The sequence below is a fragment of the Astatotilapia calliptera genome, chromosome 16 (assembly GCF_900246225.1).
Source record: "Astatotilapia calliptera chromosome 16, fAstCal1.2, whole genome shotgun sequence".
Classification (NCBI taxonomy): Eukaryota; Metazoa; Chordata; class Actinopteri; order Cichliformes; family Cichlidae; genus Astatotilapia; species Astatotilapia calliptera.
The window spans coordinates 11,424,956-11,569,134 of record NC_039317.1 but is presented as its reverse complement, the minus strand read 5'-3'; the positions used below and the strand labels follow the sequence as shown (position 1 = coordinate 11,569,134).

General features: G+C 40.3%; 3 protein-coding genes, 2 long non-coding RNA genes and 1 pseudogene across 6 annotated transcripts; 2 read left to right on the top strand and 4 right to left on the bottom strand.

Moving 5' to 3' along the window:
- Window positions 1-23,034: 23,034 nt before the first annotated feature.
- LOC113007283 (CD209 antigen-like protein E) lies at window positions 23,035-43,913 on the bottom strand (annotated as a pseudogene).
- Window positions 43,914-48,367: 4,454 nt separating this feature from the next.
- On the bottom strand, window positions 48,368-64,251 carry LOC113007534 (CD209 antigen-like protein C). The gene is made up of 7 exons (XM_026144203.1): window positions 63,953-64,251; window positions 59,338-59,431; window positions 59,137-59,238; window positions 58,934-59,038; window positions 58,201-58,343; window positions 49,100-49,203; window positions 48,368-48,731 (listed from the first exon to the last, which is right to left on the bottom strand). The coding sequence occupies exons 2-7, from the start codon at window positions 59,396-59,398 to the stop codon at window positions 48,581-48,583; spliced, it is 666 nt and encodes a 221-aa protein (XP_025999988.1). The 5' UTR covers window positions 59,399-59,431; window positions 63,953-64,251; the 3' UTR covers window positions 48,368-48,580.
- A 3,858-nt stretch (window positions 64,252-68,109) lies between these two features.
- LOC113007533 (hydrocephalus-inducing protein-like) lies at window positions 68,110-123,229 on the top strand. 2 transcript variants are annotated; one of them, XM_026144201.1, is made up of 93 exons: window positions 68,110-68,207; window positions 69,123-69,227; window positions 70,460-70,585; window positions 71,277-71,396; window positions 71,678-71,812; window positions 72,620-72,819; window positions 73,091-73,215; window positions 74,747-74,948; window positions 75,131-75,305; window positions 75,931-76,030; window positions 76,304-76,422; window positions 76,768-76,991; window positions 77,159-77,226; window positions 77,342-77,583; window positions 77,974-78,074; window positions 78,735-78,870; window positions 79,999-80,163; window positions 80,259-80,411; window positions 81,024-81,262; window positions 81,378-81,675; window positions 81,784-81,927; window positions 82,394-82,537; window positions 83,057-83,149; window positions 83,414-83,628; window positions 84,343-84,517; window positions 85,103-85,312; window positions 86,274-86,456; window positions 86,613-86,787; window positions 87,233-87,363; window positions 87,631-87,758; window positions 88,093-88,229; window positions 88,829-88,956; window positions 89,064-89,177; window positions 92,940-93,020; window positions 93,153-93,302; window positions 93,447-93,686; window positions 94,019-94,148; window positions 94,261-94,383; window positions 94,598-94,768; window positions 94,905-95,078; window positions 95,792-95,964; window positions 96,226-96,300; window positions 96,461-96,644; window positions 96,755-96,896; window positions 97,902-98,028; window positions 98,107-98,194; window positions 98,319-98,410; window positions 98,905-99,024; window positions 99,315-99,476; window positions 99,640-99,834; window positions 99,967-100,167; window positions 100,333-100,565; window positions 100,658-100,840; window positions 101,012-101,131; window positions 101,216-101,375; window positions 101,454-101,626; window positions 101,819-102,017; window positions 102,132-102,225; window positions 102,642-102,735; window positions 102,827-102,992; window positions 103,075-103,157; window positions 103,367-103,513; window positions 103,677-103,767; window positions 104,271-104,475; window positions 104,659-104,891; window positions 104,991-105,139; window positions 105,301-105,496; window positions 105,657-105,753; window positions 106,228-106,467; window positions 106,565-106,707; window positions 107,220-107,444; window positions 107,539-107,699; window positions 107,976-108,070; window positions 108,228-108,447; window positions 108,576-108,776; window positions 108,855-108,981; window positions 109,401-109,566; window positions 110,084-110,231; window positions 110,344-110,551; window positions 110,648-110,869; window positions 111,779-111,948; window positions 113,170-113,368; window positions 117,445-117,597; window positions 117,679-117,849; window positions 118,076-118,185; window positions 118,317-118,539; window positions 119,341-119,550; window positions 119,671-119,834; window positions 121,068-121,218; window positions 121,299-121,529; window positions 121,652-121,876; window positions 122,086-122,367; window positions 122,782-123,229. In XM_026144201.1, exons 2-93 carry the CDS (start codon window positions 69,150-69,152, stop codon window positions 122,989-122,991), a joined length of 14,889 nt encoding a protein of 4,962 aa, XP_025999986.1. In that variant the 5' UTR covers window positions 68,110-68,207; window positions 69,123-69,149; the 3' UTR covers window positions 122,992-123,229. The 2 variants fall into 2 exon arrangements, with proteins under 2 accessions (XP_025999986.1, XP_025999985.1); XM_026144200.1 differs by having other exon boundaries at window positions 107,187-107,444.
- LOC113007537 (uncharacterized) lies at window positions 112,338-113,204 on the bottom strand. Its single transcript, XR_003269923.1, has 2 exons — window positions 113,033-113,204; window positions 112,338-112,517 (listed from the first exon to the last, which is right to left on the bottom strand). It is a non-coding gene; the product is annotated as an uncharacterized LOC113007537 (long non-coding RNA).
- A 1,955-nt stretch (window positions 123,230-125,184) lies between the features above and the next one.
- On the bottom strand, window positions 125,185-137,779 carry LOC113007535 (CD209 antigen-like protein E). The gene is made up of 6 exons (XM_026144204.1): window positions 137,686-137,779; window positions 137,455-137,556; window positions 136,980-137,126; window positions 134,868-135,010; window positions 126,329-126,432; window positions 125,185-125,669 (listed from the first exon to the last, which is right to left on the bottom strand). Exons 1-6 carry the CDS (start codon window positions 137,732-137,734, stop codon window positions 125,519-125,521), a joined length of 696 nt encoding a protein of 231 aa, XP_025999989.1. The 5' UTR covers window positions 137,735-137,779; the 3' UTR covers window positions 125,185-125,518.
- On the top strand, window positions 129,547-133,652 carry LOC113007536 (uncharacterized). Its single transcript, XR_003269922.1, has 4 exons — window positions 129,547-129,928; window positions 130,437-130,475; window positions 132,235-132,324; window positions 132,940-133,652. It is a non-coding gene; the product is annotated as an uncharacterized LOC113007536 (long non-coding RNA).
- Window positions 137,780-144,179: the final 6,400 nt, after the last annotated feature.

Below are 144,179 nucleotides of genomic sequence, written 5' to 3'. Positions count from 1 at the left end.
TTATGTCTGTGTTTTTCCCGTGCTCTCTCTCCTCCTGTCTGAACCTCTGTGCACTTCCTGTTTACTTTGTGACTCTCACGCCCGTACATGTCATGTTCAGTTCACCCCGCCCTGTCTCGTTATGATTATCAGTGTCACCTGTGTTCCCCGTGTGTTCCCACTTTCCTCGTTAACCCTCTGTGTATTTCTGTCTGCGTCTCCCTCTGTTCAGGGTGACGTCGTCCCTCATGTTGTGTGGATCTCCCTGTGTCTCTCTGCGTATGTTAGTTTACTTTTCCCAGTTTAGTTTTGTATTTCCTATGTTCTGCCATTCCAGCATTAAAGCTGTGATTTTGAGTTCATCCCCGTGTCTGTGAGTTTTGCGTTTGGGTCCTCCTCCTGCCTGCCACACAGCCGAGCCTTGACAGTACGACGTCACCAGTAATGGATCCAGCGGACTCACCGTGGAAGCGCAGCTCCCGTTTTGACGGGACTCGGCTAGCGCTTGGAGGGCCTCCGTGCTGCCGCTCCTCACTAGCTGCTTACCCTTCGGTCCACTCACCTGCTTCCTCTCCGCGGACGCCCAGGTCTCGCAGAAAACGCTCCAGCCGGTCCCGGGAGGATTACTACGAGCCTGCAAGCAATCAGCTCACGCCTGCACAAGCCTTCTACAAGATGTTAGGGATTATTATCGTGCCGCCCGACTCACCCAGCGTTTCCACTTCACAGCAGGAGCCTGGGACTCTTCTCGACCAACCGCCTAGGGTGAGTGACAAAGTCCCCCTACATTCGCCTTCTGTGTCGAGGGATAAACGTACCGTTTCCCCCAAGGCCGCTAACGTCGGCTTCATGAACTCTAGATCTTCTGTTCCTCCTGTTCCAGAAAATGACAGTATTTATTTTGAGAGCGATCGTTTCCACTTTGGTTCAAAAGACTGTGCTTCTGATGCTCCTTCGGACCCAGGAGTTAAGACTGTTTCATCTGGAACTGTTTATTCTGGAGCTATGTTTATTCAGTCAGCTGCCCGTCCGCTTTCAGCTCAGTCCCCTGCTCAGCAGCCGTCTGTAGCTCAGTCTCCAGTGTCACCTGCTCAGCAGCCACCTGTAGCTCAGTGTCCTGTGTTTCCTGCTCAGAAGCCGCCTGTAGCCCAGACACCAACTCCACCACCACCATTTTCGCCCCAAGCTCTGTTAGCCGCCCGGCCCGAAGCTCTGTTAGCCGCCCGGCCCGAAGCTCTGTTAGCCGCCCGGCCCGAAGCTCTGTTAGCCGCCCGGCCCGAAGCTCAGTCGCCACCTCCACCACATTCAGCCTCGCTTCCCATAGCACAGTCACATCCACAGCCTGACTTACTACAAACCTTATTTCAATCCTTAGCCCAGTCAATAGCTCAGTTGGTAGAGGAACCATCAGCCTTATCGACAGCTCAGTTAGCTCCCTCGCAGCCCTTCACAGCTCAGTTAGCTCCCTCGCAGCCCTTCACAGCTCAGTTAGCTCCCTCGCAGCCCTTCACAGCTCAGTTAGCTCCCTCGCAGCCACCCTCAGTTCAGTCTCCAGTGTCCCCAGTGCAGTCTCCAGTGTCCCCAGTGCAGTCTCCAGTGTCCCCAGTGCAGTCTCCAGTGTCCCCAGTGCAGTCCCCAGTGTCCCCAGTGCAGCCTCCTTTAGCACAGTCACCCACTCAACCACCAGCACCACAACCGTCACTACCTCTAGTTCGTTCCCCTGTGAAGTCATTAACTCCACTACCTACTCCACTCTCACCACCACCGTTACTACAGACAGCAGCTCAGGTCCCCGTGTGTCCAGCAGCTCAGGTCCCCGTGTGTCCAGCAGCTCAGGTCCCCGTGTGTCCAGCAGCTCAGGTCGCACCTGAACCTTTGGCCCAGTTCCCCGTAGCAGTGCGGTTTTCTAGCCAGCTTAACGTTGAGCCCGGGGTCCCAATTCTCTCTGGCTCTACATCAGCTCTTGCTGGAAGCTCGGATGAGCTCATCCAGGACTCCGTGGCTCCCACGCCGCCATCTACCTCGTCCGCTGGGGGTTCCAGTGAGCCCGGCCAGCACCTCCTCGTCTCCGCTGGAGGGTCCGAGGGGCCCGTTCAGCCTCCTGTCTCCACTGGAGGGTCCGAGGGGCCCGTTCAGCCTCCTGTCTCCGCTGGAGGGTCCGAGGGGCCCGTTCAGCCTCCTGTCTCCGCTGGAGGGTCCGAGGGGCCCGTTCAGCCTCCTGTCTCCGCTGGAGGGTCCGAGGGGCCCGTTCAGCCTCACGCCGCATCAGCTGGAGGGCCCGAGGAGCCTGTCCAGCCGCCATCTGCGACCGCTTCGTCATCGCCTGGGCCAGCCTCAGCCTCTGCTTCTGCTACGCCTGGTCCGGCCTCAGCCTCTGCAGCTCCGCCTGGCCCGGCCTCCGAGTCTTCGTCCTCGTCTGGCCCGGCCTCCGAGTCTTCGTCCTCGTCTGGCCCGGCCTCCGAGTCTTCGTCCTCGTCTGGCCCGGCCTCCGAGTCTTCGCCTTCGTCTGCTGCAGCCTCCTCAGAGCCTTCGTCTGCTGCAGCCTCCTCAGAGCCTTCGTCTGCTGCAGCCTCAGCCTGTGCTTCGCCTGGTCCCGCCTTGACTGGTCCCGCCTTGACTGGTCCTGTGCCCACCGGGCCTCGGCCAGTACGCCTGACACTGGAGAGCCGCCGCCGCTGCCTTCCGCGCGGCCGGCCCCCTGAACTGCACCGTCATCGCCTGAGTGGCCGCCGTCGCCTTCCGCACGGCCGGCCCCGGACCGCCTTCGCCTGGGTGGCCGCCGTCGCCTTCCGCACGGCCGGCCCCCGGACCGCCTTCGCCTGGGTGGCCGCCGTCGCCTTCCGCACGGTCGGCCCCCGGACCAGCGCTGTCGTCGTCGCCGCCGCCTCCCGCGCGGTCGGCCTCCTGAACTACTCCGTCGTCTTCTTCACCGCCGCCGTTGCCTTGCGCACGGCCGGCCTCCTGAACTGTTTCCACGTCGCCGCCGTTGCCTTGCGCACGGCCGGCCTCCTGAACTGTTTCCACGTCGCCGCCGCTGCCTTGCGCACGGCCGGCCTCCTGAACTGTTTCCACGTCTCCGCCGTTGCCTTCCGCATGGTCGGCCCCCTGAACTGCTCTGTGTTTGGGTTATTTTCTTGGGCTCCGGTGTTTGCTGTGCTCTTTTGTTTTCTGTTCCGGGCCCTCCGTCCTGGGCCCCCGCCGCCCGCCCTGGGTTGTTTTCTGTTTGGTTTTGTTTTTCTGTGTTTGGGCTGTCTGGAGCCAGCCCTTGAGGGGGGGGGTACTGTCATGGTCCTGGGCCATGTTGGCCCAGTGTTCTTAGTTTTCTTGTATGTTTGTATTTTGTTCCTTGCTTAGGCCATGTTTTCTGAGTTGCCCTGTTGTGTTGTTCCCTAAGTGTTTTCCCTTCATGGCTTTTACCCCCTGTGTGCCCCTCTGTGTATCTGTGAGCCCTCGTCTCTCCTTATGTTTTATTCCATGTTTCCCCTGCCCATTATGTCTAAGTTCTCCGCGTGCTCTCTCTTCCCCCTGTGTGCCCTCTATGTATTTATGAGCCCTCGTCTCCCTTTGTGGTTGTTTCATGTTTCCCCAGCCCGTTATGTCTGTGTTTTTCCCCGTGCTCTCTCTCCTCCTGTCTGAACCTCTGTGCACTTCCTGTTTACTTTGTGACTCTCACGCCCGTACATGTCATGTTCAGTTCACCCCGCCCTGTCTCGTTATGATTATCAGTGTCACCTGTGTTCCCCGTGTGTTCCCACTTTCCTCGTTAACCCTCTGTGTATTTCTGTCTGCGTCTCCCTCTGTTCAGGGTGACGTCGTCCCTCATGTTGTGTGGATCTCCCTGTGTCTCTCTGCGTATGTTAGTTTACTTTTCCCAGTTTAGTTTTGTATTTCCTATGTTCTGCCATTCCAGCATTAAAGCTGTGATTTTGAGTTCATCCCCGTGTCTGTGAGTTTTGCGTTTGGGTCCTCCTCCTGCCTGCCACACAGCCGAGCCTTGACACTTCTAGCTTGCTTACTTGCCACAAGTGCACTGTGCCACCTACCAATAGAAAGGAAAAGATAATGTGCATATTTCCATGAGAGAAATCCCACGCCTGGACCGTCATTGACTGCTGCCATGATTCTAGCCTACGTCACAGAGTCATGTGCTCCTTTTACATCCAACACAAAAACTGCAGTAGTTGTGCTTTCGATTGTACTCAGAACTCAGAAATTCTGCCTTCTGAATAGGAAGATGTAGGTAACACCAGACTGCAGATGAGCTGCTTACAGAGCTGGACTGGGACAGAAAATTGGCCCGGGCATTTTGACTAGAGACTGGCCCACCATTATAGGAAAAATCTTAAAGCCTTTGAATGAAAACAAACGCTGTTGTGACAGTGATGTACACTGTCTTGATGGTATATATGCATCAATCTATCAATCGTTTGTTGTAAGATTCAGATAATTATTTTTTAAAAGCTAGACATTTTAAATGAGAATAAGAAAGAAAAGTATTTCTTTGTGCCCCCCATTACCTTTTAATGCCCTACCTGCCCCCCTGGCAACACTTTGCTAGATCCGCACCTGCACAGTTACCAGCTGTCAGCTACCTAAAAAAGGATCCTGGTGTTATTTGTCTCTCAGAAACAGTTCATAACTTCCCTTCAACTCATTCATGTCACCTAAAAGGTAAACCTGTTTCTCCATCACCTGTTCAACTCTGATGATCCAGTAAGGACATCTCCTGGTTTCATCTTCATGTTTCCCTCTCACCACATATTCAAACCGACATCATGACCAGCAGCTTTTTTGCAGCTGTGGCTCCAGCAAACATCAGCTGATACTAGAAATTAATATTAAATAAATTCTAACAATAGCTGATCAAGCTTAAACGTGCTGCTGTTGTTTAGCGCGACATCCGCTGGTTTCCTCTTTCGGCGCAAAGTGAGCGATAAACAAACAAGAGAGAAAAGCCGATCAGCTGATCACTGATCAGTTTTCATGACTGAAGTAGAAACGGGAGAGGGAGGGGAGAAGATGAAAGAAGAAGAGGCAGCTGTGCAGCAAAGACACAGAGTAACTCCAGCTTTGTGTCTTTTTCATTGTAGCTGAATTACGGGACAAACTGTTCCTTTTCACCTCAATAAGAAACGCGTAATATTTTCTCTGAATACCAGACGGGACGGTTGGCAACTCTAATAACTTATGAACAAAATAAAGTTCAACATCATCCACCCAGCTGTATAGAAACTCCGTCATGCTAGCTAGCACGCAGTACGGAAAAAGTCAGCATAACGAAAATAAACTCCACCTAAACTTGGTTTATATCTGACCCAGAGAGACTGCAGGTCATAACTTCTTACCTGAAGTTCAGTTCACACTTGGACCGGCGGCCGCCTCGGGTCTCTTTTCCTTCTGCGTCCCTTTTCCTTCATCCACCTGCTGGCCTCCACCACTTGCTAATGTTACTGAATCTGTGGAAGCTCCGCGATAGCCACCACACGAAGTAACGAGTAACGACCCTATCTAAATCCCAGTAACGAGTAACGCGTTCCTGATTTTGGCATAGTAACTAGTTCCGTGCTCGTTACCACAATAATAACGTAGTTACTGTAACACGTTGCTTAATAACGCGTTAGTCCCAACACTGGTGCTCATTCTCCATATCCTGGGATATGTAAATAAAGATCTTTTTTTTTTTTTAAGTAAAAGACCACTTTTGAGCCGTGTCTTTTTGGCCCTAAGAATCAAAAGAACCGTTTTTAACAAAGAGTAATAAGTGATTTATGCGAAGATAACACGCTCATGTCTTTTAATGATCTGACTGTAAAGTTTAATTTGGAAGGACGTGGCCATTTCTGGCGATATTTACAAATTAGGGACTGTCTGAAAGATAAAATAAGGTTGTCTCAAGAGAAAAACCTAACAGAGAATTTCCTTCACTTCCACCCTTACTTACAAAGGCATCAAAATGGTATAATTTATGTCATTGGGTTAAAAACAACACATGTAAAGTATTTTGGGAAAAGATCTGGATTGTTCCTTTGATGACGGAACATGGGATTCAATTATCTCTGAAAATGGGTTCTACATTAGGGAAGCTAGAGGTAAATGTGTCCAATATAAAATTCTCAACAGGTACTATTACACACCAACGACACTTTATAAAATCCATAACAAATCCATAGAAATCCATTCAAATCATAACAAATCCATAGATATTAATTCAAATCATTACAAATCCAAACATCTCCACTCAAATGGATTCAAATCCAAACAAATGCATAGTAAGCGATTCAAATCATAACACACCTAAACAATTCCACTCAAAAAATTTCAAATCCAAGCAAATCCCTGGATATCAATTCCTATCATAACAAATCCAAACATCTCCACTCAAATGGCTTGAAATCTAAAGAAATCCACAGAAATTGATTCAAATCACAACACACGATAGCAAATCCAATCTATAGAAATCGATTAAAATAATAACAAATTCATAGAAATCGATTCAAATCATAACATCATAGCAAATCCACTCAAATCATAAAAAATACAAACAAATCAACTCTCACTGAATATAATCCAAACAAATCCACAGAAATTGATTCAAATCATAACAAAATCCATAGATTCAATTCAAATCCGAAAAAAATTGAAATATCTCCACTCAAATGGATTCAAATCATAACAAGTCCATATATATTGATTCAAATCACATTTAAATCTAAACAAATCCATGGAAAGCAATTCAAATCATAACAAATCCAAACAACTCCACAGAAATAGATTCAAATCATAACAAATAGTATGGAATGCCAAGACTACCAAAATGAATTAATTAAATACACCATTAAATACACCAATAATTAATTACAATTGGAATGAATTGATTAAATACATATTTATAACATATTTATTTAATTAATTATTGACACATTTAATTAATTGACACATTTAAGTAATTATTTCATGATGTATTTATTTATTTCATTTTGGTAGTCCTGGCCCTAGGGTTCAAGACTGCCCAGAATGCATTTCACATCACAAATAGCAATGGCGGTGGCGCTCTAACATGTAAGTTTTTAAATACCCTGTTTGTCTGTCACCAACTATACTTTTTTTTTTTTCTTTTTTTTTGCCTGTCCCGTTTGGCTCTTTTGCCATCAGAATTGTTGTCTAAAAGCAAACAAAGATGCCCAACGGATTTACTTTACCAAATTGACCATCCCAGCCTTGCCGTAATGGTCCATTTGATTCACCTTTTATAGTTTATTTTATTTTCACTTACTGAATACGGGACAGACTTGACTGGGGGAAAGAAGGGGAGAAAGAAAGAGGGAAAGAGAAACAGCTGAGAAGAGGGACGGGGGAGAAGGGCAAAAAACATAAACCAACAGAACGGGCAGAGGAAAAAAAATGCATATCAATCACCTGGGTCACCTGCTGAGAAAGAAAAAAGAAAACAAGCAGAAGAGATCAAGAGTAATAGAATAAACAATCATCACAATGATATATGAGAATATGACAGTAAATACTAAATATTAAACCAACTATACTTAGCCGTGAATGTAGTGGCGTAAAGTTCACATGTTTGGTCAGCTGGTCAATATAGAACATGTTTGCAAAAGTACTCCAATGTTTTCGGAGATGTTACTTGATTTTCCTCACGGCACCAGTGATCAGTTCAACAGACCCTCAATTTACCTGCACACATCCTGCTCACCTGTCAGCTGTTTAACACCTGCTGCTTATTCAGGAAACACGCCCACGTTACCTGGTGATGGTCACAGTTTAAGGTGGGCAGCTGTAGCTCGATATAATGCAATGTCGGCACATTACTCTTCACAAGTTAAGTACCCACATAGCAAAATTGGTATGAATCTGGCCCACACAATGTCCTTACATATGGCCCACATACCGCACAGAATGACGGCCCTTTGGTTTGACAGAGGTGGCCCACACATGGGCCAGCACAAGACCAGTTGCAGACACACTGGTGGCCCTGTGCTGTCCCAGAACAGTTTCAGCTCAGCCTAATGTGTACCTTAATCAAGCAATGTAAAAACAACGTGCATAATAACATGACGAAACTCTGTTCAGACAGATTCTTATGTAACACTTTTCACTATCCCGGATCACTGAAAGCGGTCTATACAACATGCTGCATTTACCCAATCAAACACTATCTCTAAAGTGAGTGCTTCCTAAGCACATTCATACGCATTCACACTCTTGATATGCAGACTGGAAGAGCCAGGGATCATACCACTAACCTTCCGATCAGTAGGTGACCTGCTCTACCTCCTGAGCTACAGCCACCCAGTGGTAAATCTGAGTAAACCCGCACTAGGTTTTGGATAAAGTGTACACTCACAAACCTGTCAAAGCTGCATTTAAAACGTTGGCTACCATAGCAGTATAGCATTGTATCATGGCATTTGGGTCTTCTAACTAAAATTGGAAAATATGAACGTAAATAGTGCCATCATTGCCAGACCTGGCCCACATAAACCAAACACAAACAATCGAGCCAGATATGGCATGCCATCACATACAGTAAACGGTGCCATGTACGCCAGGCCTGGCCCATATCTAGATGACATATGTCTTATCATACCAGAAGTCAGCCAGCAGTGCCGGCTTGATACCAGATCTGGGCCAGACCTGCTTGCTATGTGGATAAATGTAGTTTGTTTTTTTTCTTCCTGAGTTCAGGGCTGCTGGAGCTTGTGTTTCCATCAGAGTGACTGACCTGGGATAAAGGTGACAAACGGGATTTAAACAGAGAGCGATGGACACCTAGAAAACTACAGAGCACTTTATTAGTGGCTAATAGCCAGTCACCTGCACGCAGCTTTAAAACCTCCACTGAGTTTTAGCTCTCAGTGGTTAAACACTGGACTTAATTCACTCAGGTTCTTTCTTTCGGGTCATGTTTACTTCACTGTTTTATTTACAACTGAGCAAATTGATTTGGCTCAGATTAAAGTTACGTGTCATAGCTGCAAAGTTTAATGTCTCACTGGAGCAGGTTAGACTGAACCATTCGCTTTTCTCTATATGGCATTCATATGTGTGATTTTTTTTTTTTTAAACTCTGAATTTCGAGTTAAAACTAATATTAAAAATCTTTTTTTATACAAAGAGGAAAGAGAAGGCGTATTTCCACCAAGAGGAGCAGCGTGGATACTGAAAAACTTCAGCCTGTCCAGAAATATTACATCGTCTGTTTTTAATAGTTATTCAGCTGTATTCTCAGCACCAGCTGTCTGTTAGAATTATCAAAGTTTACTAAAATAAAAATACATGAGGTTAACATCTGATTTGTGAGAGGTGGTTTTTTTATGTTGGTGTTTCAGTGATGTTACATTTAACTGTCAAAGGCTTGTTAGAAACTATGAAACACATCGTGCAGACTTCTGGATATCAGAATAAAACTAATACTGCTCATGAATGAGAGTAAAGGTGCCCTTTATAACTAAACATGTTTAATGGTGTATTTAATTAATTCATTTTAGCAGTCCTGAACCCTAGGGCCAGGACTGCCAAAATGAAATAAATAAAATTAAATGTGTCAATAATGAATTAAATATGTCATACATATGTATTTGTATCGATTCAAATCATAACACATCATAATAAATCCACTCAAATGATTCAAATCCAAACAAATCCCTGGATATCAATTCAAATCATAACAAATCCAACCAAATCCATAGAAATTCATTCAAATTATAGCACATCATAACAAACATCACATCATAACAAATCCACTCAAACTGAAATTTGGCCGTGTTTCCATCACTGTATCCTTGGAGTATATTTTGTAGTTCCATTTGGAATTAATCTACACATGTACGTTTATTTTACTGTAATCACTTTGGAAAACATTATCTAACACGATTAAGGTGGTAGTTAAGGTTAGGGATAAGGTTATGGTTAGAAATACGGTTAGGGTTAAGGTGGGAATACACGTCTTGAACGTGTATTACCGCCGGGAGCGTGAATCTATTGGATTCCATCTAGGACACGGAAGGTTACCTTTATGTTCCTGAGGAACACCTTGGGATGTGAAAAATCGTGGCTATATTATGTGGTCAGAGTGAGAATGGGCTCAAAATACATACAATTCAGAAGAAAATTAAATACAGAAAAATAATGTTCTTGCACACAGACTTCCTCATAGATCTCAAACCAGATGTGGGGGTTATTTCTGAGACTGGTGGAACTTAATTTTGAATAATTACCTATGTGTGAGAAAAGAATCTGCTGTGATGCTAATAATAGTCTCCACTCTTAAGTATTAAGAGTATTTTTGGTAGTTTTACAAGTAGATTGCTACACTCGCACACACCATTAGACATTAGAGAGAGAGGCCCTTCAGAGCCCCTTGTGTTGATCAGGGGTTCTATAAGTATTCAATTCAATTCAGTTTTATTTATATAGTGCCAAATCAAAAACAACAGTTGCCTCAAGATGCTTTTTATTGTAAGATAGTCCCTAGAATAATACATACAGAGAAAAGCCCAACAAACATATGATCTCCTATGGGCAAGCACTTTGGCGACAGTGGGAAAGAAAAACTCCCTTTTAACAGGAAGAAACCTCCGGCAGAACCAGGCTCAGGGAGGGGCAGCCATCTGCTGCGACCGGTTGAGGTGAGAGAAGGAAGACGGGATAGAAGACATGCTGTGGAAGAGAGCCAGAGATTAATAACAAGTATATTTCAGTGCAGAAAGGTGTAGTAACACATGGTGACTGAAGAAGAAATACTGAATGCTCATGGGAATCCCCCAGCTGCCTAAACTGCCTAACTATAACTAAGGGAGGATTCAGGGTCACCTGATCCAGCCCTAACTATATGCTTTAGCAAAAAGTAAAGTTTAAAGCCTAATCCTAAAAGTAGAGATACAAATAGAGGTTGTGCACACTGAAGCGAGATACAGCAGAAAACAAAAAGTGATGTTTGCATTATTGCTGAATAATGCTTCTGAACATGAAAACATGGCACTGTCATGTTGTTTTTCATTCAAAACTGAAAATTTAAATTCAAATGCAAATTGTCTTGATGCATGCAAGTAAGGAAATCCCCCCTAAAAAGTTGATTCTGTTCATCTGGACATAGCGTTTTCAGAGGGAGAAATATTTCATCACTCATCAAGTCAGAGTCAAGGAGAAGAGAGTATTGAAAGTAGACTTCACACAGACACTAACATACACAAACAGGAAGATGACCCTGCACACTAGGGAGTGGCCCCTTCTTTTCTTTGTCTGGAGTGCTGGACAGTTGAAATTCTAGAAATTAAATTATTAACTTGAAATTCCAACCACTAAATAATAAAATCTGAAAACTTAGACTTTGAGTTTGTGTGTCTTCCCGAAAGCCGTTATGTGGACACTCCAAATGCTACAACAGATACAGTGCCTGTCCCACAAAAAAAAGAGTCCAACCTTTCAGATAATAAAACAGTGCAGTAGCTCCTTTGATTTTAAATTTAAATTTAAATAAACTCTGTGCAACAATATGTATGTGTGTGTATTTCTGCCAGAAATATTTGGCATTTTGTTCTCAATAAGGTCAGTGAAATGCTGTTTTAGGAATGAACCACAAACCTCTGGCACTGTGCGTAAAACTATTGGTCATTCTCGCCATTTACGCTTTCTAAATAACCATCATAGCAGCAACGATCACAGTCACGCCTGCTCTGTCGCTAATCTTGGTAAAGTAAATCCCATTTATTTTAGTACTTTGTGTGTGAAAGTGACACTAAATTCAACAACTGGTACATGTTGCACAAATAAGTGTCACACTTGCAGTATTTATTTATTAGTTATAGGTAGAAAAGCTGACAGATAGGTGAGAATTAACAGTGTTCAGCCTGGTCTTAATGAGGGACTATACAAACAGTGCTCCCTGCCCCCACAGAATAGGATTTTTCAACTGTAATCAGAGATTATTAACATTATTAATAAATAAACACTTCAATAACAAAATTTGTAAAAAATGAATTAGGTAGCATCTACCTCCGAACATTCTTGTTGATGTTGTTGTGAACATGTGTGACTTCCTCATGATGTAAAAAATAAATAACACAAGAGGAACTGTTAATTTTTAATGACCAAAATTAAACAGTAAAATATCCATTATCGTTTTAGAAACTGACTTCCTCATAACTTGACAAAGGAAACTGACTCCAGTTTTAGTATCAGCATTTTAAACATTTTTGAGTGTTGAGTTGGCATTTTGTTACTAACATGTTGACATACATCTGTTTGCTTCTCTTTCAGTTCTTTCATACCTGTGGTATTTAATGATTATTAGGTTTGGCCCATTCACCATTGACATCTATTTCCTTCATGGCTCATAAGGATGCAAATTATATCTCAGAGCTCAGCTCTGCAGCAGAGAACATGCAAATCATATCACTCGTGTTAGTTTATTTGGAGAGTTTGAGGAAGTCACAATTTAGCCTTTATATTCGCACAAAAATATACCAGCAATGAAATGTGAAAAGGAACAAGTCTAATGCAAATTTGTGTTTTGAAGAAATAAATTTACACTTCATTCTAAAACGTTAGTTTGAGTCACAGTTATAAAAGGTGTAGACTGCTGCCCTTTCTTTTTGAAAACAATATCATGCAGATATATGGTGGACAACATTTTTATTATAAGTATTTTAGCAAGAGTGATTGATAATCTAGATATCTACTTTATATTATATGCTGTTACGACCCGGCTCAAAAGCCGCAACATAAAAAAGGAGACGAATACCAGAGTATGGGTGAGAAGAGGTTTTATCTTAAAATGGAAAACCAGGTTGGCTAAAATGGCTGATGCCACCAAGGCAAAGACAAGTGAGCTCCCTGGGAAGCTTGCCTCAGGTATGCTTTTATCCACACCTGACTAGGTGTGGCCAATTAGCACCAGCTGAACACACTGAGCAGATTAGAGGCTGCAGAGGGACGTAACACCTCCTCCTCAGTATCCTACTGTAATGCAGAAGCCTTTTAACTCTCAGAATCCATGCTACTGCACGCTTCAGCCGAGTCCAGGATGAAAAATATTGAATGAAGTGAGAAATCGGATCCATTTCTTGTGACGTCTGAACAGCATTCACCGTTTTAATTTCTATATCATTTGATGAGATTTGTTTCACTTCATCAGGATTCTGAGGCCACTCCTCTTGTGGTAGTAGAAGAAATGGAGGTCCAGAGAGCCAAGTTTGTTTATTTTTCAAAAAGGATTGTACTGTTAAACCTCGAGAAGCCAAATCTGCTGGATTGTTATCCGTGTCCACATATCTCCATTGTTGAGGATTTGAAACTTTGACAATCTCAGAAACTCTGTTGGCGACGAAAGTGCGGAACCTTGTTGTTTTATTGTTGATATATTTTAGTACAGAGGTGCTGTCAGTCCAAAATACTGAGTCCTTCAGTTCCATCTGCAGCTCCTTTTTCCACATTACATCCATTCTGCTTGCTAAGGTGGCAGCAGTTAACTCCATTCGAGGGATTGTAACTGATTTTAAAGGAGCAACACGTGCCTTTCCCATAATGAATGCACAGTGTGCCTGGTCTCGTTCGTTCTTTAGTAACAAATAAGTCAATGTTCCATAGCTGTCCTCAGATGCATCTGCGAAATGATGTAATTGAGCAGTTTTCACAGTTCCAAAATGTTGGTTTTAAAACAACGATCAACCTTAAACTCCTCCAGCTTGTAGAACTCTTGCATCCAAATAGTCCATTCCTGTATAACTGCATCAGGTAATGCATCATCCCATCCAATCTTTTTACGACACAGATTTTGCAGAATCTTTTTAGCATTTAAGATTACTGGTGCCAACATTCCTAGGGGGTCATAAACAGAGCTGACTACAGAAAGAATGCCACGTCTTGTCAAAGGTCGATCTCTTAGAGTGATTCTGAACTTGAAAACGTCAGATTCAACACACCATTGAACGCCCAAAACTCTTTCCACTGGAAGCTCATCACTGATCAAGTCTAGATCCTTTATTTTGTTTGCTCTGTTACTTTCAGGTATTACAGCCAACACATTACGACTGCTACTTATCCACTTGTTCAGTGGAAAGCCTCCTTTCAAGCATATGGCACAGAGTTCATGATAGAGATCTATCTCATCCTCTTCTGTGGCTGCTGAGACGAGACAATCGTTGACGTAAAAGTTGTTCAAGATTGTATCCACGGCTTGAAGGCTAAACTGTTGTTTATGATCTTCAGCACATTTCCTTAGTGCAAAATTTGCACAACTGGGAGATGATGTTGCTCCAAACACATGTACTGTCATCCTGTATTCAACCATGGCTTGAGTGTAATCTCTGTTGGGCCACTAAAGGAATCTCAACATATCTCGATCCTCCTCTGGTATTTTAACCTGATGAAACATGGCTTTAATGTCTGCTGCAATGACAACAGGTTCTTTACGAAATCTTGTCAGAACTCCAGTTAACGTGCTGGTCAAGTCTGGACCTTGTAAGAGCTTGCTATTTAGCGTCATTCCTTGATACTTGACTCCACAGTCAAACACCACTCTAAGGGTTTTCTTTTGCAGATGCAGAACACCATGGAGTGGCAAATACCATTTCCTGCCATCCGTCCGTTCTAAGTTGTCCTCTGGTACCTTTTCTGCATAACCTTCAGAGATCATATCTGCCATAAAGCTGTTATAGTCCTGCAGAAAAGAAGAGTTCTTCATAAGTCTTTTCTTCAGATTCTGAAGGCGTTGTTCAGCAATACGTTTATTATCTGGCATGCAGACCTTTAAGTGTTTCAATGGGAGTCCAATATAATAATGACCATTATGTAGCTTAGCAGTATTGGAAACTTTATCCAAAAACGGTTGGTCTTCCTTAGAAGTTTCCTTCTCATCTCTGGCACACTCTGGAAAATCAGTTTTAAACTGCTGATTCCACAGCTCATCAAGTTTCACCACTGAAACTCTATTGACACTTATCTGTGGCTGATTGTGAGGTTCAGTTTGAGTCTCACCCAAAGGTCTGATTACTATCCAGCCAAGGACAGTTTTAACAGCATACAGTCCATCTCCAACACTTCTAATGACATCCAGTGGTTCCAGAGCCTTTGGCACATTCGAGCCAATTAGCAAATCAGAGTCAATTTCTGGCAGATGTACAGACTTCAAATATGGCCACCGGATTATATCGTTCTGGTGAGGAATGTTTCCTTTATGCACAGGCATAGTGAACTGAGTATAAAGAATGGGAAGATCACAAAACTCATTTCTGTCTAGTCCAGTGACTTCTAAATCTGCAATAATATCCGTTTCAACAACTTTATTTTGTCCCATAGTTCTCAGCAGAATGTTGGATCTTCTTCCATGAATTTTCAGCTCATTCATCAGCTTCACTGTGCAAAATGATGCAGTGCTGCCTGGGTCAAGAAATGCATAGGTGTACAATGTTACATTTCCTTTCTTGGCCTTAACTTTCACAGGCACGATTGAAAGTTTGAATTCATCTTTACCGGCCCCAGTAAGAGCACTGGTCTGAATAGAGACTATGGCACGATCTTGAGTTTGTTCCTTTGATTCTTGTTCTTTACTCATTGTCTTTTGATAGATGTGTAACATTTGAGGATGCTTTAAACCACACGTCTTGCACCTGAGGCTCTTCTTGCAGTCTCTACTAATGTGTCCTTTACAAAGACATCCAAATCAGACTCCATTCTCTTTTAGAAAAGTGATTTTGTCCTTTTGCATTTTTCTTTCCAGCTCTTGACAATTTTCTAAGGTATGTTCAACCTTTGCAAAACAAGCAACTCTTCATTTGTGTTGTTCTTTCCTTTTCCTTAACTTTGTTATTTTCCTTTTCAGATGCCATCACAGAGGTAGCAAAAGAACTTTCTTTGAATCTTGTGTGAGTTTGAGACTTAAGTTTTCTTGTGTCTCTATTTGTCGTGCAGAGATCCTTGATGTCCCCAAACACTGGGTCAGATGCGATCTTCACTTGTTTTTCTAAAAACTCCACAAGATCCTTAAATGTAGCTTGTCAATTACACTTCTCATGGAAATCACTGACTGCAGTTCCCCACTTATCTCTCTGCCTGTAGGGAAGTTTCTTTGTTATAGCGAACATGTTGGCAGGCATGTCAAACTCCTGCATATAACAGATCTTCCATAGCATTGCAACAGCCTCTAAGGAATATTGTGTAAGCTTGAAGAGCTTTCGTGTCCTCTGCTTTTATTGAAGACCAAGCAAGTGCTTAGCTCATGTAAGTCGTGGCAAGTTTATGTTCATTACCAAAATGCTGCCGTAATAAAGACTTTGCCTTTCTGAATCCTGCTTCTGAAGTCATGTGTAGGCAACTCCTTACAAGTTCTCTTGGTTGACCTTTTGTGTGTTGTTCCAAATAATAAAGACAATCTCCAGGGTTTTTAATTTCTGCTTTCAATGTTGTGTTCAAACGATTTAATAAAAGTCTGGTACTGAAGTGGATCTCCATCAAGAACTGGGATCTCCTTTTTAGGTAATGAAGAAAGACTATGTTGTTGGATTAATAAAGCAGTGAGTTCGTTTTTCTTACTTATGACAGATAAGATGTTACAGTCTTCTTCATGACTAGAAATGTGAGAACGTACATGTTTATTTTCACGTGAATTTCTAATGTTTGACTGATATGTCAAGGGATCTTCAGAAAGAGTCTGAGGTTGTGTTGGAACTCTGCCTGTGGTTAAGAGCGATTGTGAGTCTGCAACATTATGCTTCCTAAAGATATGCACATGTTGCCTTTCATGTACAGGATTATCAGGACGAGTATTCAACACCTGAGTTACTTTTTGTCCCTTTTCAAAATATGACTCCATACCATCTGATATTTTTGATAGTTTACTTTTAATACTGGATCCTTTTGAGCCTCCCAGTACTTTCATTTTTGCAACCGTGGCAGCTATATTTGTTTCCAGCTCCAGTTGCTCCCGCTGTCTCCTTAACTGTGCTTCATGTTCCTCCAAGTTGCCTTACAATCAGTGCAGCTGCTTTAGCTTCAGCCATTATTCGTGCTGATGTTGTACTTGAGGCTCTGGAGTTTGAGCTTGAAGAACTGATTTTACTCTTTTTGCTTCCTACGTTTGAAACACTGTCACCTGGCTGTATTTCATCTTGTATGTCAGAATTTGTTTTAACCTGCTTTGGAGATGTTAAGATGTTATGTTTATTGTTTGTGGAAGAAACTGTGTCCTTTGATCTCAGCAGAAACAACAACATCTAAAGTAACAGCAGTAGGCACTTTCTCAGCTTCATTGCCTTTTTCCATAAAAGGTCTTCCAGCTTCAAGAAGCCACCATTTCACATCTTCAACAAAATCATCATTACATTTTGTTATGCATTCAAACCAGTCAATATGAGCGTCTTGTTCATCTTTAGGAATCAATAAAATGAATCCATCATGAACTGCTTTGGCATTTTTATACAAATCATTCAGTTTTTCCAAGTTAAGCTGCACAGCTTTTGCATTGTCATCATTTTTCATCAATTCTTTAATATCGCGTGTTAACCCTTTAATCTTGTTAACACGGGACTTTCGCTCTTTCTGCAAGGTTTCCATTTTAAAAGCAAGTGCTTTAGCCGTCAGTTTTGCAGATCTTTTCTCTTCCAGTTCATGTTCGGCTTCTTTTATTTCACTCATTGTCACTTTTTCACATGCATCAAAACAACATTATATTCCACAGCTTCAAAGATAGATCACAGCCAATACTTTTCGTCCGTGTAAACCACTGCGCAGCAACGTCACAGGCTGTCAAAACCAGAGCAGCGTCCTCCAGCTTGCCAAATCAAGCACACGCACGCACAGAACGCAGATCAAACCAATGTCCCCAATGAACAAGCGGTGACACTTACAAACTGTGTTCAAAGCATCCAATAATACACAGAGTGAATCCGCATGTCCTACCGCTTCTGAAGGGTCTGTTGCGCCGCGTTCCACCATGCCAGTGTGACGGTGCCGTTTCCAATTACTCATTTGAGAACTGCGTCCACTCATCTGAAAGCTCCGTGACTCCAAAACGTATATCCAAAAATCCTCTTCATTGTTCTGATGCGTGCAATAAAAGACAATTTTTCTGCTGACTAAATGTTGCGACTTTCATCCATAATTAAGCCGCGGCTGGCTGAGTTGGTTGTGTCCCTGTGATGCGCCTCCAATAATCCATAATGAGTCACACTTGTACTTTCCGTATTTATTTTAAGAACAAAAACAAACGTTTGCGCTTTTAATCAATTTACAAATAGCGCATGGATTAACTGGTGTGCCAAAAAATGACGGTCAACAGAAAAGTTTGCCCACAAACCACTCACCCAACACGCCTGCTGCAAACACCGAGATCAGGTAAATAGACTGTGACCACACCCCCATGCAATCACCTGAGATGCAGGTAAAGCATGGCACCTGTGCCACCATAACAAATAAACAAAACATAAACCTTGACTTTGGCTCTTACACTGACCATTTCCCAGTTATGTTCAATGTCAAAATGTGTAATGTGGAGCTGAAATGTGAGGGCCCTGTGCAAAATGTGCGTATGATTAATTCGGAGGCTATATTGCCCAGTTCTCTACGGCCCTGACCAAGTCGATGCTAACTGTAATACAGCTACATCAGTTAACAAACTCATTAACTCTTTTATTGCCACTGGTATCTGTATTTTGTGGCCCCCTTAAAGACTAAACATCTCAAACCATTCTGTCAACCATGGCTGAATGACTGCGCCCGTACTTTCAGACGTGAATGTCGCCCAGCTGCAAGGAGATGGAAAAAAGACAAACTTCAGATCTCCTTGGACATTCTTCATAACTGCCGGAAGAAATATCAGAAGGCTGTTAAAACCACAAAAGCCTCTTTTCTATCTGAGATCATTGCGACTAATAGTCATAAGCCACAGGTTCTATTTAGGATTTTTAACTTGCTGATAAATCCACTCCCCATTACTCAGACTGAGACCTCTCAAGTCCTCTGTGAAAAATTCCTTAACTATTTTTTAGATAAAATCAGAGCACTAAGAGCCTCATATACCCGTTGTAGACCAATCTTCAACTTCTGAACTCTCAACGGTCTTACAACAGTTTGAATCTGTATCTTTTCTGACCCTTAAGGAAATAATAGGCCAATTGAAAAGCTCTAACTCTCATCACGATGTGCTTCCCTCTCGCATTAACAATAATGCCCTGAACACTATTGGACCCTGCAGCTTACTTCAAATGAATTCATCACTCTTATCAGGCTGCGTCCCTGCTGCTTTCAAACATGCAATCGTGCAACCTGTTATCAAGAAAAGTAATATCGATCCTAACGTCCTTTCAAACTACAGACCGGTCCCTAAACTTCCTTTTATGTCTAAAATCTTAGAGAAAATAGCTCTTAAGCAATTACAATCCTTCTTAGAGACAAATGGAATCAATGACAAATTCCAGTCCAGTTTTAAACCTAACCACAGCACCGAGACAGCCCTACTGAAGGTTTTTAATGACCTCCTTGTAACTGTTGATGCAGGGCGTCCTGTGGTTTTAGTTCTTCAAGATGTGATCACAACATCCTCCTTTCAAGGCTTGAACATGTACTTGGCCTTAAAGGCAAAGTAATTTCATGGTTCAAATCATACCTATCTGAAAGGACTTTCTCAGTCTCTATGGGGAATTATTCTTCCTCCTCTGCACCCCTCTGGTGTCCCCCAGGGGTCTGTGATAAGTCCTACACTGTTCTCTCTGTATCTGTTGCCCCTGGGACAAATTTTCAGAAATCATAATATTTCCTTACATGTACATGCAGATGATATCCAAATCTATTTCCCCCTGAATTTGGATCTCCAGTCCCCTCTATTGCCTTTGCTCAACTACCTGCGTGATGTTAAAGACTGGCTACTGCACAACTCTCTCACCCTTAATGAAAACAAAACAGAAATTATCATCTTTGACAGTCACATTCCCTTGGAACAGATATTGGATACCCTGGGATCCTATGCCAGTCATCTTTCCTTTATTGACAGAAACCTTGGAGTAGTGCTGGATAGTTCCCTCAAATTAGACAAGCAAGTGGCTGCAGTGGTGAAAACCAGCTTTTACCATCAATGCCAAATTTCCACGGCAAGGCCCTTCTTACGACATAAAGACCTTGAAAAGCTCATTCATGCTCTTGTTATTTCGAGATTGGACTACTGCAGTTCTCTTTATCTAGGCCTCCAACTTTCCCTCATCCAACGCCTGCAACTAGTCCAGAATGCCGCAGCACGTATTTTAAGCGGCACCAGAAGACATGATCATATCACACTCGTTCTTGCTAAGCTTCACTGGCTCCCCATCAAATACTGTATCGTTTTTAAAACCCTAAAAGAGAGCACTTAGATCATCTAACCAGGGTCTCTTAGTGCAACCAATGCCTCAACCGAAGACTGGGGGGGATTGTGCTTTTGCCGCACCGAAACTTTGGAACAGCTTGCCGATTGATGTCTGTGTGTCGGAATCCATTCAATCCTTTAAATCACGCTTAAAAACCCACCTGTTTAAACTAGCCTTCCAAACAAATTTGAATTTAACTTTTCTCCGGTTCACGCTTGTGCCACACCACCATCTGTAATGATAACTGTATTCTCTTTGCTCCTTTACTGTTGTAACCCCGCAAATGCGGCTCGTCTGTGAAGCACTTTGATGTACCTGGGTCTTTTAAATGTGCTATAGAAATAAAATTGAAACTGAAACGAAGGATACACCAACTCAGCCTTGAAATGCGACCTGTGAAGGATCCAGTCGCAAAAGTTTTGCGAGATCTCGCAAAAGTTCATCTTAATTTTTTTTCTCCTATGTCCCTTGTGGGGCTCCGTAGTTAGTGTGCACAACGTTCCACAACAATTTATATAAAACCCAATCAAAGCAAAAACATGCTTTTATATATGTGTAGGAAGTGAATGAACTTCCATTATCTTAGCACCGCCTGGTGGCTGCAGAAGACATTACGACTGGTTTACAAATTCCTGTTCTTGTACATATTACATGTTTTCTGAAGATGAATCAAAATTTTATGTCTGTCAAAAATGCTGAGGAAATTGTATTTCAATAAGAATGCATCATTGCGTGAGTATGGGGTGTCTGGCCCATTGCTACGGGCCATTCGATCCCTATACAACCGTTGCAAGAGCTTGGTTCGCATTGCCGGCAATAAGTCGGACTCGTTCCCGGTGGGTGATGGGCTCCGCCAGGGCTGCCCTTTGTCTCCGGTTCTGTTCATAATTTTTATGGACAGGATTTCTAGGCGCAGCCAAGTGGCGGAGGGCTTTCGCTTTGGTGGCCTCAGAATCTCATCTCTGATTTTTGCAGATGATGTGGTTCTGTTGGCTTCATCGGGTGAGGGCCTCCAGCTCGCACTGGAGCGGTTCGCAGCCGAGTGTGAAGCAGCGGGAATGAGGATCAGCACCTCCAAATCTGAGGCCATGGTTCTCAGCCGGAAAAGGGTGGAGTGCCCACTCCGGGTCGGGGATGAGTTCCTGCCCCAAGTGGAGGAGTTCAAGTATCTCGGGGTCTTGTTCGCGAGTGATGGGAGAAGGGAGCCGGAGATCGACAGACGGATTGGGGCTGCAGCTGCAGTAATGCAGACGCTGCACCGGTCCGTCGTGGTGAAGAGGGAGCTGAGTGTAAAAGCGAAGCTCTCAATTTACCTGTCGATCTACGTCCCTACCCTCACCTATGGCCACGAGCTGTGGGTAGTGACCGAAAGAACGAGATCGCGGATACAAGCGGCAGAAATGAGCTTCCTCCGAAGGGTGGCTGGCCTCTCCCTTAGAGATAGGGTGAGAAGTTCGGCCATCCGGGAGGGGCTCAGAGTAGAGCAGCTGCTGCTCCACATCGAAAGGAGCCAGCTGAGGTGGTTCGGGCATCTGACAAGGATGCCCCCTGGGGGCTTCCTGGGTGAGGTGTTCCAGGCATGTCCCACCGGGAGGAGGCCCCGGGGCAGACCCAGGACACGCTGGAGAGATTATATCTATCGGCTGGCCTGGGAACGCCTTGGTATTCCCCCGGATAAGCTGGAGGAGGTGGCTGGGGAGAGGGAGGTCTGGGCCTCTTTGCTTAGGCTGCTGCCCCCGCGACCCGGCCCCGGATAAAGCGGATGAAGATGGATGGATGGATGGATGCATCATTAAAATTATTTTTTTAATGGCAGGACCTTATAATTTTCTGCATCAGATTTTTAGCAAGTAGAATGCTTGATAAATGCTTTATTTGTGTAAAAACTATTTTTTCTGTAATCTGTACAGTAGATTAAAAAAATAAGAAAAACACATAAATACAGTAAAACACTATATGCACATACACACACACAGCAAGAGAAAATAATCTGTTTTCCAACTACAATAATAACAATAAAGTGAAGATAACATTAGTTTAAATGCTTTCAGCGGTCACAATAACAAGCGAGCACACATTAAGCAATATAAATGCAAATGTTTAACCAGTGCAGATTTCAGCCAGTACACCTGAGAACAGTTTAGCTATGTTTCAAACTAAAAACACTCTAATATTGTATGGCAAATTACTCAATAATGCCCACATGTTGTAACAATGTAACAATTTTAACAGTCCTCTCTAGATGAAGCTCTTAGGTCTAATCTTTGAGATGCTATTTGATCATTCAGGTAATACAGTTATAATAAAAAGATAATTTCCAAAAAGGTAGTATGCAATAGGACTTGAGTTTATGTTTGCTGAATTTACTTCCAGTCATTTCTTCCCCACCAGAATGCAAACTAATCAATCTTTAATAATAAGAATAAGAATAAGAACAAAATTATGTTTTTGTCTACAGATCTAATGTGTCTCTGGAAGTATGTATGTATGTACAAATGCACAGAAGACTGTATTCTATGTTTTACCCAAAATGTGAAGCATATTGTGACTGTATGTTTTTAAAAGTGCTATCCAAATAAAATGGGTCACTGATTATTATTACTGTTATTATACGCATAGGTATATTTCAAGGGTTGTTTTTCACTAAAGCTTAATACTTATTCAGAAAAGGATATATAAAAATGCAAATAAAATAACAATCATAGCCTTATTTAAAAAATCTGTAAAAATCTAGCTGTCACAGTACTTTTTCACAGACCCACTGGAAAGAATCTTCACATGATTGATCATTCCAGGAAGTTCCTTGATATCTGATATGACCACAGTTCTCTGCAGGCAACTTGTTGTCAGGCTGATGAGATGCCCAGTATCTGGTGAGTCAATAAAAAAAAAAATTAAAAAAAAAAAATACACACACACACACACACACACGCACACACACACACATATATATATATATATATATATATATATATATATATATATATATATATATATATATATATATATATATATATATATATAAAATTACATTTAAAACAACATGGGGAAAATGACTACTGGTAGCATGTTTAATCCATTGTGAGCATTGTGAGTTATGGATACATGCACAACCCTCTGTCTCTAATAATAAGTTGCTAAGTGGGTAAGAAAGTGGATGGATAGATGGATGAATGATAGCATTGGCTTTTGTCTCCTGGGTCTGTTGTTTTTTTTTTTTCATTATTCATCATAAAATGTTTAGTTAATAACAAGTCATATCCGGGTAAGGCCAAAACAGTCTCTAAGATCTTCAGTTCCTGGTGTCTAGGTTTGTCAATGAAGTTATTTTCTCGATGAAATAACTTCACCAAGGAAATAAATAAACTAAAAAACATTACTTCTTTATTTATAAAACATAATATTTACTTAGTAAATAAATATTATTTATAAAAAAATATTTATTTATTACAAATATATGTAATATACTGGTTGAACTCAAAGACTTACTGCAGAGTCAGAGGCGTTCCATCTACCCATTTCCACGTTCCCTCTTGTTCTATGTCACTTAAACCAATCCAAGTCTTTTTCTGGGTGAATGAAGCGATGAAGTTCTGTTAAACAAGCACACAAACATTGTTATGAATCACTAGACTCCCTTTTATCTCTGTCTTTTAGCTACAGATTCTAATCACTCTCACACCCAACACTATTTCAGTGTAACGGAGGAACTGTCATGGTCCTGGGTCTGTGACCCAGTGTTTTTTAATTATTAATAGTTATTGATTTTATTGTTATTTACAATTTCTAGTCTCTTGGTTTCTGTCTCTCTGCCTCTCCTGTGTTCCTTGTGTCGCGTCTAGTCAAGTTATGTTTTGATGTCTGTTCTTCTGCGGTTCCAGTGTCAAGTCCACATCTCAGTCTGTCTCATGTTTCCTGTTTTATTTTGATAGTTCCTTGTTAAACTAGTGGAAACTTTTATGGAAACATTTTTATTCCAACTGGGAAAGTCATGTTCATAACAACGTGGGGTTTGAGAGTCAATATTCATTAACAAACACAACATGCATGAACTTTGTACCTGTTCTTCAGGGCTGTCTATCACCACCAAATCTGCTCCTTGGTCTGTGCAGTGTTTTCTAGCTGAATGCCAGGAACCAGAGCTTTCAGACAGGAGATAACAGCTACAACTGAACTTTCTCCATCCTGTAGGACAGGTTTTCTCTGGAAGAAACATCAAATAAGAAATATTAAAGACCAACATGGAACATTCAGCAGTGATTTATTTGGTCTCTGTTAATTAACTGGAATCTATATTTTATACCATCTATATATAAAAGGCCTTGTGATCCTGACACTGCAATGCAGAGGAGATGCAACAATGATGACAATGATTCACGTGAAACATATCAATGAAGATTAAAGTTTGCTTTCTTAAATTTGTCAAATTCTGTCAGTTCAGATATAATGAGAAAACATTTCCATCTATTGCTGGAAAATTGAATCACTGAATTTCAGAGTAAAACCTTTTACAAAACGCTGCAGTCTCTCCAGCTCTTTGGTCATTTCAGTGAGGTTGGCCTTCAGCAGGTCTCTCTCCTCAGTCATAGAAGAAAGTTGGTTACGAACTGCAGAGACATTTGCATTGAGGAAAGTTTTTTACTCACTGAGAGATATTCAGCTGAATCTTGTAACGAGTTTTTGTCTGAAATACAGATAAATAAGAAAAGATGTCTTTGACGTCACAACACTGTTGCTGATTTATTTGAGAGCTATGCAAAAATATATGCATTGCCAGGAGTAATGTTAAAACATGTTTAAAAGGTAACACTTGTTAATAAAGTCAGTTTTATACTGGTGCATATGTGTGTGTGTGTGTGTGTGTGTGTGTGTGTGTGTGTGTGTGTGTGTGTGTGTGTGTGTGTGTGTGTGTGTGTACACAACACCACAACACTAACAAAAGAAAAAATGACAACAAAGCAAAACAACAGAACTCACAGTACAAAGCAAGAGTGAGAAGTCCAGCCAGCAGCCCCAACGAGAGAATAACAACTAAATAAAAGCTTCTCTTGTAGCTCCTTGGACCTGAAAAGTAAAAATAAAAAGGTGGTTGTGGTGAAGGGGGGTGATAATAGTAATAACAGATTTAACAATGTAAATTTAAAGTGGTTTTAAGTTGTATTTTCTTTCTTACCTGTGGGTTTTTTTTATAGATGGCTTGTTGGCAGGTTTGACATAGCGTTCATTGACATAAATTTCCTCCATTGCATGAAAGGATGTGGATTATTTCTGAGAGCTCAGCTCTGTGGCACAGGACATGTGAAGTGTGAGAGTCTCACAAACTTTTCGTTTATTTTTCTTTTTAAGGAAGTCGCTTACTCAATATGTGGTTTGTGCAGCTATGCTACCACTGAAACTAGACCATTAGATATGTTGTATTCATATGAAAGGATACAGAAGTCAAACTTTTTTTTCAGAGTTTTATAAAGAACTTTCAATGTTCATTTTTTTAAAAAAAAGTCTTATAATCTCAGTAATGAATAGTGTAGATTACTGACTAAGATCTCAAACCTTTAAATACTCTATAATTCTGTGAAAATGTATTTATTAATGGGGGAGAGTGATAGGTTCGTAGCATAAACCTATTCGCTGGAACATTCAAGACAATTCAACTACATAGCAAAAAGCATTGAATACCAAGCAGGCAAAGTTCTTTATGTTTCTCGTGCACGAGAGAGAACTGGACAAACGCCGTTCCTTCGCTTGACCCCAGTCGCTCTCGTCTGCTCCCTCGTAGCACTGGTCTTTATTGAGGTTACATGAATATGCATAGGTTCATTAACATAGGATATCATTACATAGGTATACATGTGAACAAAGAGTACCGTCTGTGTGTGTGTGTGCGTGTGCGTGTGTGTGTGTGTGTGTGTGTGTGTGTGTGTGTGTGTGTGTGTGTTTGTCTAAAACAGACATAGATACGTTTATCCTACTATAAAACAATAAAAGAAGGTTTGACCTCTCCCATGCTCCCAGGATGTGGGTGTGAATGCCAGGGCACTCTGGAATGCACACAAAGTCTTTGCTGACCACTAAGGATCACACATCCTATCACTACACAATTGATTATACACCTCTAAGCATATATAGTTAGATATTTCACAATACAAATGACAGTAATAAAATATAAATCCAATAGAGAGTAAAGCTCCCAACTTTTCCACCAAAATTCAACAGAAAAACCTGTCAGTAAAAAGTTGCTGGAGTATCTAAAATGTAAAAAAAAAAAACCCACTAGAGATGATCAGAGTTTGGTGTATATTTTCTTTTTCAACCAATCCAAGTCTCCACTCATAAAGGACTGATTATGATCAGTTTTTTTGTGTAATGCAATGTTTCTTTGTTTTTAGAACAAAAGGTAACTGTCTTATATACGACATCACAAACATACATCATACTGAGTCCCTTTCCACCCCCATCCCACCCCTATCAACACATATCACCTTTGCAGCATGACCAGAACATACCAATGATAACACCGGTTGGCGTAACAGATAAGGAAAGAGGTACAATAGGCCAGTAATTTCAAACAAAAAGAAAGAAAATACACGTATAAACTCGCCTATTACACATTCCTGAGTATTCTTTTTGTCTCTCTAATTCCCTTTAGGGAGCTTTGGACTTCTGAGGGGTTTGCATGATTAACTCTACTGCAAAGTCTCTTTGAAACAAAGTATATGAAACTGCTAGGTCATCCAGGTTGTCTAAGACCTACAAATGTTTCTGTGTAGATGCAAGGTGCTGCTGCTTTGCTGTTCTCTGTTTTGTTTTGTGTCTGTTGTTGATCTTGTGTGCCTTTGAATTGAAATGAGTTGGCTTTTTGTGGGCCTAGACATGCTCAAAAACTCATGAAATTTTGCACATGCATTAGGTCTGGTGAAAAATTACTTATTTTAATGGCTTTAGACATGGGCAAGGCAAAATGGCCCAGTAGTGCCCCCTACAAACATGAAAAATCTGAGCTCCCCTGAGCTCTGAGCACCACCTAGTGGGAACAGGAACAGTTTTATACTTTGAGGTACAGTTTACATGTGGGTGACCTCAGCAACCTCAAAGTTTTCCACGAAAGCCTTAAAGAGTTGATGCTGGTTTACCTTGAATACTGTGAGTTTTCATCAAAAGGGCGTGGCAGCATGGCAAATTTCAGTGTGAACAATTAAATTGCTGTAACTCAAAGAAATCCAGTCTAACCTCTCCCAAACTTCACAGGGATGATGACTTCATCCACACTGACAGCACCAACACATTGATATGCCTGTTGTCAGTATTAGTTACAGTCCCACCTAGTGGCAACAGGAAATGTCTCCTTTTTTTTATATCTACATGTATTACTCCTCACAGGTTGATCACATCCACCAAAAAGTGGTGAGAATAACCATCAGATCATTACGATGCTTCAGTGTGAAAATCGTGAGTCTATGGCTGTGTCCAAATTCAGAGGAAGGATGCTCCAAAGGATCCTACCTACCTATGTCACATCTCATGGCTAATTTCAGTGACTGAATTGTTGCCAATGTTGTGGCAAAAAGTGTTTGCCTGCTAAAAACTGATTTCCAATGTTTCCGTGTGTTTTTATATGTAATATCCTTATGTATGTTGAGAAGAGTGTGAAAATGTTCATGCCTGCCTGAGAAAACTGTTTAAAGTGTGTAGTGAGGGTTTTTACAAATTAAAGCATCTATAATAATTGTAAAAAATAAAGCTCGCTACTTCACGGATTTCACTTATTGCGGGTTATTTTTAGAACGCAACTCCCGCGATAAACAACGGGCCACTCTATAACCAGTCTGATCCGTTTTGTCCACTTAAAGTATGTTTACAGAACTATTGCTATGTTGGACTGTCTGCTGTCCTCTTGGCCAGATTACCCTTAAAAAATAAATCTTAAATGTCAACAAGATTTTTTTTAACTGGATAAATAAAGGATATATAAAAGTCACTGCCCAAAACTGATTGCAGCTTCTACCTTGTTACAGGACTGTTGTTTGTGGCTCAAGATGACTTGATATCATTCACCAGGGATACATTTGACATATGTTTCACGCAAGGGCGTAGATTTGGTTTTGGCATTGGTGGGGACGGATGATTCAACCACCGAACCCTGCCCTGTTTCTTTTTTTTTCCTTTTTGTCTTTGCTTCTTGATAACAAAAGGAGAAAAAACTTGCCTATGCATGTAGAATATGACATTCTACATGCTTTTAAACCATTTAAAATTTATTTGTGAATTATATAATGTTAAATTACTATTAAACAAATGACTAAGTATTTTAGACTTTAGTTTACTTCACCCATATTCAATATATATCAGGTATCATACAAAAATAAAAATAGTTTCAAATACAGTCATGACAATAACAGAATATGACTTTAAGGACTTAACAACATTACTTCAGTTATAGTACACCAACATCTCTTATACATTAGCACTAAGGGAACACTGAATGACCTGGTGGTTTTTGTCCATAAAACTACTCATCTAAGATTACCACAAAGTAAAAGATCTCTCAGCAAAATTGTGCAACATTTTAGGCATATGTCTGTGAAGGTTCTCAGTCATCCAGGTCATCTTAGTCAAAGGAGCTTGCAAAGAAAAGCGTCTGGACTTCTTTAAGTTGCTTGAAGACGTTTCACCTCTCATCCGAGAAGCTTCTTCAGTTCTAAGGTCAAATGGTGGAGAGTCCCAGATATAAACCTAGTGGGAGAAACCCCCCACGGAGGGACAAAAGGACCCCCCCCTGACCCCTCTAATCGCCTGAGCCAAGGTGTGTAACTGGGTGTGGGTCCCAATCAGCCAGAGTTTCGGGTGTGTTCATTGTGAAACCTGGCCCCACCTTATCATGCGAATTCCTGAGGTCAGATGGCCCAGGATGTGAGTGGGCGTTAAGGCGTCTGGGAAGGGATCTCAAAACTGGATTATAGATGGCAGAGAGTTGGTGTCGTAAACTCCCGCCTCTGTTCAAAGATGGTCGCTCACAGTGGACATAGATGGCTTCTTTCACTCCTCTTTCAAACCATCTGTCCTCTCTGTCCAAAATGTGAACATTGGCATCCTCGAAAGAGTGTCCTTTATCCTTAAGATGCAGATGGACTGCTGAGTCTTCTCGGATGAGAGGTGAAACGTCTTCAAGCAACTTAAAGAAGTCCAGACGCTTTTCTTTGCAAGCTCCTTTGACAACATTTTAGGCACTATTGCCCCGATCAAATCAGTGACCTGGAATTTTTTTATTCTAAACATGAACTACTGTTACAGCAACAGACATGGACTAGTGGTGCCCACACAACAACTCAATGTCCACTATGTGAAGGAGCCAAACACATGCCTTCTCCTCTTGTTAACTGAGATAAACTGCTGGCAAGTTTGTCTCTCCTACGTCAAACTCTCTACCTAGTTCTGCTTTTTGATCTATACTTATCAAGATGTGTTAGTCAATAGTTAGTGCTTCCCTTTTGCACCCTCTCATGTAATGCTACTTCTGCACCTTTTCCTGTAATGCTGTTTTTGTTATAATTATTTGCTCTTGCAGCTACGCAGGAGCCTGCTAGCAGTATAATACTATCTACAGTTCCACAGACCGCTGCTGTACAGAACTTGTGATGTCCAGACGGTATTCCTCTTGTGTTCTGCTGTGCAAACTTTTGGATTTAGGGATTAACATAGTTGCCATGGTTTCCTCTCTTCTCTTATTTGTTGCGTGTGATCAGGACAAAAAAATAAATAAAAATACAAAGTATGTTTGTGTGTTATCAAGAAGATAATTCTTAAGAACACAAGTTAATAAATGTGCAATTACTAAGAGTTGTTGTGTTGTTTTTATTTGTCTACTGTCATTTCCTCTGCCTTTAGGATTGCAAGTATCCAGGGTCAGGAGAGGGAGTCAGTGGGAAGCCCACTGCTGCTACTTGGCCCTGCTTTGCCCTCATGGATGAGGTGATAGGACAGAGGCCTTTATTTTGCCTCCTGTCCTAATTTCCTCTCTCCCAACTCTAATCATAAGCATTTAGGAATTATACTTTTAAATGTAAAATTCAAATCAATCAGGAGATTTTATCAACTGTTAATGTTACCATTTGAAAATCCAGAGAAATCTTTGAATTACAAGCTCGAAACAAACAAACAAACAAACAAACAAAAAATGTACAGATCTTTGGGTCACTCATGAACAGTGTTGGGTAAGTTACTTTAAATTAGTAACTTAGTTACATTACTAGTTACTTCTCTCAAAAGTAACTCAGTTACTTTAAGTTACTCGTTACTTTCAAAGTAACTAGTTACTAGGAAAAGTAACTTTGGTTTTACTCAGAATTCTCTTGTTAATGTGTTTCTTCCATAACTTTGCCAGTCTTCTAGCTTGCTTACTTGCCACAAGTGCACTGTGCCACCTACCAATAGAAAGGAAAAGATAATGTGCATATTTCCACGAGAGAAATCCCACGCCTGGACCGTCATTGACTGCTGCCATGATTCTAGCCTACGTCACAGCGTCATGTGCGCTTCTTACATCCAACACAAAAACTGCAGTCGTGGTGCTTTTGAATGTACTCAGAACTCAGAAATTCTGCCTTCCGAGTAGGAAGATGTAGGTAACACCAGACTGCAGATGAGCTGCATACAGGGCTGGACTGGGACAAAAAATCAGCCCGGGCGTTTTGACTAGAGACCGGCCCGCCATTATAGCAAAAATCATAAAGCCTTTGAATGAAAACAAACACTGTTGTGACAGTGATGTACACTCTTCTGATGGTATATATGTATCAATCTATCAATCGTTTGTTGTAAGATTCAGATAATTATTTTTTAAAAGCGAGACATTTGAAATGAGAATAAGAAAGAAAAGTATTTCTTTGTGCCCCCCTTTCCCTTTTAATTCCGTACATGGACCCCGGACAACACTTTGCTAGACCCGCCCCTACACAGTTACCAGCTGTCAGCTACTTAGAAAAGGATCCTGGTGTTATTTGTCTCTCAGAAACAGTTCATAACTTCTCTTCAACTCATTCATGTCACTTAAAAGGTAAACCTGTTTCTCCATCACCTGCTCAGCTCTGATGATCCAGTAAGGACATCTCCTGGTTTCATCTTCATGTTTCCCTCTCACCACATATTCAAACCGACATCATGACCAGCAGCTTTTTTGCAGCTGTGGCTCCAGCAAACATCAGCTGATACTAGAAATAAATATTAAATAAATTCTAACAACAGCTGATCAAGCTTAAACATTGTCGAGAAAAACCTGTTATTTTACTGTCACTTTGTTATCATTTATATGCACTGTCATTATTTCATCATTACTTCATTAGTCTGTATTACTTATCTTCAGTTTATCATGTATCATTTATCATTTATTTCAGAGCACGCAGGATAAAACACATTCTAGAAGTTGTAACGTCGGGTTGCGTTTAGTGGTTGAGAGGAGGCGGCAAAACACCTAGCAGGGTAGCCAAAAGAATACACACTCACGCTGGCGTTGGGAATTCCACAGTGTGTTCTTTAATATACCTTCTCTTCATCAACCATATAAGCCCGGTTGAACGGCTGCAGCTTAGTAAACATAGCGCACAGTGTTCGTACAACCCATAACGTTGCAAACAAAGGTGTCTGGAGAGGTGAAACATAAAATCCGTCCCTCCTCATGCACTAGCGTGTAAGCACATGTTCACACCATCACAGAGAGAGAGAGCAGAGCAGTGGCACAAACTGATGACACCATCAACCCTCGACTTGGGTGTCTTAAAGGGACACCACACCATAGTGGCTGTTACATATTCTCCCCGGGTTAAACAAAGGCTGCCCTCAGCCGGACCCAGGTGACCCTCCTCCCGCTACCCCCTTTCACCACACAGAGCTACTTTAGGTAGTAAGCAGGTCGTGGAGGAATTGTTACACACCTGCACAGCATTGGTACAGTCCAGACTTAACCAGCCTCCATACATGGTCAGCAGGATAAGAAGTTAAAACCAAAACAGGGAAATGTACAGTGCAATATTGACAAACTGGCATACATGACAGTGTCCCACATGGTGAATGTCCATTTAAACAAATGTTAAAGAAAGAAAATAAACTTAGGATAGCCAGGACAATTACAGAATGAAATACCCTTTTTCTTTCATTGTGTTTCTTCTACTTCACAAACTTGCAACAGACAGCATAATATGTGAAAACAGTACCAGAAAGTACTGTAGAAAACCCAAACAACAGTCATGTTACAACAGTAACCAACACGAAATACATAAGAAAAAAAATGCAAATTCAGGAACTATGGCAAAGCTGCATCGAACCCACGCCCAGGAAACGCAGGTCCACGCGCATCCAATGGAGCCACGACGAAGAGGCCAAACAGAGAACGGCGCCACAGTCCACAAACCACGCTGGAGCAGCTCCAGCCGCTGCCATGGAAATGCACCGCCGCGACCCTTTGATCCTCCCGACGTCCTCGTCCAGGCCAGCCTGGTCCGTTCCCGCGAAACATGGCGGACAGCCACTTTGCCGCGTCGTACCTTTTTATGTACCAATCATCAACTGCTCGAAGATACTGCATACTGAGGTCCAAGAGAAGATGTTCGGGCGCCATTTTGTAACGTCGGGTTGCGTTTAGTGGTTGAGAGGAGGCGGCAAAACACCTAGCAGGGTAGCCAAAAGAATACACACTCACGCTGGCGTTGGGAATTCCACAGTGTGTTCTTTAACCCTTTACAGCCGATCGGAGCGGGCACGCTCTGTTTTGCGTAACTATTTTTAAATCCCGGTAGCTCTGCAACCACTTAAGCTAGCACAATAATTTTTTTTGCATATGAAACTGGAGGAGTTGTACTTACATCTTATGCCATCAGCTTGTCCTAGGTCACAGTTTCCTTCCACATATAGCTTTGCAAAAACTGCATAAAAATCACTTGCAGCAACAAAAACATGATATTCCAGAAACACGCTTCGCCGATCCATCAGCTGTTTGTAACACTTCCTACGTCCATCAGCGCGAACTATCACATGACCGCATGACCTGCCCGAAACCGGAAGTGACGTCATTTTGCGGAAATGTAGTTTTTTACGATCGGGCCCTTATGAGCTTGTGTTTTACTTGTTATGTGTTTTAAAAAGTTATGTTTGAGTTTATGACTTTCTGTGTCGTTTCTGGGATGCTTAGGACTCATATTGCACTGCTGGAAATAGTTTATTTTGATGCATATGCTGTTATTTTGCAAATTTGCATTATAATATTTATTTTCGTTTTTCCTGCAGTATATAAAAATTGGTGTATTTCAAAAATAAAACTATGAAGACACTCAAAATAAATTTCCTGTGGTGGGAAACTAGTTTGTGTAACTTTTTTGTATTTACAGTTTTGAGGGATAAGCCTCTTAAATTTCTCTAACTAGAAATATATGTTAAAAAAACAAAAACGATTTTCAATTCTTTTGTAGTTTATTGCACTTTTTTGCAATTTATGTAATTACTATGCACCTAATGCAGACATATTATTAAAGTTTGGGCTATAATGGTTGTATTGATGTATAGCAACTTGAAATGCTCCCAAAAATGGCTCCACAGCATGTAAAAATATAATATAAGCTCTGGCGAACTTGGTTCTATGGTAGGTCTTAAAGGGTTAATATACCTTCTCTTCATCAACCATATAAGCCCGGTTGAACGGCTGCAGCTTAGTAAACATAGCGCACAGTGTTCGTACAACCCATAACGTTGCAAACAAAGGTGTCTGGAGAGGTGAAACATAAAATCCGTCCCTCCTCATGTACTAGCGTGTAAGCACATGTTCACACCTTCACAGAGAGAGAGAGCAGAGCAGTGGCACAAACTGATGACACCATCAACCCTCGACTTGGGTGTCTTAAAGGGACACCACACCATAGTGGCTGTTACAAAGTATTCAATTCAATTCAATTTTATTTATATAGCGCCAAATCACAACAAAAGTCGCTTCATAGATACAGAGAAAAACCCAACAATCATATGACCCCCTATGAGCAAGCACTTTGGCGACAGTGGGAAGGAAAAACTCCCTTTTAACAGGAAGAAACCTCCGGCAGAACCAGGCTCAGGGAGGGGCGGCCATCTGCTGCGACCGGTTGGGGTGAGAGAAGGAAGACAGGATAAAGACATGCTCTGGAAGAGAGACAGAGGTTAATAACAGATATGATTCAATGCAGAGAGGTCTGTTAATACATAGTGAGTGAGAAAGGTGACTGGAAAGGAAAAACTCAATGCATCATGGGAATCCCCCGGCAGCCTACATCTATTGCAGCATAACTAAGGGAGGATTCAGGGTCACCTGGTCCAGCCCTAACTATATGCTTTAGAAAAAAGGAAAGTTTTAAGCCTAATCTTAAAAGTAGCGATAGTGTCTGTCTCCCGAATCCAAACTGGAAGCTGGTTCCACAGAAGAGGGGCCTGAAAACTGAAGGCTCTCCCTCCCATTCTACTTTTAAATACTCTAGGAACAACAAGTAGGCCTGCAGAGCGAGAGCGAAGTGCTCTAATAGGGTGATATGGTACTACAAGGTCATTAAGATAAGATGGGGCCTGATTATTTAAGACCTTGTATGTGAGGAGCAGGATTTTGAATTCAATTCTGGATTTAACAGGAAGCCAATGAAGGGAAGCCAAAACAGGAGAAATATGCTCTCTCTTTCTAGTCCCTGTCAGTACTCTTGCTGCAGCATTTTGGATTAGCTGAAGGCTTTTCAGTGAGTTTTTTGGACATCCTGATAATAATGAATTACAGTAGTCCAGCCTGGAAGTAATAAATGCATGAACTAGTTTTTCAGCGTCACTCTGAGACAGGATATTTCTAATTTTAGAGATGTTGCGCAAATGGAAGAACGCAGTCTTACATATTTGTTTAATATGTGCGTTGAAGGACATGTCCTGGTCAAAGATGATTCCAAGGTTCCTCACAGCGTTACTGGAGGCCAAGGTAATGCCATCCAGAGTAAGAATCTGGTTAGATACCATATTTCTAAGATTTTCAGGGCCGAGTACAATAACCTCAGTTTTATCTGAATTAAGAAGCAGAAAGTTAGCGGCCATCCAGGTCTTTATGTCTTTAAAACATTCCTGCAGTTTAACTAATTGGTGTGTGTCATCTGGCTTCATGGACAGATAGAGCTGGGTGTCATCAGCATAGCAGTGAAAATGTATGCTATGTCTTCTAATGATACTGCCTAAGAGAAGCATGTATAATGTAAACAGAATTGGTCCTAGCACTGAACCCTGTGGAACTCCATAATTAACCTCAGTGTGTGAAGAGTAGGGATGGGTACCGGTGTCCGGTGCCATCATGGCACCGGTTCTGACATAAACGGTAGTAACCAGACCGAAAAGCAGCGCACATTTTGGTGCTTTATTTCGGTGCTTTTATTTCCTGAGCTGTGATACACTTCTAGCCAATCATTTTACGTTTCCGAGGATAGTAGGCGGGGCCAGGTACGTACGTTCTTTTATGCAGAGCTACAGATTAAAAATGCCCAAGGCGAAGCGGACAAAAGTCTGGCTGTACTTCACAGCAAAATATGCAAACTCAGCAGCCTGCAACAAGTGCTTTAAGCTGATAGTGTGATACTGTCAAAGGAGGTAACACCTCGAATCTCATGAAACACCTGGCGACGCATAGCGTTTTTTTAAAAGCTGAGAAATGCGCCGTATTTGATGGCAGTAGCAGCCGTTCTTCTCTGCGTGAGTAGCTTAATGTTGTTCGTGTGTAATTTACGTTGAGTAGGCTAACCACGTTATTACATTAATGCACGTAAGGTGAACTAGCAAACATCATCATAGCTACATGCGGCTGTCTTCTTGTTTGATGGCAGATACTCCCTTCACCCTGGCCAAAAAGGCTAAAATGACCAAAGAAAAAGAGGGAAACAGCTAAACATGAGAGGTTTTTGGACAAAGTTTGTATTTTTTCCATTGTTTAAGCACTGCTTCCAGCTAAGAGTGATACCATATATGCCCCATAGCTGCAGAAAAGGCTAACATTGTTATCTTTTTACAAAAAACCAGCTGACCATGAGAGGTTTTTGGACCAATTTTGTGTTCTCCATTCTTTAAGCACCGGTTTGAGCACCGTTTGAGCACCGGCACCGTTCCAAAAGTACCGATTTGGCACCGGTATCGGATAAAACCTAAACGATACCCATCCCTAGTGAAGAGGACTCTCCATTTACATGCACAAACTGGAGTCTATTAGATAGATATGATACAAACCACTGCAGTGCAGTACCTGTAATACCTACAGCATGTTCTAATCGCTCTAATAGGATATTATGGTCAACAGTATCGAATGCTGCACTAAGGTCTAGCAGGACAAGCACAGAGATGTAATACTCTATTATGTGGTGAAAAGCACCAGCAGAAGCTGTGGGTCCAGCTGGGCCTCTTACACAAACATGCACACAGAGAGTCATGGAAAACACACACGTTCACACACACACATATTAAGAACGGGGAGGTCGTTTGAGGACAGACTCTCTGTTCAACACATAGTCTCACAAACTGCACAAAATATCACACACTTGTTTGTCTCTAAAGTAGCATCTGATGTCTATATAAGGAGAACTTTTTGAGTGTGGGGAACTGTTATCATTTCCAGTAAGATCTAACTGTGACGTCATCAGGGTAATATAAGGATGGGGAGCGGTCTGCTCGAAGAAGTCCGGCTCTTCCCACACTGTACTGTGTGTTATAATAAAATAATCTGTGTTGACCCACTACTACCAGTCGTATGTCTCTTCCTCAAAATCCGAACCGCGACAACGTGCTGCTGTTGTTTAGCGCGACATCCGCTGGTTTCCTCTTTCTGGCGCAAAGTGGACGATAAATAAACACGAGAGAAAAGCCGATCAGCTGATCATTGATCAGTTTCATGATTGAAGTAGCAACAGGAGAGGGAGGGGGAGAGAATGAGAGAAGAAGAGGCAGCTGTGCAGCAAAGACACAGAATAACTTTGTGTCTTTTTCATTGTAGCTGAAATCCGGGACAAAATGTTCCTTTTCACCTCAATACGAAACGAAGCGCGTGATATTTTCTCTGAATACTGAATACTGATTCTGTTTTTTACGGGACGGTTGGCAACTCTAATAATTAACGGTATGAACAAAATAAAGTTCAACATCAGTAACATAGCACCCACCCAGCTGTATAGAAACTCCGTCATGCTAGCTAGCACGCAGTACGAAAAAGTCAGCACAACGAAAATAAACTCCACCTAAACTTGGTTCATATCTGACCCAGAGAGACTACAGGTTATAACTTCTTACCTGAAGTTCAGTTCACCTGACACTCGGACGGGCGGCCGCTTCGGGTCTCTCCTCTTGCCTCCCCTTTCTCTCATCCACCCGCTGGCCTCCACCACTTGCTAATGTTACTGAATCTGTGGAAGCTCCGCGATAGCCACCACACGAAGTAACGAGTAACGACCCTATCTAAATCCCAGTAACGAGTTCCTGATTTTGGCATAATAACTAGTTACCGTGCTCGTTACCACAATAATAACGTAGTTACTGTAACGAGTTACTTAATAATGCGTTAGTCCCAACACTGACGGTGAGTTACCATAAAAATAATGTAATCTCGTGGAATTTTCACACATTACATGCAAATTACAGTACTAAACTGCAAACATCCTTTAGAGTTTTTTACTGTTGATTTTGCAGTACTAAGCTATGGAAATTACTGCAAAGGCTAACAGTGTGGTCAATGTTGACATAAATATCCTCCATCATTCGTAAGAACCCAGTTTAATTATCACATGATCAGCTCTCCAGCACAGAATATACTTGTGTCACAGTTTCTCCTTTTCTCAAGTCTAGAGGAAGTCATATGACTAAGATGTTATTAATATAACAAGAGGAAACAACCTAAAACTAAGAAATTAGTATGAAGTTATCATTTGCCTTTGTATAGCAGATCTTTGACTAAAATAGCATTTATTTTTATTTTTTGGAAACCCATGTAGTGAAAGCCAAGTGGAAAGAAACCATATTCAATTCATTCTATTTATCTCATTCATGAAAGCTGTTGGCTGCTGGTAAACAACTTTATTTTCTTAAATAGTCTCTATAAGAATATACAGAAACATTTCAGAAACATTTCCGAGATGAGGGACTGAGAATGTCAAAACAAATAATGATTAAAATTAATGAAGCATTTTAAAATCTGAAATAGTACAAATATGACAACATAGCAACTGTTTAAACTGAGGCATTTTAGTGTTTTTTTGAAATGTGAAAATTTACGTTTGAAAGTTTTTGACATGCAAGAAAAGACAGGAAAAGCTCTGCAACGCTAAAAATAATGCACCGTTGAATTAAAAACATGCCACGCTCTGGTCCTGTTGATTCAAAAGTGTCACTCTCTCAGTGTTCTCCCTGTGATAAACTGGTGACCTGTCCAGGTTGTACCCTACCTCTTATTTTTATTTTTCACACACACACACACACTCTTTGTTATGGTAATTTCCAGTGCTTGCTGCCCTGGCTTCTGTGTTCCTTCGGTAGCAGTCTCCCCTCTCCGACCGCAGCCGCTACTGAAATAGGGAAGGTATGTGTAAGGTTTATACATTTATACTTAGAAATATTTACTCATATATGCTTAGAGTTTTATAATCAATTGCATATTGATAGGATGTCTGATCCTTAGCAGTCTGTAAAGACTGTGTGCCTTCCAGAGTGTTCTGGCATGCACACACACATCTTGGAGTCATGAGGTCATACCTTCTTTTACCGATTTATACTATGGGAGGACACCTACTCTGTATATGTCTAAGTATAAGAGCCCTTTGTTTAGATGGACTGCTGGACTCCTGGCACCAGCTTTGGGGAGTCTTCACAGGGTCACATCTTGACCCACTACACACACACACACACATACCTTCACGACACATACCTTCACAGGCCCTGAACCTGCTACTCCACCCCTCCCCTGCAGCTGAGCTGCCAACCACACCCCGTCACAGGACTATTGTGACTGTCCTGGAGCTTAAAAACGTCAACAAAGTGGAAATCCTACAAAACAAAGGATGTTCATTCGCTTTCGTTTAGTCGACCCAACTGGGGTTATCAAAACTAAAGTTAACGCTAAGTACTGCAATCCAAATCTGACTGAGAGAGTTAGCAGGCCAGAATTTTTTTAAAAAGCCACAAGAAAGCACTGAGACACTGGCTGACACACAGATGAGGAATCTGAGACTAAGGAGAAAAGGGAAAATATGTATGTGTCACAGGCAGAAATACAGACACCAGAAAACCATTTTTTTTAATGACTGCAGAGGTCTGTCATACACCTGTGGAGAAAGATGTGTTTCAGTGAAAACGTGTTACTTTTAAAAAAGAGAAAAAGTAAAGTAAAAAGTCCTCCGGCCAGGGCATGTGTTACCTACATGGGAGGAGCATGATTCCCCCAGGGGCCAACAGCCAATCAGTGTGCTCACCTGTTCTCTCCTTGCAGTGGCAATTAAAAGTGTAGTCGGAGAGTAACGCTGCTGCAGGCAAGTTATGGACTTGAGTTGAATCAGACTAAGGCAGGCAAGTGTGCGTTCATAGAACCAGTAAGTCACGTTGGGAACGTATTTTATTTCTGTTACTGTTAATGTACCAATGTAGACATCTGTTACTATTGCCTTGAGTTAGCAGCTATGCTGTAGGAATAGGTAAGTAGTAGCCTGGCTCCACAGGATATTCCTCATTTCTAAGTTGTTTCAGTTATTGTGGAGAGTTAATGTTCCCAAAGATTTTACCTGATGGAGTTACTAAGTTAGCATACGAGTCTGTTCTTGTTTATAAAGCCTGCGTACACATGGCGGCGTTTGAGTGAGCAATTGTGTCAACTAGAGGGTGGTATTGCCTCAAATGAGGAAATTGGCCTAAACTGATTATGATTCTTTATGCCATCCTGTTTGTTATTACTCTAAGCCAGGGGTGGGCAAACTACGGCCCGTTGGGCTTTTTATTCCGATTGGTGTGTCTCATCCATGTCTCGAGCCATGAAGTCGAGGGGCAGGGCACGCAGTGTGAAGTTACTCTAATTATGTACTCTGTGACCATGGCAGACCCGATGACACATTCATGCTTTTAAGCATCTATTTATTTGGACACTCAGAGCTGCAGCTTCCAAGCCCCACCACATACCCCTATCCCCCGACTGAGGCTGGGAGCCATCTGGCAGAATCTACTCCATCCCCCCCTCCCCCCGCGAGCGGGAGAGGAGAAGGAATCAGCCCGGACTGTTGCCGGCCAGCGGGCCCTGGTCAAGTGACGGGGAGATGTGAGTTCATTTGGCCGTCCCCGAATTCAGCGGCGCCGGTGAAGCTTGTCTGGAGGTTGGCTGCGTGGCAGGTAGATGTGCCACGGCTGGCACAGGCTGAGCCCCAGCTCACAGGCGGCTGGGTAGATGTGCACCAGCCTCTGGTGGGGGTGAAGCCGGTCTGGCAAGCTCACCGATCTCAAGCTTGGCGCAAGCCATGCCCCGCCACATACGCATTTGTGCTGTGAAAACTGTACAAGCCCGGGCTACTCTCTGTTGTTCTGCTCTGAACCTTTCTGCAACAATGAGTGGGGCCAAAGTAAAGAAAAGTTGACAGTGAGTGCCGAGTGTTTAACAAGGAATGGACAACTAAATACTTTTTCACAGAAGTTCGGTCAAAGGCTGTATGTCTTATTTGCCAAGAAACAGTTGCGGTTTTTAAGGAATACAACATCAGCCATCACTTTTCCACTAAGCATGCAAATTATGCTAACAACCTGTCGACGCAAGAACGAATGACTACCACTCAGAGATTGGCAGCTAGTTTGCAGGCTCAGCAAAACACCTTTATCCGACAAACTACCATTCAAGAATCAAGCACAAAAGCAAGTTATTTACTGGCATTCAAATTAGCAAAGGCCAGCAAGCCATTCTCTGACGGGGAGTTTCTCAAAGAGTGCTTCAGCATCGTCAGTTTATTAAGTTTCTTGAAGAAATTGACGCTGATCACCAGGACTTGCTTTACCACTCCAATGTCCGTTGGTTAAGTTTGGGGAAAGCTACTTAAGAAAGATGGTGTTTTTCCTGAGCTGAGTGACACAGATTGGCTTTGTGATTTAGCTTTTGCTGTGGACATACTGGCACACATGAATGAGCTGAACGTGAAGCTGCAAGGGAAAGACCAGTTTGTACATGAAATGTACACAAACATCAGGGCCTTTAAAACCAAGCTGGTTTTATTCTCAAAACAAATGTCACATAAGTCGTTCGCTCATTTTCCCACACTGGCTATGCTGAAAGAGGCACCTCAACATGTGAAAAAATACAGGAAATCACTGGATGACCTCCATGAGGAATTCTGCTGTCGGTTCTCTGATTTTGGGAAAATTGAAAAGCCACTTCACCTGTTGTCATGTCCATTCACACAAGACCCTGAAACAGCGCCACAGGAGTTGCAGTTGGAACTGATTGATCTGCAATGTGACACTGTCTTAAAGGAGAAGTTCAACTCTCTTAAACTGGATACGTTTTATGCATCATTAAACGCAGCCAAATTTCCAAAGATCCAGAAGATGTCACAGAGGATGCTGGTGTTGTTTGGCTCTACATATGTATGTGAACAGACTTTCAGTGTGATGAACAACAACAAAGCACCCCCACAGATCCCAGTTGAGTGATGAACACCTCAGATCTGTTCTGAGAATTGCCACAACAAATCTAACACCAGATTTCGACGCACTGACAAAAAAGGGTGATCAACAACACTGTTCCCACTAAAAGTGAATGTAAGTATTAACACTATAATGCCTTCTTAATGTTTTTCTTTGATATGTATGCATCTGGTGCTGTCCTGGCCCGTTTTGTAAATTTTAAAATTCAGTGTGGCCCCTGAGCCAAAAAGTTTGCCCACCCCTGCTCTAAGCTCTGTTTCTGGTGTCTGGATCTGTCCTTTTGTAATCTGGTATGGTGTTCTCTGTAATACTGAAGTATGAGAAATGCTAAACAAGAGAGAGAGATGTTTATGTTATTTCTTATTTGTATTAATTACAGAACCACATCCTTACTTGCCAGCGAGAGTGTGTTTGATATGGGCTCGTGGCAAATAAAGTTCTTCCACTCTGACATCATTCCCCATCTCTGACCGGACGTTATTACCAGGGAACAGTACGGAATCACGTTTCAGAGATAGTGGTCCAGGGCGTCCGCTATAACAAGTAAATTAGATTACTTTATGAATAAAAGAATTAAAATAACACAGGTAGCACCACATCCTTTTTCGCATCAGAAGGAGCTTTTGTTATTTTATGGTTTTCATTCCATTTGTTCATTTAACAGTGAAAATAGCAGAGGCCCACTTGTGATAAGATTCTACATGCATGCATACAACTAGTCTCAGGAGTGATCTTGGTATACTAAGTTGAGAAAGTGGTATTACTATCAGAGGTGGGACCAAGTCATTGTTTTGCAAGTCTCAAGTAAGTCTCAAGTCTTTATCCTCAAGTCTCAAGTCAAGTCTCAAGTAATGTCAGGCAAGTCCGAGTCGAGTCTCAAGTCACCGGTGTAAAAGTCCGAGTCAAGTCACAAGTCTGAAACTTTGAATTTCAAGTCCTTTCGAGTCATTCAAAAAAACGAAAAAATAATGTTGCAGTTATGCTAAATGTAAATATTAGACCATGTAATTTTTAAATCTGTGTTTTTCTCAACACATGACAAAATAGTGAACTTAGAAAATATACACAAATTGTGAAATTGCACCTCTTTAAAATGCAGCTCAATTAAACCTAGCTCCAAGAATAATTTTCACCGACAGTTCTGAGATAAGCTGCATGTTATTCTTGGATGCGGTTGTAGGACCGGCTTTAAAATCGCATGACAAAAATATCATACACATTAAAAAAAAACTGCATCACCAACGTAGCCTGGAAAACATTTGCTAGTTAGATGAAGTCAGCTATCTCATCGTAGCATATTTATATGCATATTTATAATTATACGGTTCTTGGAGTGAGTGCATACACTCATGAAGTTTAGTAACTTCCGGTCACTGCAACAAGCCCAGGTACAGTTTACCGACGGATGGGTGCAGGACCTTGAAATGTACCGTGTCGAACGAAAGACCATCGTACGTATCATAAGTTTACCAGTCTCACAAATCGTCGTCATAAATATACATTCGTTAACCGTTTATTAATAGGACCTTTGAGCTCAACGATAATTAATTAGTAGTGGAAATAATTTCTGGTAGCATCACAGAAATGTAGCAGTGACAATAATATTGTATGCTGTAATCGTACTGGACAATTAGTGATACAAAAACCTGTTTTATCCTGTGAATAAAAGTATGTTTTTGTCAATGTACCATAATAACAGAAGCGAAACGCAATATTGTGTCAGGATAATTTACTATTTATGCACAATAAATAAAGGAGCATAGCGCGACAATTTCTGTTCAGCGCCAGACTTGCTTGTAACCTATATCACCAATTATTTTATGAAAAATGACGTATTAACTACTAAAAAACACTGACCTTCGTGTAAATGCTTGGAGCAGACTAACCTGTGAGCTGGAGTGTTCTGGGACGTTATATTTGATCTTTGAATGGCTGCAATCCAGGCCATCCGTCGTGTCTTTGTTACTTCGGAAACATGGCTCGAACAATTTCTCTTCAACGAGGTAATCCGATAACAACCGATCTCTTTACCCGTCGGCTTCCCGTGGCTGTCATGCGACCGGCTATTGCAGTTAATAATACAACAGCTTCTTGCCATTTTTGTGTTTCTTTTTATCGCTGTATAACTGATTTCAATTGAAAGTCTGTGTGCGCTAGTACCTCTTGCCACGAGTTCCCAGAATCCTTTGCGGTTCTACCCGTGAATGACGTCACATTTTCAATCTCTATATAATATGCATGTTAAATTTTATATTTGGGGTAAAATATCAAGTCTTTTCAAGTAAACCGGTTCAAGTCCAATTCAAGTCCCAAGTCATTGGTGTAAAAGTCCAAGTCAAGTCACAAGTCTTAGAACATTTTTTCAAGTCAAGTCTAAAGTCATAAAATTAATGACTCGAGTCTGACTCGAGTCCAAGTCATGTGACTCGAGTCCACACCTCTGATTACTATTACTAAAGTGATATGATTAAAATATGTGATTAATACATCAGAAAAGAAATCTGCCACCACACAGTGCAATGTCCAATATTAAACAGCGACTGGGTGATTTAGGTTCCTCACAGAAGTGTAACCTCACAAATCTAGGTGTTATTTTTGATGAAGCTTTTTCTCTGGAGTGAAACTTAAATCAGATAGTAAGAACCTGCTTTTTTCATTCGAGGAACATCTCAAAACTTAGATCTATGGTGTCAACAACTGAACTTGAGGTGATAATCCATGTTTTTGTCTCTACAAGACTCCACTCCCTCCAAGGTTTGGAGGCCTATCTCCCCCTACCACCACTTCCCCTGCCAGTGGCGGACTCCCTCAGACATCGGTGCGTTGGTGGTTCTTTGTGTCTGGGGATGGGCGTCCAGGTACACACTGGCTCACTTGGCGGCCTCTTATCGGGGCCTGGAGCCCGGGGCTCGCTCGGGCCACTTCGGAGGTGGGGTGCCCCCGGCCTCTCGGCCTGGGGCTCGGTCACTCAGGCGCAGCTGGCTGCCGGCGGAGCTCACGGGCGCGTCACTGCAACTCCCCCTGGCTTCTGCTCCGCGGCTGCTGAGTGAGCCCTCATCTGGGACTCTCCTCAGCTCTTTCTGGGACAGTGGCGCAGCTGCCCCTCTGTTGATCTTCCTTGGTCTCTTGTGTTCTGGGGGCCTCTGGATGTCTGGAGTTTTGATCTCCTCCATACCTGCTTCATGCCCTGGAGGACGGGGCTGTCCCGTCCCCCCCCCCCCCCCCCCCCACACACACACACACACACACACCCTCTAGCAGATCATTACATGAAGGAACCTTTTAAAAAAACAAGCGCGTCCATGCTCACAGGTGTACACACGGGTGATCACACCCACAAACTACACCCTTTTTGGCTCCTACCTCAAAGCACACTGTGTTCTGTTGATCTTATGTGCTGCACAATGTTTAACATTTAGTATTTACTGTCATATTCCCATATATCATTGTGATGCTGTTTATTCTATTACTCTTGTTCTCTTCTGCTTGTTTTCTTTTTTCTTTCTCAGCAGGTGATCCAGGTGATCAATAGATGCATTTTTTTCATTTTTTTTCTCTGCCCGTTCTGTTGGTTTTTGTCTTTTGCCCTTCTCCCCCGTCCCTCTTCTCAGCTGTTTCTCTTTCCCTCTTTCTTTCTCCCCTTCTTTCCTCCAGTCAAGTCTGTCCCGTATTCAGCAAGTGAAAATAAAATAAACAATAAAAGGTGAATCAAATGGACCATTACGGCAAGGCTGGGATGGTCAGTTTGGTAAAGTAAATCCGTTGGGCATCTTTCTTTGCCTTTAGACAACAATTCTGATGGCAAAAGAGCCAAACGGGACAGGCAAAAAAAAAAAATACAAGACTCCACTATTGTAATAGTCTGTTTCTGTCTAAACAAGAAAAGGCTAGCTCGTCTACTGGTTGTTCAAAACTCTGCAGCAAGACTGACTCGCTCAAACAAAGGAGCTTATATTTAAGTCCCGTTTTAAAGTCGCTACACTGGCTACCAATCAGATTTAGGTTCCATTTTAAAATTCTAGTTTTAACTTTTAGAGCACTACAGGGGCAGGCTACTCCCTATATTGCTTATCTGACTTGTATACATACCCCTTCTCGTAGCCTGAAGTCATCAAATCAAAATCTTTTAGCTGTCCCCCACACTCATTTTAGAACTCGAGGGGACCGATCTTTCCAAGCTGTTGCACCCAGACTGTGGAATGCACTTCCTCTATTTCTACAGCACCTGGACTCGGTAGAGACCTTCAAAAAGCAGCTAAAGACAATTTTATTTCAAAAAGCTTTTAATTAGACCAGGGATTTTATGATGTATTTATGATTGTATTGTTTTTTTGTTGCCTCTCCTGTTATGCACTTTGTGACATCTGTCTGTGAAAAGTGCTATATAAATAAACTTTTACTTCCTTACTTTGCGCAGTGGTAAACCAGATATGGTTTACCTTGAAATCGAAATTATTAAACAGCATGTGTGCTATCTTGTAAAAATTAAGGTATGATGGTACAAATGAGCAAAATAGATTATTTAGACAAAAACCACGATTTTGCAGTAATTACTAGGTTGTGATGTTATGGTATTTTTAGCATATTTTGCAGAAAAATATTTTTGCAGTAAAATTTTTTAATATCTAAATATTATGCCACAAATGAAAGTTATATATTGCTTCTTGATTCATGACAATTAATTGTTTCCAATAGAGAGACATGCATTTTGGAGCAGGCGGTCTATTGCTGTTGCCATTTGGCAGTTTTTCATTGTAATTCTTACACACAAACAAAAGAAAATGGAAGAAAATCCATTAATTAAATCAATTTTATTATACTGGTTATACCAGTGGTTTTTCAAACTTTGTAAGAGCTAAACATCGGATTAATTCAGTTCTAATTATACACTGCCAAATCACAGTAACAATCTCCTGAAGGCACTTTATATTGTAAAGTAAAGACCTTACAAGAGCAAAGGTTTGCTGCAGATTCTCTGTTTGTCTTTCAACTTAAGAAGTGCGCTGTGTTGGTCTAATGCGTGTGTGAAATGACATTAAGGTTCCAGGAAGTGATGCAAGATAATGCTAAAATATTTTCAGAAATTTTAAAAAATGATTCATTATCAAAGTATTCTAAACTATAAACACATACATATAGTATTGTGCAAAAATCTTGGGTGACCTCACATTTCTTTATATTTTGAAAGGAAAATGGAAAATCTGTTAATTTACTGAAACAAGTCCAAACATACATAGTAATACACCATGTAAAGCAAAACTAGAATCTGACTGATTATAATGATGTTGAAAAGTAACATTTGGTATGGCAATGACTGCTCTTTAAGCAGCCTAAACTCTCTTAAACTTTCATGTAATTTATTTAAGTAGTCTTCAGGAATAGTTTAGATTACTTGAAGGATTTTCCTATTGCCTGTAACGATGATCCCACACTGTATTGTGCTCTGAGGCTAATCGTGACTGATATGGCATGCTGTTACTACAATAACAGTGTGTTTGGGGTCACTGTCAAAAAAACAACTTGTTGCCAGTCAAATGCTTTCCAAATGGCATTACCTGGTGGACAGAAATCTGACGGTACTTTACCATGTTTACACTTCCCTCAGTGTTGACAAATTCCTCAACACCACTGGCTGAAATGTAGCCCCAATTCATGACAAAGCCTCCACCATGTTTTACAGATAGCTGTAGACATTCACTGTTGTAGCTCTCCCCTGAATTAAATTTGGTTTCATCACTCTACTATACATACCACCACATATTTTAACTACAAACAGTAGATAGTAGATAGATCAATGGAAGGGCCAGATATAAGATATCTATATGTGACACATACTCCTTTGCATCTTTCCTTGACCACATAACAGGCACTGTTTTTTAAAAAGGAGGCACGAGTTAACTTTTTGGAATATTCAACCAAGACTGCCAGAACTATGTATGCACTGATGGCTGATCTGGGGAGTGACAAACAGGAGGGAAACAAGACACTGGTGAAAGTAACACAGATGAGAACAGCCGCAAAAACAGGTGAAAACAGAATCAAGAAGTAAAACTAATACCGGACGCAAATGGAAAAGAGGAAACATGCAAACGAGAAGTAACACAGGCATGAATATAAACACTCAATAACACAGAAATCAAATGGAGAAAGGAACAGAGAAAAACTGCAGGAAATAAAGCTACCTCTCAAACTACCTAATAAAAATCAATATTTGAAACAAATGTGACACAACTGAAAGAATAAAGTAAAATAAAATTTTTAAAGACTCAATAATAGTGTCAAAATAAAACAATTTATTGACATAACAATGAAATCAAAACAGGATTTCTTCTAAATACAAAACTCAGAACTGCAAAGCTGGAATAAAAATACAAAAATAAACAGAAAACATAACCACCTATATTTAGCTCTGCTTGTTTTGTATAATGATATTCCTCTGACAGTCTCCACTGAAAGGAAAAATGCACATCAGCTACAACAAAATACCTCATCCTTACAGAATACAACTAACCGAAATTAAAATATAGATTTATAATCAAAGCTTAAACACAAAAACATTTATGAATAGATGATCTTTAAGAAACTGTACAGTGGTTTGGTGTTTTTTCACATATCCACTTCAGAGAAGTTGAACAGGAAAGATCATTCCAGGACTTCTTATCTTTTCTGACATGTACACAGTCTTCTTTTCCACCACTATCATCAGGTTGAGCTTCTGCCCAGTACCTACCAAACCAGTAACAATAACATCAGCTTATTTTTTATCAAGTTTAAATTCAGATGTTTGGTGTGGGTATGGAGGGTTTCATAGGAAAATTTCATATGACAACCATTTTCTTTTAAGGACATAGCATTTGTTAAACAGGTCTTTACAAAGTATACAGGCAGACAAACCCAGCAGGACATCAGGTGTGATATAATATCTTGTTTTGACTAAGGTTGCCAAAACAAGTCATCATTTAGCTTTAAGCATTTGGCCTTGTAGTTTGGCTCAACCCACTAATATGTTGACTCACCAATGAGGCATTGATGTGTAGGTTATCAAATAGATTAAATTTACTGAAAGTAATAACTTAACCAAAGTGAAGACTTACGTCAAACTTAGTGGAGTTCCATCTACCCATTTCCATGTTCCCTCCTGTTCTTTGTCATTCAAACCAATCCAAGCTTCTTCTATGGTGATTGTAGAGAGGAAGTTCTGTTTAACATGAAGAAAAAACATGCTATTTTAGTCTTGAACCACAATTTTAGCCTATGTAGTTTATTCCAATTTTATCAGGCATCTCTTTTAAAAATGCCAAACCAGCAATAATTAAAACTTTGAGTTTTCTCGCTACATGTTTCTTGCAACATTCTTCCTCAGCTCTAAATATCAATTTTCTTAAAAGCTCATATATTAAGAAAATATTAGTTATAACTGTTGGGGTTATCTCTGTTTCATCTGTATTATTGTAGTACAATATAAAGCGCTTTGAGGCAACTGTTTGTGATTTGGTGCTATATAAATAAAATGTAATTGTCACGGCTGGGGCAGCAGTCGTGTGATGTAGTGAAGGAGGACCCAAGTTGCAGACAACGGCGGTGATGCGAGTGAGTTTATTTACGGTGAACGATAATGAACTGAAGTGAGGATAAAACTAAAAAACTAAAACTAGTGAACAAACCTGAAATCATGCAAAATACAGGAAAACAGCACGGAGAATGTAGGGCAGAGATACACAGAATAACACAGACGGAGCGACGTCGAGCAGAGGCAAACACACTATAAATACACATCAGGTAATGAGGAAATGACACGCAGGGTGGACACAGCTAAAACTAATGGGCATAACGAGATTTCCTGTTTTACCTTCAAAGTAAAACAGGAAATTCATAGACTGTTTTACAAACACAAACTCAGAGATACGAACAGAACACCGGGGAAGGACACAGGTACGAATAACAGAACACTAAACACAAAAACCAAAATCCTAGGAACTAAGAAAACAAGAATTAACCCGAAACATAAGATGACACCAATATTAATCACAAAATGCTGGGTTTAACCCTTTAAGACCTACCATAGAACCAAGTGGGCCAGAGCTTATATTATATTTTTACATGTTGTAGTGCCATTGTTGGGAGCATTTCAAGTTGTTATACAGCAATACAACCATTGTAAATAACCCTGAATGCCTTTCCTTGCACCTTATTTTGGCACTCATTGCTGTTTTCTACTACCAACTTCCTGTTCGTGTGTAGAAGCTTTTATTTTGATGGGACGATTTCCTGTAAAACTGTTTTTGGCGCAGTTTTCAGCGGCAGTCGCGGGAGTTTTGAAATGTGATGGCTTAACGGAGCCTATGGTGATTTCTTTTGTCATTAGCAGCCCCCTTGATAGAGGCACAAGGTATGGTTATGATATAAATGAGGACACGTTTAGATGTTTTTGTGACAGTCGCTACATTTGTTAAATGTTACGTTGAAACGAACTTCATGTTATAAGGTTTACGATTGTAAGAGTGTGGATTATTTTGCTTACACGCTGTTTCTATGTATACATCCCCAGCTCTTACGGTGAGATTGATGGTTTACTGCCATTAAACCTTCAAAACGTCATCAGTAAAGTGTCATCCTTCATTCGGGGGGGTTCGCTACAGTAAGAGCTTACCTCCGGGAGCAGTAAGAGCTTGCCTCCGGGAGCAGTAAGAGCTTGCTTCCGGGAGCAACGAGAGAGAGAGCTTCCTGCGATCGGAACGGTAACGGCACGGCACGGAGCAGCAAGCTACAGCAACGGTCCGGTAACAAGCAATTGCTCTCAAAATGGAAAATATAGAGGGAGGTCAGTTAAACGAAAAGGAACAACGAAAGGAATTAACATGCGAAGCTGATGAAACAGCTAATGAAACGTTCCCAAGGCCATCAGAACGGCCCAGTGTGCCCACGGAGAAAATGCTCTTATATCAAAGGGATGAACAGAATAAAAGACAGAAGAAACTGCTAACCATTTATGAACATTGGAAAGGCCAGGTCAGAGTATACAGAAAAGACCTGAAAAATGATTTATCAGATTCACGGTTAGCAGAAATGGCTGATGATATTGAAAGGACAGTAAATGATATGACAAAAGCATACAGTGAATATAGAGAGCGTAATGAACCATCCCATGTCATAAGGCGCAAAATGGACTCTTGTGAATCAGTGACAAAGGACATTATGAAAATCATATCTGAGCGTTTAGCAGCTCTAGATGAGTATGATGCAGATAGAGAAAGGCAGCGCCTCCATCAGCTCTTAGCTTATGAACATGCTAAGTCCATATTTGGTACTGCATCACAGTCAAGTTACCAATCTGAAGCAAGCATTGCAGCCAAAAGAATCGATGCTGCTGCAGAATTAGCTGCAAAAGAAGCTCAGTATAAAAATCACACAAGAGGAAATAAAACAAAAACAAAAAATAAGAGAAATGGAAGAGAAACACAGGAGGGAATTGGATGCACAAAGGTCTGAACTAGAGCGTTTACAAGCAGAAAAGGAAAGGCAAGCAGCACGTGCAAAATTAGAGATTTATGACAAAGAGTTTAAAGTTGATATGGACAGTCAGTTAATGTTACAGAGCAATGGGATGTGTGTTATCAACCAAAGCTTTGAACAACCAGCCTCAGAGCTCTCTACAGGTTCATATCACCCGCATGTGGAACAATATGCATCCATCCCTGTCGATAATCCTCTACAACAACTGCAATCACAAATTGTCACTCCATCGCCTCCCACAGACGTATTGCAGCTGGCTAAAGCTATTCAAGGCAGCATAGCAGTAAGCAGAATTCCAGTGCCTGTGCCCATCGTGTTCAGCGGAGATCCCATCACCTACATCGAATGGAAGGCTTCCTTCATCTCACTGGTGGGCCACAAAGGTATATCTCCAGCTGAAAAACTGCATTTGTTAAAAAGGTATATCACTGGTCCTGCTCTTAAGTGTCTTGAGGGCATGTTCTACCGCAGTGATGAAGAGGCATACAAAGATGCATGGAAAAGACTTGACCAACGCTATGGTCAGCCATTTGTTGTTCAAAAGGCATTCAGAGACAAACTGTCAAAGTGGCCTAAAATCCACTCAAAAGATGCAGAAGATCTACGGACCTTTTCTGATTTTCTCACAACCTGTCTGCAAGCAACACCACATGTAAAGGGCTTAGAGATACTAAGTGACTGTGAGGAAAACCAAAAGTTATTGCATAAGATTCCAGAATGGCTTGCCACACGTTGGAACCGTCAAGTCACAGTTGCTCTCATGAAAGGCAAAGATTTTCCCTCTTTCAAGGATTTTGCAGAGTTTGTAGCACTCGAGGCAGAAATTGCATGTAATCCTGTGACTTCTTCATATGCACTCTATTCATGCAGCTCATCCTTGGAGAAAAGGTACATAAGGGAGACCAAACCAAACAGATCTGTGACTCAAGTCACAAGCCACAGTACAAGGAGAAAAAACTAAGTCAAATGACACAAGGTTAAAGGTGGCCTGCATGTTCTGCAAAGATGAAAGTCATCAGTTGTCAAAGTGCCCAAGCTTCTCAGAGAAGTCACTAGACCACAAACGGACATTTGTGAAGGAAAATAAACTGTGCTACGGGTGCTTAAAGGTGGGCCACAATGCCAGAGACTGTCGTCATCGCCACAAATGTGACACTTGCAAAGGACGACACCCCACCTGTTTGCACAATGAGAGTCACATGGCAAATGAAAGGCCTCAGAGCTCTACAAACGTCGCTTCAACCACAGAAAATGACACCATGGCAGCCACAGCTCTGAATGTTACTAAGGTGGGTCAATCAGGTAGTACCTCCATGATTGTTCCTGTGTGGGTTTCCACTACTCAGAGTCCATCTAAAGAGCAGCTTGTGTACGCTTTATTAGACACACAAAGTGACAACACATTTGTCAGTGAGGAGATAACTAACCAGTTACAAGCAGCATCCCATCCAGTTAAGCTAAAACTAACCACGATGCTGGGAGTTCACATGACAGTCAAAAGTCAGAGAGTAGCAGGGTTACATGTGAGAGGTTATAATTCAGATGTTCACATTGACCTTCCACCCTCCTACACAAAGGACTACATCCCATTTAACTATGACAACATACCCACAAATGAAACTGCAAGGCAATGCCCCCATCTGTCAGAGATCGCTGATCAGATACCCCCTCTCCTGAGTTGTGATGTTGGACTACTCATTGGATTTAACTGTCCCAGAACTCTAGCTCCAAAACAGGTTCTACTCGGAAAAGACAATGAGCCATTTGCCATACAGACAGACCTAGGGTGGAGCATTGTTGGTGGCTCATCAGAGTCAAATGAAACTGAAACAAGTCTGCGCCGTAGGGTCATGGTAAAGGAAATGCCTGTTGTAACACCAATGGACATGATCAATGTTCTTCAATCGGATTTCAAGGACACAAAGGCACGTGACAAAACGGTCTCACAAGAGGATCTCGTTTTTCTGGAAAAACTTAAGGAAGGGATAAAGAAAAACGAACAAGGACACTGTGACATGCCTCTTCCATTCAAGCAAAGGCCAAACTTACCAGACAACAAAAGGCTTGCAGAGATCAGACTGGAACACTTAAGGAGAAGGTTGAACAAGAATGAGAACTACAAAAATGAACTGCCCACAGCACAACCTGTTGAGCTGGATCTGACCATAGGAGATCCAGAAGTCAGAAAAGTACAGACAATGTTAACTAAAGTCACAGACACTGTAAGTCTTGCTGAATGTCTAAGTAAGTTCTCCTCCTGGTCCAAAGCAATTAAGGCTGTAGCACGTCTCATAAGAAGGGCTAGACACATCAAGTCAAATGCATCAGCTACAGTGAGTGAGCAGAAAAATGCTGAACTTGTGACCATTCGACATGTACAAAGTCAAGCGTATGAACAGGAAATAAAACAGCTGAAGAAAGGAGAACAGCTCCCACATCATAACAAACTGTTTAAACTGGACATTTTCATGGATACAGATGGTCTCCTCAAGTTGGGAGGGAGACTCCAGCATGCAACGAGTGACACCTTCAAACACCCGATCGTGATCCCAAAAGAACATTGTGCAGCCAAACTCATAATATCTCACTGTCATGACAAAGTAAAACACCAAGGAAAGGGATTCACCATAAATGAAATCAGATCCAGTGGCTACTGGATTCCTGGAATGAGTAAAACAGTTGCCTCATTCATCCGACAATGTGTGATCTGCCGCAGACTCCGCAAAGCTCCAGAGGGTCAGAGGATGAGTGACCTACCTCCACATCGCTTAGAGCCCTCTCCTCCCTTCACACACTGCGGCATGGACTGTTTTGGCCCATTTGTGACAACAGAGGGAAGAAAACCACACAAACGTTACGGACTCCTACTTACTTGCTTTTGTTCTCGTGCCATTCACATTGAGTTCTTAGAGGACTTGTCTACTGATGCATTTATTAATGCATTAAAATGTTTCATTTCAATCAGAGGTGCAGTTCGACACATCCAATGTGACCAGGGAACGAACTTTGTTGGTGCTCAGAATGAGTTTAAAGCAGCTTTAAATGAGCTAGACACTCAGAGACTAAATACATACTTGACTGAAAAACAATGTGACTTTGTGATGAACGCACCCCATGCTAGTCATGCAGGGGGAGTGTGGGAACGTCAGATAAAGACTGTCAGAAGTGTGCTGAATACCACTCTGTCACTGGCTCATGACAGACTCAATGATGCTTCATTACGGACGTTATTCTACGAAGCCATGGCTATAGTCAATAGCAGACCCCTGACTATAGATAACTTGAACAGCCCCAACAGCCTAGAACCGCTCACGCCCAATCATCTGCTGCACATGAAATCCAATGCACCGTTGCCCCCACCTGGTGCCTTTTCAAATGAGGACCTGTACAGCAAGTTCCTTGCAGAGCAGTTCTGGAGCCGCTGGAAACGAGAATACATTCACAACATCATTTCAAAGCAAAAGTGGCACTCACCAAAGAGGAATCTAAAAGTAGGTGATGTTGTGTTGGAAATGGATGAACTGGCACCCAGAGGGGAATGGAGACTTGCAAGAGTTGTAGAGACTGTCAGTGGAAAAGATGGACTTGTGCGAAGGGTAAAGATCTCACTTGGAGAAAAGAGACTCAATAATAAAGGTCAACGCTCTACTAAACTATCAGTTGTTGAGCATCCAGTACAAAAACTTGTATTGTTGTTAGAAAGTTCCTAAGGTAACTCCTACATGGGTTATTTTGTTTGGGAAAATTATTCATTTTGGTTCTTATGTAAACCAATTATTCGTAATTTTGGTGGGAGTTCAATTCAATTCAATTCAATTCAATTTTATTTATATAGCGCCAAATCACAACAAAAGTCGCCTCAAGGCGCTTCATAGATACAGAGAAAAACCCAACAATCATATGACCCCCTATGAGCAAGCACTTTGGCGACAGTGGGAAGGAAAAACTCCCTTTTAACAGGAAGAAACCTCCGGCAGAACCAGGCTCAGGGAGGGGCGGCCATCTGCTGCGACCGGTTGGGGTGAGAGAAGGAAGACAGGATAAAGACATGCTGTGGAAGAGAGACAGAGGTTAATAACAGATATGATTCAATGCAGAGAGGTCTATTAATACATAGTGAGTGAGAAAGGTGACTGGAAAGGAAAAACTCAATGCATCATGGGAATCCCCCGGCAGCCTACATCTATTGCAGCATAACAAAGGGAGGATTCAGGGTCACCTGGTCCAGCCCTAACTATATGCTTTAGAAAAAAGGAAAGTTTTAAGCCTAATCTTAAAAGTAGAGATAGTGTCTGTCTCCCGAATCCAAACTGGAAGCTGGTTCCACAGAAGAGGGGCCTGAAAACTGAAGGCTCTCCCTCCCATTCTACTTTTAAATACTCTAGGAACAACAAGTAGGCCTGCAGAGCGAGAGCGGAGCGCTCTAATAGGGTGATATGGTACTACAAGGTCATTAAGATAAGATGGGGCCTGATTATTTAAGACCTTGTACATGAGGAGCAGGATTTTGAATTCAATTCTGGATTTAACAGGAAGCCAATGAAGGGAAGCCAAAACAGGAGAAATATGCTCGCTCTTTCTAGTCCCTGTCAGGACTCTTGCTGCAGCATTTTGGATTAGCTGAAGGCTTTTCAGTGAGTTTTTTGGACATCCTGATAATAATGAATTACAGTAGTCCAGCCTGGAAGTAATAAATGCATGAACTAGTTTTTCAGCGTCACTCTGAGACAGGATATTTCTAATTTTAGAGATGTTGCGCAAATGGAAGAAAGCAGTCTTACATATTTGTTTAATATGTGCGTTGAAGGACATGTCCTGGTCAAAAATGACTCCAAGGTTCCTCACCGCGTTACTGGAGGCCAAGGTAATGCCATCCAGAGTAAGAATCTGATTAGATACCATATTTCTAAGATTTTCAGGGCCGAGTACAATAACCTCAGTTTTATCTGAATTAAGAAGCAGAAAGTTAGCGGCCATCCAGGTCTTTATGTCTTTAAGACATTCCTGCAGTTTAACTAATTGGTGTGTGTTATCTGGCTTCATGGACAGATAGAGCTGGGTGTCATCTGCATAGCAGTGAAAATGTATGCTATGTCTTCTAATGATACTGCCTAAGGGAAGCATGTATAATGTAAACAGAATTGGTCCTAGCACTGAACCCTGTGGAACTCCATAATTAACCTCAGTGTGTGAAGAGGACTCTCCATTTACATGCACGAATTGGAGTCTATTAGATAGATATGATACAAACCACTGCAGCGCAGTACTTGTAATACCTACAGCATGTTCTAATCGCTCTAATAGGATATTATGATCAACAGTATCGAACGCTGCACTGAGGTCTAGCAGGACAAGCACAGAGATGAGTGTAAATAACCCTGAATGCGTTTCCTTGCACCTTATTTTGGCACTCATTGCTGTTTTCTACTACCAACTTCCTGTTCGTGTGTAGAAGCTTTTACACGTAAAACTGTTTTCCTGTAAAACTGTTTTTGGTGCAGTTTTCAGCGGCAGTCGCGGGAGTTTTGAAATGTGATGGCTTAACGGAGCCTATGGAGATTTCTTTTGTCATTAGCAGCCCCCTTGATAGAGGCACAAGGTATGGTTATGATATAAATGAGGACACGTTTAGATGTTTTTGTGACAGTTGCTACATTTGTTAAATGTTACGTTGAAACGAACTTCATGTTATAAGGTTTACGATTGTAAGAGTGTGGATTATTTTGCTTACACGCTGTTTCTATGTATACATCCCCAGCTCTTACGGTGAGATTGATGGTTTACTGCCATTAAACCTTCAAAACGTCATCAGTAAAGTGTCATCCTTCATTCGGGGGGGGGGGTTCGCTACAACCATTATAACCCAAATTTTAATAATATGTGTATAGGCTCATAAGGCCCTGATGATAAAAAAACTACATTTCCGCAAATGACGTCACTTCCAGTTTCGGGCAGGTCATGGCGGACATGCGATAGTTCGCGCTGATGGATGAAGATAGTGTTACAAACAGCTTACTACAGCCAGCTATGGCAGAACAGACCCCACACCCAGCACAGCCCGACAAAGCCAGGGGAGCCAGGACCTGCCAATCAGCCACCGGGAGTGAACCAGTAAACACCCAAGCAACCAGACACAGAGAACCACCAATGCACCAGTGTTGATATGTGTTTTTCTAAAGTACATTTAAAACAGGGGAGGGGCATGGCATCAATATGGCATCCTCTGCCAGATTACAGCTGGTGTCAGCATGAGAACCCTCAATGTCTACATGTAAAATTGAGAGTTGGGCACTAGCACCAGTGGTAAAATTGAGAGGTGGGCACCAGCACCAGTGATAAAATTGAGAGGTGGGCACCAGCACCATTTCATTTTCTTATCGTTGCCCAAAATTATACCGGTATTACCGTGAACGGTATGATATGGCCCAGCCCTAGTGCCCACCCCCAAGGACCTATATGTAAGTGTCATGATAGTGTAAGTATTTTTTTTTACACTAAGATACAATTATAGTTGTGTCAGGGTTTCCTGTGTAGATATGTGCTAAGTTGAAGACTGAAAGGTTGATAGAAATGCTTAATTTCTATTGAATACTGGGCAAAGCTATCTACATAAAATAATAGGAATATTAACTTCAATATTCATTTACAAAACAATAACTCACACATACATAAAAACTGTTACCTGTTCTTCAGGGAAGTCAATAACCACCAGATATGTTCCTCTGTCTCTGCAGTCCTTTACGGCTGCATCCCAGGAACCAGAGCTTTCAGACAGGAGATAGCAGCTATGGTTGAACCTGGTCCATCCCCCAGGACATTTTTTATCTGGAAGAAATTACCAACAAGTAATTTTTCAGCAAGTTAGTGAATTATCTTTTAGGAACTTTATAACAATGCTTATTTGATCTCTGTTTAACACACTGTACTTTGTTTGTTTGTGTGATCACTTTGTTGATGAAAGCTGGACCAGATATAGTTGATCACTGATGTGCTTTTTCATTAGCCAAATGAGACTTCCCACAAATATAATGCCTGCATACTTGGATGCATATTCTCCTGCCTCTTTGTAGTGCTGTTTAAGTGCTGAAGCACACCAAAAGGCTGTCTAATAAAGGCAAACTAATGTCTTTAAAGTGACACGTTTATGTATATTTGATCGGAAATAATTTTTCTTCTTGTCCAAAGCAAAGTGGGAGATCAATATGTTACTGCAGCCAAAATATGAAAAGCAACACCGAAAATACACCTGAACTAAATCTAAATAATGGGGAAGCAAAACAAAATATAAGACTAGATCTACTTGTTGTGGATTCTTTTTTCTTGTTTTCTTTCTTTAAAAAAAAAAAAAAAAAAAGGTTTATATGTGTTTGTAAGTTTTTTTTTAAAAACACACAACACCTCATACAATGACTCACTTTGGTTGAACAAAAAATGCAGTCCCTCAAATTCTTTAGTCTTTTCAGTGAGATTGGCTTGAAGCAGGTCTCTCTCATCAGTCATGGAAGAAAGCCTGTGACTCACTGCAGAAACATTTGCATTTAGGTCTCTCTCCTCACTCATTAAGAAAAAGAGAAGCTTGTGATCATTAGAACTGATATCAATGACCAACACAACTCACAGAGGAAACCAAGAGTAATAAGTCCAGCCAACAGGAAAACACTCAGCAGGCTTAGAGACAGAATAATAACCAAATACAAACTGCTCTTAGAGCTCCTTTGACCTGAAAAGAAAGGAAAAATAAACAAAATAGAGAACCTAATAAAATGTGCAACAGTTAAAACACCTCTGCTTTTTCCAGTTTCTGCCACTTCTTTCTTACCTGTGCGATTTGTTGCATGTGTTGGGTTGTCATGTTTCAGATTGACATAAATTTCCTCCATTGCATGAAAGGATGTTGATCATTTATGAGAGCTCTGCAGTGCAGAACATGTAAAATGTAAAAAGCCTCAAAGGTTTCAGTTATACTTTTTTTTAGAATCAGAGGAAGTAACCTATTGAATATGTGGTTTTGCAGCTATGCTACCACTGAAACTTGTGATGGCCAATTATTTTTTGGGCACTGTTAGTTACCTTCCGTGTAGCCTTCCTGTTCTCACTAGGGGCCCCTGCGTACCCCAACCTGTTCTGCAATGTGTGCCTTTTCTATTTTTATTTTTTTGTATACTATATCCCTCTTGATTGTATATGTTTGTTATTTATTCCTGTTGTCTTACTATTTATACTTTATTCCAGCCCAGCTGGTGTGGAGCACCCACAATTTTGTTGTACATGTACATTGGCAATCCGGTGTTGTGCCAAAAAGTGATTGCCTGGCAAAAAGTGATTTCCAATGTTTTCGTGTGTTTTTTATGTGTAATATCGTTACGTATGCTGCTAAATATACTTTGGTGAACAGGTATTACAAAGGTGTTATATATAAAATGTAAAAAAAATTACCTGTTTCTCAAGTATCTTTGTAACTGTGTTATTGTACTTACATTATAATCAATCAGCTCCCTATTGTCCACTTAAAATATGTTTACAGAACTATTTTTGCATTTGTTGCAATTTAAGCTGTACTCTTGGCCAGATTACTCTTAAAAGAGACATTTTTTAAAGTCAACAATAATTTTTTTTAACTGCATAAATAAAGGATACACAAAAGTCACTGCCAAAAACTGATTGTGGCTTCTACCTTGTTACAGGAATGTTGTTTGTTGCTCAAGATGACGTGATATCATTCATGAAGGATACATGTGACATATGTTTCACATATTATAGACCAACAAGTTATTTATAGCAGTGTAAATACAAGCAATCAGTTTTTGGCAAATACCGGAAATCAATTTTTGGCAGAAAATCTCTTTTTGGCACAACACCGGTCTTTAAGTGATGACGTGACAAATCCGGCTTTTGTGTTTTTAACATATTTTAATGCTTTGTATCTTGTTATATTTAATCTCCAAAAGCCCCTACAAATAGTCAGTGATCACTGTCGGCCTCTCTCAGTTTTCATTACCGCTATTCATTTTAAAGCTCAGTTTTTAAACCCTTACGATGTAACTACAGCCCAGCCCATGCAGCAGTACCGTATTTTCCGCACTATGAGGCGCACTTAACATCCTTTAATTTTCTCAAAAATCGGCAATGCGCCTTATCTATGAATTCTGGCTGTGTTTACTGACCTTGAGCTGATTTTATGTGGTACACGGCGCTCAAAAATCTGTCAAAAAATGTTTTAGTAGGACTTTGCTAAGCTACGAAGCTGCACCGCTTGATGAATTGTCTGAGCGTTATGGTTACCGTAGTCAGGAGCCTCATGGCTCATAGTAATCTGGGTCCAAAACTCCGTCCGCGTCAGGTCCCAAACAAACACTGTGTAAATTCTTTCATCTTTAATAAAATGATCAGTGTTGCTGCTTTACCAGGTGTATCAATTAAGTTTAACATCCAGGCATCCATGAAAACAGAATTTATTAAATTAAACGGAGTTAGAAGTTAGCAGGAAGTTAGTAGATAGTTAGCTCGCTGTTTTCGCTAGTTACCTTAACATGATACATCATGTTCTGACTGAGAGATTTCTGGAGAAAAAATAAAATGTACAGCTCTGCTATCACTTCCAACATGAATGAGAGAGAAAACTACATAATAGTGACGTTTGTAGGATTACTGAAGTTGGGCTAGATGGTATATAATAGGGGTGGGTTTTAATAATCGATTCATCGATTAAAATCGATTCTGGCTTGAATAAAGTGATATTGATTCATTAAAATCCTGAATTGATTTTTTTTTAATATAAATGTATTTTGCCCAAAATTCCAGAATCTCAGGTGAAACGTCACAAAATTTTGACAACCACCAAACATTTAAAACAGTAAATGGGAGCAGGTACACGGCTTCTGCACAAAGACGTAAACACAAAACGCATCAGAATCAGTGAGATGTCGCGCCTTTCTCACCGATGGCACGGACACGGTCGGGGCTGAAAGCCGACAGCTCGCTGATTCTGATCCGCGGGTCCGCGCTTTGTGTTTACGCCCTTTTTGCGCTGATTCTGAAGCTGCAGGTTTTATCTCTCTCCAAACAATATTGACTGAACCAGCAGCAAAAGAAGATCCAAACTACGCCTCACATAAACATCGTCATGAATTCACTCTGACTTTTGCTGTTTTGCTTCCACTACACTTCATGCACAGCTCTCTCTCTCTGTCTCACTCTTTCTCAGTGTACTTCAAGAACAGTTTCCAGTCTATCCCCGAAATCTGTGCTTGCTTGTTACACACAAGACTACTATTATTTAAAGACTGTCGGCCGCTGTTTTTTTTTCCTTTTACTTACTTCCGAAAAGAAAACCTAATTTCTGCCGTTCAATAGGATTCTGAACAAATGTAAACTTTTTAAAATTATACAAAATGCAAAACGCTTAGCTGTGTCTCTAATAAAACCAGAGGTAATGTTCATATGTTTATTAATGGTTTTTTTTCGTTTTTGATGTACTGCAGAATATTTTTATAAAATCCGATGCCAGGAAAATCACCTTCATGTTTTTCTGTGTTTTACCTTCAGCTACTTTGACACAAAGGCATCTGCTGTGATGCTCACACCTTTGATAAAGTCTTGCGAGTGTCAGCTTCCTTTTTATAGATACAAAATATGTAAATGTACTGATCTGAATTATAATATTTCTGACTGTCTGAGGCAAAATTTCCCAAATTCAAATCGAATTGAATCGAATCGAATTGAATCAAATTGAATTGAATTGAATCGTGGATCGAATTGATTCAGGACCTTGTGAATCGGAATGATTCGTCCATCTGCATCTTAAGGATAAAGGACACTCTTTCGAGGATGGCAATGTTCACATTTTGGACAGAGAGGACAGATGGTTTGAAAGAGGAGTGAAAGAAGCCATCTATGTCCACTGTGAGCGACCATCTTTGAACAGAGGCGGTGGTTTACGACACCAACTCTCTGCCATCTATAATCCAGTTTTGAGATCCCTTCCCAGACGCCTTAACGCCCACTCACATCCTGGGCCATCTGACCTCAGGAATTCGCATGATAAGGTGGGGCCAGGTTTCACAATGAACTCACTCGAAACTCTGGCTGATTGAGACCCACACCCAATTTCACACCTTGGCTCAGGCGATTAGAGGATCATCAGGGGGTCCTTTTGTCCCTCTGTGGGGGGAAACTCCCACTAGGGATATATCTGGGACTCTCCACCATTTGACCTTAGAACTGAAGAAGCTTCTCGGATGAGAGGTGAAACGTCTTCAAGTAACTTAAAGAAGTCCAGACGCTTTTATTTGCAAGCTCCTTTGACTATTATTATTATTATTATTATTATTATTATTATTATTATTATTATATGCTTTTATTTATTCACTTACTAATACTAATGTATTAGTAATACTAATTTTACTAATGTAAAAAATAAATTATAAAATACAAAAAACAACTATTTATAATTCAACTTTTAACTATTTAAATTTTAAATGTTTTCCTTTTACACAAATTTAAAGTGAAACGAAACAAAACAAAACACGGCAAGCCACAACACAATAAAATATAAATTAAAATATGCAAAACATATTTTCATGTAGGCCTGGGATGATTTTTTGGGACAGTGTTTTCCTGCCTAGAATTGCATACATAGGATTCAGTGAATAAACTTTCTGAATTCTTTATCATCCACAACTGAAAATAGTTGGAAATCAAGTGCAATCATTTTTGCCAGGTCTTTATCAATTGGGTTCTGTTTTGCTGGCATCACAGACTTCTGCAAAAACTGTCTAATAGAGCTCTGGGTTGGTTTAGGTGGTTGTGGTGGTATACTGCAAGATGCTGTAGATGCAGCAACAGCAACAGTTGTAGTAGACACACTAGCACCATTAATATCACACTCAACTGACTGTGTTTTATCTTCCCATTGCACTGATGGTTGGAGAGTTCTCAGGTGCCTGTGCAGGTTGTTTATGGAGCCGGCTCTGTATGATATCCTTTTCTAGCAGACTCTACACGCTGCCTATGTATTGTCAACAAAATTGAAATGGTTCCACATTTTGCTTCTTTTCGTGGTGTCACTCATTTTCTTTACTGTACCTTTCTAATGTGACGATGTTGTCTCTTATTGTTGTCCCTGGCTCTCACTCTCACTCTCCCTCCTGCTCTGTTCCTGTGCTACTGCGAGTGTAACTACTGCCCCTCCCCATCTGCTCAGCGCAAACAGAAGGCTTATGTGCGGCGAAAAGCGAAAAAAAGAGAGAGAGAGAGTGAGAGAAAAAACAAACAAACCATGGCTCCCATTAAGGAGGTACTTGAAATTATTTATGCCACAAGTTGTGTTTCCTTTCCTGTAGAATACCCAGAATTTATGTATTCTTTAAAAATGAAAAAAAGAAAAGCTTTTCTTTTTCTTTTTTTGTTTTGGCTAAATGATTATTGTTTCACACCTGGTTCTTCTTGGTCTTGGACACTTTCTCTCTATCCCTCTCCTTCCTCATTCTTCTTTCTTTGCACTGACAATTACACAAACATACTGTATTCATTAAGAATGTTTTTTCTCTCTCTGTCCTTGTGCTGCCATTGCAAAGGTAATTGTACCAATTAAAAAGAATTTACAACAGATAAAAGATATAAACTGATTCAGATCAATTTTAAAAAAAAATTCTAATTAAATATCGACTCTTTCATTTGACTTGTACTCACTTTTTCTTCTTTAAACAAATATGTCCAAGATTGGAAAAAAAGGAATTAAACATAATTTATTCTGTTTGGTTCTGTGCTTCAACACACTGTCAATAAATGTACTGTAGATAAACAATTAATAGGAAACTTTAACAAACTGAATTCACAAAGTATATTAACTCCTTGGATGGCAAGAAGCAATATGGCTCAGAAAGCTAAAATAGATTTCAATATCTAGCAATCTAGCCTATGTTCGCTAATATTAACATAACGAAATTTGGGCATCCTTGGGGCCCCCTACAAAGGGCATAATCTCATCTTAATATTTACATTATTAAGTAATCCATCCACCCATCCATTCATCCATCCATTTGTTTCTGCTTATCCTTTTCAGGATGCTGGAGGATGCAGGTGCTGGAGCCTAGGGCTGGGTTATATCATACCGTTCACGGTAATACCGGTGTAATTTTGGGTAACGATAGGAAAATGAAATATCGCGATAGAATATGGGTAAAACGCGCATGCGCAGTGCCTACGTTTACATACGCACATGGCGGCGATGCAGAATGAGAAGAGCGAACGCGGATCGTTAAATGAAACGGATGTACCAGAATTGGTTTGTAAAAATGCTGCAACTTCAGTGGTGTGGAACTGGTTTAGCTTTCGTCTGTCAGATACACAACAAAGCACTATTTTTGGTAGAGCATGCTAGCGGGCTGTCATTATTACTGTGTTGTTTGGAAAATACAGCACACTTAAAATCAATCCTTTGATTTTTTTCTGAAAATCGACAGTGCCCCTTATAATCCCGTGTGCCTTATGTATGAATTCTGGTTGTGTTTACTGACCTCGAAACGATTTTATGTGGTACACGGCACTCGAAAATCTGTCAAATGTTTTAGTGCGACTTTGCCAAGCTACGAACCCGCACCACTTGATGGATTGCCGGAGCATTACGGCTATATTAGGCAGGAGCCTCGCGGAGTGATACGTACTGTGTTTCAACATAATATTACCGTATTGTGTGTGTATAACCTCTTTTTAAGTTGTGGATATTATACATGGTTATGCTGAGGATATGTCGGCCAATTTCTACTGGAAATGCCTTTTGGTTAAACTGTCAGCAAGGAATTTGCACCGTAAAAATTTTATATAACTTTAATACACATAAAAAACAGCTGCTTGTTTAAGTGAAAATGCATTAATGGGGTTTTTTGCACTAGTAAAGTTGTGGAGTTGTAAAGTATTTTGTCTAGTGTCAATTAAACCGTCAGTTATATCGTTATCGCAAATCTTCAAATGTATATCGTGATAAATATTTTTGGTCATATCGCCCTGCTCTACTGGAGCCTATCCCAGCTGTCTTAGAGTGAGAGGCGGGGTACACCCTGGACAGGTGGCCAGTCTGTCGCAGGGCTAACACGGAGGGACACAGCCATAGACAACCAATTGCTCTCACATTCACTCCCACATTCACACCTATGAGCAATTTAGATTAATCAATTATCAGGGCCATGCAGAAACGTTTAAAGGGGCGAGTGCTCAAAGCTAAAAAGGGGCACATTGAACCAGGCTGAATAACAACAACACACATTCATCAAGAATCTAATATGGGCAACAAGGCAAAGCAAACGTAGCCTATGTTTTACCTGATGGGTACAATGTTGCTGTTAAGGTGTTGCTGCTGCTCCTGCTGCTGATAGTGCTGGAGGGCAGGGCTGTGCTGATCTGAGACTGTAGACATTAAAAAGTCCATAGGAGAGATGGTAACTGATTAAACAAGTGTCATGAGATAATAACAAAATGCAAAGATTGGTGACAGCGCTTGGAACCATAAGGCAACAAAAACTGAGAAATAAACTAGACTGTGAATCACTCTTTGCTTCTCTTCTTCCTTCCATCCCATCATTTCATATATCACTCTCCACTTGCTGTCCATCTGAGAACAAGGCACAACTTGCTATTGCAATAAACTATTATTTAATTATCCACACTTAACAACTCTTACACTTAATCTATAATAAAATGATGACAGAAAAATGTTATAGAAGCAAAACATTTCAGTTGTGCTTATTATTTTTGTTTATACTGGAATACCTCTCCAACAACTGGTACATGTGTTAATGTTACCTGTGCTCTTTGTAATCCAGCTGCTGAGGGATCCACTACCTTTAGTAGCCTCACACAGCTCCTACTGTTTCCTCCTCATGTCCTTACCAGCCATGTCTGGACAATGATATATCATGAGTAATAATTTAAAAATCCATATACATAAAACACACACATGCACACACAGTGACATTTTAGACCTTCTTCAGAATACTGTATATACTGTGGGCACAAGTTTCCATCATGGTGCTGATCCAGAATCCTACCCTTATTATTTATTACTAGAGCTAAAATAATAAAGCAATGAGGGGGAAAAAGTAATAAATATGAAATAATGTATTTATGATGATTCCATTTGTTTCACTATCCACTCTGTGCAGGGAGAAAGCTTATTACGTTTTTAAACTGTAGAGATACAATAATTTTGCTGCTGTAAAATCAGCATTTTGTCTTATTTAAAATATAAATCTAATATAATCTGTTTCTTAATGTATGTTCTTTAAAATACAGCGTGTTTTTTAAATATTATAATTATAATCATTATTATGTGGACATGCATATTAGATCGTTTTTTAGTGAAATATAATCCCTCCAGAAAGGCAGGAAAAGCCCGGAAACTTACTTTAAAACTAAATATGTTCTAAATACTTTAAAACTAAATATGTTCCCTAAAACGGTGGACAGAGCTACAGACCCATGACAGCCTTACACAGGTAGCCAGCAGCTGTGACCAGCACTACTTGTGCAGTTAATAAAAGGACAGGTAATGTTTGTCGCGCTGTTGCACAGCACGCTCGTTTGTTTTAGTTCGTCAGTTGCAACAAGACAGCTTACCAACGTGTACGTAATAAGCTAATACTCCTGTGTGCTACACACTACAGTGTACGCTGTACACCTACTTACTGGTTTTGTCGCATCAGTCTGTGTCTCTGAGTTAACTTGTGTTTCTCCTACAGCTCCGGACCGCAAAAATTGCGCGTGCTCTTTGTGAGCTCGTTCCCGGCTCGTAACCAGCGCGTTCTGCCGTCAAGGGCGATCATTGGTTAAATGTGATCATGTGACTAATACAAGCCAGATCCTTTTATTTAGCAAAACTGTGATTAATAGTTAAATATTATTGTTGAGGGGCAGGACTCCGCACGCACGCACACATATAAAAAAATAATTGCCTCAACAAAAGGGCACTTTGGGCACCCATCAGGAAAGGGGCGGGTGCTCAAGCCCCTTCCGCCCCCCCCTCTGCACATGCCTGTCAATTATCCTATCCCCACTAACTGCATGTCTTTGGACTGTGGGAGTAAGCATTAAGTAATAATCGTAATAATTTAGGAACTATTACTTACAAATTACTTACATTTACTTACAACTGTTTTGTTTGCTGTAAAAACGGACTTTTTACCATCTTAGTACTTTTAAGCAAATCCAACTATCAGAACCAACAAACAAAGTTAGAATATTAGTTGTGAGGTACTTGCAAAACTCTGGTGTTTGATCATTTTTGTCAGTTTTTTCTTAGTTATATGCTTTTCTCCCTTCCTGGAAAGAGAAAAGTGAAAACATATATATGCACTGTGACTGATTCAAAAACTTTACAACTATGGAGACTTTGAGTAACATATAAATAAAGCTCATAATAATGCTGAATAACAACAATTAAATATAATCACTTTTTAATCAATTAGTCATTTTACTTGCTTTTACAAACTTACGTGATAGTTGTTGTATTCAAAAACAACCATGTATGAGAAAGCCTGCTTTTTGTCTGTCACAGCTCGAGCCAATCAGCAGACCCTATACTGAGACGTTGGTAAGTGTGTTGCCACGACAACGAACCAAGACAACACTGACTTGCGCGCTGGTAACTGGCTGACAGAGGGCTTGATGTAAGGTAAAAAGTTCTTCGACACAACGGTGAGTTCTTATTAAGATGCTTGTTTGTGCAGTCTGTTAAACGATCCATTATTAACGTTAAAGTGAACGCATAGAGTTCTTACAGCCTATACTGTATGTACAACTACGGGATCCACGGTTTAAGTATTGTGAAGTGCTTAAGAGAGTGAGAATATAATGAAGTGCAAAACTCAGCGAACAGTACAACTGTTAGCATAAAAACAATGCAAACACGAATAAAACAGCTAGGCTTTAGAGACTGTTTATGCTCCTCTTCTTCGTCAGTGCTCCAAAATGTTCTTATTCACACGGAGCACTGCACTCCGTCTAGGGGTTTCTTAAACTTACCAGCTAACACAAAGATTTCTGAATAAATGTGATGTCGTGGTCTCTCTCTCTCTCTCTCTCTCTTTATATATATATATATATATATATATATATATATATATATATATATATATATATATATATATATATATATATATACACCCCATTTTTTTCTTCTTTTTGGTTAATCAAATGTTTCTACGGTGACATCAATGACAAATTTCCTTTTACTGATTCAAAAAACCCATATTTCATTAAACAGTCATGCGGCCATGCTGAGAAAGCACTTGATTTCTGAAATTGAATCTAAATCTTCAAATTACTGTACCATAAGTATGTATGACATAAACTGAAGTGGACATGGTATACCATGTCCACTGTTTGCCAGGTCTCTCTTGGAAATGAGATTTTTAATCTCAATGAGATTTTTTACCTGGATAAATAAAGGATTAATAATAATAATAATAATACAGCATATAGATTTCAGTTGTTAAAGACACACCCTAATGCTACTTCTGAACCTGATATGATAACTGAAACATAAAAAAATGGATGTCTAGTTTATGACTCCATGTGTTCTCTTGTGTTCTTCTGTTTCCATTCTTGCAGGTGATTTTGCCATACAACATATTCAGAATGAGCATCACTCAGGTGAAGAAAAAGGCGTCCCTGCTATGCAACAATAAGCGTGTGAAGGAGGGGAAAACAAGGAGGGTGAGGTTCTAACTTGCATTTTTTTCCTTTTATCTCTGTAATTTTGAAGCTGCTTGCAAGTTATGTTGTGAAATATAGCCATATGACAGCTTTGAGGTGACAAGGAAATGAAGATGTTACAGCAGATGTCAGAAGTGGGATTTTCTGACAAATAAACAGCATTCTATTTTCTTGTGACCTACTTCTTGCACGCTGTCCCATTCTTTTTTAAATAATGCTTAAAATGACACGTTGTCCTAATAATCACTTTGGCTTCTCATAGGGAACAAAATGAATTACATGACTACAGTGTTTTGTTGCATTGACCTCAGCCTAACCATTTTAGCTCTCTTCCACTTCACTTACAATTTTCTCAGGTCAGAATGTGGAATATTGAAGTCCATACTTGCTTACTTATTTGGTAAGATTGTTAAAAAGAAAAAATTAGGCTCATCATCAGTGTGAGCTGCGCTGTTACACACCTGACAGAAACTAGTTACAATGTTCAGGGATGCAGTGGAGGGATTAACATTTTCTACTCTGCATTAGTTGTCATTTCATCTCATGCTCTAAAATATTTAATATTTTCAAAATAAGTGCATCCAGATAGTCTTTAGATTTTATAAAGACTTCAATCTGTGATATTTTGAAACTAAAAGACTTAGTTTGTTACGAGAAGCCACCAGTTTGCTTTGTTTCCGTTTAGATATTGGAATCCATCAAGATTTTAAATAGTCAGATTTCCAAAATAAAAGCTCCCTCATTAGATATGGAAAATAACATGTTCAGAAATATAAGATAGGTAATGACAGATAATCAAATCAAATTGTAAAAAATATTCTATCTGCTGCAGATGCTCGTTTTTACAATCTTGTGGCATTTATCTCTCTAACTGCATAATAAAATTAATAATAATAATTATAATTATTAATGATAAAAGCATAAATATTGCATAAGCAGTTTTGCAGTTATGTTATTCATTTAGATTTAGAATTAAGCTAAAATCATTTTCCTTCAGAGAGACTAAGTGCAATTAGTTGTTTTTTTGCTTTAGGTGCACCAATGACAGAGGATTATGTAGAAAATACAATACCCAAAAAATGATGCACAAAATTAATATTGTTTGAGTTTATGTATATGCAAGCATTAGAGCTGTAAGCTGAGCTGTTTCAAGAGCAATAGCCTACAGCTCAACGCCTCATTACTGCTGATTAGGAGACCGTAAATAGGCCTGTGTTGCTGTGTGTTTGCAGGTGACTCCATCAGTTTTCTCCCAGGAGATGTTGCAGTCCACAGAGGAGCGCCTGAGTAACACAGCTGAGGTGCACCCACCTCGCATCCTGGAGTTGCTTGACCTGAGCGCCGCTCCACATCGCAAAGTAAATGCCAGCTATAATTCTGTGATATCACACTAGTTTAAAAAACTTTCTTCCTATTACACACAGTGATGCGGTATAACATTAACTGGGAACCAACAATAACAGTGGCAACAGTCTACCGTAAAAGGTGCAAATTGAAAGGGAGTTCTTATTTTTAAATATTTTCTTTGATATCACTTACTCCTGCCTAGCCTATTGCCTAGCAATATGTAGAGACTCTTGTGCTGCAGAAACAGCTCAGACCCTTCAGGTGAAGAACTGTAGAAAGGCCAAGGTTGAAATAATCAGGAATTTGACTCAATCATAGCACATTTGCCTGATCACCAGTCTGGTGATTTTTCACGCTCATCATTTGTAGAGTTGTCGCCACATTATATTTTCTGCCCATAATTGATTGTATATTTTAAAATTGCATCTGCACAAAAGCTAGGACTGCATAAAAAAGAGATGATTCATATTATTGGCATCATACTGTGTGTCCATCTTTTCACTGTTAATTAGGAAAAACATGTTTTCTTTTCTGATCATTACATCAATATGAATAAAAAGCTTGTTTAAATATTTACAAATATTATCATGTGTTTGTGCTCACAAAGCAGCAAAGCAAATGCACTGTTCAATACGTATTTTGTGCAAAGTATGAGGTGAATTTGAAATCTAAAGCATTGTCTCTGTATGTGTGTTTGGCTAGGGTTCTTTTCCAGATATAGATCAGCCGCTTTTTCAGCCCTACCCTTCTGAGTTGGTCTTCCAAAATTTCTCTCCTGGACAGACCTACAAGTTACCATTGCTGCTTCTCAACAATGACAAGGTATATTAATCAATAAGAGTAATGAAGATCAAATAATTTTGAAATCAGCATGACTGTCAAGCCTATATTTGAATCAGAAACATTTGTGAAACAACACAACCACAGCATGACTATTTGAAAAAGAGAAAATGTGGGGAGTGTGAAGAAAAGGTCATTGCTGACTGGAGGAAATCTGAATAAGATACCATTTTCAAGCAATGATTAATAATCACTACCTTTGTCCTTCTTGCTGTGCTGGGTTTATGCACTTATCTACAGTTTATGTTTATTTTTTTGTTCAGGTTTCACGGCAAGTGAAGCTGGAGCAGCAGAACTCCGTGTATTTCAGTGTTTTGCCTTCAAGTGATGCACGCAGCAACGTTGCACCAGGAATGTCTGCCACTTTCACAGTCTTCTTCACCCCACACGAAAACAAGGTACAAGAGACGTTTGCATTTGATTGGACTTTGCAGCACAAAAACAAAGAAGCCTAGACTGAGAGAACAAAACACAAAGTCACAATAACCACATATAGGATGAGGATAACCTCATATGATCTTGTATAGCCTTTACCAGACTTTCTGCATAAATGTTTCATGAAGTCTCAGTTAGAATCAGAATCCACTAAAAAAAATTTGTCCTAAATGTTGAATTTAACTAAATTAATTACACGTAAATTTTCTGTGTAATTTTGGTACGTAAATACAATATGAAATTAATCAAGAGAATATACTTGATTTGTATACATTTTCCTTAATGTTTAATTATTTCAACAAATAACCTTCTGATTTTGTCACATATATAATTTAAAAAATGTTTTTTTATTATTGGTTCATGTTTATTAAGGAAAGAATCGTTTTTTTATTGTTTTAAGGGTTAGGACTCAAGTATGATATTTTTGGTTTGTTTGTTATTTACATTTGAATAACTGAGCAGCTAATGGAATAAACAGCTTGTTTCGCTCACCCCAAACCTGCAGCGTCAGATGGCTGCCACTTCCTGAGCCTCATTGTATCTGTGGTATATATGTCTCTATATTACTGTAGGGTCTTTGCTGCCTTTAGGTGACTGTTGTTGTGAATTGGCGCTATAAAAATTCAGTGTAAGAATCAAACTGGATAAAATTGAACTGCTTGTGTGCCCAAATTCAGTGGCACAAAATTATTTAACAACTGATATAATAAAGTATATTGAGTTTATAGAGTTTGTGTGGTTGCAACAGGCTTTTCTCCTTGTCTACACAGGACTACCACCATAGACTGGTTTGTGTGACAGAGAGGGAAAAGTTTGAGATTCCAATCCGGGCCATTGGGCCACGTGCCATTCTTGACTTTCGAGACAAGCTTGACTTGCCCGTGTGTCCTGTGAAAGCTTCAACTGAGAAGACTCAACTTGTTTGTAATGTAGGAAACAGCAAAGCCAAATTCAGGCTCCACACAGAGAGGTGAGAGTAAAACAGTCATTCTTGTACCCAGTGAATAGTTATGTTTAAAGTTCAGCTTGTGAAAACTGATCTGAAAAGCTCAGTTAAATACATTTAAGAAAAAAATTCAGAATCATAAGTGAACAGAAAACATTTTTTACCTACTTATCAAAAATTACATAATGGAGTCTTGGGTATACCTTTAACTAGACTTTACAGTACTTATTGTTGGGTCTAGTTAAAAGTTTGCTTTTCCTCTGTCAGTTTCTAAAACAGTAACCTATTATTGCAGGCCTTTTTCAGTGAGACCTGAGTTTGGGTCACTTGATGTTGGCGAGAGTATGCAGGTGACTGTGGTTTTCCACCCAATGAATACAGGAAACCACAGGCAGGATCTGTTGCTGCACTACCATACTGGTGAGAAAACAAAACTGTGACACCAATGAGACTTGTGTTGAAGACTCTTCAAGATGTAACAGATAAATACACACTGATAAGGGGCTTGCGAGAGCGGTGCGTATGTGTTTGTTGGTTAGGGGGCCAGTGAAGTCAAAGGTGACATACTGTAGGTGATGAAAGAGAATATAGCCAGTCTTTAGGGAATGAAAATTCAGCTCATAATGGCTGTATTATATCACATTTCCTGCTTGGTATGGCTATCTCAGAGGGGTTGTTTTCTCTTCTCCCTGATTTCTTCTCATAGTACATGTTACATCTTAGTGGCTTTGGTATTGTTAGGAAATCAGTTTTACCCCGGTTCTTTTTATTCCTCGAGCATCCAGAGATGGCACCGGACTCAGTAGTCATTTTCGCAAAATCTTTATTCATCTTTATTCATCTTCATTTAAGCATGCACTTCTAGAAGGGAAGACGAGGCCGGTGGGTCCCTCTGCAAAAATCTTCACCCCTTTGTTAGTTACAGCCAGCTTTATAGAAACAACCCCATCATAAACCCCCCCCTACGGTGTGCTGCAAACTCTGTCTGTGTCTATGTGCACGAGCACATGAATGCCTACATGTGCGCGTTCCCGCGTGCCTATATGAGTGCTCGTGTGTGCACATGAGTGAGTGTGCGTGTGGATGTGTGTGCGTGACAGTTAAAACACTGTGGGTGTAGGTAACTCCCTAGAGGTCATAAAACCCCTCTCCCTTCCAGACCACAGGTATCCAGTTACAAATGTTGAAACCCTCACCCTAAAACATCCTCTGGGGAATTTCCAATCAGCATTAACTCTTCTCTGTTTCACTTTCACAGCTCAAGTGGGGGAGGGGTACAATCTACTCCTAAGTTCACGACAGAGTCAGCCTTTATTATTTAAGGGCAGTGTCAGTGTCTCTACAACAGTTCTACATTCTATGATAACACATTTCTAAACTCTAAATCAGCTAAATATTCTACAGCAGGGGTGTCAAACTCAAATACACAGTGGGCCAAAATTCAAAACTGCAACAAAGTCGCGGGCTAACGTTAATATTTATTGAAATATATTTATTCCTCCAGATATAAGAATGAATCTTTTCTTATGGACTCAAAGACGTTTTGCTGAAAAACTGAATATGGAACAAGCAAAGCTTAATACTAAACAATATATATATTAGCTGTATAATACCAGTAGGCCAGCTCTGATAGTAATTTGGTATGGCTTTGCGGGCCAAATGTAAGTAGGCTGCGGGCCAAATTTGGCCCGTGGGCCAGAGTTTGACACCTATGTTCTACAGTATACTGCCAGAATCTGGTATTTAGGAATCTCCTGTTGTCTTTCAATTAGACAAGAGCAACCCTGTTAAATTTCACTTAAATCCCGACAGTATTCCTCCATATTTTTACAAATGACTAATGAAAACAAAAATAGACAAAAAAGGTCTCTTGATACCTATTCTCCACCACTTATGTTACCCTGTGGTAACCAGTTACTTGGTCATAAGCACCATGATATCTTCTACTCAGGTGAAGATGTGTACATTAGCCTGCATGGGTCTTGTGAGGAACTGAACATCCACCTTGAACCTGACTCCATCTGGATGGAGAATACTTATGTCTCCCTGATCAGTACACGCACAGTGTCCCTCACCAACCACAGTGGCATCCCTCTTCAGTACTGCTGGACTGTGTGGCCCAGCCAACAAGAAGAGGACCTGAGCTTACTGAGGTATTTATGCAAGAGCACAAAATGTATTTATTAGAGCATGTGTTGCCAGAAATGAGCTCGGGTACCCATCACATTCTTTCTGTCTTGTAGATCTTTGTCCTTCTACTGGCCTCTTTTTCTCTCTGACCCTCCTCATTTGCTATTTGTTATACTTTTCACTGTCTCTCCCCACTTGTCTCTAGGGAGGGCTCAGTGCTCCAGCAGAAGGAAGAAGTCGAGCTAGGACAGTTGCTTAAGTCTGACCCTGCAGGGATCCATTACCTCCCGCTGCAGTCCAGAGCCCCACAGGAACACAGAAGTCAGGATGCAAACGACTACCTCTTGGCCCTTTCACACTGTATAACTGTGGAGCCTCCGGTGTGTTTGTGTTTCATTGTCTTGTCGTGTGTTCACATGATTTTCCTCTTGCCAGACTGATTAGTTGAATACTTAAATGTCATTACATTGCCCATTGTTTCTTTTCCATCAACTCTAGAGGCAACAATGCCTCCTATAGTATGTCTGCATAATGTAATAGTTTTAAGTGGGGAGAAGGAACAGGAGCAACAGCACTTGAAATTTGTTGATGTTTCCGTGAATCATTTCTTGCAGCATGCTCTACCCTCAGAGCTGTATTATTGCTGTGAGAACAGAATTCTGAAAAGGTTGATCAGATCTGATGTTAAAACTGTCACACAGACTTTGTGATCAAGACTGTTTGCATATAACGTCTGTCTGATTCTTCTGTGACATTAGAACCACAGATTAGGGCCTTTCTGTCCAGAGACCTTTAGAAAGTATGAGCTGCTCTGTCTTCTGTCCCCAACTCAGCCCCATTCCCTGGACAAAGAGATAGACAGCACAGAGTTAGGGAGGTCACCTGCGTGTGTGTGTATGTGTAGAGTAAAGCCTGACCAAAAAATCAGTCGTTTTCTTCTTACGTTTTTGTAATGTTTGCATTTTGATTCACTAAAATAATTATTGTTGTCTTTACGTGTTTCAGGAGGGGGAAATATGGCCCAGCACCACAGCGAAGTTCACCATCATCTTCAAGCCTGAGGAGGCCAGACTTTATCAACAAACCATATACTGCGATGTCACAGGTTTATTCCGGTTTCTCAAACACACACACATACAGCAGCAAAAGATAATAATTCATAATGTTATCAGTTTAATCAGTACTTTTTGTCCATTTTAGTCATGTTTACATTGTTAAAAAATAGAGCAAAATCACAGAAACACAGAGGCAACTTTTAAACTTCACCGTCACATGCATAAAATCTGTGTGATGTTTTCTTTCCTGTGGCCCTACAATTTTCCTTTCTCTGTCTTTAGTTCTATTGTAACTCTTTCATCATGGCTGTTTGTCATCTTAGGATGTGAATCACCGTTACCCCTCACAGTCAAGGGCAAAGGCACGGGCCCTCAACTTGTGCTTAACTATGATGGGATGAACTTAAAAGATTTATTCATAGGTGAAAGATTTCGTCAAGAGGTAAGAAAAACCAAGCCAGTGTGAACACGTTATGTTATTCCCAGTATGGCTCTAATGTAGAATGCTTGAGCTACAACTTTGTGTGAGTTGAATTCAGCCTTGGTGGATGCACTGCAAGGTTATAGTTCTTATCCACAAGATAACAAAACAGCATATATTGTTAACAAAGCTGTAAAATAAAATAAAAACAAAATCCAAAGTTTTTCTTTTGACAGTTTTAATGCACAAATGTAATGCTGAAAGACTCTACCACCTTTTTATTAATTCATCTACTCCATGAAACACATTTTGTATTTAGATGATCAATATTGGGTATTTGTTCTCATACAAGAATTCATTCTTCAGGTGCAGTTGTCAAACAAAGGGCCAATTGATGCCCCTTTCAGGTGGTCAAGTCCTGACACCACTTTTGGCCGCTGTTTCTCCTTCAATCCCGAGGAAGGTGTTGTTCCCTCTGGCACCTGCCAGATAGTGGAAGTATCGTTCTGCAGTCCCATTCTGGGTTCATTCTTTGAGGAGTTGCTGCTAAGTGTGGCAGGACAACCTCAACCACTGACCTTCACTGTTGGGTAAAGTTAGCAAGCAGCGAGCCAGTTCTCTGCCAGGACATTTACATGTAACACAGCACAAATAAAAGCTGACCCAGCTGTAGTAGTGGGTCTATTACACTCTCACTGCATATTTTCAAATCTTATTGTTCCCGAGGTTTCAAGGTTTCTTTGTCTCTTCTTTGCAGGGGTTCCGTCATTTGTCCCACAATCCACTTCAGTGTTTCAGAGCTTAATTTTGGGGATGTAGCCTTTGGTACATCACTTTTGCTCTTCTAGTTTTTATAACATATATCCAGAGAATAATGACAGACATCATCTTAATATTTTCACATTTTCTCATATTGGCTTCTTTTAATCTCCCTGCATAGGTTTTCCAGTAACAGTTGGTTGTACGCTCTTCAACCCTTCCTTTGTACCCGTGAACTTCATCCTGCGTGTCTTGGGAGACGGGCTGGGCTCTCCTAGTGTTAGCTCATTCAAACAGATTTCGGATGAGTCACTGAAAGATTGGCAAGGTTATACTGCTAGAGATCTTCATCCATGCCCTGTGGAGTTCACGGTCAGCCCGGCAGCAGGCTCAGTGCGTAGCGTGTCCGATGTTGACATTAAGGTACAGTTTATTAACACCATCCCCGCCACTGACAAAATATTCCAGCAATCAGTGTTTTCATGTTATGAAATAGTAGGAAAAAACCTCAAATATTCTGTTTTTATTTTTATATACATGTAAGTTATGTAGATTATTTAGATAATATAAAAAATATCTGGGCAATCTTGAAGGATTAGTAAATCTCATTGACATATTTTGCTGGTTTAGAAAATAATCAGATCTCTAGCCAGCAGTCATCATCATGGTGGTTACTCTGTCGATACTGGGGTCTTTAAAGCTGAAGGTGACATTAATGAACTTTCCTTTCTTTTTAACCTTAGACACTTGTTGTCCTGTCTGTGTATTGGTGTATTTGTGGTCTTGTTGTATGTCTGTGCGATGTTTGTACAGGTCACACTGTGCTCCAACACAGTCAGGACATACCAGCTGTCACTGGTGGTGGATGTTGAAGGTGTTGGGGAGGAAATTCTGACTCTGCCTATAAATGCTAGGTACATAAACATGCTTAATGTCCAGACGTACTCAAATAAACAGTTATTGAAGTCATTTCTGTCACAGCAAAATGAATCTAACATGTCATACTGGGCCCATTTACACAGATCTTTATTCTCTATTAGCCTAAGACTGAAAATCTTTTTCCCTTTGAAAAGGGAAACGTAATAAAAAATGATGAATAAGAATGAATGACCATCCATCTGATATAGGAAAATAGAATAAAATGTCTTTGTTGTGGTGTCTTGGTTGGTGGATGAGACCCAGAAAATCCATGAAACGACATACATTACTATATTTTTTCTTTAAAACCATTCAAAGTATAGTAGTTTTTACTCAGCTGTATTTGTCATTAGAGATTAAATGGAACATATTATGTTCATTACCAACTCTTCAAGTCAAGCATCCCTTAAGGATCCCAATTAGTAGGGTGAGTGTTAAGTAATCTCTTCTGTCATCTTTTTTCCTAAAGCAATGTAGCTTTTTTTCTTCCGGTAGTCTCTGTTGCACTTTTGTTTGTTTGCATCCATTGAACTTGAACTTGGAGGATTGATAGAGTTTAGGCATGATGAAGTGCAAATACACATCTTTTATTCTCCTCACCTTTTCCTTGTTTTTCTCCTGATTGTCTGACTTGCTTTTTTCCCCTTTGTTGATAGGTGTGTTGTGCCTCAGATTTTGGTGGATACTCCAGTGCTACACTTTGAAAGGTGTTTCCTCAATCAACCCTTCGAACAGAAAGTGCGGTTGACCAACCCCAGCAATTTGCCTGCCTGCTACGGCATGCTTGATCAGGTTGGATGGATCACCGGAGCAACAACAATTATAGAGTTTACATGTTTTGGCAGCCACTAAAGTGTTTTACACTGTACCTTTCCTTTTCAATCAATATGAAGTTGGAGCCAGGAGAAAGTTAGCTTAGCGTAAAAATTAGAAATACCCACTTTTAGTTCGTTGCTTGCCACAAAGGGTCACCACAGGTAGCTCCACAAATTTGATTTGGCAGATTTCTATATCAGACGCTGTTCCTGATGCAACTGCTAAGGGATTTGTGTCTCTTCCTTAGAACAAACTGGGATCTTTCACTTGTTAGGCAAATGTGTAAACAGTTACACTGTGGAGCCATGAGCATAAAGATTGGAAATGAGCAAACAAAAGAACTGGCTTTGTCTAAATATAATCAAATGGTAAAAGGCCTGTATTTGTATAGCACTTTACTAGTCCCTAAGGACCCCAAAGCGCTTTACACTACATACAGTCATCCACCCATTCACACACTGGTGATGGCAAGCTACATTGTAGCTACCAGGACCTCTGACCACCACCAGTAGGCAACAGGTGAAGTGTCTTGACCTGGAACCTTCCGATTACAAGGCGACCTCCCAACTCTTGAGCCACAATCGCCCACAAACAACACTGTGTCTGATTTGATTTCGTCTTCTCAGCCTAATAAACAGCTCACTCTTCTTATTTTGGAACTCTGCGTGTGTTTCTTGTATTTCACTCAAAAGATGTTTATTTGGGATTAAGTTTAGAAAGTTATGTCAGGTGGTTCCACAAAACTGTGTCATGTAACTGCTAAGAAAGCGTTTAAGTTTTATTTGTGTTATTTTGCTTTGAATTGATTTGGATTTTTGAGACAAAGGGCAACAAAAGCTTTCCTTATATAATCAGTGACTGTGCTTCATATATATATATATATATATAGCAGAGATAGATTCTTTGTGTACACATGCACTGAGGCAACTTGTGGGCGACCGTGGTTCAGGGGGGCGCTTTGGGTCCCTAGAAAAGCGCTATATAAATGCAATCTGTTATTACACATGCACTGAAGCAACTTACCTAAACACATTTTGTACCCGATCTGTATGCTGACATTAAAACTTATGATTTAGTTTTTCTTTTTGCTCTCCCTGTTTTCAGGAATATGAGGATAATTCTTCGCTGCTTTTAGGCAGTTCTGCACCCAGAGGAGTGATTCATCCGGGCAGCTCCGAGGAGCTTCCTGTGCGTCTCCTAGCTAAGGCCCCTGGAATGCTGCATCACACGATACGTATTGCTGTATTTGGGAGCTCCCAGCCACCCCTGGTCAGTGGAAGTGCATGTGTGGGAGTGCAAGTTGTGTGTAGGTCTGAATACCGGCATGGTGCTTATTCTCTAATCCTACTTCTGTTCTGTTTCAGGAAGTGGCCTTATCATGTATTGGGCACGGGCCACTAGTTCACATTCAAACCACACAGCTACACTTTGGCAAAATCCCAGTTCTGATGGACATTGGCAAAACCCTGCTCCTGTCAAACCACTCGCCTATTCCAGCTCACTTTACCACTCCAATGGTACAAACACTCACCCAAGAAAATAAAAATACCATTTGTGACTTAGACAGGCAGGCGCATACTATTTACTTCATATCTGTCCAACCATAGATCTGTTCACGTATTAGCAGTCCGACTTTCTTAATTGCTGTGATTGATCAATTATCAGTCTAATTGGATATGTAATTTATGAGCTAATGATTTTACTGCTATGGTAACTCTTGAAATAATTAGTTGCTGCTTAAATTTGAGAATGAGAATAAGGGGCTTCCTTTGCACTAGTCATTTTAAACCAAATTGTGACATTTTACCAATTTAGATAGACTTTAATGATAAAATTATGTAGTCTCACTGTTTGGTGTAACATTTATGCACAAAAAATGCTGTTAACCTTTACTGTTGACTAGACTTCAACTTTCATCTCTTGCTCTCTCTTAATCTCTTATCTCTCAGAGTTCATTCATAGCAAACCTTTGCAGCACAGTTATAGAAAATGCTCCCACTTGATATTTTCATGCATCACATTTAGTGCTGGAACGACCTATTGGAGCTTCTACGCTGCTTTGTGTTTTTTCCTCAGCTCATGATGTTCACACTATGAATAGACTCAGATTTTTGTTTCTGCTTCCTTAGACCATCAGAAAGCCCTTTTGGCGTATTGAGCCCAGTGAGGGGGAGGTGCCACCATGGAGCCAGGTGGAGCTCAAGGTCGTGGTGAATCTGAAGGATACAGTTCCGTTTGAGGGCAAGTTAGAGGTTTCCATACAGGACAGTCAGCCACTCACTGTCCTCCTGTCTGCCACTGGCACTGGCACTACAATTGTCAGTGACAGGCCTTTTGGTCCCAGCCTTGACCTGGGCACCCACTTCAGGTAGAAATCCCATTTTCATAGACTAAAATGGAGCGTTTCCTAGTTATTAATTCACGATGTAGATGTGGATAATACGACACTGACACTATCCTTCGTCTTTATTCTACTTTGTAAGTCATGAAGCATACCAGTACCACTTCAAGCTCTGCAACCATGGCAAGCGAGTACACCGGATGTACTGGAAGGTCGATACCTCACAGCCCACTGCAAAACTCTGCAAAGGTGGCACCTTGCCCGACCAAAGCTTCCTACCCCCTATCTTCACTCCTAAACAGAGAGATGATGCAAGACGTGGATCTTCACTCCCTTCCAGCAGGGAGAAGTCGATGGTTAGCCTCAGACCGTCTCGTCTGGAACTTTTTCCAGGTGGCTCTGCTGACATGGTGCTGACAGTCTCTGCAGACTCCCCAAAGGTGAAATGGTTTGTTACAAGTTAAAGGTTTGCGCATGCACTAAATGACATGATGTAGCATAGTAAGCAGCATAGAACATGTAAATAATGCTTCTTTTCGACAACGCAGGTTGTACGTGAACGTCTGGTGTGCTACGCTATAGTTGGCCAGCAAGGGTATCAGGAGAAAATCATGTCTGTAGACATTGCTTGTCGCTTTGTGGCTCCGCTGCTCAGCATTTCCTCAAAGCAGCTGAACTTCTACATAAAGAAGGTTAGTCTTGAGCAAAAATTAGAAACAGTGCCTTGTCTAGAATAAAGGCATATACTGAATGCTCTCTATTGTAATGCTCTGTAAGTTGCATGTATTTTTAAATATTATCTAAAGCCTAGTTAAAGGCTAAAGTTAAATATCCATAAGCTACAACTTTGATAGATAGCTATGTCAGTCTTACAGGTGTCCTTAATGCATTTCGAGATTCACAACCAAATGCCACATAGATGTTGTTTAGTTTAGGGATATTGTGACAGGATGTCTAGCATATTCCAAACTCTGTATAGTTTAGTGAAAGCATTTAGATTATTTTAACATTCAGAATTTTTGAAAATTACAATAGTTTAACCTTGTTAAAGACATCATTAGCTCACAGTTAACAGCTAGTTGTCGATTAAACTGCAGCAGCTTCATTCCTGTCCTTTATTGTGGTTCATTTAATTAAGGATTTGTATATGTGTTACAGGTCAAAGGGGAGAGTGTGCGGCCCCTGTATGAGAAGCTGATCTTGAAGAACGTGTCCTCTCTGCCTGTATCCATGAAGTTGTCGCTCATAGAACCTTTCTCTCTGTGTGAGGCCCCAGGGGAGCACAGTACAGCCACCACTAAGGTGCACATTGTTGTTTGCTAGTTGTTTTCGTTTTAAGTTCCAGGAAAGCAGATTTCCTGGATTCTCACTGTTCTGTGATAGAGCCATGCACCAATGTTTGTGAACATTTTTGTGGAAACATGTTGTGTTCTTACTGTCTTGTAGATGAGCTTTTCTCCAGATTAATGTTGTTATTTTGTTTTTGTTATTGTGTGTCATGGATATCTGTATGTGGTAGTGGGACTTCACTGTATGTGCACTATACAGATATAGTAGTTCAAATTAGGGCATCCATAATATGCAATTCGAATTTGAATTTGAGGAATTGCACTTTTCTGTAGTGGTGATTGAATGATCCTGATTAGAAGGATAATTCTGATAAACTTGGGTCCCGTGGCAGAATTATAATAAATATTTTATTAAATGATTTCTTTCTTCCAGGTGCAAGACCATGCTCTGTGAAAGAAGTGCTCTTACACTGATTTGCCCAATATACTGAAGTGCTATAACTCCAATAATAGTCTTGTGTATTTTTTCCAGTCTGTGGTTTTAGGCGACAAGTGTGAGGCTGAGTTGTGGGTATGCTTTAATCCAGCTTTCTATAAGGATCGAGTGTCACACAATGTGGATGAGGTAACTACGATACAGCCTCTTTTGATATATCATGCTGTTATCTTCTTTCAGTTGTGCATTTTTGAGCAGTGGCTTATTCACCTGGATTTACATTGAAATTAAATAGGCCGGATAGAAGTAACATTTACTTTTGTTTATTTATTTTTTTGCTCATTTAATGATCTAAAACTAATGTCTTAATTAAGCTATCAGATAATCCTTGGCTTTGAATAAATGTTCACTTACTAACATAATTTTTTCCCTCTTTCTTGAAATGGTTTTCAGTATCTTGAGGTAAATTACTTGGGACACCCACAGCAGGATGTAGTGGACCTGCATGCAGAGGTCCACTACCCCAACCTCGACTTTCCCTCCACCACTGTAGATTTTGACTGTGTGTTAAACTGCACAGAGACTCACAAAGTCATGACCATCACAAACTGTTCCCTGCTTCCTGTGTCCTATTACTGGACCTTTCTGGATGACCACATTAACAGCAGGTAAAGTCACACAGAATCTGGCCAAACAGTATTAGAACATGTATCACATTTATAAACCAGACACTGCAGTATCCTGTTGTATAATTGTAAAGTGATTGTGTGATAAGTCTTTTAAACCCAGATTTGTTCTGTTTTAGATGTTATGTGGGTCAGAAACAGCCAGCCACATCACTTAAGAAAGAGATTATAGTGCTATTACTGTGTTAATACAGAACCTATTTCGATATTTATTTTGACCAAGTAGTCTAGTGTCAAGTTTGAGATCAAGTATCTGACAGCTAAAGCAAATCCACAACAGAATTATGTGTGTTTGTATAAACATGACCAAAACATTTCAGTGAGTTAACTAATTTCTAATATCTGTACTTGTTTTTAAAAAAAGAAATCTTGGATCTGTAAGATGCCAAAGTGAGGAAATATCCTAAATATTTTAACTTCAGATCTGAGTAAAGTTCTCTTAAAGAGAGAGAGGAAATATAACTGCACGATCAACTGATTCTGATTTTAAAAAATGAAATAACAGGTCCACTTCAAGAAGATCTTGAATTTGTTTGGGGTTTTTTCCACCAAGATGCTAAAAGATAGTATCATATTTTTCCTTCTTTGCAGAGAATTTTTCATATGTTCCATTTATTGTAAGATTTCAATGCAGTGATTATGAAAAATATATTTTTAAGTTTAGGGATGCTTTATTTGACTATTTTGCTCTTATAGAAAAACAGAGATGCTGAAAGGAAAAAAGAAAAAGAAGCAGAAACTTTCAGAAAGTCAACAGGAAGAATGGAGGCTCTCCTCTGCAACTCTTTCACCTGCCTTTTCAGCTCCTCAACCCCCCCTGCTAGCTGCAGATCAACAGAACAGCACACAAGCTTCTGTTCGTGTGGAGGAGGTAAGCAAATATTTCCATGTAGGAAATTTCTTCTTTTCTTTCAGGCACACGAAACATAAGCAGATTTGTTATCAAAAGAAACTAGACATAACATTTATGTCCAGTTACTTATGAGTCTTTGCTAAAATAATACAACAATGCCCTTAAAGCCAGTTGTGTTGTGTTGTGGCGTTCCAAGCAGATTACCAACAGTGCCCTCTGGTGGACAACCCATGCAACATGAATAATGGTTGAAGGGCATTTCTCCTGTTTTCTTCTTTTTGTTCATCCATGAATTTTCATAGTAGATTCATGGATGTAGTGAAAGAAGGCATGCAGAGGGATGGTGACATGGTCCGCTGTGATGACGCTTAAAGCAAGCAGCTGAAAAAAAGAATAAATCATTTGGACTCTAGTTGCAGCTACGATTATGTTCTTCACTGATTCAATCATAGAGTAATTTTTTTATAATCAAATTTCATTAGATTCTTGTCTATACATTATAAATATTTTAAATTTATTGTCCACCATCTTTCAAAACTGAGATTCAGAACATTGCTGAGAGTAAAACCTAAATAACATCTGGTTTTCTCGTTGTGTGTGTAGGTATTTGATATTTTGCCGACACATGGTCATCTGCAACCTGGGGATCAGCAGGCAGTCACGTTCTCTTTCTACGGCCACGAAAATATCAGCAGACAGGTGGTCGCGCAGTGCCATGTAGAGGACGGGCCTACATATGAAATCATTCTCAGAGGACACGCATCAGAAATCAGCTACACCCTTGACACCACCCATTTGGACTTTGGCCAGCAGGTGCGTATACAAGGCACCTTAATTCTTACGTTTCTTACGGGTATCTTTATTCCAGCCAGCTCCATCTCTCCAGTGGTTAAAGTTCAAAGTGTAAGTATTTGGACTCTCAGCTTAAACACATTCAATTTAAAATAAAATAATGAAATCTACATTAAGTTACCAAATCTCAGATTTAATTTTAGTACCTTTATATTAATATAGAAAGAACTGTGTGGAGCAGTTTTAACATGAAGATAACGATAAAAGGGCTCCCATTTGACTCAGAGCCTTATAATTCACAATAGTTTACATTTAAACTGAGGTGCAAAGAGTACAAATTTCTAAAGGTAATAATGAGAATACAATTCAAAACTGCTCAGATCCAAAGCATATTGCTTTGCAAATTGCTGTTAGACCCTTCAAGAAGTGAGTTGGGTTGACCTGTGTGAATGCCTAAGAAAGGGAGGAAGGGTCAAATGATATTCGCTGAAACATTCGAAATGACACCATGTGCATCTCTCAGCTTAGTTTTGAACACTTAGAAAGTTAAACACTGTATAGAAACACTTACATTTACCATATTTCTATACACCAATCAGGCCTAACATTATGACCACTGTCAAGTGAAATGAATAACACTTTTAATTTTTGTACATCATGGCATCTGTTAGTAGATTGGATTTGATTCAGAGTAACATGTTTTTGCTTGCCCTGCTTGGGCCCTTATGTGTAAAACTATCCTTTCTCATATTTTCAAAAACCTTGACATTAAAATAAAATGTCCATTACGGTCAATGCTTTTTTTTTGAAAAACAAATTGTTTTCTCTACCAAATTCAGTATACTCGGTCACTAGGTGGAGTACTTTGTCTGTTTGCAGTAAGCGGCTTGACATGATCATTAATAAAAGTAAAGGTACAGTTAACTTTAAAAGGCAAAACAGTGTTTCCTCTCTCCTCTTAGTCTTTGTCCTTTGCTTCTAGCTTTTTCATTGTGTAGGTGAAGTTGATGTAACCCTGACAAATACGGGCAAGGTGGGCTTCAAATACAGTATACACCCTCATAGAGAGGAGGAGGATGAAGGGGTTGGTGAGAAGGAAGCACGGCAGATGAAGGTCTTTGAACATGAGGTCAGACCTGGTTGGCCTACAGTCATTCCTGCTCAGGTGAGCTTATGAGTTTGCCATTTCAATTGTGGATGTTCAAAGCTATTTTATCACGAAAAGGATGGCTTTCCTATGTGTGTATGTGTGGTGTGTGTGTGTGTGCGTGTGTGTGTGTGTGTGTGTGTGTGTGTGTGTGTGTGCGTGTGTTTGAGACAGGGTTACCTTGATGCAGGCATGGTACAGGTTCTCCGTGTACTCTACCTTCCGGGCATTCCTGAAGTGTTTAAGAAGAAGCTTCAGATGCAGGTGGCTTTCCTACCACTGGTGGAGATCACTCTGACTGGTGTGGGAGTGTTCCCCAGGATCAGGCTGAATTTACCACGAATCATGTGTATGCACACACACACACACACACACACACACACACACACACACACACACACACACACACACACACACACACACACACGCACACACACGCACAGAGATGTGTTCAATCCAAAATCAATGAGCTAAAAGATGAATATTTCGCTCATTTAAATTTACTTTAAAATAGTGCTTTTGCTCAAAATAAATAAATGATTCTGCATCAGACAAAAGGGCTGAAAGTAGGACTTATAAATACATATGATTACATCAGTGTGTTACCATCTTATAGAACTATATAAGGATGTTGTCAATTATCCTTGTGAACTCATATTTCCCTCTTTTTCTCTTTAAACCAGTTTTGTTGAAAAGCATCAAGCTCAAACGGTCCATAATAGACCTCTATTGTGATAACAGTTCTTGAGACACAAATTCATCTTCTTATTTCTGCACTGTGATTTCTCTTACAGCGGAGGAGTGTTATAGTGACGTGTTACAGCAGGCCAGAACAGCTGTGGAGAAAGATGGAGTCAAAGAGAAGCTTATATATGAATTTACTGTTCGGGGAGGAGCAGCAACAGAGGCGACGCGCACACTCACAGTCAGTAACTTCATATTAGTGACACCTCACATTTTCTATACTTTTGTTCAAAAAATACCTATTAATATGTATGCTGACTTGATATTGTGGACATGTAGGGAATTTATGAGGATTTGTAGGGAAAATTAAGCACAAATAAAATCCCTTATTGCAGAGGTATTTACAGTTGTAGATTGGTAAGGTTTGTGTGTTTCCTCTGTTGAGGTTTGAGTGTTATTACCACTTCTTGCCTCCCCTGCTATTCTCTGTTCTCTCTTTGACCTCTAGTATGAAGATCTGCTTCACATGGAAATTGAACGATTGTTGGTCAAAAAAAATGCTCTTGCTGTGGCTAATAACTTGCTGGAGACTGAAGAACCACAAGAGTCCTTCAGAAAGTGGAACAAGCTAATAAAGTATGTAAACACAACTACACACATGCATTGTGGTGACTCTGTTTTGAAGTGAGAACTTTGTCAAACTGTGCTGGGGAATTTGTGACTGTTTAGCTTTTTTTACTTTGTGCGCTCTTGATACGATGTCATTATATCTCATTGAAAGTCCACAAATCTATAATATAATGTATAAGATACTTCAGTTCAGTATACAAAGCAAACTTATATTTAGTAAAATTATAATACATATATTCTAAACATTTTTACAGACTTTAGTCTATAACAATAAGTTATATTGCTAACATGCTTGTTTGTGCCCAGTGTTTTATTCTTATTATTTAAATCTTTTTCCCAGGTTCCAACTCCCAGAGTACATTCTGGATTTTGGTTTTGTCATTCCTGGCAAAGTCGTGAGTCGTGCTGTGAAGGTCAGCAATAATGGATCAATACCTGTGTCTTTCCATCCCACTAACAAACATCTTGGGGACACAGGTAATGCAATGTCCTCCTACTTTTTTAGGTCATCATCGCAGGCAAAGACAACCTGTGTTTTTTAAAATGCTTGAAATAAGGATTAGTGGGGTCAGGTTCATTGGTGAATCTAAATTGTCCGTAGGTGTGAATGTGAGTGTGAATGGTTGTCTGTCTCTCTGTATTAGCCCTGCATCAGGCTGGGAATCTGTCCAGGGTGTACCCTGCCTCTCATCCTGTGGTAGCTGGGATAGGCTCTCCAGCCCCCCTGCAACCTTGACAAGGATAAGCAGAAGAGAATGGATGATGGATGGATGGTTGGATGGATGGATGGATGGATGGAATAAGGATATGTTTGGAAGTGTATTTAAGACAACTGGCGCTGCTTTAAAGCAGCATCAAGTATTGATTTCTTATAGTTGTTTTTTTCTAGCTTAGCATGTTCTGAAAGAAGATAATAGAAAATGTAGATTTGTAGCAGTTTTGAAACCATCTTCATGTCTAAAGCTTTTGTACACAGTGGTGAATTTAAGTATTCACCTCAAGTATCATTTTTTTTAAATTTCTCTTTAATTTAAATGATTTTAAAATAATTTATGACTCTTTTTGGTTCCTCACAGGTTTCACAGTAGACTTTGAAAGCATGAAGAACCAACCCCGTGATGAGACGAAGAGTTTCACAGTTAAATTTGACCCACAAGGAGTCAACCTGGATTTGGGTTATACGAGTGCTATTCTCCCAATCCAGGTATACACAGGCTTACACCTGTACATGTCCACAAACTAAAATTGTGTCTTTTCACTCTCCCTCTATAAGTCATTTTGGATCTAGGAGGATTTTCTTTGCTGTTACAGGTCGCAGGTGGTCCAACGGTGCAAGTGCGACTGTGTGCAGTGGTAACCATGCCAGCTGTCACAGTTTCCAGTGATACGATTCAATTTGACACTCTGCAGTGTGGCATGTGTCAGGTACACCATGATAACAATGGATGATGACTCTGTGAAAGTTCTTTTCTCTTCCTATTCCTTTCTCGTCTAATATTTAATTTGAAATACTTAGTAAGTCAAAAATTGCTGTGCCTTGAAAATATTTTCCAAGGCACAGCACATTTCCCCCATTCTTTCTTCTAATTCCACCATAATAAGCAAAAAGGCTTATTAGGCTTATTAAAACAATACAAAAAAAAGAGTACAAACAATATTTGTAGTGTATACAAAATTATTACAAAAATCAAGCAAACGATAATAGCGATTCAGTTTCACCATCTAAGTGTATAAATAAGGCTCAAATATTTATATTAACTCTCTGTCTGCGTTTTTTGTTTTTTGTTTTTAAGCTCTACTGTTATTCCATTGCATACAAAAACCAAATTCACAACTTTAACTCATGTTTCATCTTTTTAATCCATCTTTTATATACTTTGTGTATAAATTGAATTTATTTTCTTCATTTGTGATTGGACTAAAAGATGTAGGTAGAATCATATAACCATCCACAGTCAGATGATACAGAGAACCAGTGGGTACTTTCATTCAAATATAGCACCTTTCAAGACAAAGATCACAAAGTGCTTCACAAAAAAACAATAAAAATTTAAAAACAAAAACAGAATAAAGAACGAGGTAACTAAATGCAAATCAGAAAGATGAGTTGGGTTTTTTTTTTATTATAAGAGACCACTGAGTCCACAGATCTAAAACTTAAAGGGAGAGACCTCCAGCGTCTGTGGCCCATTCTGGCAAAAGCGCTGTGTCCTTTAGTTTTCAGCTTGTATGATGTACAGTAACTGTGTCCTTATCAGAAGACCTCAGGGACCTCTTGGGGACGTATTGCTGCAAAAGTTTAATGATTTAAGCTGGTGCTTGACCATTAAGAGCTCTAAAAGTCATAACCAGATGTCACAGTCTGTGCTTGCTGACTGTGTGGAGTGTGAATAGTGGACCCAAACGCAGACAAAACGAAGCGTGGAACGTAATTTGGTTTTAACAAAAACCGAGCTGTTTAATATAGCTGATGGAAAAAATACTAAACAAAGGGCAAGGTATGAAACTAAACAATAACCTAAACTGAGTAAACTAGAATTAAACATGGAAAAACCCTGAACACGGCCATGGAAAAATCTGGACACGAGGAACATGAATACCTGGAACATGAAACATGGAAAGCAGGTGACCTGACAACAAATGACAGAAAACTCACTAAATACACAGAGAGGTGACGAGGAGAGTGGAAACACATGGGGAACACAGCTGAAATGAACATGACCCCACAAACAAAACTAAACACACTGAACAGGGAACATGAGACTGTCAAAACAAAAAAGGAAACATAGGGAGACGTAGACTGGGACACGCGAGCTTGACACAAGGGTCGAGGTAAGGCAGACATGAGAGCCAGAGAGAGGGAGTGAGGGAACACGAGAGAGAGGGAGGAGGAACATAACTCAGACACAAAGGATGAGGAAGACCTAAACACAGGGTACACGACAGACTCATACACCGAAGACATGACACTATGGACAATGTAGTGGGGACACACAGACATGGGAGGAACCTAAATAGACAAGAACTAAATAGAGAAACATAGGGTTCAAACATAGAACTAATAAATGCATGGATAACAATTTCCAGTTTAGAGCATGATACAATGGTACTTAACCTAGAAATATTTCTTAAGTGATAAAAACATCTTTGTGTAATTTAAGTTTTCTAGGCTTAAAAATTATTGCATTTTGAAAAACAATACTTAATTCATTTTAACCAGGTGAACATAAATTGAGCTGATGTGCAACTTAAAAAATCAGTCGAGACAAGAATCTTTTTGTTTCAATGATCAGTGAAAATCAGAAATGGTTCCGCCAGGTACAGGTGCTTAATCCTTAGGCTGGCTGAAACAGACAGAAAAACCTGAAAACATTTACAACATGCATGACTGACTTAAGAATGCGAAGGAAGGCATATTTTTCTCCAAAACATTGACTAAGAGATAATAGATCCTGACTGAGTTAGAACAGATACTAAAATACAGTAAGTAGATGATGTGTGTATAAAACAGTTATTAACAGTTAATGAAAGTGGTTATTTTTATGTATTTAACAAATATACTGGGTCTGCTACTTTTGTTAGTGTTTGTTTTGAAAACATTAATGGGTTCAAACATGTTTGAATTACATTGTGGCCTTAAGACAACAATTCTGATGCTAAAGATCCAAATGGGACACAAAAAAAAAAAAAAAAAAGAATTGCAGTGTGTTCCACTGAGATGAAAAAAATATATGCAATTACAGTAAAATCTATTATTCAAAGCTAACCACATTTGCAAATTTCTCATCTCTATATTTCTTTTCTTGGACTTGAGCATCTTTATATAATTCACAGTCCTTAGTTATCATTACTGGGCCATGGTGCAGCCTTTCACATCATCTTTTATTTTAAATTTGCCTTTTTTTTTTACCAGTTCTTCCTTTAAGTTTCTTCTGATTGGCTGTTCCTCACAATTAACAGTTTTGAACAGCAGGTAGGCACAGCTGTCAAGCACAGAGCTCTAACTGGGCTCACTGTGGTGCCCTCCTACATATAGTTACCAAGAAATTTATTTATTTATTTTTTTAAATTTTATTTATTTAGGACAGTGCATGTTAATGAACATAAATGTAAAAAAAAAAATGACATGAATGTAAACATACCAGATTATAGCCAAGGGCTAATTTCCATCTGTTATCCTTAAGCATAAAAAATAGACATAATAATTCATAAAAATTCATCATTCATTCATAATAAAAACTCCATCACCAAACTCACACATACACACCATTCTGTTCCCAACAAAACATTAAAACTGTACAACTCATACATGATCACACACTTGATTTGTCCATAACCAGTTTTTAACCTTTGCCTTAAACAAATTGAGTGTAGAGCATTCTCTAACTGGTTGAGGACGACTGTTCCACAGATGGCCTCCCTTAACAGAGAGGACGTTCTGCCCAAATGCTGTCCGTCTGTAGGGTATAAACAAGTCTCCTCAGATTGTAGCTTGAGTGGTCCTGTCTGAGCTTTCTTTATGCCTAATGAACTGCTTTAGTGGTGGTGGAGCAAGGGAGTGTAAGATTTTATATATTAAACACACTCTTTTAAGTTTCACTAAGTTATTGAAGTTCATGTAATTTATGTTTTTTTAACACATGACAGTGGTGGTGGGAAGTTGGTTTTTTGTCAAGTAGTTTTAAACTTCTTTTATAAATGTTTTCAATAGTTTTAAGTGTTGTTGGACAAGCAAGTGACCAGGACGTCAAACAATAGTCCATATGAGAGATGATCATTGAGTAAAAATAAGTTTTTGCAACATTCATATTTAAATTATTACGTATATGATTAAAATTTCCATTATTAAATTTAAGTACCTGGGACACTTTATTTATGTGACTCTTGAAGGATAATGTTGGGTCTAGAATGACCCCAAGATATTTAAATTCTGGAGCTAATTCAAGCTCTACTCCATCCAGGAATATGTTTGACTGCTTCAAGTTTATGGGGCGTTTTGAAAAATACATACAGACAGTTCCGGTAAATCAATGAATTGTCAGACCTATACATTCGAACCTTTGGTATTCTAAAGGCATGAGTAAATCTCATTAATTGAAACCAGTTTTAACTTGCAGTAATGCGATGTCATTATATTTAATGACATATTGTTGTGCAAAATGTAAGAATTTCTTTATAACCCAACAGATGAAGACAATACAGCTGCTGAACCATGAGTCTGTGCCGTGTCACTGGAGCATAGCTGAGGAGGTTAAGCCTTTTAAAAAGGTATGACTGTTGTTATTTTGTGGATAATATAAAAATGGAATCCACAGGCCATCTGTGTCGTGCCAAGAAAGATATCAGATAGAGAGAAATACAATAAATGTGATGCCTGCATTTGTTCTTGTTCTCACTCAGATCGATAAGTTCCTGCCCCTCTACAAGCGTAAAAAAGCCTTGCAGGAGCAGCGCCCACCTCCAGTGGTGTTTGAGATGTTTCCCTCCTCTGGTGTGCTGTCCCCTGGTGAACGGGTCAATGTCCACATAAAGTTCAAGCCTGCTGATGGGGTGAACTGCTTTTAATATTAGAACAATAACTGTTAGATATAATTAGTAGCATAACATCATACTGCTTAATCATGAAAAAGTAGCAAGAGAACGTGATATAAAATATGACAAAAGACCTACTGTTTTGCTCTATTTGTCTTTCAGTGTCCTTACAACAGACGGCTAGTGGTGCGAGTCGCTGACAGCACCCAGGAGGTGTTCATCACAGCTCAGGGTCAGGGTGAGGATCCACATCTCGAGTTCTGCCCTTCGGTACTCGAGCTGGGCCCTTGTCTCCCTGCCAGCACTGACGTTGAAGCTGAGGTTACAGTGAAAAACCCCTGTTCTTTCCCCATTGAGTTTTACTCCCTGGAGTTTGACACACAGTATCTCCAGGAAGAAGAGGTAGCACTTTTTTTCTAAAGTCTCAGAAATATTGTTGCAAATTTACTTTAAAATGAAGTGCATGATTTTTAAAGGCAAGGCTACAAGTGGTGTAGTAGTATGAAGAGATTATGTGATTTCCTTTCATTGGTAAAATATGGCATGATTAAAAAGGCATCAGAGAAAGAGACAAAGTAGAAATGCTGTGCAATGCAATTTTTTCACTACAGTTAATCTCACACAGCTTTCCTGAATTAAATGATCTGTTTTTGTCTTTTGCATTATGTGGTGTCTCTAATAAGACATTTTTTTCTGGGTTTTTAACTGCCCTCTCTTCTCATGGTCACATGCAGATTCTGCGTTTGATGCAGGATTATAAAGACAACAGTGTGTTACTACTTCCTCCACGTGTCCCGGGAGAAGGGCTTCCCTCAGAACTGCTGGACTATTACAAGGAGTATTGCTCCAAGATGAAAGACGAAGGTATCTTTAAAGATACCTAAGCAGCTATTGATAATATACACACAGTTATGTCAGCACATATTTGTTTTAATGTCTGTCATAATGTCACTTTTAATCGATCTGTGTGCCCCAGAGCTGAAGGCAGGTACGGGTCATGACGATCAAAATGAAGACACACAGGGAGGAAAAAATAAGCCTAAACTAGATGAAGACCACCCAGAAATTAGAACTACAGGTGTGAAACCACCTGAAATGTGTAAGTACAGCAAGTTTCTTCTTTGTTGGTTCTCAGTCATCCAGGCTATGATCACCTTGAGTTGAAAGCAACAGGACTTCTTTGTAATGTCCTTTAAGATGTTTCACTTCTCATCTAGCAGTTCATAAAAAAATGCCATCAATTTTCAGACTTGTGTAATTTTCTTTGCAAACATTATTTTGCTTATAAAATTAACATTTAAATTCAAATTCAGTTTTCTCAGAATTGACCAGATTGGCGAGCAGCGAGAGTCTAAGACAGTTCGAGATGACCCCTATCTGCAGAGCAGTTGCCCGACATATGGGTGTTGACCTGTCACCTGAGGCTCTGATTGGACGCAACTGCAGAGGCATTGCTATTATCGTATATGGAGCCCCACTGACAGGTTTAAAAACACATTCTGCAATGAAAGAATTTAAATAATGATAGTGTATAAAACAATCATCCCCTGCTAGAGTCAGTTAACTTGATATAAAAGGTGTGTGTGTGTATGTGTGTGTGTGTCTCTTTTTTTTTTTCAGATAAGAGCAGCAGAGCAGCTGCTCTGGCACTTCGGTATGGAGCAGCGTGCCTCTGTGTTGATGATGTGGTTACAGATATGCTTTTAAATGGCACTTCACCAGTTAGCCTGACAGCAAGACAACTCTTTGACTTTGCTGCTACAGAGCATGCTCAGAAAAATGCTAAGGAAGCTGGTAAGCTGGAAGCTAGAAAGCAGCTTGTGATGGAAAAATGAATAACACCTTTAACTGGTCATTTTCAGTTTTAAGTAAACGGTTAAGAGCTGGGCTGCAGCGTGATTCAGCTGTCAAAGGAAAAGAGGGTGCGACCTGGGCAGATTGCCAGTTTATTGCATGGTCTGAAAAAAGCATCATCTTTAAAAACCGTCCCAAAACACAGATACATGTTTTAAAATCAGAAAGGTTTTAATATGGTTAGAAAACTGAAATTAAATTATGAATTTATCATTGGTGTGAACAGGTCAAAACAAAAGACACAAAAAATAGCCTGATATCAGGCAGCAATACCAACTCTTTATAGCCTGACTCTCACATCTGCAACCAGGCAAACACAAAGAGGACAGAAGAGTAAACCTTCTCTATATGTGATTGTTGATTTTTATTAAACTGTTTTGTTTGTTTTTTCATTTAGCTAAACACATATTAATAGTTGTACTACAAAGTGATGAAGAAAATGTACACGGCAGTATAAAAACTCATCAGAATTTAGAAAATGGTCTAAAAATGAAAATTTCCTTGGGACTAAACCATTAGAACCTACACTTACTGTATCCTCTGCCGTAAATTAAATGAAGCTTACCCCCATCCTTAGAGATATTTCAGATCTTTTACAGTAAGGCTGGATACCATAGCAGAAGAGTAACTAAAAATTACCCACCTGCTACCAGGTCTGGTCATTGAGGAAACGTCTGGATCAGGACCCACAGCACCTCTTGAAGCCTCCGATCCAGATTCATCGCCTTTTATACTAAATACAGCCAACAACTGTGAGGACAACAGTAGTGAAAATGACTCCAAGGCTCCCCTGATGACTGAAAATCAACACATTGTCCATTGTCTGGTACATTTTCTCAAAGTATCTCCGTATCTGTTGTCTTTGAGCTTTTCACAGGACTTTATTTTGTTTGTTTTTACTTTTTCTTTCTGTTTTAATGTATTTCTTTTCTCTATGAATTGGTGGTCTGGTCCTTGCTTTGCAGTTAAATAATTCATTTAAATTTCATTTCCTTTACACCTCTATACAAAACTATTGTATAAACTGTGAATACAGAGTAATTGTTACTCATAGAAAACCAATTTATTTAGTGTGATTTTGCTTCAGGGAGGAGATGTGACCACACTGAGGAGTCTGTTGCCTGAGCATTTACTGGTTGATATCCTAGCAGAAAGATTTCAGGTGAGGTATTACATGGTGTGTATATACAGAAAAGTGCAAACTGAATAACTCTTAGCCAGTGCTGTGCAATAAATTGGCACAAATAAGGAATGTTTTCTCTCATGTTTCTCTAGTTATTTTGTAATTCTCTCTAATGTTGGTGCTTACGTTGTGATTACAGTTAAGCGATTGTTATCGTGGAATAGTGATTGATGGCCTGGACTCAGCGTACACTCGGGTTCCAGCGAGCACTCTGCAGGTTGTTCTCAAGGCCTTAAGTAACCGCAAACACATCTATTTGGTCAACTTATCTGACTCATATACAGCCCTGAAGGCACGGGAAAAAGCTCAAAGCGAAGCTGAAGGTAAAACATTTACAGACAGAAATTCTTATACCTGTGAACAGAACTTATAGTTGTCATGTTTATGTATTGAATTAGATAAATGACCAAAACTGTGTGTGTGTGTGTTTCAGAGGCTCTGCAGAAGGAGAAAGCTGCCAGGGAGGAACAATGGCTGCAGGACATGGATGAGGAGGAGTATAATGCTCTGCCACAGGAGGTGAAGGAGCGCATCAACAAAAAACACAGAGAGGAATTCCGACAGCAGAAGTTCAGGTATTGACAATATTTATTTTTTTCATTGAGGTTTTAATTTCTAGTTTTACCAAACTGCACAAAGTCAAAACTGATGTTTTAGCTTGATGAAATGGACACAGTCATCAATGGTATGATCAACATGCCTAGTGAGGCTCAGTTCTCTGGGTGAAAATGCCTTGTTGATGCCAGAGGTCAGAGGAGAATGTCCAAACTGCTTCAAGCTGATAGGAAGACAACAATAATTCAGATAACCACTTATTACAACCCAAGGTATGTAGAAAAATCGGGTCCGTCCTGCCTTGTATCAAGAGTTCAGGCTGACGGTGGTGTAATGGTATCAGGGGTATTTTCTCTTGTTCCCTAAGTACCAGCTGAGCATTGTTTAAACACCACGCACACACAAGCCTTTCTGATTGCTGTAGCTGTCCATGTCCATCCCTTTATGACCACAGTGACCACATCTGCTGAGGGCTGTTTCCAGCAGGATAACACACCATGTCACAGATCATAGAGCGTCTCAAACTGGTTTCTTGATGGTCTCCATGAAATTCATTTTATTTTACTCAAATAACTTTCCTAGTCACACAGTCTCTATCCAATATAGCAGCTTTGGAGTGAAAGCCGAATCAGATATGCAGCTGACAAATCTGCAGCAACTGTTTAATCTCTTTCATGTCAGTATGTCAGTAATAAATAATCAATACATAATATGTGCTTTAACATTTATATCAATAATGGTTTAGAATATGGCATAAGCCACTATAACCACATTTTGAGGTATTTGATGTCATTCATTTTCTTCTTAAACCAGTTATAGACTTAGATTTACTATATCTACCATGTAATAAAAGCCCTCATAGTGATCATAAATATAGAGACTTGAAACTACGTCTTGCTTCCTTCTACATCCAGGAATATTGTGCACAGTTTTATTTATGCTGAGCATGCACAGTTTCACTCAAATACCAGGAATATATTCAAGTTCAAATGAAGGTAACTAAAAACAATTCACTTGTGTGTAAGGGAGCAGATGGCGAAAGAGCTGGAAGAAAAGAGGCAACAGGAAGAGAACCAAAGGTTAAAAGAGGTGGGTGGAAAGAAGGACATTAAAGAACCATCAAGGAAGAAGAGCTTGCTGGGGGTAAAGCAGGTCTGTATCCAGTCTGAAGACCAGCAAATACAGAGAAAAATTAGAGCACTGAATTAATTTCTCCCCTTTCCTCTGTAGTCAACATTGAATGTGCTAAGGGCGTCTTCTGTTAACGACTCCAAAGAGCAATTAGGGGACACAAGAGAGCAATGTCATCTAAATGAAGGTGCAGACAAGTGTAAAAAAAACATGTAATATTTTATAAAATGTAATATAGAGCAAAAAATGAAACGGTTTATAGAGTGCAGCATAATCAGTTACTGAGTGACGTCTGGTCATTATTCCTACAGAGCATCATAGCAAAGAGGCCGATGATCCACAGAAGCAGACAGAAGGAACCACAGGTTCTCCTCAACCCACAGACACACTGGAGATAGACAAGGTAAATTAAGCTTAGCAACGATGTCAACACACTCAACCCCAGTGCATTATTTAAAATGGTAGATATGTATAGCAGACTAATTACCTACTTTGTAACTTACTGGAGTTTTTATACTGCATGTTTGGGATACATTATTTCATAAGATTGTGTAATGTTATACAACAAATCAGATATGAGGAATGATGGAATAATAAATAATAAATCTTACTATTTTAACAACATGTCTGATTTTTTTCAAGTATGTTTTGAATACTTACTTGATTTTAATTTGAGAAAAAAGGGATTCAAGAAACAAAAGTACTTCTTGTAGGCCTATCTGTTACTATGTGTGCTGTGAAATCTTCAGCTTCTCTTACTTTAGTTTTTAAAACCACTCAATGAAGAATTAATGATTTACTCTGCAATCCAGTGTCTTGCATTCTGCACAGGATCTAATTACATTAAAGTATTTAATTTTGCTTTTATATCCAACATGAATCATGTGTTGTTGCCAGAATACAGAAACTGTAAATGTGAAGAGTGCAGGAGAAGAAAAAGAGTTGAAAGATGGAAAACAAGCAGGGGAGAGGAATCAAAAAGACAGAGCAAGAAGACAGGGCTTACCTGCTGGGAAGGTTTGTACAAATATGCCATTTAAGGGCTCTTTGTTAAGTCAATAACATAAAATCTGAGGCCTGTATTACAAAGCAGGATTTAGTCCAAGTAACTTTGGGTCCAATCCTGGGTTTCCATACTTCTCATTCAGATGCTTCGTACTCACCTTGGTAACTTATGCTGTAAACCTAACCTGTTCTGGTGCACATTATGTTCTACATTAGAGGTTAACAGACTCACATCATTGCCTACTAACCATTCAAGTGCCACCATTCCTTCATTCTCCATTGCTCACCATACCCCCATTCAGTCCCGGGTGGAGAACCTGCAGTCTAAGTTCTGTCAATACGAGGAGAGCCAAGCCCTGGTGGAGCATATCCTGCAGCACTGGGACCGGCGCCGGGGATTGTTGTTGGTCCCACTCCCCACTGAAGATGCTTTAGGGTCAGCTGAAGTTACAACAGAGAAGCAGGTGTGTTAGCTGGCCAACACACCTGGTGGTCCTCCACCAGGTGGCCCTCCAATCCCTCCTTTTTTTTTTTTAACTTAAATGTAAGACTGCTTGGAAAATTGGAAAGGTGTGCTATAATTCTTTATCCTTGTTTGAATCCAAAATATTTTTTCCATCTACACAGTCCTCTGCTGATAAGAAGAGCAGGAGAGTCAGTAACAAGCTCATATCACCTTTGCACAGTCAAATAGCAGGACTGTCAGAAGCAGAGAAGGCAGACGACAAGGCATCTCCTCTGGACATTCCATATATTGTGTTAAATGTAACAGAAAAAGACTACATGAGCATCATAAGCAGCTCTTTGCCTGCCCTAGATGAGGTATAGCATCATTTCACAGATCTTTCATTTTTATAAAATTATTAATTATGTTTCTGTTGAAAATGAAATTATTCTTTCATAAGTTTAAGATGAATTCCTAATCTATTTTCTTTTCTGCTTTGGTCTCATTAGGTGTTGGATGATTTAGGGATAGGTCCTAGTGGCCCTCCAATCCCTCCTTCTGTCACCTTCTCTGTCGTTCCTTTTCCCAAAAAACGAGAGCAAGCTAAACTAGAACAGACCTGTTTCACCTTCCTGGTTCCTTCAGGGCTGGATGAAAAGGACAAGGACAAGAAAGAGGACGAGCTGCAAGCATCCGTTTTAAAGTTATCGGTAATGTCTAAACAAAAAAAATCATTCTTAATTTGAGGCAAAATCTGAAACACAAGCAACATGGACCTCATGTCCATTTAACCCACACAAGCTTATTTTGGTGTTAAAAGCATGAAATTTTAGGTTTTTAAGTCAGAACACTGTTTGTCTGCTGTTTTTGTAAAGGAAGAGGCAACAGGCTCTAAAGGTCATGGCAAGGCCACCATTAAGGACAGCACAGTGGCGAAGGACAAGGATAAAACGGGCCGAGAGATTCACAGGAGCAAGAAACAGACTTCCGCCAAAACAAAAGCACAGGGACCAGAGCGTCTCGGGTCACGTTCGCATGCCTCCTTCCACCCCGAGGACACTGACCAGGAAGAACATCAAGCAAGCTTGGAACAAAAACGCAGCCATATGTAAGACGTACTGCAGAATCACTAATGTTCATTAGTGTTTTTTAATTTGTTGTTGGTGCTGCTTGTCTGAATGTGTGCTTGTATGCATTTAGTCTGACAGCATTTCGCTGGGTTGTGCCAGCTGGCGGTGAGGTGGTACTCAAGATCTGGTTCTACTCAGAGTCACCAGGAACTTTTAAACATACCTTCAACTTTGAGATAGTCGGGACCCGGAGACTCAACCAGCTCATCTGCAGAGGAGTTTCTACTTATCCTTCCATCAGCAGTGATTACATGTCAGTCTGCGTAGTGTGATGAACTAATGTAGTGAAATAACTGCAAACGGGGAGGTTGTAGTTGGCGTGTTGTGTTCTGCCTCACTTTGTAAAAATCTAGATCTATTTTTCACAGATGAATTAAGTTTGAAGCTTTTTAATAGTCTGACTTTTTGTGTGTGATTTCCACAGGACTGTGTTTCCCCACAGTAAGAAAGTCACTCAAACTAAAGAGGGGCTTCTGAAGACCTATGTAATTAAACCTGGATACTTTGAGTTTGGACCTTTGCTCTGTGGCAAGACCAGAGACAGGTGAGAGGCAGAACGATGGCTATAAATGGTTTCATGTGGTTGTGGCTTTCTTTGTATTTACAGATTCACGTGTGTGTTTTCTAGATACAAGGAAAACAGGTACCCCGAGAACTCAGAGAAGCTGGTGATTCACAATAACTCATGTCTGGAGGCTGAGGTCCAATTCAGTTTCAAGCATGATACGCAGGCCACCACATATCTGTTGGACCCCCCAGCCATGACCCTCAAACCGAACCAGAAACAGGTAGAATAGCACTAATGCTGTCTGATAATTTTACTCTACTTTCTCTACTTACATTTAAATACTTTTCCACCCTACAAGGAGTTGACGCTTTGGTCGTACCCAACAAAAGTAGGACAAATGAAGGACGGCTTGATTTGCCAGATCAAAGACAATCCTGAGCTTGTGGTCATTGAGCTTTCGTGCTGGGGCGTTCGGCCAGAGTTGGAGTTGGAAAGCAAGCATTTGCACTTTGACAGGATTTTGCTGCACAGGTACCAACATATACCGCAATAATTCAGGGAACACGGATAACTATTGCTCAGTTTACAGATTCAAAAGTGAATTTGAAAAAAAAAAAACCATGAAGAATTTTCTCAAAAGAAAGGAGCTTCAATGATAAAATATGCCACAGTGGATAATTTGGGATTTCTCTCTCTTCACCCAACCTTTTTTATCCTGCCCAGGAGGGACAGCCGCAGCATTATGATGTATAATAAGACAGCTCTGCCAGTGTCCTGGAGATTGCAGGGTGTGGAAGAGTTGGGTGATGAGTTCACTGTGCCACAAGATCAGGGCATCATCTCACCTAACTCTTCTTTCCCTTTGAGCTTGCGCTTCAGAGCCCGAAGGCCACTCAATATTAAGAGAATCTTGCGTCTGGAGGTAGAGTACAACCAGAGCAGTACTCATGCTGTAGTTAATAAATAACATGAAATAAATGAATATATTATAGACATGTTATACACACAGAAGTACATCATGTGGGTTTTTTTCCAGGTAGCCGATGTGGAGAAAATCCTAGGTGTTGTATACACTGAAAATATTCAGGTTACTGCCGAAGCCTATGACGTGGACCTGGAAATCAGTCCAGGTACAAATGAAACAGCTTTTCGTTTAAATGTGAAAGTGAATGTGGGCCTTTTATTGATTTAAATGCAGTAAACAATCCGATTTTGACCATTTTGAACCTGCACTTCCATTCTCCACATTTTATGCAAAAGAAGGAGTCACATAAAAATGATATTTAAGTTGAAAAAATGTAACAAGGATGTTACAGTAACTGAAAATCCATCATACAGACATTGTTATATACATTTATATTTCCTTAAATAATGAAAATTAAGTAGAGCTGCCTTTTTATCATGAGGAAATATTTTTGTCACAGAGAACTGGCATCTAACGCAGCTAAGGACCATTAACAGATAGCACTGCAAAATGACTGACTGAGTGGGTGGCAGGATATAATAACCACCAATAATGTACTACATGCTCATGTTTCTATGTCAGATGGCTGTCTTAATTTTGGAACCATCAGAGTCTTTGAGGATGTCAGACTGTCACTCAGATTGAAAAACCAAGGAAAATATGAAGTATCTTACAAGTGAGTTTAAACTGATAGTTTTTGCAATATTTTATTCATATAAAGGTTTTCATGGAACGGTCATTTAATTTTATTGTTCTCTTATCACAAGGTTTAATGTTGAGCAGACAGACCCAGCGCAGCCAGACCTAAACTCCATTTTCAAAGTGTCTCCTCAGTGTGGTAGTCTGATGCCCAACAAGCCCGCAACAGTGAACATCCTCTTCAAACCTGATGTGGAAGTGTTCATTAAAGACCAACCTATCCTGCCTTGCCAGGTTCGATCCATAAAAAGTAAAAACTTTATTTAAAAGATTTAAATAATTGATAGCTGACACTGAGTGAGCTAATCTTTTGCAGGTGATTGAACCGAGCATTGGGACAGGAGGAGAAACTGTAGCTATCGTGGCGATCAGGGTTTCAGCCCGATCTGTTTTCACCAGGTGAAGGCCGATTCATGCTCTCACTAATTCTGCACTATTAATATATTATTTATTAATAGTGCAGAAACATTATTGTATTATCGTATTATAGTATAGAATTTGAAAAACTGTGTTTCTTTCATCTCATTTCCAGCCTCTTATTTTGCTCATATGAAGCAGCTTAGTAGTTGTTTTTTTGTTTTTGGTGTTTTATGTTCGTCTCTCTTCAGGTACAAGATCACACCTTCATCCGACTTGAACTTTGGTCCTCTGATCTATGGCAACAAGAAAAGCCAAAGCTTCACCATAGAAAACAATGGGGTCTTTGAGGCCTCTTTCACCATCTGCCGCATGATCACAGATCCCGTGAGGACAGGGTAGGCCAACAGAACACACAAAAACAACATATCCAGCACATGTTATTTTAAAGATATTTTATTTGCTCCACCATTTTTAGTTTTAGTGTTCACAAAACAAAATTTTGTAACATTTATTGTTAATAAATTGTGTATTTTTTTTCTCTTTACATTCTGGTCTCAGGGGTCCAGGTAAGACTATATCAAGAGAGACCCTTTCAGGGAGGCCCAATGCTGCCAAAATACCACCAGAATCCTTTCAGAGTTTTCTTCAGGTGAGAGAACACTGGTGAATTTCACACCAGTGACAGTGCCTGATAGATGGTCCTGTTTGTGGTTTTACAGTCATTGGACTCTTCATTAATTTTCTTAGAGTTACATTTTCTGTTTATTTTGAGATTAGTCAAGCTAATAATTAACACATGAATAATCACAAAACAGTCCTGACATTTTTTCTTTCAGTTCCTTTGAGTTGTTATGGATTTACAAAAGTAAAACAGACAAAATAGACACTGAAAAGGTCTATAAAGTGAATTAATAAGAAACACGATAAAACCCCTTAATTTTAACAGGGAAGCAATACAAAAAACGGTGATGATGGTCATGAAATAAAATTGTGTATAATTTAGTGTCTTTGATTTTTATGCTTAATAGTTTGTAAAGCAAAATAAACTAAATTCTGCTCTTTGACATTAAATTTGATTTCTTTTTGTAAGTACTCCTTTCAGTATTCTCATCACCTCTCCTTGCTTCTTCTGATTTTCCTGAATTCTTCCAGAATCGCCTCAGCGTGGGTATGTTCTCAGTGTCTCCCTGCATTGGGAGCCTACAGCCAGGGTCTCAGCAGCTGGTGACAGTGGACTGTGCAGCTGAACAGCTGGGCAGGTGGAGCCAGGGTCTGCACATTGACATCATTGGGCGTGACCCCTCAGACCATCCTGATGGCATACCCTACACACTGCTGGCTGAAGTCTGCAAGCCAGGTGAGAGCTGCATGATTCTTTTTTGATCAGTAAAGCTGGTCAGGCTCAGCTCTACAGTCCTGAAATTACCAAAGGCATGTTAAAAAGATTTTTGATCAAAGATCAAATTCTGTTCTAAACTTACTGCTAGCCGTTCTTTGACTTAAATCATATTATATCTAGCTCTTTTTTTTTGGTTTCTAGGCATAGTATTGGATATGGCCTCCATCTTTGAGGAACACCATCTGTGCTGCAGCAGTAGCCAGCTTTCTTCAGAGCAGTTTTGCAATGCTAAAGGGATTTTTGTGCTGGATGAAAATAAGTTTATCTTCAACAAAATCCTGGTGGGTCAAACCAGCCGAGCTCGCTTCAAACTCACCAACAGCAGCAAGGTCCCCTGCATGCTCAGCTTGGCCATCAGAAGTGCTGGGCCTAAGGTGAAGTGTTTAAAGTCACAAGGATAAATGTATATCGGACTGTTTCTGTCTATCATAATGTAGGTAGAAGTTTGAGTCTAAAATATGTATGTTTTACAGTCATCCCGACACATTGAGGTCTTTGACTTGCCTGTGACAACACTGAGCATTCCCAGCCTCTCGCACGCGTTTGCTGTTGTCACCTTCACACCTCAGGCAATGCAGCATTACAGTGTTGTGTTTGAGGCCAAGGTGGAGGGAAGTGGAAGGTAAAGAAGCAAATGACTGTGTATGCCACTGCGGTGTTGTCTTTAGTTTTTCTATCCCTTTTTTAATCCCTGTTACTACTGTATATAATAACAATAACAGCACCGGTTGTTTTCTGCTGCTGACTTCTCCCACCCTGCTCTCTTCTCTCTGCTGGATTAAGAGTGACACCCACAATTAAGACCAGCGTGCTGGAGTTTGACCTTTTGGGACAAGGCACTCTGCCCAGTGTTTGTGTGGTACGTCCAGGTCTGAGGAGCAGTAAAGGAAGCCCAGTGCTGCACTTCAGACGGGTACCAGTAGGGCGCAGACATATCCGACCCCTGGTGCTGTTAAATAATGGAAATGTTCCAGCTGAGGTGAGAAGAAGGAAATTTGTCTGTTTATCCATTTTAAATTCAGTAAAACCAAATTATACCAAAATATAAATATTATTATTTACAATGCATTCAGAAACATAACAAACAGTCTAGGTAGGATTTCATGAATAATGAATGTGTTTTCTGAAAATGTGTATAGGTCCAGATTGACATGCTGGATGAGCATGGTGTGTTCACCCTAAAAGCTGCGTCTGACAACATTAACGCCTCAGTGGACTCCACACAGCGTGCTTCAGGTAAATAAAACTTGTATTTGTGAAACAACACCTACAGAAAAGTGCACTGTAATTTTAACTGTAATGTTTTAATGCTCGTTTTACCACGGCACTCTGAAAATACAGCTGACATTTCTTTAATCTAAGTCTGAGTTCTTAAGGCTGTAGTGTGACTTTCTCTCCTAAGTGGCCATCTTAACATTGCTGGGTACTGTCTTACATATTGTTGTAACGATTCATCGCATTAGCTGGCAGTTCTTTATAGTCCATGAGCATCAACGTGACCTTATTGCAAGAACTTCCCATTCAATTTATGTCCCAATTTATGATTTATAGATCCTAACCGACATGACTCGGTTTTACCCTGTCTTTTCTTTGAGGTCAAGTGTGATCTTGTTTTAGTTTAACAAATGCACTGAAAACTAGTGGGTGAGGCTTTAAACCATTCACACTTCCCACTCCTCAATGGTTTCTGACATTTTTCCTTCTCCACAGAGCACAAATCGGTGCACAGAGTAAACCTAAAGCTGAAGAGTAATGAACCAGTGGAGATTGAGGTTGGCTTCTGCTCTGATAAACCCTTGAATGTCAAGGAAAAAATGTCACTGCAAGTGAAGGACAACCAGCAGAGCAACACTACAATAGAAGTAACAGGAGAGGCTTACCAGCCAATCGTCTCTCTAGATCACATCAGCAGGTCGTTGCAGGATATAGATCATGAAGATGAAAAAGAAGGTATGGCATAAGATTTTTTTACAAAACCTCCTAATCTTGTGATTTAGTTCAACAGAAGCTTGAGTCTTTTATTAAAGACCTAATTTCTCATTTATAGGTAATTATGAGGTGCTGGATTTTGGTGACTGCCATGTAAACGTTCCATACAAAGAAAGTTTTACTATGACCAACCACAGCAGCAGCCAGGTGCTGAGGTTTGAGTGGCCCCCTAGTGGACCTCATGTCAGCTTTTCACCACAGGTAAAATATCAACAAAGTGGCAGAGGCTGTCAAAACTGTTAAATGGTGGAGCCAAAAAATACTTTTTCATAGCAGTGATAAAATGTGCATTGTCAAAAGTCGCTGGTTAGTTTGGCATTATTTTTGAAACAAAATAATGCCTCAGTGCAATCAGCATTTCTCTTGTGCAATAATTAAATAATTTGTGGTTTTAAATATGTACCAATGACTTTATATTCATTTATTTATTATACTTGCTCTTTTTTAAACTTTGTATTGATGTTTTTTTTGTTTTTATGTGAGCTTGTGCAACATAATTTCGTTCTGCGTTGAATATTTGAGGTAGTGCTGACAATGACAATAAAAAAAAATCTTGAATCAAACCAGCATCAACAAATAGTAAATACAGCTATAGACATTATTTCTGAACACACGCAGTTCCTTTCCTAAGACACTGATTGTAGTAATTTTACATTTTCTCTTGCTTGTTTTACTGCCAGCTCAGGAAAACATTTAGCTGCTTGTTGTTACAGGTGGGACACCTTCATGCTGGTTGCTCTAAGGAAGTGATTGTCACATTTAGCTCCAGCAAGGCAGTGACTCTGTCTCAGCTGCAAATGAGATGTAAAGTTTGCCAGGTGGAGTTCCAGCAGCCTGTAGAGGAGGTAGCTGACTGGGATGACCGACACAAGATGGTACACTGGCTGAGTTCTTCAGAGAAAGCTTCAGATGCATCCAAACAGGCTGTAAAGGACAAGGTACATGTGGGCCCTAGCTTATTGTGTTAGAGAGACAAGTGGTGTCAAATGCTGTATAAGGAGACAAGTTAATAAATCACATTCTTTTATCCAGGTGATAAGAACAGATCCTGAGCCTTGCTGCTCTGTGGTCGACGGCTCTCAGGTGGAGCTTGAATTACGCATCAGTGCTGTCTGCGACTATGTGAAGTTAAGCTGCAGCACAGACATCATCCTCTTTGAGAACACCATGCTTTTCCAAACCAGGCTGCAGCAGTAAGTCAGGTTTTGTGTACAACATATTCCAAGTCATCAAACCTAATAATATATAACATGGTATTCTTGTGAAACATTATTTGGGGTTTCTTATTCATCAGATAGAAATGAAAATACTAAAGATCAAAAAGATAGCCACTAAAGGCTTATATGTGATGTATATCTAACATTACATTGCTCAACAGTGGGCACCATAAATGTAAATTCAAAAATATGTCTTTCTTTCTGAGTATTTCTGAGTGTTACTTTTTTTGTTGTCTGCACACACGCACGTAGACTGCAGGTTGTGAATGAGGGAAGTTTGAAGGTGGAATTCTCCTGGGAAGTTCTCATGGATCCAAGCAGCAATATTGTCAGCTGTGACCAAGAAGGTACGACAGAAATATTATATCATCAATATTATTGGGTCAACTTGTCATTGTTGGATTTGATCCTGAAAATAAGTGCTATTTCTTTCTGTACCTACACGTGAATACTTTAAAACCTGGACTTGACTCTGTGTAAATGTCTACATGTGGTGTTTAACAGAGGGGACCTCGACTTCTCGACCTGGCAGCAGATCAGCAGGATCGCTGACTGAAGCCCGTCCTCTGGTGAACTTGTTGTCACTTCTAATGTTGAACCCTGAGCTTCCTCCTTTCAGCATTGAACCCAGCGTAGGGACCATGAAGCCGGGTGCCAGGCAGAACTTCACTGTTCGCTTTTTACCCCTGCAGGTGTCCACTTTTCAGGGAAAGCTGTTTTGCAGGTAAGGGAAGTGTAACATTTCCATGCAGGTAAACGTTTAACTAGGTATTTTCTTCAAGTTTTTTGAAAATGGCGTCAATGGTTTGGATGCTTTTCTTTCCTTTTTGTGAGTATGCACTTTTCTTCCAGTATTCAGAACTTGCAGGATGGGGAACAGGTCCCGTGTATCTCAGTGTGTGGCCGCAGCCTTTTGCCCCAATTCCACTTTGACCTGGAAGATTCAGACTACATCAGTGGGAACCGTCGTAACTCTGAATTCAGTGGCCCTCTGGACCCAAACACCAGAATTTTGGAGATTCATGCCATTGGTTTGTCTGTACCATCAACAAGGTAATAGCAAGTAAGGTTAGAACTTCTATCTCTGTCAGTGTAACCCGGGATGTTTCATGCTCTCGGTTGACTCTTTAGGTCTTTTAGTGTGGTGAACCCAACCAGTAAGCCCTACTCATTCAAATGGAGGTGTGAGGACAAAAGTAGGAGCCATTTCCACTGTCTCGTTCCATCTGGTGTCATTCCCCCTGGGAACAAAGCAGAAGTAAGAATAGACAGAGTGCACCCCACATAACAGTGATGGTCTTTTCGTCGTAAAGTATCTCACAGAGTGTACTACCTCATTCCCATCTTGATCTCATTTTCTCCATTAGTCAGTCTTGGGTTCTCTTCTTTTACCTTTATCTGTCTTTATTCATCTCACTCACTCCATGTGTTTTTCTTGAACTAACAGTATATAGCATTATGACCACCTGCCTGATATCTAGCCCCCCCCCCCCCACCACCACCACCACCTCTCTTTTGCCATGAAAATACCAAATAACTGTGATGCACTGGGTATTCTGATACCTTTCTATCAGAACCACCATTAACGTTTTTGGCAATTTGAGCTCCAGTAACTTGTATGTTTTCATGAATGAGTCTTGGCCACCCCTGAACCTGCTTTGTCTGCTTTGTTTGTAGGTGTGTTTTGAGTATGTTGCCGAGCAGCTGGATGCAGTGGAGTCCTTCTGGACCTTCATTGTTGACACTCTCTCGCTATCTGTTCCCTTCCTATGTGTGGGCACTGCTAGAGAACCAATCACCTATCTCGACAGACCTCACTTTGACTTTGGGGAACTGCTTCTTGGTAATTCAGTTTTAATATATACAAAAGCAAACGTTCAAATAATCCCTTATACTCATACTTTGTGCGTATTTGCTTCTTTTGATGGTAAAATTAGATGATTTTTTGTCTTTAACTGGCTTGGCTAATGAAATGCAACAAAGAATACATGTCATTCAATTGAGCTTAGATTTACAGCAAGTGTGATGATGTCCTGCTCTGCCAACTCAGTCCCTGCCTGCATCAGCTGATGGCTCTACCAATGCCCTTCCACAAATCCAGTTGGCAGCTCTCACACAGGGCATGCTACCTAAGTTTCTTTAGCCTGCCTACGGTTGATGTGCATCTGCAAGCTGCTTTGCAACCCACTTCCAACACAGCTCCTCTTTCAGTTTATGCCTTAAGATTAGTAAATATACTGTCTCTAATGATATCTTGGTGTTAATGGCAGATGTGTTGCCACAATAGGTGTTTCTAAGAATAAATTAATCTATCACATTCTGATACAGATTACTTTGAATTTTTCCATGTACTCTTAAAGGACAAAAAGTGGAACAGGCAGTTAATTTTGTGAGTGAAGAGGAAGAGCCCTTCCATTTCTCTGTGGTTCCTTCATCTCTTTTCTGTGAAGACCAGCAATCGAGGCTCATATTGGAGCCCATGACTGGCACAGTGGCACCCAAAAACAGGTTAATGACATTATAATCTTAATGAGATAGCGATGAAATATGCTCCCCAATGGCATGTTATAGAAAGTCCAAGAGAAAACTGCATCAGATAATTGTAAACTGTTTTGTGCAGGTTGCCATTATTGGTGTCGTTCACACCTTCCTGTGAAGGTTATGTGAGTTTCAAAGTGGTTCTGAGGGTGAAGAAGAAGTCAGAGCCACTCACACTGATCATTAAGGCTGATTGTTTCACCCTGAGCACTTCTGTACAAGTTGAGAAGCCAGAGGGGGGCCTCAAAATGATTGCCCCCAACCACCAAGAAACTCTGGACTTTGGGGAGGTGAGATGATACAGACAAAAATATTCATATGTATATATGTACAGTCACCTTCCTTTACATGACAACTTAGAGCTTCCTGTGTGTCTTTCTGTACAGGTGGGGATTTCAGAGCAATCCACTTTTACTTTTCTGGTGTCCAATCTGTCAAGATTCATCCTGGAAGTGAACTTTGAACTAACGGGTCCCAAAGCACTGCAACAGCACTTAGTCACAAAAACACAAAATGCTGCCATCGATGCTGGGAAGCAGCTGCAGTCTTCACTGTGTTTTTCCCCCCAGTGCATTTGCAACCTCAAAGACGTCAAACTAAATATCAAGGTAATAGGCTGGTGTGGATTTTTACAGAAGTAACATGCTTTAAAGGATCATCGAGGCTTTTAAGACTAAAGGAAAACATCATGCTTGTAGTTCTCTTTTAAGAAAAGCTCATGTACATGTAGGCAGTTTGGCTGAAGTTATCATTTTCATTAGCAGTTATTGTTATACCATAAAAATAGATCATCTTTTAGAACTAAGTCTGTCTATCTGAGTATTGTGTGATGTTTTTTTTTGTTTCCTTGCTGACAGTTTAACCAAAAGGCATTTCCAGTGGAAATGGGCTGACATATCCTGAGCATAACCATGTATAATGTGGCTTTGTAGCTTATCAAGGTCGTGCTAAAACATTTTTTGACAGATTTTCGAGCTCCGTGTACTACATAAAATTGGTTTGAGGTCTGTGAGCACAACCAGAATACATAAGGCGCACAGGATTATAAGGAGCACTGTCCATTTTTCAGACAATCAAAGGATTTTAAGAGCGACTTATTTTCCGAAAAACACGGTAATAACGACGGCCCGCTTGCATGCCCTACCAAAAAATGTGCTTTGGTGTGTATCTGACGGATGAAAGCCAAACCAGTTCCACACCACTGAAGTTGCACCATTTTTACAAACCAATTCTGGTTCATCTGTTTCATTCGACGATCCTCTTTCGCCTTCTGATTCTCCGTCGCCGCCATGCTTTTTCTGCCATGTGCGTATGAAAACAAAGGCACTGCGCATGTGCGTTTTACCCATATTCTATCGCGACATTTTATTTTCTTATCATTGCCTAACACTATACCGGTATTACCGTGAACAGTATGATATGGCCCAGCCCTAGGTGTGAAAGATAATAATTATTGAGTTTTGCTTTCTGGGCATTTCCCTTTCTGATGTAAATTTCTTCTTGATTCATCTCATCAGGTGAAACGTGGGCCAACATTTGCCTTTGATATAAAAGGCAAGGCTGTATCACCCAGTCTCGAATTCTCCTCTACCAAGCTTAACTTTGGGAAGTGCTTCTTGTACTGTCCTGGTATGGAACCGGCAACTCAGACCCTAGTGTTAAGGAACAATGGCAAGAGGGACATCAGGTGTGTTTAAGTCTCCGAACCATAAGCATGATTTTTTTATGAACTATTGGATTAGAGTTCGCATATTTATTAATATAATATAATATGTAATATTAATATTATATTAACACATAATGTTTTGCTGCAAATATCATCAAAGCAGAACAGATTTATTTAAAAATGTAAGGTAACTGACATTTGATATTTCTTATCTCTAAACTAGTTTTCTGGATATATGGTAACTTAATGTTAAACAGTTGTTGTCGTAGTTTGAATTCCAGTTTTTCTAGGATTCAAGGTTCTTCAAACATTCAAAAGATGTTACTGGTTTTACTCTTATCTGGCTCGTTGGCTGGTCCTGTCCTGGCCAACTCGGCATGATGCGTGGGAAGAAGAGGGAGACACTGCTGTAACTTTGCCTGAAGCAGATCTTTAATTCTTTTCATATAGGGCAGCAACATGACAATATCAGTTACACTCAAACATGTGCACATTCAAAACACTTTACAGTTGATTACAGTAACTTAATGACTGTGTCAGCCCTTCATGGTGGTTGCAGCTCAATGTCACATAATCTTGTCCCAGGCTTCCTACAACAGGAAGTAACATCACACAGAAGGTCCAGAAACAAGAGGATCATTTAGAGCCTGATTGATAAATTGCTTTTAATTCAATTTCAAATTTTTACTCAGCATTTTTTCAGTGTCGCAGTTTAAAAATACGCTTTTTTTAACTGCTGCAGCAAACCATGGATTACTCATTTACATTCTGCTCGAATCAGCCAGTTGTTGTATTTGTTCAGTTTATATGTTGCCACTGGGAAACTGCAGATTTTGATGTTGCATAGTTTATTTCTGTTTGACAAACTTTGCAAAATCAACACTCAGAACATCGTAAAAGGATGTTTCTCCTGCCTTTTCTTTACTTTTTAATTTGAGTTTATCATTCGTCCCAAATACAAATACTAGCATATCGCTAATATCGCTGATAGTGACGCCACCAATATATCAGTCAGGCTCTAGTATCATTCAGATTTTTGTTTTTTTGTGTCAGGTAACTCTGAGAACAGCACGTTGCTGTGTAGATAAACAAAAATTTGACTCACAGAATCTGATCCTTCAAATCTTGTGCTTTCAGCAGGATGCCTCAGTTCTGTTTCTCTCCACCACTCAGTTGTTACTATAATCAGAATAAATGAGACTTTGAGAGTCTAAAATTAGATTCCTGTCTTCTGCTCCTCAGCATCCAGTGCCAGTTCAAGAACACTGCTTTCTTGGAGATGGACTTCCATGCAGATATTTTGTCACCTGCTGGTGTAAAAGAGATACCATTCACCTTTTATCCTCGTGAGCCATGTCAGTACCACGAGAAGCTCACCTTCATCTTAAACAGCTGTGTCACAAAACAGGTGGAGATACTGGGGCAGGGCATCGAGATGAAGGTGAGAATCACTGTGCATGTGGTGGACTCAACAACTATATTTAGGTTTTTCGTCAAAATACAATTTTGTCGTAAAAAAAAAAGATAATAATTAAAATGATATTTAAAATAATAAAATTAGCACAAAGAGCAACAATAATAATAAAAGAGTATAAAATGATAATTAGAATTACATTTAATACAATAAAATCAGCACATTAGATTAAAACAATAAAATCAGGGTCAGACTGTGTCATAAGCCAAGGAGTAAAAATGGGTTTTAAAAGTGGACAGTGAAGAGGCCTCTCCAATGTGCTGGGGCAGATTGTTCCACAGATTAGGAGCCGCAATAGAGAAGGCCCTGTCCCTTCTGAGCTTTCTCTTGTACCTGGGTACCTCGTTGCGAGCTCCCCCAAGCAACGGCTTTCTTCTGTGTTTAATTTTACTTTTCCTTTATTTTTTCACGAGCAGCATTTGTCTCCTTGTGTACGACCGACAAACCTTACTGGACATAAAAGACGGTCTTTCTTATAACTTTCTGGAGTTCAAGTTTTGCAACACGGACGCTCCGTTTGGAGACCCCCCATTCATCTCACCTGAGACGCCTTTGTTCTCTGGCCCTGGAGGCCGCAAACGCCGACGCAGAGGGAGAAGATCTGGCGTTCTGGTTCGACTGAGACGGCGCACTTACAGACCATCGTTACCCAGTTTATTACTGGCTAATATGCAGTCTCTGGAGAACAAGCTGTGCGAGATTCGGGCACGGATCTCATTCCAGCGAGAGATGCGGGACTGCTGCGTGATCTGCCTCACAGAAACCTGGCTATCGGACAAAGTACCGGACTCCGCAATACAACTGCCGGGGTTCTCTGTGCACCGCGCGGACAGGTCACAGGATCTTACTGGGAAAAGCAGAGGCGGTGGTGTGTGTTTCATGATCAACAACAGCTGGTGTGATTATGCGAACGCGCACCCGGTCAAATCCTTCTGCTCACCGGACCTGGAGTACCTGATGATTAAGTGCCGGCCATTCTGGCTACCGAGGGAATTTACAGCAGTGATTATTACGGCTGTTTACATTCCCCCACAAGCCGACACTGACCGTGCACTCAGGGAACTGTACAGCGCGATCAGCAGCGAGGAAACCGCACACCCAGAGGCAGCGTTTATCACAGCCGGAGACTTTAATAAGGGAAACCTGAAGAAAGTCTCACCAAAACTCCATCAACACATCCTTTTTAACACACGCGGAAACCGGCTACTCGACCACTGTTACACCTCTTTCCGGGATGCGTATAAAGCCCTCCCCCGCGCCCCATTCGGCCAATCAGATCACTGCTCCATCCTGCTCCTGCCCGCCTACAGGCAGAAGCTGAAACAGGAAGCTCCAACCCGGAGGGTGGTGCACTGTTGGACGGACCAATCGGAGTCTGCGCTGCGGGACTGTTTTGATCACGCGGACTGGGAAATGTTTCACGTGGCCGCCAGAGACATTGATGAATACACAGACTGAGTCTGTGGATTTATCAGGAAATGCGTGGAAGATGTCGTCCCATCCAGAACAGTCAAATCCTTCCCAAATCAAAAACCCTGGATTAACGGAGATGTTCGCGCGGCACTGGCGGCACGGAACACCGCCTTTGCCTCCGCGAACACATCGGACTACAAACACGCACATTACCAACTCCGGAAGACGATCAAAGCAGCCAAACGTGAGTACAGGGACAGGGTGGAGCAACAGTTTGACAACCCTCGGAGTATGTGGCAGGGACTAAACACGATCACAGACTTTAGAGGGAAAACCAGCACACCGCAGACCACGGCCTCTCTGTGTGAGGATCTAAACGTATTCTACGCTAGATTCGACGCAGCGAACACCATGAGACCGGACAGTGTGCGCACCGCGGATGACGCCAGTGCGCACACTGTGTCTGAGGAGGATGTGCGGAAGTGCTTCAGGAAGGTGAACGCACGCAAAGCTACTGGTCCGGACGGGATTCCCGGCCGCGTCCTCAGGTCATGCGCGGCTCAGCTGGCTGGAGTGTTCACGCACATCTTCAACCTTTCCCTCTCTCTGTCTGTAGTCCCAGCCTGCTTCAAAATGGCCACCATCGTCCCTGTACCCAAATCCTCCACCATCTCCTCATTGAACGACTGGCGACCTGTAGCCCTGACCCCCATCGTAAGCAAATGCTTCGAGAAGCTGGTCAGGGACTTCATCTGCTCTGCACTACCCGACTCACTGGACCCTCTACAGTTCGCACACCGCCACAACAGGTCCACTGATGATGCCATAGCCCTGACACTACACACTGCCCTGTCACACCTGGAGAAGAGAGACACGTATGTGAGGATGCTGTTTGTAGATTACAGCTCAGCATTCAATACCATCGTTCCCTCGAAGCTGGACAGGAAACTGCAGGATCTAGGACTGAGCAGCTCCCTCTGCAGCTGGATCCTTAGCTTCCTGTCTGACAGACGCCAGGTGGTCAGACTGGGCAGCATCACCTCATCCCCCATCACACTGAACACTGGTGCTCCACAGGGGTGTGTACTGAGCCCCCTCCTGTACTCACTCTACACCTACGACTGCACAGCCACTAACAGCTCCAACATCATTGTGAAGTTTGCGGACGACACTACAGTGGTGGGTCTTATCACCAACGGTGATGAGACGGCTTACAGGGAGGAGGTCAGCGCCCTGACCCACTGGTGTCAAGACAACCATCTCACCCTCAACATCGCAAAGACAAAGGAGTTGATAGTGGACTTCCGGAGGTGCAGAGAAGTACACACCCCCATCACCATCAACGGCGCTGCTGTGGAGAGAGTGAGCAGCTTCCGGTTCCTTGGTGTACATCTGGCTGAGGATCTTACGTGGTCAGTACACACAAACAAAACAGTGAAGAAGGCGCAGCAGCGCCTCTTCTTTCTCAGGAGACTGAAAAGATTCGGCATGAGCCCCCGCATCCTCAGGACCTTCTATCACTGTGCCATTGAGAGCATCCTCACTGGATGCATCACCACCTGGTATGGCAACAGCACTGCCTACAACTGCAAAGCTCTCCAGCGAGTAGTGCGGTATTCTGAACGGATAATTGGAGGTGAGCTTCCCTCCCTCCAAGACATCTACAGGAAGCGCTGCCTGAGGAAAGCGGGGAGGATCATCAAGGACTCCAGTCACCCCAGCCATAAACTGTTCAGACTGCTTCCATCAGGAAGGAGGTTCTGCAGCATCCGGTCCCGTACCAGCAGACTGAGAGACAGCTTTTTCCATCAGGCCATCAGACTGCTGAACACGTCATAGACACCTCAGCTTCACTACTGGAACTTCAACATTATGCACTCCACACTGTATATAAATGCCACTTGTTTTGCACATATTCAACTCTGTATATTTTATATATTTTATTATTATTATTATTATTATTATTATTTTTTTTTTTTTACTATTTAATTTGTAAAAATGTGTATACACACACACACACACACACACACACACACACACACACACACACACACGTAGGAAAATATTTAGTATACACATCCAGAAATGCATATACTATTATATATTGTACATATATTTATTAGTTTCAGGTTGGCCATTCTTGTATTTTGCTCGTTTGTGTTGTTGTGTTTGCACATCTCTGTTGCTTGTGGGGCTCGCACACAAGAATTTCACTCGCATGTGCTGTGCCAGTGTGCCTGCACATGTGATGTGACAATAAAAGTGATTTGATTTGATTTGATTTGATTTGATTTGATTTGACCTCCAGGAGCAGCTTGTCAGCCTACACCTAGAACATAGATTGAATACCCACCTCACAGTGGTTATGGATGGATTAAAAGGCATCTTTTAGATCTAATATAGGCTTATATCAATATAGCATTTAACTGTATTATGTGTTTGAAAAAAGCAACTTGAACACATGTAAGATTTATAAAATCAAGCTACATATTTAATAATTTTATTGATATTAGATTTTCAAAAACCTGGATCCAATGTGAAGATGCTCTGATGTCCACTGGCTTCATAATTTGACCATAAAATGTATCAAAATCAGTATGTTTTTAATATCATATCCTGACTTTTTGTAGCTGGAAGTTGAGCATCCAAGGCAGAAGAAGGTGAAATTGGGACCTCTGAAACTGGGTCAGAAGATGAAAAAACAGGTGGTTCTAGTAAACCGCAGCAGTATCGACCTTTCTTGCACCCTAATGCTCAGCACAGATACACCAATTGATCAGAAGGTATGCAGACAGACAACGCAGGCAAGATATGCATAAACAGCAGTCCACTCGAGCAGCACTTCATGTCACCCTCTCTCCCAGGATCTGTGTTTCAGTCCAGAAGGTGAGCTGAAGCTGAAGTCTAGTGGCGGATCATGTAATGTTCAGATCCATTTCTCACCTCATCAGTGCATTCGTCCCTTCATTGCTGAGCTGCAGGCAAAGTGTTTAGGCTTGATCCAACCCCTGCTGACCATCCAAGGCTCTTGCCAGGTACATAAATTTCACTGTGAAACAGATAATCTGTTTCTTTATGTGTCTTGATCAGCATCAGCTTCTAGGAGTAAATTGTCACATAAAATATTTTTTAATAAACCTTTCCTTCAGACTTCCTTTAAAAAAGTTCTGAATATAGACTGTATTACTAATATGAATTAAACTGAATGCCATGATCTTATAACAACGATTACCGTTAACATAATTCACAAAAAACTACCAGGGTGTTGAAGTTCAGCTGGACCAGGACTGCCTTTCCTTTGGAGCTGTGGTCCAGCACTGCCAGGTCAAGAAGAAGATTGTCATGACGAATACTGGCGACAGTAGTGCCAGGTAAGGTTAGACGCTACCAGCAAACAAATCTATACACAGACACACAGTATTGTATTATTGCAATCAGGTGTCACATGCACAGGATTATATCCTCCTATTTGCTTTTTACTTTTCAATCCACCTTCTTACAGGTTTAACTGGAAAACAGAGGATTTTCCTGCAGAGTTGTCCATTGTGCCATTAAAAGGATTTATCAACCCAGGGATGGAAGTTTCCTTTCAAGTGACGTTTGCCCCTGTGGAGCTGCGTAACGACACAAGATATGAGAATCTGTCCTGCTTTGTGGAGGGTTCCTCCTCACCCATCACCTTTACTGTCACTGGCTCCTGCATCGCCACCTCCACCAGCAGAGAGGTTTGACTGAAGCACCTTTTCAGACAAATACAGTGTTGAGTAATATAGTAAACAAACAAAAAAAACCATCTGATTGATCATTGGATAGTTACTTGTTAAGAGCTATTTCAGGTTAACTGAATGCTTTTGAAGACCAGTGAGGATGAGAATGTGTCATATTTACATGATGCATGTATGTGATCTAACTTTTAAAAACCACTGACTTACATGTGTAAGTGATTATTTGTGCTATTGAGTTAAAAGTGAGAGACTTTGATCTTACCTTTCAGTATTCACATGCAGAGCAGCAGTGCTTTATGTATTCAGTAAACTAACGAATTCTGTTTCCATTTAATTATTTTAAATAACCACATGGCATAGTTTCAGGTTTCTAATACAAATCTGCTCACTCACATGGGACAGTGTTTCCAGTAACCAGTCAATAAATTCAATAAATTTGAAACCAGATGATGGCACAATAGTAAAGATGACTGTGAGTGTTTCAGATTGTAGGAATGGTTAGAGGTCAACATCAGGCGATGTGAAACATATATAAGAGTTTTTAAAAAATATTACTTGGCTTCAATGAGCTCTGTAACACTAATGTCTACAAGAAGTCTATCTAGAGATTGAGTTGAAGGTAATCTAATTTTTTACCATGACACAGGAATTAATTTCTCATATCAGCAGATGTAGCTCAGATGTGGGAAGATTATGTTTTGACATCAGAAGTTTAAACGTCATACGTCATCTGTTCTTTGTAATGTCAGCGCCTTTGAGCCATCTGTCACTGAACTGTTGCTGCCCTCTCTCTGTGTGCAGGTGGTGAATTTTGTTTGCCCAGTTCGTGGCTCTCACACTCAGACCCTGTCTGTGCTCAACCCCACAAACCAGGGTTACAGCATCGCACCTGTCATTGAGGGTGAGCACTGGAGTGCAGCACTCTCTGTGAACTTCGAGCCCCACCAGAACACGGCATTCACGATCACCTACCGACCTATGACCATGACTACTTCTGGAAAGAAACATCAGGTAGAGGAGCAGTGCCATTTTAGTGGCACTGAGTTAAATATGAAATGCATGTAGATACGATTGATTGATTAAATGGATTTAATCCCTGAAAATTGTACATTTGTCCTTCCTTTTGCACAGGGATCAGTCTTTTTTGCTTTTCCCGATGGGACAGGCATGCTGTACTCCTTGCAGGGAACTGCTGATCCTCCTAAAGCAGAGGACACTATTGTGCACGAGCTGCCGGCAAAAACTAGCCACACTGTGCTGCTCCCTGTGCACAACTGGCTCTCTAGGCAACAGCGGTAAAACACTTAAGACCACATTTACTAATCGGGGTAAAAACGCTGAAAGGTGTGGTTATATTTATGGGGAAGTTGCACTGTTTTCTAAGCACAGGCACAGTCAGTTCACTTTAATATGACATGCTGAATCAGCAAGGTTAGCACAAGGTCAAGAGATGATATTCAGCTAATTTACTAACAGGAGAAGTTTGTTAATGGAACCACCAAATATTGTTTATTTATGTGTAATAAAACTTTATTAAGGAAAAAAGTGTTTTTGCAGGTTAATAATGTAATTGCATTGATCAGAACAACCACAAACAACCGCTTCAAACTAACAAACAAATACAAAACATCAAAATAAGAAATGGGCTGCTATTAAAACTTCTCGAGGCATGATTACTGTCAGGATAAGGTCCAAATTCAGCATCATCATCCTTGCATTATCTTTTTTCTTCAGCCATATTTGTTGAAATTCCTGCCACAGAAGCCACAGAATGTTGAAAAGAACCTAATGCCAAAAACTGAAATTTAAGTTTTGTTGCTGCTGATATTGTGTGTCTCCTTTAGTTTGGAGGTCCCAGGTGGCTTGGTATAAGTTTTTATCACATCTTTGTCTGGATTTCCAAATAAAGTGACACGAGTGCAGAAACGTCTCCTAAATCTCTGCAGCAGTAACTGACACATTCAAGTGTAAAAAATAATGTGTTTTTTCTCCTACTTTAAATTGCATGTTGCCATTGTTAAAAATCCATCCATCCATCTTCATCCGCTTTATCCGAGGCCGGGTCGCGGGGGCAGCAGCCTAAGCAAAGAGGCGCAGACCTCCCTCTCCCCAGCCACCTCCTCCAGCTTATCCGGGGGAACACCAAGGCGTTCCCAGGCCAGCCGAGAGATATAAATGCCCGAACCACCTCAGCTGGCTCCTTTCGATGTGGAGCAGCAGCTGCTCTACTCTGAGCCCCTCCCGGATGGCCGAACTTCTCACCCTATCTCTAAGGGAGAGGCCAGCCACCCTTCGGAGGAAGCTCATTTAAATCATTTGTTAAAAATCTGTTATTAAATATTTAGCAGCAAAATATACCACTGTCTTTACCAGCTATTTTTTTTTTTTAAATATGTGTATGCTGACCCAGAGATAAAAACTGTAGCTGGGTAAAGTGGAAATCGAAAATTTAAATATTCTAGCACTTTAATAAAAAGTGGAGGGAATGATCTCAGTCATGTCATGAATGTTCTCATCTGTGTTCTCAGGTTCCTTGTGCAGCTAGAGATAGTGAAGCCTGATAAACCAGATGCTACAGTGTCCCTCAGGGGCATCAAGTTCATCGATGTCCCCGCCCATGCTAACAGGGACTATGAAATGTCTTTCTTTACATATACAGAGGGACAGTTTAACACCAAGGTTTGATCAAACATTACACATTTCCAGATCTGAACTGACATTTGTTACCCATCATGACATCCTTTAATCTTTTTCTTCAGGTGACATTCCGTCACCATGAGACAGGTGAGTACTTGTTCTACCTCGTTACCTTCAAAGCCACGTCTCCAGGAGTCCTGTCCACCATAGAGTTAGTGACACCAGTTCGCCGGGCGGCCTCAGCCACCGTTCAAGTAGAGAACCCCCTGACCACAGCTTCCTGCCTCACCACTGAGTGTAAAAGCCGTGATATCGTTGTCCCACCTCAGCACACGGTGCCAGGCCAGTCCAAGGTGAATACTGAATGCGTCTTCCATCATACTTGGAAAACAAACAAACAAACAAAACCCCTAACTGTGTTTCCATAAACAAACTCTAATAGGCACTGTCTGTGAATGTCTGCCTTTCCTTTTAGGGTGTTTTGCCTTTCGAGTACAAGCCTCTGCAAGCAGGCGAGTCTACAGCACGGCTAACTTTGTTCAGCAGTGAGCTGGGCCACTTCCACTATGATCTGCTTCTCAGAGCTCTGCCTCCAGCACCAGAGAAAACTGTGCACTTTAACGCTTTACTGGGCCGTAGCCACACCGTCACTGTAAAGTTTATCAACTATGCCCGCTTCAAAACCACGTACTTCTGTAAGGTAAAAACAAAACAAAGAAGAAGAAATAGCCCTCTTCTGTCTTTGTATACGTTCATGCTAGGATGACTTTATATGCATTCAGTGTCAGCCTTCATCACTTCTTAAGACACCTTTTTATGTGTTCTTTATAATTTGTCAACATACAACTCTGTGTGTATCTTTCTGTCAGTTTTAAACAGAAATTTTCTCATGTTGTCTCTCTCCTCCAGACTGATTACCCAGACTTTATCGTGGACAAGAGTGTGAGTGTAACTCCGGGTTTCCACGTGGGCTCAGAGGCCAGCGTGGACGTCTGTTTTGAGCCTTCTCAGCTGGGAGAAGTGAAAGGCCAGCTCAGCCTGTCTTCAGGAGTTGGTGGAGAATACATATTTCCCTTACATGGGTTATGCTTGCCCCCCCAGTCTCAGGGCCCATTCAGCATTAAAGCCGGTGGGAACATCATCATCCCCTTCAAGAATGTGTTCCTGCAAACCACAGCTTTCTCTTATCTGGTAAAGACCAAGTAGAATTTGTGAAAATGGCGCAGTGAGAAAACCAGATCAAGCAGTGGCGTAAAGCTAAAAATGTCTTATTGACATAACATTAAGTGATTTCCAACATACTAATTCAAACACATCAAAAAAAAGTCAATGTTATTAAAAACAGGGGTGTTTTACTGAGGAGTATTTACACTGTGTTCACTGTGACACCATGAAACATTAAATTTGGCCTGGAACAGATGGCAGAATTTTGCAATTCTGTTGTGCAACCCTATGTTTCAACAGATTTGACTCTTGCTTCTCTCTGATACAACTTTCACTTTAGCAATTTTTTTTAGCATTGATAAATGCTTCAGTTTATGTGCTTCACTTAATAGTGCAGCTTATTTTGATTTTATGTAACCTGAACCCTGTTTATGCCTATAGGTTGACAACCACCATTTTATAGTCAAAGGAGGGGGAAGCATCAAATCCAAAGAGATTCAGAACATCCAGGTGTCCTTTGAGGCTCCTCTAGATGGCTCTCCAGGACCGTGGTTTGGCACCTTGACCATCTCCAGTCAGAGCTCCGAGGGCCACAGGAAGCCCTACTCATGGGTCTATTACCTGAAGGGCCACCGCCCCGAGTCATTATAGAAACATGCAAATATAGAAAGACAGAGATGCCAACATGAGTACAATGAAAAAGGCATTGATTGCCAGATTGTACGATGGTCCAGTTGCATATGCTGACAAGTGACTTATCTGAAGCTTTATTAAGATTTTATTGCCAAAATCCAGAATATCTCCTTGTGTAGTGTGTGATTCAAGTAATTAGCTGACAAACCTGTCAATAAATATTTAACAATTGACTGAATAAATTCTGCAAAGAAAACTTGGAGATGCCTGTTACTGCACATATATTACCACATGGGGGGAATCATGAGTTCATTTGAACAGTATATGTTGTTCATTGATAGGTCCAGTTAGATCACTTGACTTCCTTTTTGTATCATAATGACCCATATGTTAACTTTTCACCTAAGTGAATTCATCCAAACTGGCCTGTTTGCTGTTAGACTCATGGCACATTATGTGGAAACTAGCTATACAGCAGTAACTTTCTTATTACCCAAAGTTAGAGCTATCACATCACACATGGTGAGGAGCTGCAGTGTATATACAAAATTCACTCTTTTTACTTCTTAAGGAAAAACACTTTGATACAACCTTTGTCAGACTGTTCCGGTGGCCCACTCTTCCTCTTTTCATGGTGGAAAGAACAAACTTAATTAATTAAACCAAAGTGCACATAAGATGTGATTTACAGACTTGTGCTTAATCATTTATTAATCATAAACAATCAGCCCAGCTTTACTGCTTGCAACAACAAGCCAGAAAAAAAAACCCCACACAAAACAAAAACGCAATATCCCTGCATTGCAGCAAGTCACATGGTACAGTTGTAGCAAAAGTTTTGAGAATGACACAAATATTGGTTTTCACAAAGTTTGCTGCTTTTTGTTTTTATGATAGCAATTTGCTTATAATGCAAAACGTTTAGAAGAGTGATCAGATGAATTGAAAAGTCCTTCTTTGCCATGAAAATGAACTTAATCCCAAAAAACCCATTTCCACTGCATTTCATTGCTGCCATAAAAGGACCTGTTGACTGAGGACAATATCCTGACATCAGTATAACTACTAACATATTGTGACAACTTCTGATTATCCATAAACATATCAAATCAAATCACTTTTATTGTCACATCACATGTGCAGGTACATTGGTACAGCACATGTGAGTGAAATTCTTGTGTGCGAGCTTCACAAGCAACAGAGATGTGCAAAATACAATAATGTAAACAAGCAAAATACAAGAATGGCTACATCTGAAACTAATAAATATATGTACAATATATAATAGTATATGCATTTCTGGATGTGTATATTAAATATTTTTCTACGTGTGTGTGTGTGTGTGTGTGTGTGTGTGTGTGTGTGTGTGTGTGTGTGTGTGTGTGTGTGTGTGTGTACACATATTTTACAAATTAAATAGAGTAAACAATGAATAGAATATATAAAATAAAATATACAGAGTTGAATATGTGCAAAACAGTGGCGTTACTGTACAGTATGGAGTGCATAGTGTTGAAGTTCCAGTAGTGAAGCTGAGGTGTCTATGACGTGTTCAGCAGTCTGATGGCCTGATGGAAAAAGCTGTCTCTCAGTCTGCTGGTACGGGACCGGATGCTGCAGAACCTCCTTCCTGATGGAAGTAGTCTGAACAGTTTATGGCTGGGGTGACTGGAGTCCTTGATGATCCTCCCCGCTTTCCTCAGGCACCGCTTCCTGTAGATGTCTTGGAGGGAGGGAAGCTCACCTCCAATTATCCGTTCAGAGCACCGCACTACTCGCTGGAGAGCTTTGCGGTTGTAGGCGGTGCTGTTGCCATACCAGGTGGTGATGCATCCAGTGAGGATGCTCTCAATGGCACAGTGATAGAAGGTCCTGAGGATGCGGGGGCTCATGCCGAATCTTTTCAGTCTCCTGAGAAAGAAGAGGTGCTGCTGCGCCTTCTTCACTGTTTTGTTTGTGTGTACTGACCACGTAAGATCCTCAGCCAGGTGTACGCCAAGGAAACAGAAGCTGCTCACTCTCTCCACAGCAGCGCCGCTGATGGTGATGGGGGTGTGTACTTCTCTGCACCTCCGGAAGTCCACTATCAACTCCTTTGTCTTTGCGACGTTGAGGGTGAGATGGTTGTCTTGACACCAGTGGGTCAGGGCGCTGACCTCCTCCCTGTAAGCCGTCTCATCACTGTTGGTGATAAGACCCACCACTGTAGTGTCGTCCGCAAACTTCACAATGATGTTGGAGTTGTTAGTGGCCGTGCAGTCATGCATATGACTAATATGCAGTGAGCCAGAGAATCTGCTGTAGTTCTGCTTTGGCCACTGGTTCTCTTAAAATGTAAAATTAACTGATATATCAGCAGTTGGACCTCAGTTCATGTGCTAAATTATGTTTTCTTTTTTTACAACAGGAAGTAAATCTATTTATAAAAGTGAACAGTATATAGCTATAGCTACAACTCAGCACTGCAATGCTTTAGCTAAATAGGTATTCAGAGAGGAATAAAACAAAAAGAAAATAATAAATGATAAAGGATCAGGAGTGGGTATTATGGTATTTTTTCACAGACCCACGGCAGAAAATCCCTGCATGAAACATCATTCCACAAAGTGCTGTCAGATGTCCTGATATGAGCACAGTCCTCTTCACCCCACCGTGGGTCTCCACCGCCATTATCAGGTTGGCGATTTGCCCAGTACCTGACAGATCAGTGAGCACAATTATTATCTTTGAGAAAATAATTAGATCTGAAACATTTATAAAAGCAAGAAAAGGATGAAAAGATTTTTATAACATCAAAGATTACAGATGATAAAATAAGTTTCCTGGCTTGATTAATCCACTGAATTTATGGATCTACAAACTCTGTAGCTGTTAAGAACAAATTGCAACAAAATGCAAAACAAAACTTGGTGAAAAAAATAAGCTACTCTGTGTTTTTTGTTTGTTTGTTTGTGTTTCCCTGTCAGGAGATGATGGTAGTGTTGGCTGGTGTCTCCTATATGTGGTTTTATTTCTGTTATTCATTTTTAACTGTGTGGTTAACACATTTGACTTACACAAATAATATCCCCAGTTTAATTCCAGGAGACAATTACCCAGGTTAAAATCTGTGCTAAATCAAAACCCTGTGTTTTCACCTGCTGTGGTAACCCCATGGCAAATAAGGAAGCAGCTAAAACTACATTCTTCATTCTAAAATGCTTAGTTAATATCATGTATGACCACCATAAGGCTATCAAAATAAGTCAATTTTTATGATTTTCAGCGATTGACATCTAAGTCTATTAGTGAGTTTATTTGTGAGCAGCATGTATTATAAATATAATTAATATAATCTGCCAAAATGACAGCTTACTTCAGATTAAGAGGAGTTCCGTCTACCCATTTCCATTTTCCCTCTTCTTCTTTATCATGTAAACCAATCCAAGTCGATGTTTTGGTGAGCCTAGTAAGGAACTCCTGTTCAGAAAGAACAAAAACATGAATTCCCATTTGGGAATTTAGTTTATTTAGTTTATACATACATTTTAATGAAATTTGCAGATTGTCTTGGTGGAGTTTAATAAACTCAGCCGTCTGCTCTTTGCTCCCTAAAATATAACACTGGACACTGGAGTAAAATCTCTACCATCTCACACTTATGTTTAATCAGTTATCTGTTTGACGTTTATTTACAGCTATTTATAGCTGTGTGAAAACTTTCTCAGCCAAACTGATTTACTCACAAACAAAACACTGAAAAAAGCCAAACAATAACATTTTGAAGTTAAATAAGTGACTTATATATCATGTTTAACCTGAGTAGCGAAAGACCGCGGGGGTTTTGACAACAATGTGCTGTGAGTTCGCTGTTTTGGCCGGCTCTAGTGAGCCATTCATCTCCTCCTTTGGCCAGCTTATTATCCCTGCAGGGTACCTGATCACAGGCAGGGCATAGGTGTTGACAGCCCGGATCTTATTCTTACCTTTCAGCTGACTCCTCGGGACTTGCCTGGTACTTGGTGGTTGCAGCTTTCCTAGTGGTCTCCTTATGGTTCCCATTTGCCCTTGAGTACCCCAGGGACTTGTAGCTGGGGTACTCAAGGGCAATGTTGCTTTCTTGTAGTTTGATCCCTTCAGTTCTACTTTCCCTCCCTTCGTTATCATCCAACTACACTTCTCCAGTCCAAACAACATTCCGATGTCATTGCTGTGTATCCTTGTGGTGTGGATCAGTGAATCGATGTCACATTCACTCTTGGCATACAGCTTGATGTCATCCACGTAGAGGAGGTGGCTGACGATTGGCCCATTCCGTAGTCAGTATCCGTAGCCAATCTTGTCAGTGAACTCACTGAGCGGTTTCAGGCCTATGCAGAACAGCAGTGGAGACAATGCATCTCCTTGGTAGAACCTGCACTTGATGGTGACTTGTGCTATGGGCTTGAAGTTGGTCTCTAATGTATGGGCTCTAGTGTTGTACGCCACATACACATTGAGTTCCTGATGACGGCTCTTAGGGTCCTGTTGATTTTGTATAGTTCTAGGCATTCCAGGAACCCAGGTGTGGGGCATCTATCCAGGCAGCGCACAGGTTGCTGAGCCTAGTCTTGCTGTCTCAGACAACTGCTCGGTCTACCAGTAGCCTCCTTTCTGTGCCCCGCTCATATACTTGAAATGTGCAATTCACTTGTATTTTTATTTTTTATTCCTATTTATTCTATTTATCCCCTTCGTATATTTTATTTATATTGTCTCTGTATTTATATATATGTGTGTATGTGTGTATATATATATATATAATATTCTGTAACTCTGTAACTTCTGTCGGTGCTGTGCTTTTTTGGAAATCGAATTTCCCAGAGGAACCCACCCGAGGGATTAATAAAGTTCTATCTAATCTAATCTAATCTAATCTAATCTAATCTAATCTAATCTATAATGAACCATAGTTTACCCACTATGATGCTTGACAAAAGCTTCCATTTGGTACCAAGGCTAGGACCAGTCCCTTCTTGGGGTATTTGGGGATCAGGACTCTCCGGCCTTCAGTCATCCATTCAGAGTGTCTCTCATTGACTCAGTGAATACTCAGCCTCTTCAGCCAGTAGGTGTGGCCATGGTGCTGTCTAACTCTTCACTGTGATGATTACTAGACCATGTTCAGGGTCTGTGATAATCACTGCGATGGTTAAATCACAGTGATGGGTACTGGACTTCAGGGAGCAGCCCACTTCTCATCAGAATGTTCTGGTACCTCAACACCTGACGCAGGCCTTGTTAATCCGGTCATGTCCGAGCCTGTATGGCTCCATATTTATCTTTTTTCGCTCATGTCTGTGGTAAGCTATACCATTATACTACACACACACTAGACTTCTTCCACAGTATCCAGAGTGAGATGGAGTAACAGCTGTTTCAGGGTTTAATAATTGCTGGGACATAAAAATATGTATAGTATGTTTGTTTGCTTTGCTGTAAAATGTCAGTTTTTATAGTTTTTCTCCTGCTTTGACCCACCCTCTAGTTCTCATCTGAAGATGTATTTGCCAAAACAGCTCAATTGTAGTTAACAATTAAATTTACTATATAATCAATTATAACTGGCTGCAAAATAATTTCATATGTCAATTATTATAGGTCCGTCAGTATTTGGGAGCTGAATCTTCAGCCCTGCTGAAAGCCTAGATGGAAGCTTGTCAAGTAAAAGTGAAGAAAGGAGCATAAACGAGACGCGCAGCATACAGGAGACCGCAAAGCTGAGAGCAGAATTGATCAAATTAGGAGCTAAAATAAAAGACTGAAGTGATAGCTGTTTTTATTTTCAGCAATTTTCCATTTTTAAGGACAAAAGGTTTCAAACTTGTCCACGCTGTTACACCCCGGCCTAGGCAACCGGCGTGCAACGTATGAAAATAAAAATAAGAAAAAAAACACGAGAAAAAAACTAAAGCTCTCCACCAAAATCCCAAAACGAAGGTGTCTCAAACGAAAATATTAACAAACCCATTCACAGCTATTTACAACGGACTATTTATTTACAACAAAACACCAAACTATTTACAACACAGGGGAGATCGCGACCATGACCAACTGACACACAGGGCTTAAATACATAGAAGGAGCAATCAGGGAATGGACCACAGGAGGGAAACACAGCTGGGGCAAATTAGACCTGACGAGACAAGGAAACGTAACCTGAACACACTAAGGCTACGTTCACATTGCAGGTCTTAATGCTCAATTCAGATTTTTTGATCAAATCCGATTTTTTTGTCTGCTTGTTCACACTATAAATAAAATGCGACAGCAAACGCGCCAGTGTGAACGCTCAAAGCGGCCCGCATGCGCAAAAGAAGACGTCACACACAACGAACTCCGTTTATACCCTGAGCAAACAATATTGTTTGACTGATGACCGTTAATATAAAGACTTCCGACTTTACGTTTCCCAATTTTTGCTTTAAGTTATTTTGTTATTTACATAATAATGTAAATAACCTAATAATTATCCTTATTGCTGTTTTAGAGGAGCAGTGCTTCAAAGGATAGTTGCAGATTTCTGTCAGAATCTACACTGAAAAAAATGTTTTTTTGGCCCTGTAATTATTATTTCAATTAGCTATATAAATTTTACAAAAAAATACAAATTCAGTGCTATTAGTTTAAAATAGCAGTTTTTCTTGTAGTGCATTACTTGAGGATTGTTTGTAATTATGTGTCCTCAGTTTTGTATGTAAATTGAATCATTCGATCCAAGTAATATTCACTAAACCAATTCATTGGCTTAATTAGTTGATATTTCCAAGTAAAATGTAATGGAGTGACATCAGTGAATATGGCCACCTTCTCTGCATTCGGAGCATGACGTCAAAGCCCCTCCCCACATTTGAGCGGTCTTTCTTCAGACATACCATGGTTCACATTTCGACGGTTGGCAGACTTGACGGAAATGGGAAGAAGTAGAACCATGAATGTAAGTTTTAAGCGGAACAAACTTTGTACGTTCCTGTTGGCTCACCTACTTAAGTCAGTTTCTCCGCACTGAAAGAAGCTGCGCTAGCAAATAGTGTATTTTCCTGCTAGACTTGCTGACTAACTTTCCTGGCAGGAGGTATGTCCAGAATTTCCCACAGCACTTTACAGCTTAGATGGCCACCTAAACAACACACGCCTGCTGCCTTAACTAACCTCTTTGTGAATAAAACGACCACGGTCCAGTTTAAAATAATTGCTGCACAGCTGCCATGAGGTGTATTTTGAAAAATAACAAAACAAAAAACGATATACGCACTCGATTTCACTCAAGTCTTCATATTGACCTGTTTTAAATTTGCCACCGAACTAACATATGTAAAAAAAAAAAAAAAAAAAAAAAAAAAAAAATTTATATCAGTGTGCATCCTTGAGTTAGTAGAAATTAGTTGAAAAGCATATAGATAACCTTTTTTCTTTTTTTTTTCTTTTTTTTTTTTTTTTTACAGAACATAGGACCTTCTGACTGCTAATTTGAACTCCACAAGGTAAGATCAAATTAGTAACGATTAGGTTTAACTTGTCACATAATTTGTCTGTTTAAGGTGCCACAACATGAGATGGATGTGTAAGATATGTAGCTTTGAGTCAGAGAAGAGGTTGGGATTGTTAAAACACTACAGACTAAAGCATGGAAATGGTGGTCGCAGCCAGTCAGTCCCTTGTCTTCACACTGATTGCCCTTGCTCGTTTAAAACATTTAATGCCCTTAAGACCCATTTGTCTCGACACCATGTGAAGATGGTCACACAAAGTGGACCTCTTTCATTTACTTGTCTACTTTGCTGCTCTGTTTTTTTTAATTCAGAGAAGCAGTATTTTGAGCATCTTAACAACCACTTAAGGAAGTTTGAAGTAGTTGCATGTGTCTTCAAAGACTGCAACTTCAGTACAAATATTTATTCCACCTTTGCTACACATAGACACAGAAAACACCAGTCACACACCCTTGAGGATTTTAAAACTGAAGTATTAAAAAGCAAACCTAATGAACCCATGTTTGCTCAGGATGAGACCTATGTGGAAGAGAGCTTAGAGCTTTGGGATGGGGAACCACAGGAGTTGTCTCAAGATATAAAAGAGAAATTTGGCCATCTATTTTTAAAGTTAGAAAGCATGTTCAATGTCCCAAACAAATGCATTGATGAAATAGTAGATGAGCTTCAGTTTATATCCACCTCTGCATCTGGTCCACTTTTAAGAGATGTGGTGGTGTCCACCTTGAAAAGCCATAACTGTGATCTGGATCCAGCCATTATCTCAGATTTAGTGAAAAATCTTTGTGAGACACACCCTATAAGTACTGCCTTGGGGACAGGTGGCCCTTTCACAACTTATTACAAGAGAAGAGAATTTATGAAGAAGCATTTTTCAGTTGTTGAACCAGAAGAACACATACTTGATAAAAAAAAAGGGCAAAACCTTCCAGTATGTCCCAATATTGCCCTCCTTGGTGCAGGTCCTAAGTAAGTCTTTTCAAGAAAACACATTTGAAGGTGAAAAAAAAACTAAAAATGACTTTAAGTACCAGACATTTCGTGATGGATCTCACTATCAAAACAACAAGTTTTTCTCTGTAGAGGAGAACAGAGTGAGTCTCATCCTGTACATTGATGACTTTGAAGTATGTAATCCTCTTGGGACATCTCGAAAAAAGCACAAAGTCACAGCTGTCTATTGGGTGTTGGGAAACATTCCGGTGCAGTTACGTTCCACATTGACATCAATCTACCTTGCAATTCTGTGTAAGGCTGAAGACACCAAGCAGTTTGGATTCCAGCGAGTTTTAGAGCCACTGTTAACAGATATCCAAAGCTTGGAGAAAGATGGTCTTTTTGTTCCAGCGTTAGGGAAAGGCATTAAAGGGACTGTGGTCAGTGTGGTGGCAGATAATTTGGGGGCGCACTCTGTGGCAGGATTTGTTGACTGGTTAATATTGTGATAGGAGGTACTGATATGTTGCAAAAAATTCATTTGCATGTCCAGTGATGAGGCAGAAAACTTTCCTCACTGGGCAGAGACAGTTTCTGGACCCACAGATTATGACATGCACTGGACTCTTGTCTTAACACACATCGTTGAGAAATTCATGTTAAGTTGTACACTTCACAATGTTAGAATGTAGCTGCAGGCTTACATTCTCCATGGGTAACTTTCTGTTTACATCTGTATGTGCTGTTATGTATGTATGTTACGTATGTTATGTTGTGTATTTTCTGCAATAAATTTTATTTTTGGGTTTAATAGCATCATGTCGATGGCAGAAGGGACATTATCATTCGTTGCTTAGTTGAGTATCTTGGAGAGAGTGGAGAGGAGCTGATCAAAGACCATCAGGTATCTGATGATCATAATGACTGTATTAAAATTGTCTAACCTTATAATCTGGTCTTCACTTGTGATGATATATTGAAGGTCAAAGATTCTCTACACTCGTGATGTTTTTTAAAAAAGACTCAAGATTAATATTTTCAATCAGGCTTTTAACTAATTTCTTAAATCTTTATGCTCTTACCCTTTATTTTTTAAATCATATTTAATCTTTATCTTATCTGCCTTAAACTTTAACTTGCCTTTTGTCTGGTTTTTTTCTGACTATTTAACGATCACTTATTAACTTTATTTTATGAGCAAAAGAGTATTTAATTTGATTATACCTTTATAACCTATTTTAATGATTTAATGGTTCTGGTCTACCAACACGCGTGCCGTCCCATGGACAGCTCCAGGCTGGATGGCCCCCAAAAGGGATTTTCTTTGTCTCAGGGTCAGCCTCTGTGAAGCACGTTCTGTAACTTTACGTATGAAAAGTGCCATATGAATATTGTTTGATTTGAGTATACTAAATTGAGTGTACCTCTTTTTTATTTTTACATTTTTTTTCTCTTAACCTTTTCTTTTACTTGGAATCTATTCTAGTTATTTCTAATTGTGGTTTGTTTGTTTTCACAGGAGGACGTCAGCCAAGAAGCATTGAAAGAGGACTGCAGTAATCACATGATGAAGATCGTAATCCATCCCAATGTGGCACAGGAAAACCAAGATCCTGTGAACGTGTCGGTCATCATTGAGGGGACAGAAATTCTGGAGGACTGCGGAAGTGTGACAAACGCTTGCCTCCTGCTCATGGGTGTCATCTATGCTGTCAACTTAAGTTACCCACTGAAACTGAAATATACGTTTGAGGTATTTCAGAAGCTGTTTCTTGAGCTTGACATCCTTAAAATGTCACCAAAGGTCCAGTCTCTCCACAAGAAACTTTTAGCGTGAGTGTTCCAGTGTTATTTGTGCTTTTGTCCAGTACAATTAATTTGTTTGCATTTTGTCTGTTTTCTGACAGTAATTTCAAATGTTGCTCAGTTTTATACAAGTTCTTTCTGTCCTGAACGTTCTGAGAATGTCTGCAAAGGTAGTGATTGCAACTGTTAATGGACAGAGTTGATGTATGTGTTCTGAAAGTTGATTAGAAGAAAGGGGACAGTGCACACTGAGTTTTTGAATAGCATGTTTTGTTTTGTTTTTGTATATGTGTATATGCTCTGTTTTGAAATTTGCGATCAAGAAGTTCTATGGCCATGTTTTTTGTGGTTATAATGTTATGTAGATATTTTAAATATATCTATGCCATTTCAACTGTGAAATAAAAGTGTCTCTTAAGCTGCAAATATTTGTTTTGGAAAATATTGATTTATTATTTAATAGAATAATAAGAATATTTATTCAATTCGATTAATATTAACTAGTACATTCATAATAAATATTACTTAATAATTACATAGAATATAACAAAGAAAAGATGAGTAAGAAACACAAAGAAATATCAGCAATGTTCACTTGGGTTTTGTAATTGGATGCAATGGTATTCTGAGTAAAAGTTACAACCTATAGATGAGTATTGCCAGTGCAATTTACTTGTGTATTTCACATAAAAAATAGATGGTTCTAGTAAGTAAATATTACTTAGAAATAGCCCGAGTAAAGATTACAAGCACTTTCTGTGTGGAAAAAGTTGCCTAGCTTTTTTTAAGTAAATGTCACTCCAATTTTTTTTCAGTGTACAGATTATACAGTACAAATAAAATGTTTACGTTGTCTTCCCAACAGTTTCACTGACATCTACACTGGATGGCTAGGAAGCGTTCGCGATGTCTTCTCGGGCGCTGATAATTGGCTTCAGTCTTGTGTCGGTGACGTAAAAGGCGGATTTAATGCGACTTGACCGTTCAAACAGCAGTCGCTTTCTAAAACATCGGATATGTATCGGATTCAGTACCACATACGAAAGTGACCCAGATCGGATTTGAAAATATCGGATTTGCGCCGTTCACACTGTCATAGCATGATCGGATATGGGTCGCATAGGGTCAAAAAAATCGGATTTGATGCGCTTTCGCCTGCAGTGTGAACGTAGCCTAAGATAACAACAGACCTTCAAAGTAAAACAGGAAACACATGACAGTCACGCAAAAACAAAACACCGACAACACCGAAACGTAACAACGCCTTAAACCTCATGTGTGTTTAATCTAGTAGTAGCAAATGTGTAAAAATAAGGGATTTATGAGGACACTGAATAAAAAATTGCTTCCTTGAAAACAACATTTACAATTTAGTATTGAATGAAAATAATCTATACAAAGTGTCTTTGAATGGCAAGGATGCATGTAGCACAGAGCCATTGCTCAGTGTCTGAGCGGCAGAACAGCAGAATCTTAGCTGGAAGCTCACAAAACCATTTCAACAACCACCACACCGCTAAAACTAGACATCTCACAAATTCCAAAAATGCAGGTTTCATCACACTCAGAAGTAATGAATGAGGGGTACGAATATGAATATTCATGTATAAACACAGTAAAACACATACATATGAACTGTACCTGTTCTTTAGCGCAATCAATAACCACCAGATCTGCTCCTCTGTATCTGCAGTCCCTTCTGGCTGCATCCCAGGAACCAGAGCTTCCAGAGAGGAGATAGCAGCTACAGCTGAAACGACTCCATCCTGCAGGACATTGTATAACTAGAAGAAATTAAAAACAAGTAATATTTCAGTAAGGTTAATGAAAAATATTTAATGAACCTTACAACAATGCTCATTTGATCTGTTTAATTAGATTTATCTATAGTTTATTCACCTCCTGACTTTTATATTTGTTTGCCTGTGTATATTTACTATGGTGACAGTTTTTGTACTTAATCTATTTTAGGGCTGCAACCAATATTTTAATAATCAGTTATTCCATTCAGTAATCAGATAAAAAGTACTTTTTTCTTATTAATGGGCAATAATAAATGTTCAAAAGAAAAAAATCACAGGTCTTTTAAAATGAACTCATCATCAGTTTATATTTTAGAAATTGCTGTTGCAACTCTTTCATGTATTTACAGGCCATATTAAAAAAAATTCTTAGATGCAAAAATAAATATATGATGTCAAGTGCAGTAGTGCCCAATGAAATAATACAGCCTAAACTAATCATTCCAAGGTTTTAAACATTATTAGGAGACAAAAAACAAACAAGCAAAAAGTATTTTATCTCCTGGATGACGTGTTTTTGTGTAAGTGTTTTTGTGCCTGTGTCTGTGTGCTTTAGTTTTCTAGTAAATGTTTTGTTGTAATCCTTTAGAGGAGCATGTGGGAGTTTCAATGAAGAAAAGAGAGCATATCAGTGTTCTGATATTTGCCTTGTGCATGTTTTTACTAGCCTACAAAAGAAAAAAAATTGAACAGAGTTTTTTTTTTATATTATTTGACTTCAAATCTGAAAATGACGTTACAAAAGCATCTTCTATTCACGTCAGAGTTAGCTAAATACATGGTTTTATGTTAGCCTCCCCCCACCTTAATGAAGAGGGTGAGCTCAGGCGGAGTGAAGAATGCATGTTTGGTCTTGGTTTGTTGCATCCAAAACAGCAGCACTTGTGGCTAAAACTTTACTGGGAACCTGCCAGGAGTCCTTAATGAAGCCAGCTGTTCAACAAACTCCACCATGAAAAAAAATTATTTGCAGCTGTTCTCATCTGACTTATTCGGTTTACACAGCAAAAATCTGCAATAAAGCTACATCCGACTAATAAAGGTAATAAAGTTAAAATATGCAGATGAACTGCTAGTTTAGCCTGATAGGATGGTTAGGTAGATTGCTTAAATCATCCTACTAATCTAAGGGTGAATCTAAGGTGCGGGGGTGGGGGGACATGGGGTGTACTAGAAAATATTTATTTCAAGTTTTTCCAAGCATTATCTTGCATATTTAGATTAATATCAAATATAAATAAATTAGATATTAATTCAGTTGTATTAATATTAAAAAAATACTTTTTTCCTTTTCTTCTATATTGATTATATATTACATATATCTATAGAAAAAGACAGCAGCCGACAGCCTGGTGGGTAATAAGCGAATGAATAATACAGAAAACAGAGATTGGAGACGGGAAACCGTTCTTGAAGTACAGAGAGAGATAGAGAGAGCGCTAGCTGTGCATGAAGTGTGATTTTAATAGTCGTGGAAGCAAAACAGCAAAATTCAGCTCGGTGAATTTTGGTTGGAGAGACAAAACCTGCAGCTCAGAATCAGCGCAAAAAGACGTAAACACAGCGCGGACCGGATGCATCAGGATCGCTAAGCTCCGACAGCGTGTCCGTCTGTTTTGTGAGCTTTAATCTGAGAATCTGGCGTTTCTGGCAAAACACAGTTATATTTAAAAGTCGATTCAGGATTTAATGAATTGATATCGCTTTATTCAAGCTACTCACCTCCCACTTCCACCTACACTTTCAACTAGACCACGGCCAATCAGAGAGGTCCCGGTGCAACCAAATATTTGCACTGAACGTGCAGCATACAGGAGACCACTGAACAATTTGGTCGCATTTGCGACCAAATTGGTCGCACTCTAGAGCCCTGATCATTTGTTTGGAAAATGAATCACTACATTTCCGAGAAAAACCTTTTAGAGACACAACAGCTCACACGAGGACTCACTCTGCTTTTTAAGCTCTTCAGTCTTTTTAGTCAGCAGATCTCGCTCCTCAGTCATGGAAGAAAGTTGGTTACTGACTGCAGAGATTTTTTTAGTCAGCAGGTTGCTCTTCTCAGTCCGTGCCGACATAAGTTCAGCTAAATTGTGGTCTGAAATAAAAGGAAATAACATTGATGCTTACATTGATTGTCACAAAAGATCTAAATAAAAAATATTTTAAAATTCTGACTGTAATTTTTGAAACATATTAATTATGTAAACCAGTTTTATGCTTGTACAAGTTATTGTTGCTGTGATCTTGTCGTCTTCAAGATAATTTCAAGAGGATCTTGAAATGGAAGAATCAAAAATTCCACATTGAATTCCAAATTTTTATTAAAAATTACATACATTAAATTACATTAAAAAATAGCTCTTAATCATTCACATGGTGACTGATGATCAGTAGGACAACTATCCATGAAAAATCCAACTCACAGAAGAAACTAAGTGTGATAAGTCCAACCAGCAATAAAACAGCGAGCAGGCTCAGGGAGAGAATAACACCCAAATAGAAACTTCTCCTAGAGCTCCTCTGACCTGAAAAGAGGACAAAAAGAAAAACAAACAAACAAACAAACAAACAAACAAACAAACAAGAAACCCAAACAAATGTTCAGTAGTAATAACAGATGTTATAACCTCCTTGCTCTATCACTTCCCTTTTACCTGTGTAATTTGTTGAAGGTATTGCAGATATTGCCTCCATTGCATACATGGATTTGGATTGTTTCGGAGAGCTCAGCTCTGCAGCACAGGATGATTGAAGTGTGAAAGTCTCACTGGTTTCAGTTGATTCTCCTTTTAAATTCAGAGGAAGTTGCATATTTCAGTGGTTTGTGCATCTATGCAACCACTCAAACTTGATATGTTCTTAATTAAGCCGTATATACATGTGATAGTCATACGAACTCAAACTGCTTTTCATGGTTGTGTAAAAATATAATTTTGGTTAAGTGTAAGTAAAACAATGTATGAAAATGTGTGTGATTAATTTATTTGTAGAGATTAGTATTAGAAAGCACTGTGAATGCTTAAATTGAGTGGAAAGTTTCAATACAAGTACCAGTTCATTCATCATCAGAAATGGACAAATCGTCTCCATTAAACAGATTTGTAAAGGTCAGATGATACACAGTCCTGAGGATGACTGAGAACCTTCACAGACAGTCCTGAGGAATAATTCCAGAACAACAAATAACACCAAGCAGGTCATGGCTTTTAGATTATGAAAATCAATAAATTACTGCAGACCAAAACTAAAAGGGCAAAATAAGAAGTTCCTCACTAGAGAACCAGTGACAGTGTCACAAACTGAATTAGCAAACTCAGAAAATTAATTTAAAAAGACTATAGCAAATAAAGTAAGAGTAGGTTAATTCAACAAGCACCACAGACAGACTCGCGCACACACACACATAACTGAGCACGACCCTCAGTGAAAAAGGTGAAAATCAGCTTTTACTCTTATAATATGGTTAAAAAAAGAAAGTTGTAATTTAGAAACTACTGTGCTATATATTTGTGTGACATGTGTAGCTGTGAAGTATTTGCATAGCATAATTTCTATGACCATTTTTTGTTAGTAATATGTTCTTTCCCTCTCACTGAATGACAATAATATTAATATTTATTATTATTTCTTATTTATTTATTTATTATACTGCAGTGCCACACACACACACACACATACACACACACACACACACACACACACACACACACACACACACACACACACACACACACACACACACACACACACACACACACAAATAAATGTTTTATGTCATTTTTTATGTGTATGTGGTTTTAAGTTAGTAATTTCCACATTTCTATAGGGCCTGTAGAAACCAAGTTGAACATAAAAGACAATTTACATAAAATAATAAATGATTTTGGCCTGCAATGTATTTAGTATTTTGTACACTGCCTCTTGAACTATGACAACTAGGATAAGCTAAAGCTCCTGAATTGGATAAGAAGGATTTTAAATGAATTTATTCCTAGGTCTGACAGATGGCAGCCAAAAACTGTAGTGTCTTTCTCCACTCTTAGTTGACTTTCTTACACAATAAAGCCAGCACTGACTACCGTGTGCAAAATGTTCTGCAATGTAATAGTTCTGCAATGTAATAGTTCTGCAATGTAATAGTTCTGCAATGTAAAACTAAAAATTTAGAAGAATAAGGAAGTATTACTGCTGTGGTCTTACCACTGTAAAATGCAACGGGCATTGTTGCACATGTCCAGAACACACGAGTCCAGAACAGAAGTCAAAAATTTTTCTGTTCAGTTTTGAAGATGACAATTCTTTATTTCCACAAAGATACAGAGCCCTGCAAGGGACATTGGAGAAAAAAAATATGAAGATGTACTTTGCGAGATCCCGCAAAAGTTTTGAGTTCATGCACCTCCAGGTCAGAATTGAAAACTTAGAAATAACCACAGCGATGGAGGCCACACACCCATGTGAGAGATTCATAAGTTTTTATTTTGAGCTTGGACTAAATTATAAAAACATTAACATGGTGCTTGGCAGTAGACCCAGCATGCATGTGTGAGTGAGAGATAAAGGGAACGTAGGAAGTGAGAGAGTGGGAGTAGATAAAGTATAGTGAGAGATGAGAGCAGGGCCAGGTTGAGGGAACGGAGAGGCTTGCAGGAAGAAAGACGAGAGAGAATCAGAATCAGAATCAGAAACTTTATTGTCATTGTCATGAGAACAACGAAATTAAGAATGGTCCCCGATCATTGCATCATCCCTAGCAATATCAAAATATAAATAAAACAATAAAATTCAATAAATAAAATAGATAGAATACTTAAAATACTAATAAGATATAACAGTAAAACATTCACATACATTCCCACACACATGCTTCAGACCGTGCATAGATTAACACAAGAGTGGCGTGATGGACATTTTTTTGTAGTATTCAGATGTGTTATTGCAGTTGGATAACAGCTGTGTTTGAGTCTATTAGTCCTTGCTCTGATTGCCCTGTACCGTCTGCCTGAGGGCAACAGTTCGAACAGGGAGTGGCCAGGATGTGAGGTGTCTTTTATGATGTTTTGGGCCTTTTTAAAACAGTGGGCGTTGTGTAGAACTTCCAGTGTGGGGAGAGGGCAGCCAGTGATCTTTTGGGCGGTGTTAATGATCCCTTGGAGTGCTTTCCTCTGAGCCCCTGTGCAGCTAGTGTACCAGATGCATATGCAGTAAGTTAGAACACTCTCAATGGTGGCTCTGTAGAAGGACACCAGCAGTCTCTGTGTGATGTTATTCCTCCTGAGAATTCTCAGGAAGTACAGTCTCTGTTGGGCCTTTTTCAGCAGCTCGGAGGTGTTCACACTCCAGGAAAGGTTCTCCTCTATATTGACTCCCAGGAAGCGGAAGCTTGCCACCCTTTCTACACAGTCCCCATTTATGAATAGTGGTTGGATCTCTGCCTTTTTCCTTCTGAAGTCTATTATGAGTTCTTTGGTTTTTGAAGTGTTGAGGAGGAGGTTATTGGCCTTACACCATGACGTCAGCTGCTCCACCTCGTCTCTGTACGTAGACTCGTCTCCCTTGGAAATGAGCCCCACCACTGTGGTGTCATCTGCAAATTTCACAAAGATGTTGCTGTGGTGGCGAGGAGTGCAGTCGTGTGTGTAGAGAGAGTAGAGCAGTGGACTGAGCACACAGCCCTGGGGTGAGCCAGTGCTGAAACTCAGGGCTGAGGATGTGTGATGGCCAACTCTGACTCTCTGTCTACGGCCCGAGAGGAAGCTATTGATCCACATGCAGGTGCTGTATGGAAGTCCCAGGTCTTGTAGCTTGGCCACCAGTTTGTGTGGAAGGATGGTGTTAAAAGCTGAGCAGTAATCCACGAAGAGCATCCGCACATAGCTACCATGCTCTTCCAGGTGAGTTAATGCAGCATGGAGTGCTGTGGCTACAGCGTCTTCCGTGGACCGGTTTGCTCTGTAGGCAAACTGGTGTGGATCCAGGCTGCGGGGCAGGGCTGCTGTGATGTGTCTGCGGACCAGCTTCTCAAAGCATTTCATTACCACTGGGGTGAGTGCCACCGGTCTGTAGTCATTCAGGCTGGTGATGTGGGGCTTCTTAGGCAAGGGGACTATGGTGGAGGACTTCAGGCAGAGTGGGACAGTCGCCTGTGCGAGGGATTTGTTGAAAATCCTGGTGAAGATCCCAGCCAGCTGTCCTGCACAATCCCTCAATATTCGACCTGGCACACCATCAGGACCCGCCGCCTTCCTCGGGTTAACAGCCTGCAGCATGCGCCTCACCTCGTGCTCTTCCAGGGTGAGGGTGGTGCTGCTATGGGTGGCGTGTTGCTGCTGTGGCTCCAATACCTCCGGTACCCTGGTCTCAAAGCGGGCAAAGAAGATATTCAGCTCCTCTGCCAGCTCCAGGTCACCGTCCGCAGCTCCGAGATTGATCTTATAGTTGGTTAGGTGCTGGATGCCTTGCCACACCTGCCGGCTGGTATTACTCTTCAAATGGTCCTCGATCCTCCTCCTATAGTCCCCCTTTGCCTCTCTGATGCCTCTCTTCAGGTTGGATCGGGCTGTGGTGTAGTAATCCCTGTTGCCAGACCTGAACGCAATGTTCCTCTCCTTCAGCAGCTGCCTGACCTCCCGGGTCATCCAGGGCTTTTGGTTGGGATAAGCCCGGATCCGTTTGACTGCTGTAACAGTGTCTATGCAGTGTTTTATATAGCAGAGGACACCGTCTGTGAACATTTCCAGGGAGAAGAGGTGGAGAGGAGCAGGGAGTAAATGAAATGAAAACTGTGTAAATACCATAATTTAGGCTACTATTTTTTTTAGGTAGGCATGTATGCACATTTGTTAAATTTATGTATTCTTTTTAACAGGATCAGCTGGATGACCCTGCACAGGTTTGGAATACACACTCCATCATGCCATCTAAAAACATCAATATCCCCAGTGGTCGGCCTAATCTAATGCATTACCTGGGCTCTATGGACAAGAGACTTCCTTTGCCTCACTGAAGAACATGTTGAACTGTGTAAAAACGAGTGTGTTTTTTCAACTGACCAAACTATGTGATCCAGATGTATATGAACTGTGCAATAGCCTTATAACTGAGTCCCATCTAACTACAGCAACAGACCCATATCAGGCTGTGAACTTGTACATGCATCTAAGAGAGACATGCCATGGGTGTGGAGAAGCAATCCATTACATACTTTGGCTACTGCAGAATGACCTTGTGAGCAATTGTTTCAATGGCAGGCTGCATGTTGTTCTTAGGTGGTAGAAAGTGGGAACCCATCCTTGTAAAGTGGTCAATAGGGATGGGTATTGATAAGATTTTCACGATTCCGATTCCATTTTCGATTCTGTTTAACAATTCGATTCTTTATCGATTCTCTTATCGATTCTTTTTTTTAAAAAAAAGGAGAACCCTAAGGTCGATTAGCTTAGAACTTTGTTTTATATCTTCTCTTTAAACAGGATAGAAATTTAGGAGTAACATGGCCTTACAAACCCAACAGTGAGATCTTAAGAGATCCACAGCCTATGGCTCTTTAATGGGGTGTCACAGGGTCCCCAGGAAAAAAATAGTAAATGTAAAATAATAAAATAAATATTCTTCTGTAGCAATAACAAAGTATAACATAAATTATTCAGTAGCAATTACACAAGAATATCCAGTAATGTCCCTGCCCACAATTAAACACATTCACTTACCGAAAATCGGGGGCATCTGCTGTGGCAAATGGGTGCAAGCCTTTTACCACAAACTTAGTCACTGCTCGGTGACATTTGTCTATCCTGGCCTGAAAGGAGATGCTAACAGTAGACTGCAGTGAGAACTGCCAGCATCTGAGCCAGAACGACTCTGTCTGTCTCAAGGTTATTATCGTTTACGAAAACTAACTAAATAACGAAAACTAGAAGTGAAAAAACATTTTTGTTAACGGAAATAAAAATAAAAACAAAAAAAGGAAAACGAACTAAAACTGTAATGAGTGTTCACAAAAGTAACTAAAATTAACTGAATTTATAGCAAAAATGTGTCTAGTTTTCATTGATGTGTGCGTGTCATACAATAGTCAAGGGTAAAAATGAAGTTTAGTTTCCAGATTTTTTCTTGCTGTCTAATTATGCCAGCAGGTGGCAGAAATGGACAAATCGTCTCCATTAAACAGATTTGTAAAGGTCAGATGATACACAGTCCTGAGGATGACTGAGAACCTTCACAGACAGTCCTGAGGAATAATTCCAGAACAACAAATAACACCAAGCAGGTCATGGCTTTTAGATTATGAAAATCAATAAATTACTGCAGACCAAAACTAAAAGGGCAAAATAAGAAGTTCCTCACTAGAGCACCAGTGACAGTGTCACAAACTGAATTAGCAAACTCAGAAAATTAATTTAAAAAGACTATAGCAAATAAAGTAAGAGTAGGTTAATTCAACAAGCACCACAGACAGACTCGCGCACACACACACATAACTGAGCACGACCCTCAGTGAAAAAGGTGAAAATCAGCTTTTACTCTTATAATATGGTTAAAAAAAGAAAGTTGTAATTTAGAAACTACTGTGCTATATATTTGTGTGACATGTGTAGCTGTGAAGTATTTGCATAGCATAATTTCTATGACCATTTTTTGTTAGTAATATGTTCTTTCCCTCTCACTGAATGACAATAATATTAATATTTATTATTATTATTATACTGCAGTGCCATACACACACACACACACACACACACACACACACACACACACACACACACACACACACACACACACACACACACACACACACACACACACACAAATAAATGTTTTATGTCATTTTTTATGTGTATGTGGTTTTAAGTTAGTAATTTCCACATTTCTATAGGGCCTGTAGAAACCAAGTTGAACATAAAAGACAATTTACATAAAATAATAAATGATTTTGGCCTGCAATGTATTTAGTATTTTGTACACTGCCTCTTGAACTATGACAACTAGGATAAGCTAAAGCTCCTGAATTGGATAAGAAGGATTTTAAATGAATTTATTCCTAGGTCTGACAGATGGCAGCCAAAAACTGTAGTGTCTTTCTCCACTCTTAGTTGACTTTCTTACACAATAAAGCCAGCACTGACTACCGTGTGCAAAATGTTCTGCA

Coding starts and splice junctions, on each gene's coding strand:
- LOC113007534 (XM_026144203.1), bottom strand. CDS start 59,398: ATGGAGGAAATTTATGTCAATCTGAAACATGACAACCCAACACATGCA. Junction 59,039..59,136: donor TATTACTCTTGGTTTCCTCT/GTGAGTTGTGTT, acceptor ATGTTTCTGCAG/TGAGTCACAGGCTTTCTTCC. Junction 49,204..58,200: donor TTGACTTCCCTGAAGAACAG/GTAACAGTTTTT, acceptor CATGTTAAACAG/AACTTCCTCTCTACAATCAC.
- LOC113007533 (XM_026144200.1), top strand. CDS start 69,150: ATGAGCATCACTCAGGTGAAGAAAAAGGCGTCCCTGCTATGCAACAAT. Junction 84,518..85,102: donor CTTCTGTTCGTGTGGAGGAG/GTAAGCAAATAT, acceptor TTGTGTGTGTAG/GTATTTGATATTTTGCCGAC. Junction 86,788..87,232: donor GAATTTACCACGAATCATGT/GTATGCACACAC, acceptor TTTCTCTTACAG/CGGAGGAGTGTTATAGTGAC.
- LOC113007535 (XM_026144204.1), bottom strand. CDS start 137,734: ATGTATGCAATGGAGGCAATATCTGCAATACCTTCAACAAATTACACA. Junction 137,127..137,454: donor TATCACACTTAGTTTCTTCT/GTGAGTTGGATT, acceptor CTTTTATTTCAG/ACCACAATTTAGCTGAACTT. Junction 126,433..134,867: donor TTGATTGCGCTAAAGAACAG/GTACAGTTCATA, acceptor CTTTCTGAACAG/GAGTTCCTTACTAGGCTCAC.